The sequence below is a fragment of the Leucopleurus acutus genome (genome assembly GCF_964270905.1).
Source record: "Leucopleurus acutus genome assembly, chromosome: 14".
Classification (NCBI taxonomy): Eukaryota; Metazoa; Chordata; class Mammalia; order Artiodactyla; family Delphinidae; genus Leucopleurus; species Leucopleurus acutus.
Window position 1 is genome coordinate 82,834,060 of NC_139156.1, and position 142,469 is coordinate 82,976,528.

The 142,469-nt window shown below is 48.2% G+C and overlaps 3 protein-coding genes and 1 pseudogene across 6 annotated transcripts; 1 reads left to right on the top strand and 3 right to left on the bottom strand.

Moving 5' to 3' along the window:
* Positions 1–1,728: 1,728 nt before the first annotated feature.
* LOC309971280 (transmembrane emp24 domain-containing protein 2-like) lies at positions 1,729–2,328 on the bottom strand (annotated as a pseudogene). Its single transcript has one exon. The product of its transcript is annotated as a transmembrane emp24 domain-containing protein 2-like (transcript).
* A 4,912-nt stretch (positions 2,329–7,240) lies between these two features.
* GNPAT (glyceronephosphate O-acyltransferase) lies at positions 7,241–38,452 on the bottom strand. The gene is made up of 16 exons (XM_082854526.1): positions 38,219–38,452; positions 30,393–30,575; positions 24,533–24,709; positions 22,492–22,621; positions 19,304–19,431; positions 18,531–18,606; positions 18,128–18,279; positions 17,850–17,980; positions 16,163–16,386; positions 12,678–12,920; positions 11,173–11,252; positions 10,169–10,309; positions 9,793–9,892; positions 9,615–9,708; positions 9,088–9,149; positions 7,241–7,620 (listed from the first exon to the last, which is right to left on the bottom strand). The coding sequence occupies exons 1-16, from the start codon at positions 38,294–38,296 to the stop codon at positions 7,577–7,579; spliced, it is 2,043 nt and encodes a 680-aa protein (XP_082710652.1). The 5' UTR covers positions 38,297–38,452; the 3' UTR covers positions 7,241–7,576.
* An 84-nt stretch (positions 38,453–38,536) lies between these two features.
* On the top strand, positions 38,537–58,879 carry FSAF1 (40S small subunit processome assembly factor 1). 2 transcript variants are annotated; one of them, XM_082854521.1, is made up of 7 exons: positions 38,537–38,671; positions 40,775–41,118; positions 55,298–55,354; positions 56,345–56,440; positions 56,563–56,653; positions 57,221–57,267; positions 58,308–58,879. In XM_082854521.1, exons 1-7 carry the CDS (start codon positions 38,584–38,586, stop codon positions 58,407–58,409), a joined length of 825 nt encoding a protein of 274 aa, XP_082710647.1. In that variant the 5' UTR covers positions 38,537–38,583; the 3' UTR covers positions 58,410–58,879. The 2 variants fall into 2 exon arrangements, with proteins under 2 accessions (XP_082710647.1, XP_082710646.1); XM_082854520.1 differs by having other exon boundaries at positions 56,563–56,649; positions 57,215–57,267; positions 58,308–58,876.
* Positions 58,880–68,392: 9,513 nt separating this feature from the next.
* On the bottom strand, positions 68,393–116,083 carry TRIM67 (tripartite motif containing 67; the record flags this gene model as incomplete). 2 transcript variants are annotated; one of them, XM_082853966.1, is made up of 10 exons in its annotated part: positions 68,393–68,458; positions 69,603–69,765; positions 71,498–71,801; positions 72,906–73,044; positions 75,857–76,002; positions 77,513–77,666; positions 79,082–79,192; positions 80,433–80,555; positions 82,148–82,243; positions 115,040–116,083. In XM_082853966.1, the coding sequence occupies 10 exons, from the start codon at positions 116,081–116,083 to the stop codon at positions 68,393–68,395; spliced, it is 2,346 nt and encodes a 781-aa protein (XP_082710092.1). The 2 variants fall into 2 exon arrangements, with proteins under 2 accessions (XP_082710092.1, XP_082710091.1); XM_082853965.1 differs by having other exon boundaries at positions 77,507–77,666.
* Positions 116,084–142,469: the final 26,386 nt, after the last annotated feature.

Sequence of the window (142,469 nt, forward strand, 5' to 3'; positions counted from 1 at the left end):
CTGCCCGAGCCCCCGGCGCCGCCCTCAGCGTAGGTGCCGCCTCTTTTCCCCAGAAACTGGACTGGACGGCACCTACTGTTGAGCCTCTTGCTCCTACTCGAGTGCCGCCAGTTCAGTGTTTCTCAGAACTGCTCACGTCAGTACCTCACCGGGCTGGATTTTTCTGTGATTGAACAGCACTCAATCACAATGAATGGATCTGTCACGATTGCGCGCTTTCCAATTACTTTGCTGTCTTCAGGTTTTTTTCAGGATTGCCAAAAATCCCGAAAAAAGCTCTCTGTGCATGTATCTTTGCTTACCTGTGCGACTGTGTCTTAGGACACATTTCTAGAAATTGCTCGGCCAAACCGTACATTTTAAATTTAGGTAAATGGGACTTCCCTGGTGGCGCAGTGGTTAAGAATCTGCCTGCCAATGCAGGGGACACGGGTTAGAGCCCTGGTCCAGGAAGATCCCACATGCCTCGGAGCAAATAATTTACATCTTTTAACTCAATTTTGAAGTGTTTTCACACACACACACACACACGCACACAAATTGGCATGCAATAGTTGTCCCAAGGTAAAACACAGTCACCTTAAAACTGTTGCAAGTATTTTCACCCAAGGTTGAAAAATTGTTTATCCTGAACGTGAAAACCTGTAACAAATTTAATTATATAAAACTCGTTACTTGTAGTTTTCCCCTTGCAAAGATCCAAAAAGAAAATGTCCAAATAACTAATATACATCAGTCACAAGATGGTCCTGGATCACCCCACACCAAAACTGGATGATCCTTTAATTTTAAACCCATCATCAGAGACCAAGAGAACATCATTTCGTTTTATACAAAACAAGATTCACATGTGCCGAAAAAGAAAGCCAAAAAAAAAAACAAAAAAAACAAAAAACCCTAGTACTGACAGTAACGTTCAGTACACTAATTAGTGGCCAAAACGCCACCGATCAAAAATAAAATAGTGGCAAAGAAATCCAAGAGGCTTTTAACCCTTTGGCATCAGAAATCCAAATTTTTCCAATTATGTGAATGCATACCTCCTACGTGCCAAGAATAGAGAAAGTGTATGTGCCGGCATAGAAAGAAAAAGAACCACCGTTCACTGCACCACCCAGAGAACTGGCCTTAACAGAGACTTCTCACAAGGTTAGGCAGAAACCAAAAAATGGTTATTAGCTGCTTGTGTCAACAATTTTAAGTGGAGGTGATTGAGTTCTAAGGTTCAAAGTAAAACTTTAAAGGGGAAAAAGGTTAGGCTGGATAGAAAATGTCAAGATTCAGATTGTTGTTTCTGGTAAGGACTCAACAAAAGGAATCTTTAATGACTTGAACTGCAGGATAAGGGATCCCAAGAATGTAGTCATTTTTAGTAAAGTGCTATCAGTAAAGTACTATCCTGAACAAACTGCATTTTATGATGAAAACAAAAGGAAAGAAGATATAGTAAGGACTATACACCTATATTCCACTCACAGTGTTTGAGTTCTGGAAGGACCTGTATAATGAAGGAAGAATTCAAATGTGAAATCATGCCAATCACATGTCAAATTTTCACTATAACTTTCCCAAAAAAGTGTTTTCCCCCAATATCTGTTAATCACAAAGAAACAGAAGCTGTGTATGTACAGTTCAGAAAATAAAAACGGAGAAACTAATGACATTATTATGACCAGGATGTTTGGTAAACAGTGAATTATGAATTTGGGATCTTCAGGAAAAGGCTTTTTAAACAACCCTCTGGACTTCAGAAAATCTCTTCAGGTAGTAGATCTGTCCCAGTGTCATAGCAACTAGAACAAGAACTTCAAAGAGGGACCAAAGGACCACTCTGCTCTCTGTGTTGTCATTGATCGCTCTGTGTATTCTCTCCCAAACTTCCATGTATTCCTGTTCACGCTTTACAGCCATCGTCGCCACTGTGAGCTCATGAATCATTTCGTCTGCCTTGTTCTGTTGAGTTTCTGTTTCCGTGTCCTGTCCTTTTGGAGCCTCCCCACTATCACTGTGAATATCACTTTGTCTTGGGGGTCACAGTGGACATCCTATTGCTAAAACAAAACTTACTATGTTCCATCCGTGTGAGCAGCAAATGTGGATTTCCCCACTGGACTCCCGGTCTCCTTTATAAATTCCTGTATTATCAGGCCCTGTAATCTCCACGTCGATGTCCAGGAAGCTGCCCTTGGCCACCTCCAAGATGAGGCCCACCTCGGTGCCCGAGGTGACCCGCTGGAAGAAGCACTCCTTGGCATGCCCGCCGATGCTGACGACGCAGCCCGAGGCCGTGGCCGGGAGGGCGGCCAGCAGTTCAGCGAGCGTCCTCATGGTGGCGCTGGGCCCGAAGCCAGGACCCAGGACCGGGACTGCGGCCTCCCTAATATTCCGATTGTAATAAGATTTACTCATCTGTGAAAAAAACTTACCAAGTTTTGCTTGTAATTTTTATGAGTGACATTCAGCAACCTTGTATTTCTTTTTTTTATTAAGCTCCCTACGTCTGTCCTTTGCCATTCTTTTCTTAGATGATCTTGGTCTTATGATTTTGTAGTTGATAGTATATTTAGGAAATTAATTTTTCATGTGTACTAAGTGTTACAGATATTTTTCCCCTCGTTTGTCATTTATTCATTTATCTATTTATTTATTTTTGGAGTACAGTATATGTTAATCTGTTATGAAGCCAGACTTATCTGTGTTTTTTCTGTGTGATTCCTATGTTTTCGGTCAGACTTTGAAAGGCCTTACTCGCTTTTGGATTCCAAAAACATTCATGCTTTTCTCCTAGCAATTTAGTATATTGTAGTATTTGAAATTTTGCTCCGTCTGTAATTTGTTTTAAAGAATGATGTAAGAATCCCATTTTCCCCCAACTATCAATAATTAGCAAATTGCTGCAGTAATTTTGAATCATCCTTCTTTTCCCCCCCCTTACTTGAAATGCCTTTTTTTTTTTTTTTTTTTTTTTTTTTTTGGCAGTACGCGGGCCTCTCACTGCCGCGGCCTCTCCCGTTGCGGAGCACAGGCTCCGGACGCGCAGGCCCAGCGGCCACGGCCCACGGGCCCAACCGCTCCGCAGCACGCGGGATCCTCCCGGACCGGGGCACGAACCCGCGTCCCCTGCACTGGCAGGCAGACTCAACCACTGCGCCACCAGGGAAGCCCTGAAATGCCATTTTAATAATTTATTATAGTTGTACTAGATGTGTATCTCGGTACATTTTTGGCTCTATGTTCTGTTTCACTGATATTTTGATTTCTGTGCCATTATAAACCTGTTTTAATTGTAGATTTATAATTTAATAACTGGTAGGACTGGTCTCATTCTTCTGCTGTTTCAGTATTTTCCTAAGTATTCTTACATGTTTATTATTCAAATTGCATTTTGAATAATTTAATGACACTCCTTACCATCCTCTAAAAGAGTTGGCATTTTGATTGAAATCATATCGAATGTAGATTAATTTAAGGAAATTTGAATCCTTTTAATTTTGAATCTTATTTATTTACGCAAGTGTACTTTCATATTTCAGCAGCATTTTCACTTTTCTTCAGGTAGATCTTGCAGGTTTCTTGGTGAGCTTATTCCTTGGTACTTCATCTGTAATGCTTTTGTGAATGAAATCTTGAAGAGTTTTCCAGTATATAATCACATCACCCAAATAAGGATAATTTTGCCTCTTAAATTTTTATACATCTTATGGAGTTCTCTTCATATCCTATATTAAGTTGAACATCCAAAACTATGTTAAATCATAGTTTTTGCTTGATATTAATATCAAGGAATTAGAAATTATACCAGATATGTATCCACTAGAAGTGTTTTTCCTGTTTTTTTTCCCTCAGAGCCTGATGTTGGCTTTTGATCATTATGTTAAGGAAGTGATCATCTAACTAAGAGTTGTGGTTTTAATTTTTTTAGGTCAGGAATGCATGTTGAATTATCAAATGAATCTCAGCATCTATTTTTGCCCTAATTTGTGAGAAATGTCTTCATCTTCCAACCTTCTACTGAGTTTTTCATTTCCCGTTTTCATGTTTATTTTCCCTGAGCTCTCTTTTTGTCTGACTGTCCCCTTTACAGAGTATCTTTTATCGCGTGGAGGCTATTAAGAATATGTGGTTTCCTTGTTGTCACTATGAAGGTGGCCCTCGGGCAAACCCCAGGGGCTGGGTTCTCCATGCTGGCTCTCCCCACCCTACCCCGCCTGCCGCCCTCGCCCCTACCCAGCGTCGATTTCTGGACTCAACAGTAGATGGAGTCCCGCAGGACAAACCGCTCCCAACTCCCCCGGCCCCAAGACCTTCTTGCTTTCTGAAGAACTTCAGGGCCAGGTGCAGGAGGTGAGAGGCAGTGGGCAGGAAGCAGGCATCTCTCCCCCTGCTCCTTTCCTGGGGCCCTGCTTCTTCCTGAAAATCCCATTTTCTGCCTTGGGTTTAAATCAGTGAAAACAAAAGCCAAAAAGCCTAAGAGGGAGACATTTTGTGGGTGATGTTTTTGCCTTCCACCCCGCTGCTAACTTCCCCCAAGACAATGAAAATGAAGCTTGATTATTTGAGCGGTGAAAAAGGAAAAGAAAAACACATAAGGAGAAAAACTAAAACATCGAGAAATATTCATCCACATGTGTATATAGCACATATATATACTGGGTCTCACCAGGATGGTGATTTTAAATAAAGAACGAGAGAGAGAGAGAGAGAGAGAGAGAGAGGAGAGAGAGAGAGGAGGGAGAGAGAGAGAGAGAGAGAGAGAGAGAGGAGAGAGAGAGAGAGAGAGAGGAGAGAGAGAGAGAGAGAGAGGAGAGAGAGAGAGAGGGGAGAGAGGGGGGGAGAGAGAGAGAGAGAGAGAGGAGGGGGGGAGAGGGGGGAGAGAGAGAGAGAGGAGAGAGGGGGGGAGAGAGAGGGGGGAGAGAGAGAGAGAGGAGAGAGAGAGAGGAGAGAGAGAGAGAGGAAGCAATGCACCACCCCATAATGCTGTTGGGCTGAACAGCTGGGCTGAGACCTGCTCTAAGTCAGGGATGCGAGTGCCTATGGCCACAATGACCACTCCAGAAGCACCCAATCTCATTTACTCTGAGAAGCCAAGGAGGGCTTGTCCCAGTCAGGAGTAGCAGTAATAACAGGTTACACTTACTGCCAAGGACTCTTTGAAACATTTCACTGACACACGTTTCTCACAACTCAAGAGGTATTAGCATCATCCCCATTTTATGCATAAGGAAACCGAGGCTCTGAGAGTTTAAGCAAATCCCACATAACACAGGGCTACTGTACGGCAGAGTTGGATTTCATAGCCAGTTGGGCTTTGGACCCTGCATTCTTAGCTGCTACATTATACTGTTTGGATGGGAGACTGTCCTGGAAAACCAGATGCTAAGGGTCTTTTTACTTACTTCGAAGCAGGGGCAGCTACAGAATTTATAGGTCGGGCGGGGGTGTGGAGGGGAAGGCCTTAGGGACAGCAGTGTGGCTTGTAGCTGCGGTGTGTGCAGGAGCTCTTGTGCGGCCGGGCACAGCATACACGCTTTGAAGCTCTGACAGCATATGACGCGTGCTGTTCTTTGACTGAGACTTTAGGTTGACTTGGGTGACTTGGGAGGGTCTGAGGAGACTGAGAGGGGAGAAGTGCCCCCTGCCCCCTCCCACAGCTGTCTCCCTCTGCTGCAAGGCCTCATTTGCTTTGGGCTGCACCCCGTTTTCCTACCTCTCCTGTCTGCTTGCTTGTGTGGTTCTGATGCCAGAGCTGGCCAGGAGACAAGTCTATAGCCACGTGCACCCCAAACTCCAAGGTCTTTGTCCCCAAACCTGAAACGCATTACAAACAGGTCTCAAAGTAGATAAAAGTCACCTTAGTCTTCAACACATATATTCATGGCATGAGAAGAGAACAAGTAACCAAACCGGGTGTGCAGGGATCCTTTGTAAGGCATGCCTACGCAGCTAGGGTTGGCCAGGACCCCGCCTCCCCACTGCTCTGGTCTCCCTGGAGGGCAGCAGCTCAGTGCCGTTCGGCTGGCGTGCCACACAGCCCTCAGCCAGGAACAGCCCAACTGACTCAGCTCTTACGCAGCCTCAACACACGCCAGTCTTCTCTGGCTCCCGAAACAAGCAGAGCCACACGGAGGGCCCCTCTGCCCCCCCACACGGACTACAGCAATGGCTCTCCAATCTGAATGTGCAGCAGAAACAGTTTGGCCTCTGGGGAACAAACGCACATTCCAGGAATTTGCATACAGATAGTCCTACAACCACAGGTCGAGAAACTTTTCAGCATTTCCCATGGCACTTATATTCCTGTTCAAATGTTTTTTACAAGAGTCTCTAAGCCACTACATATGTTGAGCCCTGCTGCTATGGACTCAACGGTGGCCCCCAAATTCAGATATTGAAGCCCTAATCCCTAGTGTGACAGTATCTGGAGATGAGCCTTTGGGAAGAAATTAGGGCTAGAGGGGGTAAATGGGGGTGTGGCCCTCATCTGACAGGGTTAGTGCCCTTCTAAGAATAGAAAGCAGAGAAGACTGTTCTGTCTCCAGATGCACAAAGAGGTAATGTGAACACACAGCAAGGCGGTGGCCTCCTACAAGCCCAGAACAGAGGCTTCATAATGAAACCTACCTTGCTGGCACCTTGGTCTTGGACTTCCAGCCTCCAGAACGGTGAGAAAACAGATTTCTGCTGTTTAAGCCGCCCACTGTGTAGTATTTCATATGGCAGCCCAAGCAGACGAATACACCTGCCTTTCTTTTTAATTTCACTTCCCATGACTCTTGTTTCAGCCACATTTCAGGTCCTTTGGAACCAATCCCAAGACCTTTCGATCACTATTCTTTCTGCACACCCACCCCCGTACCTCCTGTCATCTCAAGCCCACACTTCGAGGACTGGCTCCTCTCACCCTAATTCTCAGCTTAAACGTCACTTCCAGTAGTGGCTGGCTGTCAAGCTAGCTGTTCACCCACCTTATTTCAAACTTTTCTTCCCTTGAATTGTTAAGCCTATTTATGATACTTCTCCTAACTTCTCTTTGTTCCATGTACTTTCTCTAATTCAGTTGTATTGATTAAGGCCCTTGGGTGGCAAAATTTACTGTAAGCTAGCTACCACATTACAGATCTCTGTCAAATGTGCACTTGTTTGAGGCAACTTTAATTAAAGAAAGCCAGGAGAAGTCTCAGATATGCCCTTTCTAGTAGTTTTCTTTTGATAGCCAGAGACTTTAGGCTCGATGCTGCACTTTAATTCAGAAGTCAACGTAACAGTTTAATACATGTAGTAAGTTAAAAAGTATTAGTGAAATAGGAGCTGGGCTTTGTTTTTCCAAACATGTTTCCGAAAGCCTGTTTTATTTTAAAACACACACGGAGTTGGACACAAATGCCTTTTTAACCAACGTGGAGATTTCACGGATTGCTTAAATTGGTCACTCTTCCTCTCTACTAAGCCCGCCGTTCTTGACACCTTATGAAGGACGAGAAGATGGTCTCTTTCTTTGCTTCCTTCTTTGTTGTAATACGAGTCCTTGGATGACAGTAGTTATATGACCAATTTTTCCGTAACCGTTTGGCAATCATTAAAGCTTTGCAGTTGCCGGTTTTCCTACTGGTGTCTTACCACCTAAGGGAGAAAGACACAGACAGCTCATGAAATGATATTGAGTTTGCCCTTCCTTGTACAACTGTTTAGGCACTGGCAAAAGAGAAACACATGACACTTGTGCAGAGTTTTACAGACTGACAAGCACCAATGGAGACAGCAGCGCCCTTCGCTGGAGAAGCAGAGGTGTCGCAGAGGCGATGGGCATGGCCAGCCCCACAGCCATGTTTCCTGAACTTCACGTCTAGCGTGGTCTAGTACGTTCACACTCACGTATCTGCCTTCTGAGAGGAAGAACTCAATCCCGTCGTCCTCACGACGAGGGCTTCGGGGTTTGTTTTAGTTTATGCCCCTCTCACCAAATTCAAAATCGAGTTCCAAGGTCACGTATTCTGAAAGTTCAGACATACTATAAATAGAAGAAGACTGGGGGGAAATTCCCTGGAGGTCCAGTGGTTAGGACTCTGCGCTTTCACTGCCGAGGGCCCAGGTTCATTCCCTGGTCAAGGAGCTAAGATCTTGCAAGTCGCAGCAAGGCCAAAAACAAGAAAAGACTGGGATTTCAACCTACGTATTTTCTTCAACAAGAAATTAGCATTTTCACCTTCCCTCTCTCTGTCAACCATACCTTTGCCCTCTATACTTTTTTCTTCAATGACTCTCCTTTAAGCATACGCCTGCCCTGGTTTTCCTCTAATCCCAGCAGACATCTATCTATAGCTCTTCTATACAGGTTTGACAAGTGTACTGAGTTACGATTAGGTACAAAAATACTACTTGTAAGAATATCCACTCAGTGAGCTAGTGCTTTTTCAATATAATCAGCAATTATTTTTTTCAAAAGCTAACACCCTCCCCTTCTAAAGTCACCCCATCATTCCTATGAGAAGTGTTCTCTACCTCTTCTGACCTTGAAAATCTGTTTATATCAAAAGTCTTGACTCTTACTGTATACCATAAACAAATGGCCTCGCCTTTTGGGACTGGACTATTTCTTTATAAGCTGATAGGATGTGCAGAAGAGTCTGGATTGGATTACTCTCCTAAGGATGTGCTATCAGCCCCCAGTTTCAAGTTCAGAGTCTATATATGATGTGGACATTGATCCCGACCCTCACACGGGAAAGAAGAGATCTGAGGGTGGAGAGGGAGCAAGTGAATCCGAGGACCAAAACGAGAGGCATTTTCTTGATGCTCCCTAGGACTAGATGGAAAGGTCTAGATCGTGGACCCTGATGAGTTATGTCAGGAGCTGATCATTTCTATGTTGTATAAGACCGCCTATTTTATGCCTGCTGGGTCTTCTCTGCTAGTTTTCTCCTTAGTTTCCTTGAGAAAATTCTAGATGACAGAAATAGTTCTCTGCGTATACTAAAACTCTCCTGCTGTTCATTTTGATAAAGCATTTAGTGCCATCCTTTCTTGTTTTACTATATGTTGATAAGTGCAATGTGCAAACCCATCATATTTTTATTAAACAGCACTTACCAAGCGTTTCTTCTAACTTTGTTGTGGCAGGTTCATTCACAGTAAATATATAATCATTATTTCTAGGAGAAAAAGTAACAAGCTTTCTTACTGCATAAACCAGGAGGAAAAGACAACGTTCATCATTTATATAGTAAGACTACTTTTAAACAGTCTTCCTCAGGGCTCGTTTGAAATAGTTGAAAGTTGTGTGTATATATATGTAAGAATACACACACACACACACACACCATGCCCCGCCCCCCAATTTTTCTTATAATTAACCTATAAATTTCCGTATTAGGTCGAAGCTAAAATGCTGGCCTAAAGCACTTTCTTTCTTTGCTTCAATGTGGTTTTTATTCACACCCACAATAAAATTCGCATGGTAACTCAGAGTGACTTAGCTAACCAGGACATGGATAAGTGAAGCATGATGTGATGTCTCCTAGATCCTGCGTTCCCACATCTCTCTCTCGACTTGGTGCCCAACTGCTCTGAGCTGTCGCTGCCCGAGCTCACCCTGGGCACCATGCACAGTTACTTACACCTTCTTCTTCTCCACCACACCGAGCCTCACAAAAGCTGCTAAGGCGTTTCTTTGTACATCGGAGGATAATACATCGTAACACTGTGAGGCACCTAAAAGAGAGGGAAAGGGAGAGTTAGTGGCTTCCTTTCTGTGCTCAACTAACAGAAGTTACCACCCACAGAGGTGTGACTCACCTTGATGGAGAAGCTGACCTGTGAATTTTCTAACGTTCACCAAGTACTGTTTCTCAGTGAAGTGGCCTTCTTCTTCGTTCAAGAGGTATTTGCAAATTATCTGATTTTTAAGAGGGAGGATGAGAGGAACAGAAAGTGAAACAGAGCAGCCAAATACCGGAGAAGAGTAAATAACTTTACACCTGCCGCTCTTGACAGAACGATACCTTATATTAGAGCAGAATTAAGACCTCCCCCTGATCCCCACCAAAAAAAGTTCTACCTTTCACCTGGGGAAGACACTTGCTCTTCAGACCAGAAACAAGTACAGGGTAGGAAAGTCTTAGTTATATTTGCTATGGGAGGATGAAGGAGAACTTGCGAAAGATTTACACACCTGGTAAGATTCCACAAAAGGTTTAAAGAGTCCTATTAAAAACTCTAGCACAGTATTTCCTTTTTCTGTAACTAGGATGTCCCTTGTCGTCACCTGTGTGGCCTCACTTTTACAAAGCAGGTAACAGCCTTCTTCAAAGTCCTGCAAGGGGAGGGGAGAAGACAGAACGCACCCTCTAATTTATAACTGAGGTCAACGATCCACTGCTGGGCTCGGCATGTGCAGCCCTGTGCCCGCAGAACAAGGGAAATACCAGCTAATTCTGCAAGCCTTCCCGGACTGCTGTGGCTGTCAGACAGGAGGAGAGCAGCAGTGTTCCAACACTCACAGTGCTGAACCTCAAATACAGCGAACACCAAAAACCTGATGAGCCTCAGAGATCATCACCTGGGCCACAGATTCTCCTTCGCTTTGCACTGACGAGCCATACTCCCTGCTCTTGAATAGAAGTGCATGTAGCAAGTCCAAAAAGTACTGAGAATCATGGTATGCTGAGAACGGCTGCCCTCATTTCCTACTGAATAAAACCTGTGGCCCTCAGCCTAACGGACAGACGCTTAACCCACCTGTCAATGCTGGCACTGCCCCCAGCCCAGCAAGCCAGAAGTCCAGCTCTGGGAGCCCGATCCTTCACTTGCTGTCTACACCACCAGGCAGGACCACTGTTCTCTAATCGCAAAGCAAAAGGCCCTACTCATCCTAACAAGTGGTGCTGGAAAATGTGTGCTGGTTGCTAAATTTTCTAACAAAATAGAGTTGGTTTATTTACAGTGGCTGCGCTAATGGTTCAAAGATTTGGTTCCTCTCACCAAATAATCCCTAAATTATTGATTAAACCTGACCAAGAATTAAAACAGAGTTTGCTGAACTGTGAGTGTCCATGTTTCTCTTTTGTTCTGCTGCACGTAGCCTTGAAGGCAGGGAAGACACCCCCGTGAATCTAAGCCTAACGTTTCCAGAACTCACTCCGCAAACACACCTGCTCTTTGGCAGGAAGGATTTACCTTTAGCGCATTTCCTGGAAGAAAGATGAACTCATCTGAAAAAACATTGCATAGGAAGCGAAAGCAACTGTAGACATCCTCTGGAAATAAATTCATTACATAAAATTACAACTCTGCTCTTTAAACATTCAGGGAGTACCAAGAAGTCCATGATACTCCAAAATGCAGTATTTTAAAGGCATATTATTCATATACCAGGGACAAGAATTAAGGCCCCCAAAGGAAGCTATAACCAATCCAAATTTTACCTACAGAGAAACTACAGGCTAGCATAGTTTCAATGGTTGAGACTGAATTACAACCAGGTCTCTAACCAGTCAGTCTGGTAACGAGCGAGAGGCCACATTCCGCAGAAGCCAGGGCACTTCATTTCCCCTGTACGTGGTTCCCTAGCAGAGAAGGAAAGGAATGGCTTCCTTCATTCCCTTCCACACTCATATCTGCTGATGTCTCTACTGTACCTTTAGCGCTAGGACACACTGGCACACAATCATAGAGACTACTGTCTTATCCCTCGGGCGTGTAGGTCTGCCCTGACCGTCGGCTATAGACCAGCTTTCTGACGTGAATTTTCTCATTAGAAAAATATACATCCATATGGACACAAATGGTTGCCTCCAATTTCAGGGTGTTCACACTGAAACACTCTAGAAGACCACGTATGTGCCCCACAGTTGTGGACAAATCCCAACGTAAGAAGCCTCAGACAGAACTAAGATCAAGCTTTGAGTTTTCTGTGTCCTGAACTAAGCTGTCTGACGTCTCTGGGACCCAGTTTCCTCATTCACAAAATGAGGGCATGAACGCCAGACCTCTGAGGTTCCTTCCAAGGCTAAAGGTCTGTGGCTGAGCTCAGTGTTTCTCTACTCTGGCTTTTCCTTATAATTATCTACAGAGCTTTGAAAAGCCAAAAACAAAAACATCGATTTCTGGCCCACACCCCCGCCAGTTGCATCAGAAACCTTTGGGGATGGGACTCAGCCTCCAAAAATTCTAAGGTGCAGCCCGGGGAGAAAACCCCTGGCCTTGACTACAGGTTTCTGTGAAAAAAAGTTCTACTCATTATTACACTCCTCGGTGTGACCAGAATGCTACCGTGTGCTGAGCACTCACACACCGCTGGACCGTTTACCCGCCCTGTCTGCTTCTGTCAGATGCGGGAAGTGACGTCAGAAAAAGAGCATCAGACCAGCAAGTGGGGAGCTGTGCTCTAGTCCCAGATCCTTAAGGGATCAGGAATCTCTGGCCTCACTTTCCTTATTTATAAAAGGAGAGGTTGAGATGAGATGATTTCTTAGGTCCCTTGCAATTCCCAAATTCTATGGCCAGGTATGTAGGGGAAAAAAAACCTAATGAGCTCTGAGAAGAGGTCCCATCCCTTGCTGGTGTGTGGGCTGCAGGCATGTGGCAGAGCATCGTAACAGAAGGCTTCAAACGTTGCTCTCTATATGGAACTCAACGGCCAGGTCTCTTCCAAAACTCAAGACCACCTTCCCGAAGGTTACCTTTCCTGAACCCAGGCGTCATCTGCAATGCCACAGCTACTAAGGAAGGACGGACAAAAACGTTGAGCAGCTGGTTCCTGTAAGCCGAGCACACGAGCAGAGTGACGTGCTGGAAGACAAGCCCATCGACCACTTCTGGGCCTCCAGAGTCCACTTTCAGAGTCACCCGGTCTTTGACGAGGCTGACGATGTTGGAATGCAGAAGAAGGCTGGACTGGACCACTTCTTCAGCAAGTTCATTATCTACACGCACACACAGACAATTCATTCAGGCAAATGGCACAGAAATGGGATGGTTACTGCTGGGAGTCTTAGGCTCAGTACGAATCAACGCTAGTGACCCGACACGTTTATTTTCAAGTGCCAGGTACGGGTTTTAGGCTCCACCAATTGGGCTAATGATACCATATGTGAAGGATATTTTAAAAGCACTCTTTCATCAATCAGCTCTCTCTGAGGACATGTAACATGCTTTCTTATCTACCCCCAATCTGTCAGCCATTCTGAAATGCACATCACTTCCCACTCTGAAAACCAACACTTCCTCAGGAACCAAGGTTTTGTAATTGCAAGTTACAGGACAAGAAAATCACATATATGGGAATTTAAAAATACTAAGACAAGAAGACATGCTTCACACACACACCTCGCTTAGACCAATTCCGAGACGGCAAGGATATCGCTTTACAACTTTGCAGGTAAACCCGAGGGCAGCCCAGAGAGGCACTCTTCTAGCTTCAGGTCTCTCTGAGCACAGAGGGACGCTGAGGAGATTTTTCTGGTTTTCCTACATCAAAGATAACTGAAGAGGCAGGCTCATAACAGTTCCCGGTAAGTCATCACCTGACACTACACTGGCCTAGAGATAGCCAAGGAGTTAGAATGACAAGTCTAGTAAAGACACGGCGACATTTAACAGCACTCTTGATACGGGGGATACCTTTATTGCTCACCCGAGCCAAAGAGCTGGCTGACAGGTGTGCCGGGCAGGGGCGCTGCTCGTGTGTCATGGAAGGGACAAGGGGGAGCTGCGGTTCTCCTTTCGGACTCATCACATCCGCTCTGGGCTAACCTGCCTTGTCTCAGCTTGCTCGAGGTAAGGGTGCAGCACATGACATCATACATATAATACAAGATGATTCATCTGACATGTACAATATAATGATATGTATATCATAAAAAGGCCTAGACAGAATGCTTAAGAATATATGGGATAATCTGGGTAAAAAAGCAAAAAGGAACCGAATATACATACCATGTTCTAGATTAGGAATAGTGTTTGATAACTACATGACTTCTGGTACTTGGATACCAAGCAGCTCTCACTTTGTAACAACTGGAGTTGTCGTGGCAGCTGCACAGGTACTTTTCGCTGTGAACTGGCCACATATTTATCCCCTCTTGAAAAACCAACACCTTAGAAAGACAGGTGCCTCTGCTTTCACATGTTTCTGGGCCGAACATTCGTCTTTCACGACTTTCTGCCTTGTATTGCAGTCCACATGTCCTTTGCTTCCCATCAGACCGTTAACAATACTGGGATTTGGACTCATCTTTACTTCCCTCCCGGTGACCAACACTCAACTGGCCGGCACTCCTGTTGGCAATTCCTCCCAGCCTCTCTCAGCCACACCGCCCTCTGCCGCTGCCTGGCTCGGCTTCCTGAGTTCTTATCTACGCACGGCAACCTGCTCAATTGTCTCCCTGCCTCCGGTTTCTCCCCACTGTGGTCCATCTTTAAAACTGACATCAGGGGGCTTCCCTGGGGGTCCAGTGGGTAAAACTCCATGCTCCCAATGCAGGGGCCCTGGGTCCGATTCCCGGTCGGGGAACCAGATCCCGCATGCCACGGGGCAACTAAGCCCGTGCACCACAACTACCGAGCACAGGAGCTGCAACTAAGACCCTGCATGCCGCAACTAAGACTCAGTGCAGCCAAAATAAAAGAACAAAAACATACCACCCTATAAAAAAAACAAAAAACCTGACACCGGGCTGCTTGCTAAAGGCCAATCCCTCACACTTCGCTGCCTAAAACCCACGTCTGCGTCCTGTGACCTACAGACTCCAGTCTAGATCCCCAGGCAGCGGGCCTCTATGATCCAGCCTCTGTCCACATCTCCGCCTCCATCACTCCCTTCCCAGAGCCAATGTTCTAATGCTACCAACCGCCAGCAGCTCAAGGGATGCCCAGGGCTGTCACACCCGCCATCGCGTGTTTCCTGATCCTTACATTAACACCGCTCCTCTCCCTCTGTCCTCCTGAAGAGCTCCTGCCGTCCCACCAAGATGGGCTCAGGTAGCTCCTATGAACTCTTCCCCGCGCGTGGGCCCTTTCCTACGCAGCAGTCTCAGGAAGCCCCAGCAATCTGTCCGTAGCTCTTTGTCTTTATGTCACTGAGCCCTCTCTACTAGTTTACACATTACTACCACCCTGTCTTCTACACACCAGCAGAACCTCCAGAACAAGGGTTGCATCGAGTTCATCTTTGTACCCCTGGGAGTTCCCAGCACCCACTAGGTACTCAGTATGGGTTTAATGAGTGGACAGTAAATACTTGACTATAAATAATTATCCGGTCTTAAAAAGCATTTCCTTGCATTTCCAATTGCAGTCTCTACAATTTTAAAGCAGAGATTGAAAACAACTTAAGCTAACTATTGTCATATACATCCCAAACTCCCGGCACAGTCTTCATAACTCCAATGAGGTTTCTACAAAGTTGTTATTATCAGAGAATTGTATACAGTTCTCCAAGACCAGCCCTTTAATCCTTACAATCCAGTGAGGCAAATGGGTTGCAAATATAATGTGGTAGAAAGAGGTGGGTGTAGGGGCTTCCCTGGTGGCACAGTGGTTGAGAATCCACCTGCCAATGCAGGGGACACAGGTTTGAGCCCTGGTCCGGGAAGATCCCACACGCCGCGGAGTGACTAAGCCCGTGCGCCACAACTACTGAGCCTGCACTCTAAAGCCCACGAGTTTAGAGCCCGTGCTCCACAACAAGAGAAGCCACCAGAACGAGAAGCCCGCGCACAACGAAGGGTAGCCTCTGCTTGCCGCAACTAGAGAAAGCCCACGTGCAGCAACGAAGACCCAACGCAGCCAAAAATAAATAAATAAAAATTAAAAAAAAAATTTAAAAGAAGAAAAAGAAAGAGGTGGGTGTAGAGGGAAGAATATGTGGAGCACAGAGAGTCATTATTTATCCTCCACTCTGCTAGGAAGCAAGGGAGGGTGTTCTGGTCCTCTGTCTACTCAGAGCCTCCTTAGGGAGAAATGACGTGTAAACAATTCTTCTCAAATAATTGACATGCTACGTTCAATGTCCTAGAGTGATAAAAACAGATTAGGCTTGCTTTCTCTGAGCAATGCTTTGCTTAAAGTCCTACATGGATTTTTTTTTCACGTCTAGGCTACAACTTTTCCAAATTAAGAAATAAAAAAAGCAAGCATTATCACCACAGATGTCCCACATACATACCAGGCCAAGTGAGAAACCCCCCGAAGGCCTGGGCTAAGCCTTTCAGCCATAAAGTCTTTTCCAATAGGGCATCAAAGTCCATGGATGGCCGGTTCTGAAGCAGAACAGCAACTATTAGTGGCCACGGGCTCAGAACCAGGTTTTGAATTTGCAGGAGTTGCATTTTGTAGGCAACTTCAGTGACAAAGGCATGCATGTCCTCCGACTGTTTCTGAGGAATATATCTAAAAGGAAGAATACAGAACAACCAATTACAGTTCTGCTACTTAGACAATGTGAGTGGAGAAGGGAATGCGAGAAGACACACCCTTTAGAAGGTTTCTCATACCTTCTGCCAACTGAACTCTCTCAGGTCACGCTGCAAAAATATACTTTCACTTTACTAGAGTGGGATCTGTCCATTCGTCTCTGGGCTATGCTCTTGAGAGGTGATTAAAAATACTCAAGGCAAGAGGGTTGGTTTTATTACCCCTGGTTCCAGGCCAAAGCAAACAGACAAAAAACACTTGCTGCTGCTTTGTCAGTGGGCTACATCACTTCTTCTGTGAAAACTGATGCCTCCTCCCGCAGACTGAACTGCTCTGTCTCCTGAGAATCCACAGGACTTTGAACACGGCTCTTGTAGAACACGCCTAACAGGTGATATGATATGATATGCCTGGCAACTGCTCATGCCTGTACCGACAGGCTGTACCGCTGGCCTGACTGCTACACCGCCCTTCTGAGAAGCTTCAGGGCACCTGCTAGGCACTGTCTCGGTCCTTGCCTGACAGAGTCCTCATGCGTGAATCACCCAGCGTTGAGTCAGATGATATCCAGAACCTACCCAGAGCTGGCTGGAGCAAGGATATATGCACAGGACCTAACAGCAGGCACATAAGGTGGCTTAGCGTGAAAGCTGTAGCCAATGAGGACTCCCTGGTAATGGATACAACTGGCCAACTTGAGATGGACCAAGTGAAAGCTTGTGGCTGCAGAAAGCTAACATCTGCCTCTGACAGCTGATGAAGCTGCGAGCGAGGCTGCCAGCTGCCGTGGGACCACTGGCGCTACAGATAAACTATGAATGATGCTGCGGTCACGGAAGCCCGGCTGGGCAGGCGATTCGTCTCCTTTACTCCTGCGGGTGTGTTTCTCTACATTAAGAAAACCCACATGTGTATCTGTACCTGCACGCTGAAAGACGCTAACACACTTCCTTGCCACAAAACCATAACCTTCTTGAGAACAGGCACTCACTCCCATTCGTTATTATTAAACAGCCCTTTCTAGGATCAAAAACAATACTTGGTAGATACTTTGGCTGGCCTACCAATAGTGCTCAGCAATTCCCACACATGCACTTGTTAACAACGGCTTATTTCTTCACACTTTTAAGTCAGTAGGGTACTAGGGAGGGAGCCTGGGGAGAAGGAATCAAAAGAAGCATGTATCACTTTGAGAGCAGGCAATGGGTTTTGTGTTTTGTTTTGTTTGTTTGGGCACTGTCTGGCTTTGCATGTTTAATGTATATATCCTGCAGTTAAGTGTCCAGCGAACATATTAATTGAAGCTTTCTGCTTCTCCGGGGTGTGATCTCAGATAACCAAGTTTCAGTGCTAGAAGTGGTCAACTCAAGAATCACAGTTTACACTTTCAGATATTCATCCTTGTTTCTATGTCAGTTATGAAAACACAGGCCTTGCACCTTGGAACCAAGTTATATGGGCTCCGACCCATCCTCCCAGCTGCCAGAGATCGAAGTGACACAGGGTCTCCGAAGTACACATGAATGTTTCCAAACTTTTCAGAGAGAATCCTCCTGGCTTTCAACAATCCCTGAGAGTATCACAACAGGGGAAAAGAAAACAGGAATACATTCAGAAATCAGTTGGTGTATAAAGTACATCATAAATAAATACAAATTTAAAGAAATTTAATTTCTTTAAATTCCAGTACGATCAAGCTTGGCTATCCTTTACGTACAGTTGTAGATTCTTTCGGCTTAGGAACCCCTAGGAGCTCATAAGCATACAGAGTTTCTTCCAATATCCTATCGTAACTGATGCTGATTGGAACAAGGTAGGTATCAAAAACTTCTCTTTTAAAAAACGGTTCCATCACAATATTCAGAAGACCTGTAAACGTACGGAGAAATGATTGTTCAAACATACTGAAAAGGAAAGCAAACAAGGCCGCAGGAAGATACTAAAAGTATACATTATATACCAAGCCCATAAATATAAACAGTTGAACTTAAAGAAACAGTTACACTTATGAAGTAAAGAACATCTTGCAAAACAAGTGTCAAGTTCTATTCAGCAGCTGCGATGACACCACGCCTGGAGCCGCTGGGCTTGTGTTTTCCCTCAGTCTGTAAGGAACCTACCAAATTTTGGAGTCAGTGTCTTGGCGGAGCGGCTTCTCGTCCCCTCGAGGAAAAATTCAACAGGAGCATAACCATTCTGTAAAGAGAAAACACAAACCAACAAAACAAACACAAAACCCATTGCCTACTCTCAAAGTGATACATGCTTCTTTTGATTCCTTTTCCTGAGTTCCCTCCCCAGCCCTCCGAGCAAACGCTGCTCACAGTGAAACTTAGCCAAGAGAGTCACACAGAGGAAACAGATTGCGGAGGTTATGCACATTCCTCGAGGGGGAAAAACCAGCTAAGCAGTCCATTCAGAAGTTACGAATTTAGGGCCTCCCTGGTGGCGCAGTGGATAAGAATCCGCCTGCCAATGCAGGGGACACAGGTTCGAGCCCTGGTCCGGGAAGATCCCACATGCCGTGCAGCAACTAAGCCCGTGTGCTGTAACTACTGAGCCTGCGCTCTACAGCCCGTGAGCCACAACTACTGAAGCCCGCACGCCTACAGCCCGTGCTCTGCGATGAGAGAAGCCACTGCAACGAGAAGCCCGCGCACCGCAACGAAGAGCAGCCCCCGCTCGCCGCAACTAACAAGAAGGCCCATGCGCAGCAACGAAAACCCAACGCAGCCAAAAATAACTAACTAAATAAATTTATATTAAAAGTCTCTATTGCAACAAAAGAAAAAACAAAAAAGAAGAAAAAGTCACGAATTTAAGTAAGATCTTAGACCAAACTTCAGTGAAAAGAAAACACAGCTTGCAAGTAGTCGGTTATTATTTGCATTACCCGTAACATAGTTTTCACATATTCAGAGAACACCGCCCAGTAGAGCTGATCGCCACCGAAGGTCCGCCGCATGAAGAACGCCCCCGACATTCGCAGCAGCTCACCAACCATCTTCATTCCTAGGAAGTCTACGAAAGAAACAACGGTTAATGTTGATTTGCAGACCTTGAAGCTTTCTATGAATATCTCAACTCAGATTCTATTAAGATAGATTTCATGTATGTAAGACACCCCTAATCTTAAGAAGAAGCATCTAATGGAATTAAGGAAAGAAGGGACTCTGTCGGCAGGTGCTGGCTGGGAGGTTACCTTGTGCACCCCACTCCCCACGCACCTCTGCATTTACAACCAGACCAGCTAGAGGTGGGGCAGCAGCAGGCAATGGGACAGCCTCAACTATGCCATCATGCCAACTTCCTTAGTCAGCAGTGCTGCTGACCTCAGTGACAGATCAACATATATCCTCCCTGCTCTGCACAGTCAGGCCAAACTAGCTCTCACCTTTCCTTTTTAACCATCAGGTGAAAATACCACTCTTCTTTTAGTGGCACAGATTAGAAAAGAAAAGCAAGTCCAGAATGAGAGAAAGAGTTCTACCATCTGTTTTAAAACAGTTTTCATTTTTCCCTAATTTTCAAATAACTTCCTCACGTGTCTATATAGATGGAAATGCTTTCAAAGTGCTTAAGGTCCTGGCAGTTTCTACTTTACTGTTTACTGTGTCTATTAGCAAAGGTGTAGGCTTGAACCCCAGCTTTCCTGGCTAGCTTATAAAGGAGATGATAAACAATTTATTTGCCTTAGCAATCTTACTTTTTTGGAATCAATCCTACAGAAATAAAAGCACTAATATGAAAATATATTGAAAGCTTGTTTGTAACAGCAAAACTACCACATTATGATACATATACACTCCTGAATATTATATAGCAGTAACAATGTTAGACGTGAAGTTGGAACCTTACCAAAAAAAATCACACCACATACAAAGATTAACTCAAAATGGATCAAGGACCTAAATATAAGACCCAAGACAATAAAACTCTTAGAAGAAAATATAGGGGAAAAACTTCATGACATTGGGTTTGGCAATGATTTCTTGGATATGACACCAAAAGCACAGAAGATAAAAGAAACAACAGATAAACTGGACTACAGCTGTCCCTGGGGTTGGGGGGAGTCTGTGGGGCATTAGTTCCAGGACTCTCCATGGATACCAAAACACCTGGATGTTCAAGTCCTTTATATAAAAGGGCAGAGTATTTGTATATCACCTAGCACATCCTCATACACTTTAAATCATCTCCAGATTACTTATAATTCCTAATACAATTGCTATGTAAACAGTCGTAAATGCAATGTAACTGCTATGTAAATAGTTTCCTGTGAATGGCAAATTCAAGTATTGCTTTTTGGAACTTTCTGGAGTTTTTTTTTTCCCGAATATTTTTGATCAATGGCTGGTTGAATCCATGGATGTGGAACCCGTGGATACAGAGGGCCGACTGTATACCAAAATTAAAAACTTCTGCTCATCAAATGATACAATCAACAGAGTGAAATGGGAGACAATATTTACAAATCACATATCTGATAAGGGGTTAATATCCAGAACATATAAAGAACTCCTTCAATTCAACAACAAAGAAAACAAACAACCAAAAGGACTTGAATACTCCTCTAAAGGAGATATAGAATTGGCCAACAAGCACATGAAAAGATGCTCAACATCACTAATCACCAGGGAAATGCAAATCAAGCGCACGATGAGCTGCCACTTCACACCCATTAGGATGGCTATTATTAAAAACAGAAAAACAAAAAACCTAAAAAAACAGAAAATAACAAGTGTTGGAGAGGATGTGGAGAAACTGAACCCTTGTGCCCTGCTGGTGGGAGTGTAACATGGTGCAGTGACTGCATGTGGAAAACAGTATGGCAGTTCCTCAAAAAATTAAAAATAAAATTACCATCTAACCCAGCAATTCTACTTCTGGGTGTATACCTCGAAGAATTGAAAGCAGAGACTCAAACAGGTATTTGTTCACCTATGCTCACTGCAGCACTAATCACAAGAGCCAAAAAGTGGAAGCAACCCAAGTGTCCAGGGATGGATCAATGCATCAACAAAATATGGTATATACATACAGTGGAATATTATTCAGCCTTGAAAAAGGGAAAATTCCGACAGACACTACAATATGGATGGAGGCTGAGGACATCACGCTGAGTGAAACAAGCCAGCAACAGAAGGACAAATCCTGTTTGACTCCATTTACAGGAGGTATCTGGAGCCGTCAGGTTCACAGAAATAGAAAGGAGAGTGCTGGGTGCCAGGGGCTGGAGGGAGAACAGAATGAGGAGTTAAGCGTTTAATGGGGACAGAATTTCAGTTTTGCAAGGTGAAGACTTCTGTGGATGGATGACAGTACAACAGTGTGAACTTAATGCTACTGAATGTGCACTTGAAACTGCTGAAGATGGTGAATTTTATGTTTTGTGCATTTTACCACAATTGAAAAACATGCTAAAAGAACTTAGATCTATTTACTGACCTACAGAGATAGCCACTGATATATTACCAAATAAAAATAACAACAGCAGGTAATACATCCAGGTCGTATAACCTCATTTTTCAACCTGAACCAAAAACCCTATGTGCATATATGCTTGCTGATGTCTGGGTAGGCACAGTAAAGCACAGTGCAGAGAACAGAATCCAACCTATTAAACACTGGGACTTGTAGAAAGAAGGGAGAGGGACTTCCCTGGTGGCACAGTGGTTGGGAATCCACCTGCCAATGCAGGGGACACGGGTTGGAGCCCTGGTCTGGGAAGATCCCACGTGCCACGGAGCAGCTAAGCCCGTGCGCCACAACTACTGAGCCCGTATGCCACAACTACTGAAGCTCGCGTGCCTAGAGCCTGTTCCCTGCAACAAGAGAAGCCACCGCCATGAGAGGCCTGCGCACCGCAACAGAGAGCAGCCCCCACTCACCCCAACTAGAGAGAGCCCGCGCGCAGCAACCAAGACCCAACACAGCCCAAAATAAATAAATAAATAAATAAATGAAAGAAGGGAGAAGCTATTCTCATCATTTTCTTCAAATAACTTCGGCACTGTTAAAATCATTCCCGTGAATGCCTTAATTTTTATAATTAAAAAAAGGGAAAAAACCAATGCATACCCATTCCTGCTGCTATGACCGGCACAGGCAAGTCGTAGTTGTATAAAAGAAAAGACAGCATCAGAAAGTCAATGTAACTTCGATGACTGGGCAACAGAACAACAGGATGCTCCTGGATGGCTCGCTGTAGCTTTAAAACAAATGTTACACTTTGAATAATTTCAGCTTTCATATTATTAAAATCGCTATCTTAAATCAGAAAACGGAAGAATGTGCGTATGCACAGAGGGAATACGAGTAATGCTTTTCGGTCTCCCGACCACGTGCACAAAACTTATTTCAGGGTTCTAGTTAAATAATCTCCCATAACGCAAGGACAGCAAAAATAAATTTTACGGATCATAATAATGGTGATGATCACTAACAGGTATTAGTTGAGAAGCATATTAAGCATTTTACATGCACTGTTTAATACCACGTATTTGTACATAAGGCCTAAGCCTTAGCTTCCTCATTTGTGACATAGTCATGCCTCTAATACACGGTGGAGCTAGGACTGGATCTGTCAGTCTGAATTAAAAAGTCAACTGTCAGCCACCGCGCTAGACTGACTGGTAGTTTGTAGGAAGAGAAAACAAAACTTCTCTCAGGGAGATTAAAAAAAATTACAAATTGTTAGGACCAAGGAAAGGAATGGTATTTCTCTATTTATGCACTGGGTTCACTGTCAGGGAGAGTGGGCGCCTTGTAGCAGGGAGGGATGCATCCGAGCTTCCCGATCCATTCCTCGGGCTGTCGTCTCAGAAATACCCACTGTGTCAACGTGTGTCTGTTTTCCTGAAATCTAAATACATAACCTGCCGACAAACAAGACATAGCCAGCAACATCCCCCGTTCCCAACACTGTATCAAACGTTCTCCGACAGAGATGCAGATGTAAGTCAGCAATCTAGAAATCAGTCACAGCAGGAAGAAATACTTGGAAGCAAAGTAAATGACTGAATAAAAACAAAGCATTAAAAGGTATGAGGAGGAAGGCCAGTGAAGGTAAGAGCTTCCTAGTAAGAGAAGAAAGGTATTAAAAACAAATGAATAAAAATAATCTTCATAGGGAAAGCCCTTACTTTCAGAAAAAAGTAAACAATTAAATGACAGGAGTGACAGAATTAGAAAAATCACCATTTGGCAATCATAAGAATAATAACTGATTCAAGCAAAACACATCAGTGGCTGTGAAAACGCGTGGAGGAAAGTATGATGAAAAACAGGGTACTGAAGCATCCTTCAAGTCTCTTGTCCCAAGATACTTATTAATTACAGGGGCACAAAGAGTAACTCTACAGGGGCGAAGAGCCTGGCGAAGAGCACGGTAGCCAAGTGACGACCGTGACCATCACCAGGAACAGGCAAACGGAGGCCACGTGCTTCTGGGCTGATACACTGAGAAGGACACGCCCTGAGCCTAATCGAAAAAACATCTCAAACCCAAATCAAGGGACACTAGAATATAACTGGCTTGATTTCTTCAAAAGTAATATCATGAAACACAAACAAAGCCTAAGTAATTGTTCTAGATTAAAAGAGTCTAAAGAGATATGAGAGCTGACTGTAACACACGATGCAGGACTTTCTTTGGCCTATACAGGACACAGCTGGGACGGCTGGTGAAACATGAATAAGATCTGTATCACCAGCACTGTGTCAATGTTAATTTGCTTATTTTGATAATTACACCATAAGAGAATGTCCTTGTTTATAGGGAAAACACACCAGAAAGGTGTGTGAGGAAAGGAAAGAGAACATGTTGTAGGGGAATCTTGGTGAAGAATATGTAGAACTTCTTTGTACGACTTCTGTAACTCTATGAACATCTGACATTAGGTTAGTCTGTAAAGTCTGTAACTAAGTTAGTTTGTCTGAAGCCTGCAGATCTGAAGGCAAAAGGAAAAAACACCCTGCAGAGAGGCGGAGTCTCTTCTGCTCAGGCTGGAGGCCACCTGCTAACCAGGGCCTGCTCATCGAGTGCAAAGCGGGATGCCTTTGAGCTGAATAAATTGTGAGGGATTGAAGAAGCGATTGCTTTTCTACAAGCAATACTCACTTTCTGAATACCTTCTTCATTTACACACACTTTCGAGAAAATTTGTTTAAATATTTTGCTCAGGGCAAAGGCACAGAACCGAATGGCTCCCAGACGCAGTTTGTGGTTCATTTCATCCAGGATGCCACAGGCTTCCTCTCGCAGGACCTCGGCAGATTGAAGGGATTCCCTGGAAAGCTACAAGAAAAGGGAAAGCAGGGATAAATTTCTGGAAAAAAAAAAGTCAAAATTCTTTTTGCTCAAATCAGTAGGACCAGTTCCAAATGGACCAATGTTATTATATAACTCAAAATGGTATGTTCTCTTCTTAATTTAAATTGATATAGTTTAAGCTTACATCCAAATTCTCTAAAATAAGTTGTTGCTCAAGATCTAGTGTCTGAGAGCATACACTTAGTAGTTACTTTCAGTACATTGTTGCAGCTGTTTTTTTTTTAAATTTATTTATTTGACTGATTTTTGGCTGCGTTGGGGCTTCGTTGCTGCGCGCGGGCTTTCTCTAGTTGCGGCGAGCGGGGGCTGCTCTTTCTTGCGGTGCACAGGCTTCTCACTGCGGTGGCCTCTCTTGTTGCGGAGCATGGGCTCTAGGCACGCAGGCTCAGTAGTCGTGGCTCGCGGGGTCCACAGTGCAGGCTCAGTAGCTGTGGCGCACAGGCTTAGCTGCTCTGCGGCGCGTGGGATCTTCTCTGAGCAGGGATCAAACCTGTGTCCCCTGCATTGGCAGGCGGATTCCTAACCACTGCGCCACCAGGGAAGTCGCACAGCCTACACATCTGAGGAATCAGGATCAGAAGGGAAAGAGAGAACTGGAGCATTAAAAAGAAAGAATACATTGCCAGGAGAGGACCTTCCTCGAGCCAGAAAATGCTCATGCCAGTTTGAGCCGGTTGAGAAGGCTGGGGAGTGGGAAAGCCAAGACCCCTGGGGACAGGAAGGACTTGGATAGGTGAAGAACACAGGTGAAAAGGCCGGCTTGTTCAGAAGGCACTGGAGGAAAGCAGAGAAGAGAATGGCCTGGCCTCTTATTCTGTGCACCTGGGCTTCTCATTTGCCCAACTGATGTGCTGTCCCTACAGACCCCTCTCCCTGGAAACCTGAGAGAAGCAGCGGTCTTACAACTCCTTGTCCCCAGTGATGTCCCTCTTCAGTCTCTTGTCCATGTCACAAGCCTGAGCAGTCTCTTAAACGCAGAAGTCATCACATCCTTCCTTGGCTAAAGCCCCTTCAATGGCTGCTACTGCACTCTGCAAGATAAAGGCAGCCTCAGCTGGAGAAGTGGCAGCCGGGATGGACGGAGGTAGACCAGCGCTATTTTTAGGAGGGTACATCATTTTCAGCAGAGCACATCAGCAGCTCTTAGTGCCTGGGAGCGTGTGAGAGGAAAGTAAGAAGCTGAAGACGGCATCCAGATTTTTGGTTTGAGCAACCAGCATATGTGGGGGGGCATTCTTAGAGACAGGACAGTCTGGGTGCGAGGGGGGAACACACACAGTACAGGGGTGCGGTGGACCCAAGACTTTGAGGTAGACATCTTGAATGCTTTCGGAGTGCTTCTGGAATTTCCAAGTGGATACCCAATAAACTGTAAAAATATATGTATGAAACTCAAAAGAGATCTGGGCTGAAGCAATGGATACTAATTATCTATATTACTTATGATAATATATTATTTTTATATAGTAATATTATAATACGGAGATATTAGCATAAGGAAGGTACTTAAAATTCTGGCAATAAATAAAACTCCCAGTGAGTGGGTAGATAAGAAGGGGCTAGAACAAAATCTTGAGGAACTGCAGCATTTAAAGAGACAGGCAGGGGCTTCCCTGGTGGCGCAGTGGTTGAGAGTCCGCCTGCTGATGCAGGGGACATGGGTTCGTGCCCCGGTCTGGAAAGATCCCATATGCCATGGAGCGGCTAGGCCCGTGAGCCGTGGCCGCTGAACCTGCCCGTCTGGAGCCTGTGCTCCGCAACGGGAGAGGCCACGACAGTGAGAGGCCCGCATACCGCAAAAAAAAAAAAAAAGATAAAGAGACAGGCAAAGGAAGAGAAGCCCATAAAGACAACCAGGAAATAATCAAAAAGATGTGGTGGGTAAGTGGGAGAGTGTGGTGTCCTGGAAAGGAGAGAGCGTGTACCAAAAGCTATCCAGGATTTGAATGAGGTTGATTTTTTGCCACGAGGAAGAAGGAGGTCATTCACCATCTTGGGAAGAGCTCCTACAGGGGGTGGAAATCAGATTCCAGTGAGCTGAGCGGTACATGAAGGGTGAGAAAGTAGGGCAACAAGCATAGAAAACACAGCCAACTTCTTCAAAGAGCAGAGCAGAAGTGGGAAAGGAAGAGATGCGTAGTAAGCAGAGAAGGAATGTGGTCAAAGGAAGTCTAATTAAGGTGGAAGAGAAGTGAGCATGTTAAACGCTGAGGGTAAAGAGCTGATAACAGGAAGAAGTTGAGACAACTGAGGGGACAGACGACAAGCAAAGTTCCCGAGGAGGAGGGGGGAGGTGGAATTCGGAGCAAAGGAGTAGGGTAGGGATTAAACTCGAACAGAAGGGGATCCCTGTTCCATTCTAGTAGGAGGGAAGAAGAAAATCACGGGTGTTAGATGCAGGTAAATTAGGGGCCTGATCTCAGAGAGCTGAAACAGCTCTCACTTATATAATGGCTCAAATTTTCTTTGTGAAGTAGGAAGAAAAGTCATCTGTCCAGAGTAAGCGGAGAAGGTAGGGTTGGAGGTTCAAGGAGAATGGGGCAACTGAAACTGCCACTTTGGAGAAAGGGAGAGAGTTTCCTAGGGAAACAATCAATGACTGGGTAACAAAGAGGGCCCAAGTGTGCTGCGTAATCAAGAATTTATAATAATTCCAATCTACCTCGATTATATGATTTTTCTCAGCAGTACGTTCAAGTCTGAAAAACACTGGCTTAAATCAGTCGCACTTAACCTGGCTGTGCATTAGAATTACATGGGGAAACTTAAAAAAAAAGAAGAAGAAGAAGAAGAAAAGAGAAATGCCTGGGTCCTAACCTAGACCAATTACACCAGAATCTCTGCGGATAGGACCAAAGTATTTTTTTTCCATTCATTAATTCAAGAAATATTTATTGAATGTGTACTATGTGCTAGGCACCAGAAATACAGCAATTTAAAAAAGAGAGAGAGAGAACTTGACTTCACTTATGAAATAAGTTCAGTCAGACAAGATTAATAGATTCCCCAAGATAGATCACAACAATACGATTAAGAGCATAGGTCATATGTCCGAATCAGAATAAAAGAGACAGCAAATAATGAAGATAACAAATAATTTTCCTGGGAGCTCCCCGGCGGTCCAGTGGCTAGGGCTCCGCACTGTCAGTGTCTGGGCCCAGGTTCCGTCCCTGGTCCAGTGGCTAGGACACCGCGCTGTCAGTGTCTGGGCCCGGGTTCCATCCCTGTCCAGTGGCTAGGACACTGCGCTGTCAGTGTCTGGGCCCAGGTTCCATCCCTGTCCAGTGGCTAGGACACTGCGCTGTCAGTGTCTGGGCCCGGGTTCCGTCCCTGTCCAGTGGCTAGGACACCGTGCTGTCAGTGTCTGGGCCCGGGTTCCGTCCCTGGTCCAGTGGCTAGGACACCGCGCTGTCAGTGTCTGGGCCCGGGTTCCATCCCTGTCCAGTGGCTAGGACACTACGCTGTCAGTGTCTGGGCCCGGGTTCCACCCCTGGTTCAGTGGCTAGGACACTGTGCTGTCAGTGTCTGGGCCCGGGTTCCATCCCTGTCCAGTGGCTAGGACACTGCGCTGTCAGTGTCTGGGCCGGGGTTCCATCCCTGGTCCAGTGGCTAGGGCTCCCTCCGTGCTGTCAATGTCTGGGCCCGGGTTCCATCCCTGGTCCAGTGGCTAGGACACCGCGCTGTCAGTGTCTGGGCCCGGGTTCCATCCCTGGTCCAGTGGCTAGGACACCGTGCTGTCAGTGTCTGGGCCCGGGTTCCATCCCTGGTCCAGTAGCTAGGACACCGTGCTGTCACTGTCCGGGGCCCGGGTTCCATCCCTGGTCCAGTGGCTAGGACACCGTGCTGTCAGTGTCTGGGCCCGGGTTCCATCCCTGTCCAGGGGCTAGGACACCGCGCTGTCACTGTCTGGGCCTGGGTTCCATCCCTGGTCAGGGAACTAATATCCCGCAAGCCGTGTGACGCAGCCCCCAACCCCAGTGCCGCTGCAAAATGAAGAATCTTCCCAAGGCCACAAACCTGACTAACCTCCAGTGAAAAGTCAAAGAAGCAGGATCTCTCTGTGAACCTCAAGGCACAGGAGCACGATATGATAGAAGAGCCCGCCGTCGGGGAGCTCCGATCATGCCTGCCAAGGACCTCTATCTGGATGTCCTCAAATGACGTGTGCAAAATAGAGCACAGCTTCTCTCCTAAGCCCTCTTCTAAGTCCCTATCTCAGTGAATGGCTCTATCAGCCTTGATTCTTCTTTTCCTTCACTTCATTCACCCAACTGGTCATTTCTTAAATCTGACCATTTCTCTGTTTCTATAACCACTTACCAGTCCAGGCAGCTACGATCCTACAAAGGGACTGCTGCAGGAGCACCACACACAGCCTTCCCGTCTCCTTCAGCACAACGGTGTTTCTAAAACATAAACTGATCACGCCACACTGCAACCTGAACCCCTTCCATGGCTTTGCACTGTGTGTAGGATAAATCCAATTCCTTCAGACGGTTCACAAAGCCCTTCGCGACGTGGCCTGCTCTCCTCTCCAGCCCAGTTCCTGTCATCACCCTCCTCTGCTCTCTTCAGTCTTGGTTCCACTGAACACCTCTCAATACCACGAACACACATGTGCTCTTTGCCTTAAAATAAGCTGGTGGTTCCCATATCTCACCACACTTTGGAATTGACTGGGCTTTTAGAAAACTTTGGACGCCTGGTTTCTCACTCCTGACATTATGATTTAATTGGTATGAGGGTGAGACGTAGGCACAGGGATTTTTAAAAGCTCCCAGAATAATTTTTTTTTTAAACGTTCTTTTTTTAAAAAAAATTATTTATTTTATTTTTTTATTTTTGGCTTTGTTGGGTCTTCATTGCTGTGTGTGGGCTTTCTCTAGTTGTGGCGAGTGGGGGCTACTCTTTGCTGCGGTGCACGGGCGTCTCATTGCGGTGGCTTCTCTTGTTGTGGAGCACGGGCTCTAGGTGCGCGGGCTTCAGTAGTTGTGGCACGCAGGCTCAGTAGTTGTGGCTCGCAGGCTCACTAGCTGTAGTACACGGGCCCAGCTGTTCCGCGGCATGTGGGATCTTCCCAGACCAGGGCTCAAACCCGTGTCCCCTGCATTGGCAGGCGGATTCTTAACCACTGTGCCACCAGGGAAGCCCCTCCCCGAATAATTTTAATGTGCCACGAGGTTTCAAAACCACAGGGAAAAAGTTATTTGCCCTGCTAGGAACACTCTTCTTCACCCACTTCACCTGGAAAACCCCCAAACATCTTTCAGGCCTCATTTATAAAATCACTTCTCTAACTCCCTACACAAAATTAGTTGCTCTTATAACTAATTAATGCCCCTGTACACTGGCCTCCCATTAGCATGTCTTGTATCATATTTCACTGTAATTGCCTGCACAACTGTCATCATTCCCTATTAGACTATACACTTATGAGGTCAAGAACGCTGCTCAACTAGCTATTAGGCAGAATGTCTAGCAAAGGGGCTAAGATGCATTATGGGTACAATAAACATTTGATGAATGTGCTGAATATAGCAAAATCTAAAAAGATACATTAAAAATAGCAAAATAAATTCATAGAATCAAGAAGAGAACTTGCTGACAATGAACAAATCTGGTTATGGCTGAAGAGGGAATCACTTACCTGTTTAATGACATAATGAATCTCTTCAGAATTGAGAACACTACATTTAATGTCACTTGGCTTGCAAGGAGTAATTCCCTTGTAGACAAGAGGTGTGTAGCATTTCATGGCAAATTTCAGGTCACTGACATGCCTCCTCTCCTCCAAAGCATCTTCAAACTGATCCCACTTTTTGAGTTCCTTCTGTGGATGAGGCAAATGAAAGAAAGTAATGCACATGCTGTAAAACTACATTGGTAAGGTTTCATCTTAGCCAAAATTTTTATTCTATGACATAGAACAAGAGCAGAGTGTTCCGATGTTAGGTTTTCACATAGTAAGAAAAAGAAATGTAGCTATTGGATTTCCCCGGTGGTTGAGAATCTGCCTGCCAATGCAGGGGACACGGGTTCGATCCCTGGTCCGGGAAGATCCCACATGCCGCGGAGCAACTAAGCCCGCGCGCCACAACTACTGAGGCTGCGCTCTAGAGCCCATGCTCCGCAACAAGAGAAGCCACCGCAATGAGAAGCCCGCGCACCGCAACGAAGAGGAGCCTGCCACTCGCCACAACTAGAGAAAGCCCGTGCACAGCAACGAAGATCCAACGCAGCCAAAAATAAAAATTAAAAAAAAAGAATAAAATTACCAAAAAGAAAAAGAAATGTAGCTATTATTAGGATCAATGAATTGATGTTGAATTGTAATATTTTATTATCATATTTCTGATTGTTACCTTTATAAAGCCAGTGCCCCTTTATGAAAGTTAACAAACATAGCAAAGGTGCGACATTAGGCTCTAGAGAAATCTGATCAACTTTGCAGATTTCGTCAATCACACCAATAAACTTGTTCTGTCTGCCTCTCTCACTTAGTTTTAAAAATTAAAGCGTACATCAGAGTCAAGATTATGTCAAATCAAATAAAACGACATGGGTGCAAACTCAAGACCAAAGTGCTCCCATATAAGCTACTATGGTGCAGTCTGTATTTTGCTGTGTTACTTTCTTTTCTCCTTTCAACCGACTGAAATTCAGCTTCTATCCAACCAGCCCCCGAAACTGCTCATTATTAGGCTACCAACGACTTCTGAATTCTTAATTCTTAAAAGTTTGTTTTTCTGATGATAAAAGTAATAGTAGTAATAATAAGTACAGCTAACATGCGTCGTTGCTTCCTAAGCGTCAGGCACTGTCCCAAGAACTTTACCTATACGAAGGGTCAATCCTCACAACAAACCTGTGAGGGAGTTATCATCACTACCACGTTTCACAGTGGGGAGACCAGGGCACAGAGAAGTGAAATAACTCAGCCAAGGTCCCACAGCTCTCAGAGGACAGAGACAGGATTCAAGCTGAAGCCTTATCGCTTCACAGACCCTGTTCCTAACCACTACCCTATACTACTCAGCATGCTAATTATGGAAGATTTGGAAACGTGGAGACATACAAGCAAAGATAAACTGCCCACAGTGTTACACCCTGGGAATAACTACTCTTAACACTTACTAGTTCCCTTATTTTTTCCATTCATAGATATAAAAATACATATTTTTAAATTTAAAACATGGACCCTACCAAATATAGTTTATCTTGCCTTATCAGCTGTATTCTGAATACTTCCCTATATTAAATATTGTTTTAAAATAGTTTAGTGGCTGCACCGTCACCTTTGTATTCCCTAATTTCTTAATGTAATGTTTTAATTACCAAAGTGATACATGTTCATTATAAAAATTGAGGAGATACAGAAAAGCACAAAGAAGAAAATTAAAATCAACTGTCTCCCAATGAGCCAGAGACCATTTCAGTGAATGCTTTTTTCTGTGCCTGTGAAAAGTCCCTCCCTCACCACACGTACATTTTGATTTGTCTCCTGATTTTCTTTTTACTTAATGTTATAAACACTCCTCCATGTCATTAAAGTTTCTCCCACGATATTACCTGTAATGTTGGATGTTTGGACTCTTTTTTTCATTCATTGCTACTATAAAAAGCGTAACAGACATTAATATTTCTTTCAAATCTAATCATTAGACCCTGGCCTCTTTCAAGTCTTCGTTCCTCCTAGACCTCCGCACCCTGGGACACCGTTCTCAAGCACTCCCTCCTTTCATTACCTACAACTATTCTGAAATGTTCCTACTGTGGTTTTTAATTCATGACTCTGTCACAGCAAAAACCCCACCTCATTGCTCTAATCCAGAGATTCTCAACCTGGGGGAAATTTTCCTCCCCCAATTACAAATATGTCTTCTTTCCTCCCACTTCCTTTAGTATATGTTAACATCTCCATCCCTCCTTTCTTCACTCCACACAGTGCTGAGTACTCTCACCTACTCAACTGGTTTCAAATATTTATGCTTCTGAATCCCCTGCCCTGTCCTCCTCTCGCATCCAGCTTTCCCAAAACTGAACTCATCTCTCCTCCGCACAATCCTACAAGCTGATCCCTTTCCTGAAATCTCAGTCAATAACCCCACACCATCTACATCCCTGTGTTTACATCATTCTAGACCTTTCCTCCCTCACCCCTTACATGCAATCCGTTCCATCCTGCTAACACGGCCTTTAAGGATCCATCATGTCTACTCCTCGTTCACATGTCCAGCCTGTGCTCTTTATCACGACAGCCTTCTCACTGGTCTCCTTGCCTATGTTTTGTCCCTTTGAATCAGTCTTCCATGCCACCATGTGCCCTTTTTAAAACACAATTCTGGCTTAAAATATTTACATGACACCCCTCACCTCCTTCAGAACAAGACCTAAGCCACTTCTGGCGTCATATGAGAACCTCTATGACCTGGCTTTTCCTTCCCACCACACTCATGGTCCACTCAACAGTGAGTGATTTGATTTCCCCAACACAGTCCCTCGTTGATATGCCTTTGGGCCTTTGCACGTGTCCATCTCTGCCTGGAATGCCCTTCTGTTCCTGTCACCCTTGCCTTGGCATCACTCTGCTGTGACAGCTCTCCTTGAGTTCCCCTGATGGAATTACTCTCCCTTCCTCATCAGGACTTCGTTACCTTCTACATACGTCTATTGTGGTATGTGTCCCATAACATGTAATCGTTTGCATGTCTGTCTCCCTACTAAAATGCAATTACCTTGAGGACAGGACGGTTTGTGTCCTCTTTGTATTTCCATCATCTAGCTGTGTTTGGAATATAGCACAATTGATCAATAACTGACCAACTAAATGTTAAGGTAATAAAAAAACCCAGAAAAACTGAGACCACCGTTAGGGCACAACGAGAATACAGACAGAAGCAAAGAGCATTTATAAGGAGCTTAAGTATAAAAGGGTAGCATGTAAAACATGTAAAATAGCAAATGTGAACATTTTTATGCCCACGTATGTAAGTATAGAGAATATATGAGGGGAAAATATTTGAGCTTGGAATTCTGGTGTAAAACTGCAGTCGCTGTAACATATCGCATACTCCTGCTTCTAAGGCTGAAGAACCTCAAATTTCACAGTGCTCATTAATGAAGTAATAGCGTAAGTTACACAGGCTCAGACTTGGTAGAATGCCACAAATTACCATTATAAATGATATAATTTTAGGGACAAAAAAGATCTCAGAGACTTCCCATTTAGCCGTCCTGGGTGTGGGAACAGAAAAGGATCAGAATCGGCTGGGGAGGTGTCTGTGGTGTGGAGGGGGGGGAGAGAAAGAGAGTACGGAAGGGGAGGAAAGAGGAAAGGGGAGAGGGGAGGGAGGGCGTCCTCAGAACAAGAACCTGCAAGGCAGAGCAGCAAGTATGTATCCTTTGAAAAGCTTGCCAGCTGCGATCATCTGCAATCCTTCCACGGTTCTGTTAACTGCAGGATCAAGCTCACACTTCTTAACACACGAGCCAGCCATTCAAAGACCTAGTTGCCTCAACAAGCTATGACATCTCATGGCTCCCGCAGCTTTGTTCAAGTCACCTCTAAGAATGGCATTCCTATCAAACACCGGAGCATCTGTTATATGCGTGCTATTGTGGTATGTGTTGGGGATATGCCTTGTCTAACCAAGACAGACACAGCCTCTTTTGTCCGTAACCCTGTGCATGGTGGTACCAGTTGTTGAGACGGGGCACTTACAAATGGCCGTTCGCCACCGTTCACCTGGAAAACCCTCGGCCATCAACCACAGCTTCTGTACACCTCCTCTGTGTACCACGTCCAGATTCTCCCTTTAACGCAGGACCAAAACGGTCACCTTCTCCGCTAAGCCGTTAGGGAATCCTCATCACATTTTCATCTAGAATACTTCAATAAACTTGTCTTTGGTGTCTCCCCTACAAGATTGTGAGCTCCCTGTCGTGTGTCTTATACATGTTTGTATTCCCAGTCCTTCAATCATTGTTTGTGGAGTGAAAAAAATAACTTACTAAATGAAGCCGCTTCTTGAGCCCTGTTGATGACAGCTCTCCAATATTCACAGCCTAAAGCTCCAACTTCTCCCAATCTGGTCTAACTCAATGTCTAATCCAGTGGTTTTTAACCCAGGCTTCACATTAAAATAACTCGGGGAACTTAAAATATTGATGCCCAGGCCCCCCTAAAGATTCTTGATTAGTTTGGTCTGGGAGTGGTACCTGGGTTATCAGAAGTATTTTTGAAAGTACTCTAAGCGATTCCTACATGCAGCCAGGGTTGAGCGTTACTGCTCATTAACTGGCATTCCCTACGCCGTGCTGGAGAAGTATTTACCATCATAAAATAAATACTCACCCAGGAGCACGATACAATGAGGAGGCCAAGTGAGAAGAATGACGTGAAGGATCTTCCCCCTATCTTACTTTGCAGAATGGGCCTCTCCTTATTGCTAGTTAAACAGGCCTCTCCTTGTACCTCCCTTTCAACTGCTCTGGTGGATCCATTCATTCAACAGTTACTGACAGCCCCAAACGTACAGGGCACTGTTCTACAGGCTAAGAACACGTCATGAACAAGGTGGACAAGGAACCCTGAGGGAGCTGAAGGAAAGATGGACAACAAATACACAAGGTAAGTTCACTTAGGGACGCCACCAGTAGCATGCTGGTAACGTGCAACTATGGGAGAGCCCTGATTTATAGCATCTGCCAGTTTCTGGGGTATACACGCTCCCACTGTGGCAGATTTCAAGCTACCAATACGACCTCACTGAATGTGGAGCTGGGAGGAGATGCAAGGAGCCACCGTTCTCTAGGATTTCCACCTTATAGCGTGACAGATGGAAATAACTTCAAGAGCATGGATAACAGGAAAATTTAGTAAAATAATTAGGAAGTGCTGAGTTCTGAGTATTCATTTTTTTTTTGCGGTACGCAGGCCTCTCACTGTTGTGGCCTCTCCCGTTGCGGAGCACAGGCTCCGGATGCGCAGGCTCAGCGGCCATGGCTCACAGGCCCAGCCGCTCCGCGGTACGTGGGATCTTCCCAGACCGGGGCACGAACCCGTGTCCCCTGCATTGGCAGGCGGACTCTCAACCACTGCGCCACCAGGGAAGCCCATCCTCTTCCTCTTTATCAGTGAAAGGCATCCGCCCAGTTGCCAGATCGCAGAGACGGGAGTCAACTTCAGACTGTGGCCTCTTCCTTAGCTACCACATTCAACTGTCCTGAATAACACACAAACTCACCCGTCTCCCTCCTCCCCAGACTCACGGCCACTGCCTCACTGCAGGCTTTCGTCACCTCCCTGGATTACTGCAACAGCGTCCTAACTGACCTCCACGCTTCAGATTCCTCCGGTATCAGATTCCTTTCTCCAACGAATTCCCTTTCTACAGCCTCTGCTTAAGTATCAATAATAGAGGTTACCCACATAATCATGCCAGAAACCTAGTAGTCTTCTTAGACTTTCAAAAATACAAATCCAATCATCCTTAAATGGTGTCCCATAGAATGAAGATTTTATCCTGAAGGGCGTTTAAACATATAAAATTCCTTTAGGAAATATCCTCTGCCTACTTCCTTAGTTTCGTTTCTCACGTCCCCTTTATTCTACCCTTACCTATCTTGGTTCCCCCACACATGCCAAGGAGTGGTCTTCTTACACTGATGCCTACGACAGTCTTCCTCTCCCTCACCTCCCATTCATACCTCAAAATCTCAACTCAGGTGTCACATTCTCTGAGAAGCCTTCTCCAAGTCCCCAGACAGGTCAGGCGCTCCTTCCCAGCCCTCCCACAATATACTGTGCACGCTTCAATCACTGGGCTTATCTCACTTAGCTGCGATTACTCCTTTATTCTCATGACATCCTTTGAGGTCCTTAAAGGCAAGGGCTGGATCTTTAACCTCCATATCTTGCACACTGAGAATACTGACTAGGACACTGTAAGTACCTACAGCTGCAATGTCTGCTGCAATCGGCAGTATCTTAAATATCTCCAAGACTAGATTAGAGTATTGCACAATAAGAGTGTGGCCGAGGAATGAAATAAGGACAGTCTGAAACAGTAAGAAAAAGTTCAGGTTAACATGAAAGTTAAAAGACTGCTGTCACAAGAGGAGTGAGGGCGGCTGCCCAGCTTCAGAAGCAGTAACGGCTTACATGCAATTAACTGCTTTAGTTTTTCACGTGAAAAAGGTGACCAAAGTCTTATCATTGGTGAATGGGGCAATAAAAAACCAACTTTTTCTTTTAATACACACGTGGAAAATTGCTGTAATTCACAAACCAGTTGAGGGCTGAAAAAAACTACCCATGGGAAGTCAGAGCTACACAGCAACCCTCTTTCCCTACGTTTTGAGGTTGAACTATTTCACCACTGCACTGTGCGGTGAGGTCAACGAAGAGAGAGGTCCAAGTGATAAACCTTGGGAAAGTGGGCAATTAGCAGCCATCATAAGCCCAGAGCTCTTGACAGCAAGGGAACATAAGTTTCCCCATGCTCCACTGGTCTCCCAATTTGAAGGTAGCCATAGGTATATACATTCTTTTCTGAAACTGAGTTTTTTGTTTATCTTGCTCTTGTGTTTTCCCTGTTATGACCCTCCTACATAAATTAACATTATATTTAAGCCAGAACACTGGTTACATGACTTTAAAATGCATTCTTTTATTTCCTCCTAAGGTAGATAAAACTTAATTTGGTTTAAAAAAAAAAAAAGTCAATTGCCCCAGGGTTGTGAAATACTGAGAGCTACAAAGCTTCCACCTCGTAATTTCTTCATGACAATTCTGAGTGACCAACATTCCGTCGGCAAAAAAGACCGATTAAAATCAGAAGAGGCGGTTGGGGGGTGAACTGGAGAGAGGCCGGGGGGTATTAGCTCTCTTCCAAAATGACTTGTGGAAAAAGTACAATGATGGGCAGAGGACAGAAACACAATACAAATTTCCAGAACTCCAAATCTTCTTAGATGATAAACGTTAAGTCTTAGAAACTCAGTGCCCACAGACAAGCCAAATACTTTTTTTCCCGGGAATATCACAGCTGCAAAAGAGCGGGGTGGGGAGCCACGGGCTACCTCAAGCTGAGTCAGACCCGCAGGTTCCTCGGGTTCGACCGAAAGGTAGCCCGACACGCCTCGCAAGAGATGGAGAGACTCCAATTCTCCCCGCCTTGTTCCCGTGTCAGGGGCCCAACGCCTGGTGGAGGGGAAGGGAAGGAACGAGCGGGAGGGAACCAGCGGAACCATCACCAGGAGAAACTTCTAAAAGCACACGGACATTCCCACACGCAGCGATACCCGTTGCCCTAGAAACCAAATCAAGCACCTAACTCCTCCTGCGGGGGTGGGGAGGAGGCTCGGACCCACTCTTCTGGGCCCTGGGTCGCGGCCCGGAGGAACCGGGGACCAGGAGAAGGGGGTCCTCTCCCGCGGCCCCGCCCCGGCCTCGCTCCCCCGGGCGCATACCGAGTAGAGGAGCACGACAGCGCCGGGACTGGTGGAGCCGACGGAGAAGCAAGAGCTAGACGAACTGGAAGAATCCATGCTGCGGCTGCTGTCCCGGGCGTGGCCTGGGATTCTTAGCTAAGCGGTGGTTGGGGTGCTGCTGGGGGCGGTTCTTCCGCGCGGGGCGGCCCGACCTCGCCTAGGGCGGCAGCACCCTCCGCGGCCCCTCCGCAGGACCCCGGGCGTCGCCATCTTAACCAGGACGGAAACCGCGCGGGGACCTGCAGCGCGCGCGTGCGCAGCATATCGGAACCCGGAAGCGGGCGCCGGGCCCCCGGAGTCCCGCGCGCTCTGCGCTGTCCCGCTACGACCGGCCGGGCCCCACGATGGCGCAGGAGCCCGCGCTAGACACCTCTGCTCCTCCCGGTTCTCAGGCCCTTCTGGACGTTCTGCTCCAGAACCTCTACGACTTTGGTGAGTACGGGCCTTCGGAGCCCACGTGGAGAGCGGACTTGAGCAGCGCGGAACTGGGCCGGCCTCCGCGACTAAAGGTTCTTGAACGTCGAGCACCTCTCAGCTCGTCCGACCCGGTTCTGACAGTGGGTCCCCCACTCGCTTCTGTCGGAGATCACCCTCCCCCGCGACCGGAGTCTGTTGAGCGTTTTTTATGAATTAAACCTCCTAGCTCGTCCTTCGGTGGGGACCGGCTTGCGTGTCGGAAGACCAAGGCTTTCAGACTTACCGGGGAGGTGTTCGCAGGACCTCGGGCTCTCGAAATAGCACCCCTTTTCCCCGAATCGCTTTTCTCCGGGAAGCCCCCTTTCCCCACGCACCCCCCAGACCCGCCTGACCCTCGGGCATTGGTGCCACCTTGTCATGTGGGGATCTCATCCTTCAGTGTGTCCCCTGCCAAGGACTTCGGGGGGCGGTTTCACAGGAAGCTCTTCATGACCTGTCATCCCTAAGTTGGCTGACTTATGTTCTCCTTCCTTTATCTTGACTGGGGAAGAGGAAGATAAAAGAGCTTATCGTTAAAGATTGGCAATTCCTGGCACTTGGGTAGGGAGACCGTTACACACACTCTGAAGAATTTGCCCCAGGGAAGGTGACATCATTTGTTACTGCACCAAAGATAATCGTTAGGCATTACTGCCTTTAAAGGCCAAACGTATTTCTTAAATTTGTAGCGTGATGTTGCTATTTTATTTTGGAGCCATTGCTCGAAATTCTAAGCTCATTACACAGTCAAAATAATAGCTAAAATCGTATTAAGAACTTACCATCCACTCCATGCTTTACAGGTATATACTCATTTAATTTTCACAACAATCCTATGAAATAGATGTTGTCATTAATACCATTATTACAAGACAGATCCCATTATTGTAGAAACAAGCACTAAAGGTTAAAAAACTTGAAGTTCACCCAGTTAGTAATTTTCAGAGCTTGGGTTCCAAGCCCTACACTGTCTGGCTCCAACCCCTGCACTTGTTACCGACTTGAACTGTGGACGGGGCATCTCTGTGCCCTTGGGAATGTCGGAAGACAGAGAGGACTTAGCCTCTGACCTTGAGAAGTCCTAGAGGAAAGGACTATTCTGCAAAATCCTAAATATAGTTCGTGTTAACACAGCCTGGAAATTATGCTTGGAGCTCTGAAGGCATGGGCTGTATCTACTCATTTCTATATGCCTGATGCCAAAGGTTAGTCGACTCTTAATACATATTTACTGAATAAAAGACTGAGAAAATAGACAAACATAAATAGCTAATGTTTGGAGAGCTCTGTAATAGTCATACTGTCGGTGAGTCGTTAGGCCTAGAGTTCTTGTCAGAACCTTCAGGTGACTGGTCAGAGTTTGAGCAGCTGAAACAAAGGGGAGGTGTGGAGATTTAGTTGAAAGTAAAGGCATTCAAATTAAGCCAGTTGTCTTAGGTTCATCTTAATTCATAACCGTGAAAGGAAATAGGAAGACCGCGGTCCCCACCTGTAACCCTAGAAAGTGTTAAAAAGAAACACTGGGGCTTCCCTGGTGGCGCAGTGGTTGAGAGTCCGCCTGCCAACGCAGGGGACACGGGTTTGTGCCCCGGTCTGGGAAGATCCCACATGCCGTGGAGCGGCTGGGCCTGTGAGCCATGGCCGCTGAGCCTGTGCTCCACAACGAGAGAGGCCACGACAGTAAGAGGCCCGCGTACCGCAAAAAAAAAAAAAGAAACACTGGCTGCAGTGGCAGATGTACTAACATTTTAATTGCAAAGTGTGAGCCAACGGGGATTACCAGTTTCTGGGGTATTGTGATGATGACACTTACAGTCAGGACCAAGGTGAGGACTAAAGTAATTGTGCTAGTAAGAGTCAAAGACGTAAATATAGTTACCTGGGAAAAGATGACTGTGCACTTTGGATTCTATAAATTGTGCAAATACGACCCTCTTGGAAGAAAAATAGTTTTTGTCTTTGTGTGTATTTCTGCATGTTTATAGCTGTGGCACATGTACACGTGCATTCGCGTGATTTGGTATTAGTGATAGCTAAAACACAAAATGTTTATTTTTCCTTTTGTGTTTGAACAAACAGGAGAGACGGAAGATGAAGCAGAGCAGAAAAGGATCAGAAAGAAAAGAGAGAAGAAAAGAGATATGGGGACCCCAGGGGCCTTGGTTGCAGAGCCAGATCTCCAACCTGGATCTCTTGTCAGAGGCCAGAGGAAGAGTGCTTCCAGCTTCTTCCAGGAACTCCAGGAAGAGCTGCAGGGTGTTCCCGCCGTGACCCCTGGTGGTTTCACTTCAGGACCTGTAGTCTCTAGTTCTGCAGTAGCCCCCTCTCCCCTGAGGAACGACAGGGAACCAGTAGAAGTGGTGGAATTTCACAGCAGAAGTAGAAAAAGAAAACAGAAGCCCAATCAAGACGAGAACGCAAAGGTAAGGAACTGGCCTTCGTGGTGAAAACCCTGATGCTGTCCTGCCACTGTTCTAGGCCCTGGGAACAAAAGGCAAAAACTGCTTCCTCTCAAGGAACTTGCATTCTGATGGAAAGCAGTGTGACTGCTGGGCAGCAACCTCAGGCTGAGCTTGGAAGTCTGACTCCGAATTCAGCCTCTGAGAGAGGCATGGCTGCTTATCCAGACTTTTTCACAAGTTTTTGTCCAGTTCATTGCAAAAATCCAGACGTCACGTATCTGTTGCTTTCCCCATGTCCTGTACACTTTTGTCTGTCATAAAAAGAAAGAGGATTGTCTTAGTTTCCTGGGGCTGCTGTACAGAAATGTATTCTTTCCAGTTCTGGAGGCCAGAAGTCCAAATCATGTTGTTGGCTGGGCCACGCTCCCTCTGCCGGGGGAGGGTCCTTCCTTGCTTCTTCCAGCTTCTGGCGGCTGCAGAGCTCTGGGCTCTTCCTCTGTCTTCACATGGACTTCTTCCTGGTGTCTGAGTCTCAACTCTCCTGCCTTTCTCTTAGAAGGACACCCGTCATTGGATTTAGGGCCACCCTAAATCTAGGATGGATCTTATCGTGAGATCCTTAACTTAATTACACTCCAAAGATGCTTTTTCCAAATAAGGTCACATTTGCAGATTCCCGGGGATTAGTGCATGGACATTTCTTTTTGGAGACCACGATTCAACCCACTACAAAGACAGTTAGGCTTGCGTATTCTTGATGAACATGTGAACACGTGCTAGTGACTGGTGTTTACCACATCTTTTCTAGAATTTAGTTAGTACTTTATGTCAAGCTCACCAGCATCTCTTCCTCAAAGATTATTAATGCATTCTGTAACCATATCTACCTTTATTTTAGGATTCTAGGTCAGCTTTCCAATTCTTACAGTATCCAAATATTGGGGCAATGGGAACTGTTACAGGCAGACCAAGAAATGGATTCCTTTGGCCCTTGCAGCCAGAGCCCCCAAGCCGGCCAGCCAGGGAGCTTCCAGAAAGACTGGTATTACCACAGAGTACCGCAGTGAGCCAGACATATTAGTATTTTCTCTGTGTGCCATGATGTGAAGAAGGTTGGAAAGCACTGTTGTGCAATACAATTATGTGTTTGGAGAATTTAACTGACATAAAGCATCTAGGCACCCTCCCTTGTTTCCTCAAAGGTCTCGGTCTTCACTTTCTGCTTAGACTCAACTTGTGTTCATCTTTCTGGAATAGAGAGTTTTCTTTCTAATAGAAAGGACAAAAAAGTTGGCATTGAATGAGTCTGCATCTCCCTATCTCTTAATAATGGAACATGTGTAGCAGGCTGTTATTCTTCTTTCTGCTCCAAAGAATCCCTTTTCATTGTAGTTGGCTTTTCTCAGGAACCTCAACTCGTTTTACATTTTGGACTTCCTCAACTTGATGAAATTTTTAGCTTCCTTGGTGGTTCTCCCCTTTTCTTTCTTTCTTTTTTTTTTTTTGTTTTTAATTGGAGTATGATTGCTTTACAATGTTGTGTTAGTTTCTGCTGCACAGCCAAGTGAATCAGCCATACGCATACACACATCCCCTGCCTCTTGGACCTCCTCCCCCCAGCCATCCCACCACACTAGGCCATCACAGAGCACCGGTCTGAGCTCCCAGTGCCTTACAGCAGGTTCCCAGTAGCTAGCTATTTTACACATGGTAGTGTATTTATTGTCAAACCTAATCTCCCGATTCGTCCCACCATCTCTTTCCCCCCATATGTCCACATGTCCATTCTCTACGTCTCCCTTTCTATTCCTGCCCTGCAACTAGGCTCATCTGTACCATTTTTCTAGATTCCACATATATGCATTAATATACGGTATTTGTTTTTCTCTTTCTGACTTAACTTCACTCTGTATGACAGACACTAGGTCCATCCACATCTCTACAAATGACCCAATTTCATTTATTTTATGGCTGAGTAATATTCCATTGTATACATGTACCACATGTTCTTTATCCATTCATCTGTCGATGGACACTTAGGTTGTTTCCATGTCCTGGCTGTTGTAAATAGTGCTGTAGTGAACATGGGGGTACATGTGTCTTTTTTTTTTTTTTTTTTTTTTTTTTTTGCGGTACACGGGCCTCTCACTGTTGTGGCCTCTCCCGTTGCGGAGCACAGGCTCCGGACGTGCAAGCTCATCGGCCATGGCTCACGGGCCCAGCCGTTCCGTGGCATGTGGGATCTTCCCGGACCGGGGCACGAACCTTTGTCCCCCACATCGGCAGACGGACTCCCAACCACCGCACCACCAGGGAAGTCCCTACATGTGTCTTTTTGAATTACAGTTTCTCAGTAATGGGATTGCTAGGTCATATGCTAGTTCTATTTTTAGTTTCTTAAGGAACCTCCATACTGTTCTCCACAGTGGCTGTATCAATTTACATTCCCAACAGTGCAAGAGGGTTCCCTTTTCTCCACACCCTCTCCAGCATTTGTTGCTTGTATATTTTTTGATGATGGTCATTCTGACCGGTGTGAGGTGATACCTCATTGTAGTTTTGATTTGCATTTCTCTAATAATTAGGGATGTTGAGCATCTTTTCATGTGCCTCTTGATGATCTGTATGTCGTTTTTGCTGAAATGTCTATTTAGATCTTCCACCCATTTTTTTTTCCACCCATTTTTTGATTGGGTTCTTTGATATTGAGCTGCATGAGCTGTTTGTATATTTTGGAGATTAATCCTTTGTCTGTTGCTTGATTTGCAAATATTTTCTCCCATTCCGTGGGTTGTCTTTTCATCTTGTTTATGGTTTCCTTTGCTGTGCAAAAGCTTTTAAATTTAATTAGGTCCCATTTGCTTATTTTTGTTTTTATTTTCAGTACTCTAGGAGGTGGGTCATAAAAGATCTTGCTGTGATTTATGTCAAAGAGTGTTTTTCCTATGTTTTCCTCTAAGAGTTTCATAGTGTCCAGTCTTACATTTAGGTCTTTAATCCATTTTGAGTTTATTTTTGTGTATGGTGTTAGGGAGTGTTCTAATTTCATTCTTTTACATGTAGTTGTCCAGTTTTCCCAGCACCATTTATTGAAGAGGCTGTCTTGTCTCCATTGTGTATCCCTTTGTCATAGATTAGGTGACCATAGGTGTGTGGGTTTATCTCTGGGCCTTCTGTCCTGTTCCATTGATCTATATTTCTGTTTTTGTGCCAGTACCATGCTGTCTTGATTACTGTAGCTTTGTAGTATAGTCTGAAGTTGGGGAGCTTGATTTCTCCAGCTCTGTTTTTCTTTCTCAACATTGCTTTGGCTGTGCGGGGTCTTTTGTGTTGCCACACAAATTGTATAATTTTTGTTCTGATTCTGTGAAAAATGCCATTGGTAATTTGATAGGGATTGCATTGAACCTGTAGACTGCTTTGGAAATAGTCATTTTCACAGTCTCAGTTCTTCCAATCCAGGGGCATGGTATATCTCTCCATCTATTTGTGTCATCTTTGATTTCTTTCATCATTGTTTTATAGTTTTCTGAGTACAGGTCTTTTGCCTCCTTAGGTAAGTTTATTCTTAGATATTTCATTCTTTTTGTTGTGATGATAAATGGGATTGTTTCCTTAATTTCTCTTTCTCATATTTCGTTGTTAGTGTTTAGGAATGCAAGAGATTTCTGTACGTTAATTTTGTATCCTGCAACCTTACGAGATTCATTGATTGTTCTAGTAGTTTTTTGGTGGCATCTTTAGGATTCTCTATGTATAGTATCATGTCATCTGCAAACAGTGACAGTTTTACTTCTTCTTTTCCAATTTGTATTCTTTTTATTTCTTTTTCTTCTCTGATTGCCACGGCTAGGATTTCCAATACCATCTTGAATAATAGTGGCGAGAGTGGACATCCTTGTCTTGTTCCTGATCTTAGAGGAAATGCTTTCAGTTTTTCACCATTGAGAATGATGTTTGCTGTGGGTTTGTCGTATATGGCCTTTATTATGTTGAGGTAGGTTCCCTCTGTCCCCATTTTCTGGAGAGTTTTTTATCATAAATGGGTGTTGAATTTTTTCAAAAGCTTTTTTTGCATCTATGGAGATGATCATATGGTTTTTATTCTTCAGTTTGTTATATGCTGTATCACATTGATTGATTTGCGTATATTGAAGAATCCTTCCATCCCTGGGATAAATCCCACTTGATCATGGTGTATGATCCTTTTAATGTGTTGGATTCTGTTTGCTAGTCCTTTGCTGAGGATTCTTGCATCTATGTTCATCAGTGATATTGGTCTGTAATTTTCTTTTTTGTGATATCTTTGCCTGGTTTTGGTATCAGGGTGATGGTGGCCTTGTAGAACGAGTTTGGGAATGTTCCTCCCTCTGCAGTTTTTTGGAAGAGATTGAGAAGCATAGATGTTAACTCTTCTCTAAATGTTTGATAGAATTCACCTGTGAAACCATCTGGTCCTGACTTTTGTTTGTTGGAAGATTTTTAATTACAGTTTCAATTTCATTACCTGTTCATTGGTCTGTTTATATTTTCTAATTCTTCCTGGTTCAGTCTTGGAAAGTTGTACCTTCCAAAAATTTGTCCATTTCTTCCAGGTTGTCCATTTTATTGGCATAGAGTTGCTTGTAGTAGTCTCTTATGATCCTTTGTAGTTCTGCGGTGTCAGTTGTAATCTCTCCTTTCTCATTTCTGATTTTATTGATGTGAGTCCTCTCCCTTTTTTTCTTGATGAGTCTGGCTTAAGGTTTATCAATTTTGTTTATCTTCTCAAAGAACCAACTTTTAGTTTCATTGATCTTTGCTATTGTTTTCTTCGTTTCTATTTCATTTATTTCTGCTCTGATCTTTATGATTTCTTTCCTTCTACTAACTTTGGGTTTTCTTTGTTCTTCTTTTTCTAGTTGCTTTAGATGTAAGGTTAGATTGTTTATTTGAGATTTTTCTTGTTTCCTGAGGTGAGCTTGAATTGCTATAAGCTTCCCTCTTAGAACTGCTTTTGCTGCCTCCCATAGATTTTGGATCGTCGTGTGTTCATTGTCATTTGTTTCTAGGTATTTTTTAAATTTCTCCTTTGATTTCTTCTGTGATCTCTTGGTTATTTAGCAGCGCAATGTTTAGCTTCCATGTGTTTGTGTTTTTTACGGTTTTTTTTCCTGTAACTGATTTCTGATCTCGTAGAGTTCGTCGGAAAAGATGGTTGATACGATTTCAGTTTTCTTAAATTTTCCAAGGCTTGATTTGTGACCCAAGGTGTGATCTATTCTAGAGAACGTTCAGTGTGCACTTGAGAAGAAAGTGTATTCTTCCGCTTTTGGGTGGAATATCCTATTATAAGTATGAATTAAGTCTGTCTGGTCTCTTGTGTCATTTAAAGCTTGTGTTTCCTTATTTATTTTCTGTCTGGATGATCTGTCTATTGGTGTAAGTGGGGTTTTAAAGTCTCCCCACTATTACTTTGTTATGGTTGATTTCCCCTATTATGGCTGTTAGCATTTGCCTTATGTATTGAGGTGCTCCTATGTTCAGTGCATAAATATATATAATTGTTTTCTTCTTGCATTGATCCCTTGATCATTATGTAGTGTCCTTCCTTATCTCTTGTAACAGTCTTTATTTTAAAGTCTATTTTATCTGATATGAGTATTGCTACTCCAGCTTTCTTGTGATTTCCATTTGCATGGAATATCTTTTTCCATCCCCTCACTTTCAGTCTGTATGTGTCCCTAAGTCTGAAGTGGGTTTCTTGTAGACAGCATATATGTGGGTCTTGTTTTTGTATCCGTTCAGCCAGTCTGTGTCTTTTGGTTGGAGCATTTAATCCATTTACATTCAAGGTGATTATCGATATGTATGTTCCTATTACCATTTTCTTAATTGATTTGGGTTTGTTTTTGTGGGTCTTTTTCTTCTCTTGTGTTTCCTGCTTAGAGAAGTCCCTTTAGCATTTGTTGTTAAGCCGGTTTGGTGTTGAATTCTCATAGCTTTTGCTCGTTTGTAAAGCTTTTGAGTTCTCTGTGAAATCTGAATGAGATCCTTGCTGGGTAGAGTTGTCTTGGTTGTAGGTTTTTCCCTTTCATCACTGTAAATATATCCTGCCACTCCCTTTTGGCCTGCAGAGTTTCTGCTGTGAAATCAGCTGATAACCTTACGGGGATTCCCTTGTATGTTATTTGTTGCTTTTTGTTGCTGCTGTAATATTTTTTCTTTGAATTTAATTTTTGTTTGTGTGCTTAATATGTGTGTTTCTCCTAGGGTTTATCCTGTATGCAACCCTCTGTGTTTCCTGGACTTGGGTGACTATTTTGTTTCCCATGTTAGGGAAGTTTTTGACTATAATCTCTTCAGATATTTTCTCAGACCCTTTCTCTTTCTCTTCTTCTTCTGGGACCCCTGTAATTCGATTGTTGGTGCATTTAATGTTGTCCACAGGTCTCTGAGACTGTCCTCAGTTCTTTTCATTCTTTTTTCTTTCTTCTGCTCCCTGGCAGTTATTTCCACCATTTCATCTTCCAGGTCACTTATCTGTTCTTCTGCCTCAGTTATTCTGCTATTGATTCCTTCTAGAGTATTTTAAATTTCAGTTATTTTGCTGTTCATCACTGTTTGTTTGCTCTTTAGTTCTTCTGGGTCCTTGTTAAAAGTTTCTTGTATTTTCTCCATTCTGTTTCCGAGATTTTGGATCATCTTTACTATCATTACTCTGTATTCTTTTTCAGATAGGTAGCCTATTTCCTCTTCATTTATTTGGTCTTCTAGGTTCTTACCTTGCGCCTTCATCTGTAACGTAGTTTTTGTTGTCTCATTTTTATTTATGGGTGGGGCTGGATTCCTGTCTTACTGGTTGTTTCGCCTGAGGCGTCCAGCACTGGAGTTTGCAGGTAGTTGGGTAGAGCTGGGTCTTGGTGCCGAGATGAGGACCTCCCGTCTCCGGGAGGCTTCACTCCAATTAATATTCCCTGGGGTCTGAGGTTCTCTGTTAGTCCAGCGGTTTGGACTCGGCCCTCCCACCACAGGAACTCAGGCCTGACCCCCAGCCTGGGAACCAAGATCCTGCAAGCAGTGTGGCACGGCAAAAGAAAAGAAAAAAAAAAGGAGTGGTACAATAACAAAGCATAAAAGATAAAATAAAATTAGAAAGATAAAAAATACATTAGGAAAAATAAAAATAGAATTGAAACAGCTACAACAAGGTAAAACAGAACCACAAGAGAAAAAAGAAAAAACAGGAAAAACAGAAAGGCCGGGAAGGGCCTTGGCTATGGGGGGGGGCAGAGCTTAGGTGGGGAGGGGTGGTGGGAGGTGGACCTTAGGTGGGGGAGGGGTTTAGGGCGGGCCGGGGCCTCAGGCTTCGCACCTGAACTCTGCTGGGGGAGAGGCAGCGTGGCCCTAGGGGGCCTCCGGAGTGTGCAGTTCCGGGGTTTGGAGGTCGGGCCCTCAGTGAGGGTGTGTGAGTGGCGCTTAGGCTCAGCATAGCTGGAGGGCGTCTTGGAGTGGGTGTAGAGGCGGGGCCTCGGGTGGGGGCAGGGGCGGGGCTTGGGCTCTGTGCTGCCAAGGCGCCCGAGTGGGCAGGGAGAGCGCTGGCCGCGCTCCCTTCCGTTCCTCCGCTCCCCTGAGGGTCTCCCTGTCGGTGCTGAACCCCTAACCGTGGGTGGGCTCCGTGGAGGCGGGGAGGGGAGAAGGTATGAGAACTCCTTCCCTCCTCCAGCTGCCCCTCAGGGGTGCCGGTCCTGGAGGTCCGGCCTTTCTTCTGCTCCCCCTTCCCCCCGCAACTCCCTCAGGACCCGTGCGGCTGGAGGGGGCCTCGGTGGGCAGAGGATCAGGCCCGGGATCTCAGCTGGCTCCCCGGGGCCCAAGTGGGCAGGGGAAACCTGGCCACGCTCCCTTTTGATCCTCTGCCCACCCAACCGTCCCTCCCCTTTCCCCTCCGGGCGTGGGATCCCTTCCCCTCCCCCAGCCGCCCCTCGAGTCTAGTCCCGCCTCCACTTCTCCTCCCCCTTCACTTCCCCGCATGCCCCACGTTCTGCCCGGTCGCTGGGAGTTCCTCCCGTCCCCTTAGGGGTCCTTGGTCCCCCACCGGTGCCTGGTAGGTGCCCTAGTCATGCGGAGACACAAACCCCGCGTCCTCCTAGTACACCATCTTGACCCTTTTCTCCTTTTTAAAGTTTATCTTCTGAAAATGTGAATGTGTCTGGCTAAGGAGACAGTATATGTGGACACAGTAAAAACACATACGCCCATAAAAAGACTTTAGAATGTTGACATTGCAACATATAAATAACTGCAAATTAATATAGAGCTAGTTGTTATGGCATATCCTGGGTATAGGGCATGCCAGGCAAAGGATAGACCATTGGAGTAATTAAGACACATAGTGCTCTGCTAAGAGTTTGTGCAACATGGGAACAGGTACATGTGGCCCCTGCTCTCTGAAGACTTACAAGTCACCGTAGGACAGTGCAGACATGGGGTCCGCAAAAATACGTGATCAAATAATGGTAGCCTCCATTGACCAGTCGTGCAATCAGCTGGCCGTCTTTGAAGTTTTCTTTTTATTTCTGTTTTCCTTTTATTTCTCCATTTATGTGGCTCCCCCCACTAGTCGAGTCTCCATGTGAGTTCCTGTTGCCCTCTGTTGTCTGAAGTATAATCGAGAACACAAGAGGTACTGGCAAGTAAATGACCTTCTTTTCCCAGAATTTAGGCTTGTGCAATAAACAATGATTAAACTACATAGTGTATTGAAACAGATTTTCGTAGGTGTGATATGACGATTTATAATAAGAAATATTAAATATTTGTCCCTGTTTCTGGCACAGAGCTAAAACCCTTGGAATTTCTTAAGAGATGAGAACAGTAAAGGTGTCTTTTGTTGTGTTAGTGAAATGACTTGGAAAGCGTCCTTGAATGGGGACTGGTTGCCAGGAGAACCAACCTTGTGATTAGAGAACCTATGCCCTGACTTCTGGGGAGGGCAAAGGGGCTAGTTGCCAGTGGCCAATGATTTACTCAATTATGCCTGTGTGATGAAACCTCTGAGACTCCAGAAGGACGGTTTGGAGAGCTTCCAGGTTGGGAGAGTGGAACCTGGAGAGCGTGTGGAAGTTCCTCGCCCTTCCCACGAGCCTTGCCCTCTGCATCTCCTCCATCTGGTTGTCCCTGAGTTATGTCCTTTTAGAATAAGCTGGTGATCTAGGAGGTAAACGGGTTTCTTGAGTTCTGTGATCCACTCTAGCAAATTAGTTGAACCCAAGGAGGGGGTCATGAGAACTTCCAGTCTGTAGGCAGTCTGTTAGAAGTACTACAGGTAACAACCTGGGCTTGCATTTGGCCTCTGAAGTGGGGACCGTATCGTAGGACTGAGCCCCTTCACCTGCGGAACCTGTGCCATCTCTGGTAGATAGTGTCAGAGTAGCACTGAACTGTAGGACACCTGACTGTGTGGGACCGTTGCTCCCTTGTGTGGGAAACCCTTCCCCCTGCATCGGAGTTGTTGACCAGAACCCCTTTTAATGGACTTATCTGGGAACTTGGTCACCATTTGTTTAATATTTTACCCATTCCAGATAGCTGACCTACAAGTGAACTTCCTGATCATGTCCCATTTGTAAAGCTCTATAGATGTAGTCTGCCCAGAAATCTTATTCATTCATTTATTCCACAAATAATTGGGTGCTTACTCTTTGCCAGGCCCAGGAGATCCCACAGTAAACAAGGTACAGCCCTCTTCTCTCATGGAGTGTATGGTTTACTGGTGGATTGGGCAAACCCTGGATAAATTAATATCAATAATATACTTAAAAAGAGCTATAAACCCTCTGAAGGAAAGATACAGGGTCCTGAGAGTAACAGGCAGAACTTCCTTTAGAGCCAGTGGTCAGAGGTGTCCGAGGAGGTGACTTGAGGCTGATGCTTTGTTGCAGGGTGCTGGGGAAGGAGAGAGCAGAGTAATGCAGGGGAGGGAAGCTGCCTTGCAAATGCCCTGAGCTGTAGAGAGGCCTGCGGGGTTCCAGGAGCTAGAAGACAAGGGGGAGGGGGACGGAGGGGGGAAGGTGTGGGCTGTTGGAGAGACAGGCTGAGGCCAGCCCGCACCAGGCCTCGGAGACATGGGGCCTTTGGAGTTAGTTTAAAGCACATGGAAAGCCACCAGAGAATTTAAGCAAGGGCGTGAAGTGATCTGATTTATATTTTAAAAAGATGGCTCTGCCCCCTGCGTGGTAAATGGATCATAGGTGAGCAGTAGCCAGAGGCATGAGGGGACCGAGTGAGGATTACTGCAGGGGTCCAGGTTCAAAACGGCGTGGCCTGGACTTGTGATTTGAGGATTGAGTGGATGAACTCACTCTTTAATGAGTGCAAGGCTGCCTATAAGGAAGAAAATTCCTGTGCTCTTAAGAGATGAAAGGGTCATGTGTAGCTTCAAATGATCCAAGTATTGTCCGGCCTTCAGAGGTGTGTCTGATCGATGTGATTCTTCCACCCCTAGCACTGGTGCATCTCATGAACCTTACGGCCTCCACAGAAAAGAGACAAGAAGGATACAGTAGAAATAATAGAACAGTGTACTGTAGGCCAGAAGGGACGCCTGGATCCTGTGGCCTGGGCTGAGGTGCACATACACTGCTCTGAACATGTAAGCAATTGCTGAGTAAAGATTTACCAGTATTTCCTGAGTGCTTACTTGTACTAACCGTGATTATTTACATTCATTAACTAGTTCAGTATCTCATTAGGTCTTCACAGCGTGACCTGTCTTCATTTCGCAGAAGAGGTTGATGCCTAGAGAGGTTGAGCTCTTTGCCTGCATTTAAGCAGGTACCCCACCATCCCATATCCGCAGTTCCAAAACCCCAGAGCTTTGGAAAGCACAGGCTAGGTGGTTTTTTTAAATTTGGCGCAAATTTATTTGGCAGTAAAGCCCGACCTGAACTGAAGTGAGGCTTAAGAGTTATTTCTGTTGGTTCCATTGGGCGTGAATATTCATAGGCATTGCTGCCGAAACGTGAATGTGCTTAATTACGGGTTGCTGTCTTGGACAGTATTCAGTATATTCACAGCATCACCATCTGAATTGTCTCAGGGTTCCAGATGAAGGATTGTGGATGTGAAATAAGTGCTAGAGCTCGGGTTCAGACCCCAGACTTTCTGGCTTAAAAGCTGTGTGCCCAACTACTACACAAGCGAGAGGGAATGTAGGTTAGTTAGGCTGTTTGTCTCTTGAGGAACACAAGTGTACTGCACCAGAAGCGTCACTAGACATAAAGACATTCTGTCAAGTTATTGCCCCAGGTTCTTGTTTTTTTTTAATGTTTATTTTATTATTTATTATTTATGTATTTATTTTTGGCCACGCCCCATGGCACATGGGATCTTAGTTCCCCGACCAGGGATCCAGCCTGCGCCCTCTGCGTTGGAAGCATGGAGTGTTAACCACTGGACTGTCAGGGAAGTCCCTGCCCCGGGTTCTTACTGCCCTCATAATCTCTGCCGTACCCCAGGGCTGCCCTGAAGTCCATCACCCTTTAGCTGTACCATGTCCCCTACTGTTTAGTATATCGAGTGTCAGATAGGTATTAAGAAGAAAGTAATCTAATTGAAATAATTTGCGCTCAAGAAGATATGAAAAAGTTTCTCAGTATTCCCAGAACTGCTGGCATAATTAAAAAGAGAGTGTTTATTTACCCAACTCTTCTCTAATGGGACAAAGTTTGGACAGGGTAACTAATAGAAGAAAAATCTTACCAGTGCAGGAGAAGATACTTTTGGTCAGCAAGTCAGCCCGTGAGAAAGTTCACTGAGTCTGGTACTCAAGTCTGAGTCTGCTTCTTATAGCTTGCTTTCTTCTTCACTACCTAACAGACAAGTTCTCACAATCTCCAAACGTTTCTCTCTCTCGTGTGTGGGACAGGGAGGCTTTATCAGTCAAGATGGGTGAGACAGTGGTTCCGTAACAAGTAGTCCCTACGTCTCAGTGGTTTAAAGGCAAAAGTTCATCTTGTTCTCATGTTACGTGTTCATCAGGATTGTCAGGGCAGACTGCTATGATCCATGCCGTCCTATTCTAGGGGCCCAGGGTGATAGGGGCTCCACCATTTGGTGGAGAAGGGGAGTTGATGAAGCCTTTTTTTTTAAATTTATTTTTTATTTTTTGGCTGTGCTGGGTCTTTGTTGATGCGTGCGGGCTTTCTCTAGTTGTGGCGAGCGGGGGCTACTCTTTGTTGCGGTGCATGGGCTTCTCAGTGCAGTGGTTTCTCTTGTTGTGGAGCACGGGCTCTAGGGCATGTGGGCTTCAGTAGTTGTGGCTCATGGGCTTAGTTGCTCCGCAGCATGTGGGATCTTTCCAGACCAGGGCTCGAACCCGTGTCCCCTGCACTGGCAGGCGGATTCTTAACCACTGCACCACCAGGGAAGTCCCGATGAAGGCTCTTAGAGGTTTCATGTGGAAGGGGCATGCTTCCATCTGCTCACACTTTGGCCAAAACAAGTCATGTAGCCGTGCCTAACTTCAGGTAGGCAGCAAAGCCTAGTTCTCCTGTGAGCCTAGAAGTGGAGGAGGACCCGGTATTACCTGTAGGCACTAGTGCCCCCTGCCACAGTAAGGGTAGGGGAAAGAAGACAGGGGAGACCACTGATTATTTCTAAATGCAGGTGCTGCATTGTGAATACTGTACTAAAGTGGTTTTAAAGCTAAAAGTAGAAATTAAAGTTAAGGTAGTGGTGGGGATCATGCTAATAGACTCAGCATCATGATAATTATCCAAGAATTTTTTCTGTAAAGAAGGATCTGTTACTGAACCAGGTCCATTTGCCCGACGTGCAGCAAGCCAGACGCCTAGATGCCGAGGTTTACAGTTTATTCAAGAGGCAGCCAAGTGAGGAGATGGGAGAACAAGTCTGAGATCCGCCTCCCAACAGCGAGGGGGCTGGGGTCTTTATGGGATAAGCATGGTGGTCTTAGGAGTGGGGAAGGGTGATCGGAGGAAGGGGAAAAGGTGAGGTAATCGGTGTTCTGTGCAGGCGTATCTGGGTCACAGGCGTCTGTGTTCAGAATGGAGGTGCTCAGCGTGATCGGAGCTTTCTGGCCCCTGACCTCAAAAGGCCCTTCCTCAGACACCTGCGCAGGCCCATTTTAGGGCTGATGACCCGGCCAGCCTTAGCCAGCTCACACGGGGCAGGAGCTGACTCCAAATTCCTGCAAAACAACTAGGCTACGAGAAGCTGGTAGGCATGCAGTTAAAGAGAGGGGAAAGGAAAGAACAAAATAACTGAAGCGAGCTTAACCAGTGAAGGCAGGTTACAAGCAGAAGGGTTTTAACAAGCCATTCCCCTGTCCGTTGCTCTCCGCACAGACCCTGCCCCTCCGAGCCAGAGGCCAGGACTGCTTTTCTAGATGCTGCATGGCTGGGATGGCCTGAGGTTGAGTAGAGACCGCTGTCCTTGGCCAGATTTGACAATAGTTTCCTTGAAGTCTCAAACTTCTGGTCAATTCTATGGATTGGTAACCACAGCCAGGGGATATATTGATGCAAAGAGTCACATATTTTGATGGCATTTCCAGTAGCATTATTTTCTGTGGGGAATTATAAACCCAGTCTCCATCATTTCTAGAAATCTGATGTTCCTGAAAGAAAATTTCAACTCAAGAGAGTTTAAGAGAGTTAGCCATTATTCCAGTGGCTGGATAGGAGGGAAGAAAAGAGGGAATTCTTTCTCTCTCCCTCCCTCCCTCCTTTCCCCTCCCAGCTTGTGGGATCTTAGTTCCCCAACCAGGGATTGAACCCCGGGCCATGGCATAGAAAGCGCTAAGTCCTAACCACTGGACCGCGAGGGAATTCCTGAGAATTATTTAAATATGACCTTTTTACCCTCTAAAATTCTGCTCAGTTATCCTTTTCTAAACCCCCCACCATACAGTTTCCCACATTTGGTGTGTGAGATACAGACATTGGTCTCTCTCTTACTCTCTTTTCTTTTTTAGTTTCTCGTCAGTCTTTTCTTAAACTTTGAAACCTTAAATTTATTTTCTCCATTTGTCTTCCATTAGCTGTTAATTAGGCTTCTGTGCAACAAGCATGTATTATTGTTTGTTATTTAGGCATCTGGGCCAGTTTCAAGGCTTTTAAAAACATGAGTATGCTCTTGGTGTGATGGATGCTATAAGGAACAGATGACCTTAATAAGAATGTTTTCTTTTCCTTTTCAGACCAAAACTAGTATCCTCAAGAAAGATGTGGATGTACAAGAATTTAACTTAGAAAAGGTACGTGCTTTGAAATTCTTAATTTTTTCAGCTTTGTAACAAAAATGCATATGTTTACATGTTGTCCAATGGTTGGGGAAATGGCGAAGCACATCACACTACATTTACTTGATTCAACATTGTGCAGTCGTTTAAAACATGTCGGTTTTGTGACTACAGTGTCAATGATACAATGGTAAGTAGGAAAAGCAAGGATGTGTGTGTTCTGTGGTTGTGACTAGGTTTTAAAAATGTGTGGGAGAGACTTCCCTGGTGGTCCAGTGGTTAAGACTCCACCCTCCCAATGCAGAGGGCCCGGGTTCGATCCCTGGTCAGGGAACTAGATCCCACATGCATTTCACAACTAAGAGTCCATGTGCTGCAATGAAGGTCCCACGTGCCGCAATGAAGTTCCCACGTGCCGCAACTAAGACCTAGCGCAGCCAAAATAATACATAAATAAATAAATAATAGTAATAAAAATTTAAAAATAATGTGTGAGAAAAAAGACAGGAAGTAATCCAGCTGCCGAGAGTGGGTATTGGTGACGTTTTCTCTTCTACAATATGTTTTTAAAGAAAGAACATGGACCTGTGTTTGAAGCTGCTGTGATAAAGGGTTTCCACGTGTGAGTAGATGTATTTGGGAAGGTACTTTTAGTTGTTGCCTTTATGGGTAATAGCTTGTTTTAGGGCACATCCTACAGTACAGCAGAGCTCTGCGGGTCACCCTCATTTTGTCACTAATTTGTGTGGAGATAAGTCTTTGCTTCGACTGCCTGCATTCAGTGTGGGAGAATGGCGTGGGGAGGTTATGGACCTTTGTGAGACTCCACAAAGCTGCTTAAACCACGCCGTGACAGCACTCTTGCGAGGTGTAGCCCCTGCAGGTCCTCCATAAAAGTGCTGGGCTTGCAGCCCATCGTGTCTGGCAGGCAGCACTCCTAGGGCTGTGTTTCCTCTGTGGAGTTTCTGGAAGGCACTTGGGCCTGACTGTGCTTTGTGTCTGCAGGCTCGTTTGGAAGTGCACCGGTTTGGGATCACAGGTTATGGAAAAGGAAAGGAGAGAGTCCTGGAGCAGGGACGCGCCATTATGCTGGGCGCTAAGGTGAGGGCTGCTTCTGCCTCCCACCCGCAGACGGGGTGCAGCAAAGGGGGGCGCCCCGGGCAGGACAGGGCGGGGGCAAAGGCCAAGTCAGAAATGATGCTTGGTGTCCTTTCTCATTTCAGCCTCCCAAAAATAGTTATGTGAATTACAAGGTTTTGCAGGAGCAAATCAAAGAAAAAAAGTCTGCAAAGGAAAAAGTAAAGAGAACGGTAGGTGTGATAGCCTTTTCTTAAACTAGAACAGAAAGGTGGTTGCAATTTGCTGGACCCCGCTGCTTGGAAAGCAGTCTAGACAGCAACAAATCTAGAGTTACATGACTGTTCTTACCCTCTCTTCAAGTCAGCTACATTTTGTGATACCAGCCACATAATCTGACTTATTTACCTGAAAGGTTTGCTTTGAAATAGCAGACTCCTGTTCAGGTACTGGGAGCTACTTTGACCTTTTCCCTATATGCAGTCTTTTTTTTTTTTTTTTTTGCCTTTTACATTGTATAGAACACACGGACTTCTGAAAAACCACAAGGGAAATAGATGTTACGCTCCCTCCCTTTTGCCTAAAATGGAAGATTTGACATTTCTCCTGTCTGTTTTCTCTGAATGGCCTTTCACAGTCTTGAAAGGGTTTTAGGATGAAACTTTGTATAATTAACATGCCTACTTGAAAAACATATTAAAAATAAATGATATCTCTGTGGCTTTTGGTCACAAACCTCTTGCCTTTTTTTTGAATCTCCATTACTGATACATATGTTTTCTTTAATTGTGAAATCAGGCCCAGGACACAGATATTTTCAAGAAAAAGAAGAGGAAAGGACAGGAAGACAGGTGAGTGATACCATCAGGTACTCGGGTGGAATGATTTGGATATATCCATTGGTTAGTTCTGAACATAATACCTTGAATTGATGTGGTGTTTCTAGCCTGATACAGTGGTGCACTGTCTCTCCTGATCCTAAGTCAGCCCTTGAGGGGGAAGACAGGATTCAGTAAATTGTCCAAGATCAGACAACTCCCTCAGGATTGAACTAGGAACCTTCTCCAGTCTCCCATTTTCAAAGACCAGACATGTGCAGTGACTAGGGAAAAGCTGAGGCTGACGTTTCCAACAAGACCTCTGTCCCCTCCTAAGAGAGCCTGTGCTGCCTGCACTTGCATGACCACATGAGGCAGAGCACCGTGGTTTGAGTAATGGAGCGTTGATTTTGTGCCTTTCTGCTTGCTTCTTAGCTTTTGTTCAAGTACCTTTTTCTCTCTCCTCAAATTACTGTTTCGAAATCTACTTTTGTCTTGAGCTTTTTCTTGGACCCCTAGCGAGCTTGCACATGCTGGAAGGTGGTCATCTCTTCTGGTTGTGTGGTCTGTCAAGGGCCCACTGTGCGCCGGCACCTAGGTGTCTAGGTGTTGGGCGTACAGCCATGATCACACTGAGAGTCCCCGCCCTGGAGGAGCTTATATTTTAGGGAGGGAAACACAGCAAAACATCTAAACAGATAAGTAAGGGCATGTCAGGTCCTGGCAGGTTTTGTGAGGAGGTTGAAATAGTGCATCGTGAGAGAACGTCACTGAGGGTGGGCTGGTGTGTCGTTCTAAGGAGGCCGCATCTGAGTCGAGAACTGAGTGGGGAAGATCCGGAAAGATCTGGTAGCAGAATATTCAACGTGGAAGAAACCAGTGCAAAGGCCCTAGGGCAGGAGGCAGTTGGCATGTTCAGGGACGCAGGAAGCTAGTGGTGCTGCAGTGGGGCGGGGGCCTTGCATGGGAGGGGCCCGGAGGTTGCAGGGCCAGACCTCGGTGGCCTGGTTGGTGGTGCTGAAATCCTTTTGTATAAGCTTAACTATAGTACCTTCCTCTCACTTTAAATGTAGGAAATCCAAAAAGAAGAAATCAGCTCCCAGTATTTTGTCAAGTGGACGGATTGGACAGGTTGGAAAATTCAAAAATGGGACACTGATTCTGAGCCAAGTTGATATCAAAAAAATAAATTCTTCCAGAGTGGCTAAATGAAGTACTTTATAAAATAAAGAGAGAAATGGGAAAGTGCCGGTGTACTGAAACTGGACCCCTACAAGACTTCCAGATTATTCTTATTTACTTCATATTTCATAGACTGCTCTTTTATTTTAGGGAACAGAATCAAATTGAAATAATAAAATTTCTATCTGCTGAAGTGTCTGATTTTTGTGTGTGTGTGTGTGATAACCATGTTGGGCCACAACTGTAATGTGAATCTGAAGTAAAACTGAAACCGTGTAACTCAGACTGGGACTTGAACCCACAGGCTTCCAGCTGAGGTCACACACCTGGTCTCAGGACTTCATGAAGCTCAGGTTCTTGGTGTCTCATCGCAGAAAGAATTCAGCGAGAGACAAAGTGATAGATGGGTAAGAAGTGGATTTATTCAGAGAGACACACACTCCACCCACAGAGCATTGGCCATCTCAGAAGGCGACAGTGGCACCAGGGTCTGGGGTTGCCCGTTTTTATAGGGTGGGTCATTTCACAGGCTAATGAGTGGTAGGAGTATTCCAGCTGTTTGGGGGAAGGGGTGGGGATTTCCAGGAACTGGGCCACCGCCCTCTTTTTGACCCTTGTGGTCGCTCTTGGAACTGTCATGGCGCCTGTGGGTGTGTCATTTAACTTGCTGATGTGTTACAGTGAGCGTATACTGGGGCTCAAGGTCTAGTGGAAGCCGACTCGTCCGCCATCTTGGACCCATTTGGTTCTAATCAGTTTATATCGTGTCCTCGGGCTATGTCATTCTTTCAAAGGTTGTGCCCTGCCCCCTTCCCTCCTGTTTCAAAACTATTGAGAAGAATGTTTTAATATTCTCCATCAAGGTTCACTCGGGTTTCACTTTCACTGGTGTTTTGTGCATTTGCTTGTAGATATTTCATAATTTTACGGATTTGTAGATGCTAATAATTAGCTTAAAATTGCTTTTTAATTTTCTAAAAATGATTTAATGTTACTATATCATCAAAGAACTAAGAATGTGATCATTTGTCAGTTGTTTTGTGGGAAAAGCATTTTCGATTTTCAGCCAAAGTGTATAAACTCTACTTTGTAAGAACTTGTATAAATAAAATACAACTTTTGTGGTAAAAATGACCATGACTATTAAATAACACAACAGATGAGTTAAGCAAATGTTATCTCCTTCTAAGTCATCACCTGGGGTAATCATACATATATTTTAAAATAATATTGCCCTTGTTGAAAGTGTCTGGAACTTCTCAAAGCTTGTGGAACTTTAAAAAAAAAGGTCTTCAATTTTTTTGTTTTCAGTGCCAAAAATTGAGATCCAAGCCTAACAAATAATAAAGTTTTGGTGAAAACAGAGGGGTACTTTTCACTGCTGGCTGACTTTCTTAAGCGACTCATACATTGACTCTGAAGGCATTGCCATTGTTCAAAATATGCTTTGAATTGAAGCAAGATTGGAAATGTTTTATTAAGTGAAACACTGTAACTTTTATTTTTCAGGTTCACTTTGAAAGGCGGTGTTCGTTAGGGTGTATATTCTGGCAGTTTTTAAGAGGGACGTTTTAAAAAAAAATTTATATTTACTTTTGGCTGTGTTGGGTCTTCGTTTCTGTGCGAGGGCTTTCTCTAGTTGCGGCAAGCAGGGGGCCACTCTTCATCGTGGTACGTGGGCCTCTCACTATCGCGGCCTCTCTTGTTGCGGAGCACAGGCTCCAGACGCACAGGCTCAGTAGTTGTGGCTCACGGGCCTAGTTGCTCTGCGGCATGTGGGATCTTCCCGGACCGGGGCTCGAACCCGTGTCCCCTGCATCGGCAGGCGGATTCTTAACCACTGCACCACCAGGGAAGCCCAAGAGGGACTTTTTAAGAAGGTGTAGAAGATCCTAAATATGGCAGAAGCCCTAGGAAAAAATCTCAGGAGCTGGAAATAACCTAGTGGAGTGGGCACCAGCCCAGTTTACTGCCCTCTCTTTATCTGCAGGGAGCCGGGATACCTCACCTCACCGCCCATGAGCTTCAGTGGCTCAGATAACTGAGCACTTGGCCCGACTCAGGAGCAGAGCCCCAGGCTAGTCAATTCTGGAAAAGCACGCAAATTCCTAGTGTAAATTGCTTTCCTTGTTTTTGTTTCACCTCTTAAATATTTACAGAGCAGTTTTGTGACCACGGGGTGCTCTGGAACCACTCAGAGGTCTAGAGGCTACAAGCAACCTGCACGGTAAGGACTGATGATCACGCATAAGACTGTGCTTTTATCTCCCTGTTGGTGAGGCTCCTTCCAGCAAGGTTAGCAGCAGAGAGAAGTGACAATGGAAAACGGTTCTCCGTGGAAGACAAGGGTCGTCTGGCAGCAGCCACAGAGGGAGGAGCCCTGGCCTGGGTGCGCTGGGTAAGAGCTTCCTCGCGGTCTCTTCCATACTCACCGCCCTCCCCCCGTCGCAGAGCGTCTCCCCGGTCGTGGGCACATCGCGTGGATCGGTCCTGGTGCCACACGATACTCCCGCCTGCCCTTGCTCCCGGTGACCCGCTTAGGGAACTCGAGGTTCCTGTCCCCAAAACTCTTGGCCTTGTGGACCTAGCGCCCCTACTTTGCAAAGAGGGAAGCAGAGAGCACAGCTGTGTCCCACTGAACCAAGGCTGTTGCCTGCACGAGAAGACACCACCCCATAGGGGTGATTGAGCCTGACCAGCAAGAGCTGGTGGGGCTGCCGGCACCCAGGGGCCAGGGAGGGGTCTGTCTGCGCCCAGGTGGTCACCCATGTGTCTCTCATACTCCCTGTCCCCAGTGTGGGTGGCAAACACACAAGTGCCGGAACCCTGGACTGCGAAGGGTCCAGGGGCCCGCAGGAGATGAGGGTCTGAATCAGGTGCTGGGTGACAGCGATGGGAGTCTAGGGTAAGGAGGAAAGGGCGCTAATGGTGAGCGTCTGGGCAGCGCCAGGCCCAGCGAGCCTTCCTCAGCCCAGCTCCCCTCTCTGGGACTCTGGAAGAGCTTCTCCCCAAACCTCAGGGAGGCACAGATGTGTGGCACAGGGGGGGTGGACCGGTGGGCCCTGCGATGTCCCTCGCAGATCCCCCATCGGGAATAAGGACTTGGTCCCTCTGCTGCTGAGAGTGCGGTCAGCGCTTTTCGGGGACTGCCCGCCCCCTTCCCGTGCTGGCCACAGGCAGTGATGATTGACCTGAGGGTATTATTTTTTCTTATTTTTAAATATTTATTTTTTATTTATTTGGCTGCACAGGGTCTTAGTTGTGGCATGCAGACTCCTAGTTACGGCATGCATGTGGGATCTAGTTCCCCGACCAGAGATTGAACCGGGCTCCCCTGCGTTGGGAGCGCAGAGTCCTAGCCACTGGGCCACCAGGGAAGTCCTGATGTGAGGGACTTGTCATCCCAGCTCCGGACGACTCCAGTTGAGGTGTGAGGCCGTCGCTGAGTCTCCCTTGGCCTGATTCTGCTTCCTTCTTTGTGTTGATGCCAAGAGCTCTCTCTAAGGGACGTCCTGCCCTCCGCTCTCAGAGTCTGCGACTGCCCCCGACCCTGCTGAACCACTCGGTGGTCTGGCAGGTGACTGAGGGCTGAGGCCGGGTCCTGGGCTGGGGGGGCACTGAGCTCTCTCTAAGGGACGTCCTGCCCTCCGCTCTCAGAGTCTGCGACTGCCCCCGACCCTGCTGAACCACTCGGTGGTCTGGCAGGTGACTGAGGGCTGAGGCCAGGTCCTGGGCTGGGGGGGGCACTGGAGACGGCTGCTCTTGGGGAGCATAATTCGGGGGATGTGAAGGCGGCACAGAGTTTGCAGTCAGACACCAGGCTCGGTCTGGGTGAAGGGGCCGGTCAGTCTCCTTCATGCTCCCAGGTCACTTAGGACGTTTCCCCCCAAGTCTTACCTTCCACTGTAACCCATGATTGATTTTTCATATGTGAATTTATCTTTAACCATATGTTAACTGTTATCAATTTCCAGCCTTATTACCTCTTGCAAAAATGACTTCCATGGACTGCTTGAGATGGTACCTTATAGAAGAGAGTCAAATGTGATCCCTTCACGATTTCCCGGGCGCACGCCGCAGAAGCACATTGACCTTGGGGTCCCTCCACCCCGCCCCACCGTCTCTGCCCCATCCAGCTGGCACTTAGGCCGCTCTGGAGAGAGGCAGACCTTGCCGCTGAGCAGTAAGCACAGACCATACCTTGTCTTTCAGCTGTTGGCAGTGTCAAAAGAATTTATTTCAAATTGCTTCAGACTGCGGTAAAACTCAGGTTTTCCAAAAGGCAATACACGAAGTTCAGCCAACCCCCAAGGACCAGAAGACAGTGTCTGCAATTCAAAAATGCAAACGCTTGGGACACCAATACAAAAATTAGAAAAACGTTGCCTACCTCCCCCCACTTCCCCCCTCCGTGTTTCCAGTGGAACGTGAACACCGACGGGACCAAGAGCTGCCAGCAAATGCCCACAGCTCCCAACAGAAAGCGGATGCGGTGGGGGAGGGGTGGGGGAGGGAGAGGGCGGGGCAAAGACAGACAGGAAGACGCAGGTTCTGTCGACAGCCGAAACAAGGACACAAAGCTTTCTGTTACTCTTAAAATTCCTTTGCCAACGTTAGACACACATCTCTCATGCTTGATACAACAGTTTAGTGTGAAAGCAGCAATTCTACATCATGCATTTCACGTTTTCTGCTTTGCTCACTCTGCACTTCCAGTTGGTGCTGAGCAACCCCGGGGTCTGGGCCGTCGGGCCACCAGGTGAGGAGTCGGAAAGGCCCTCCCCAGGCTGCAGCCTCCCCCAGGAAGCATCCGCCACGCTCCTGCGTCCACAGCCGCAAGCAGTCACTTTTCCACACCTGAAGCCTGTCTTGGACTCTCCTCAGAGGCTTCCTGAGGGCCTGGCCTGGGGACCAGCGCCCACCTTGCTGGCCCGAGAGTCCCCTGGGTCTCCTGGGACCCGGCCAGGCAGCCCCCGCCCTGTGGGAGCCGTGCCCTTTGAGAGAAGGCGATGCCTCCCGCGGCATAGAGATTTGCCTGGACTCTCAGCTCCCACCTCCTCAAGTCGGCATGGTTCATCGCGAAAGCCAGGAGCCCCCCCCTTACCAGGTAGTGCAAGTGAGTCCCAGCCTGTGATGACAGCAGCCCCTCTGCCTAACCCGCCTTCCACACTTAGACGCTGGTTTTCAAAGCCGCTCCCTCTGCTGAGATCTTTGGAAACAGAGGAGACACATCATCGGCTGGGAGACCCCTTAAATACTAGAACTAAGATAACCAAGGAGGCAGGAAGGCGGTCACTCTCCTTCCATGTTTCAAGGGGGTTTCTGCCTGCAGACGCCTTTGGGAACACTGACGCGTAGCCTGCTGACGGCTCTTCTGCTCTGACAGTGGGAACAGCTGCTGTGTTGCCCTCTGTGCTCACGTGAAGCCGGTTTTGCCCCCTCGCGGCCAGGCAGCTGTGTAATCAACACGTGCTCCTGGTCGCAAGAGGCTTGGATGGAAGACACTGGTCAGAGAAAGCTTGGGAAAGTCACCGCACGTCCTCTGAATGTGAGCTGTTAGCCTGGACCTCCATAGATGAAATGCGCCACTTTCTTCTCTAAGGAGCATTATCCTGTGTTCCTCACAGCACACCAGACGAGGTAGGTTAGTGTGGCCGCTCCCACGTTCAGGCGGGGAGACTGAGGCACGGAAACACTGAAGAGATTTGGCCGCACCGGTACCAGGTTCAAGGAGAGGCGTTCCTGGGGGCTGAGCCTGGTCTCCTGCCCCAAACCTACTCTTCACTGTCTTACAGTCCATTTAAAGTTAAAGCCGTGGACCAAGGAATGACCAATGAATAGCTCCTGGCTCACTTGCAAAAGAAAAGCCGAGATTTCCCGGGATCCGCAGAGGCCTTGAATAGCTTTTTGATGATACCTGATTAGATTTCTTTGACCAGCTGAAGGCCACACCCCTCCGAAGAAGTTCCTGTTGCTTCCAGTCAAAAGTGGAAGGCAAAAAGTGGGCAGGCAACAACACGGGTAAGGAGTTTTGATTTCTAGGAATGGGGGTGGGCTGGGGACATTTGGGGAGTACAGAGTGAGACCTGACGGATTGGCTTCTGTGAGTGGCTCCCCTCATTTTACCGACCTGCCCCATCTGGCAGGACACTGCAGACCTGGGAAAGCCTGCTCGTGGGTGTCAAGATGAAGCCCTCAGCCTCGCGGTACAGGCTTTCCGGGGACCACAGCGTGGACACCTCACGCATCACTGTACATATGGACACGTGACAGACTGCCAGCATAACCCGGTGGTTCTCAGCCAGGGAGTCTGCAGACACTTCTACCTGTCACAACTAATTTGGGGTGCTACTGGCATCTAGTGAGTCAGGGACGCTTCTCAACATCCTGTAATGCACAGGGCAGGGTCCCACAACAGAGAAATATCCCTCCCGCTCTCGCCCACCACGCCGAATGTCAGTAGTGCTGAGGCTGAGAACTCCTGGCATCGCCCAGGGTCTCGTGATAGTGTTTTTCAGCATTCATAGGCTGAGTGCCCTGGGGCTGTATCCACCCTCCCGACCTCACAGCCAGCAGGCGCCCTGGGACCAGCGGCAGCTTCCTGTACAAGCGGCCTGCTCACCTGCTCTGAAACCCGCCTTCTCAGGGGACCAAGCCTTTCAGTTGCAACTAGAATTAAGGCTTAAAAGCAAATATCCCTGGAAGAAGTACACATAGATCCTGCATCCTGGTCCTTTCCTGAGAGTGCTCTGGTAGGCAGAGGGCAGGGGCACCAGAGACGGGGCAGTCCTGGGCGCTAAGAGCAAGGAGGATGGGCCTGTCCCCATGGCTCTCTGAACCCCTGTTCTGCCCAGGCTTGCGCTGTACGCATGACCCTCCCCAGTGTCGGTGGGCCACAGGGCGCCTGAGGTTGCTGTCGAAACTACAGATACGTACGTATAGGGCTGAAGACTCAGCCTATAACTATCTACAGTTTTATCGTTTTTAGGTGAGTCCCTTTGTGGGTCAGGATGACTGATGCCCACTTTAATTGGAATCGTTATTTTCCCAAACAGGACAGAGGGGGAAGCCGGGCTGTGTGTAATGTCTTACCTTGCTTTGAATTAGGAGCTAGGATGCTATGCAGTGAAATGCTATTGGACAATTTTTAAAGAGATTAATTCTAAAAGGAAAGGCATACACTTGGACCAAACTGGCTCACTAGCAAAGAACAAACTGCAGAACTACGTTGCTTGGGGGTGGGGGGTGTGGGGGGGGCATTATTTACAATATAATGGAACTTGACACTTTAAATTACTTTGAATTCCTTTCTCACCGAAACTGCTTGATAGACGAATACCAAGTTATCCGTCAGCCAGCCCAACCAAAGCATCATCTTGATATCGTTTTTTATGTACAAACACGTCACCGCATTGTAAAGGAACAGGGAATTCGATGGCAGATGAGAAGCCCGTGACCTGTCGCTTCTACTCTGAATCCCAGGCTTCTCGAGAGGGTGACCCAAGGCCATGAGTTGTTGACGAGTCCCTTGTTCAGTCTGCTGGTTCCTCAAGAACACGGGTGTGCCGCACGGACCTGCCTTCTCCCCGAGGTCCGTTCTGGTTCCTAGAAGGTGTTTTGTGCTGAGGACAGGAGAGGTGGCTGTAGGACAGCCTGACGCGGTCCCCAGTATCCGCCGTATTGCTTCTGGGCCCCTGGAGGAGTTGGGAAAGGCACGTGCTCACCGGCTCCCCACTCACAGCCCCTCTGGCCGCCGTGGCCGTGGGGAGAGAGTCCCGGTGGCTTCTCTCTGAGCCGCAGGTCATGTTCTCCCTAAAGAGGCCTCCCTTGTCCCTTTCCCATCTCCCTCTGACCGAGGTGCTGGCTCTCCGAAGGCTGGTACCAAGTCCAGGCTGATGCCCAGGAGCTCCTCCCCGAAGACGCAGGGCCAGGGCCGCATGGTCACATGGCTTCCATGATCCTGGGAGCTCCCCAGCCTTTCACCCAGACTCCACCGAAAAGAGCCAATTCCACCGGCCCGGCCCGCCTTGGGACCGACGAGCTCATCTTTCCCAAAAGACACATCCCAAAGCCGACGTCTCTGGCCCTGCCGGCCACGGCTCCCTTGGCCCCGGGAAGGCTGTGCCTCCTCTGGTTCCTCCAACCTTCAGGAACCTTCCTTACCCTCCAAGCCGAGGCTGCCGGGGCCGTGGCCCAGGAGTGAGACGGAAGGGCAGTGGAAGCGGAGACGGGGCAGGCGGCCGGGGCGCCGGGCCGTGTGCATCACCTGCTGGGCTCTCGCGGGGGCTTCGGGGCGGGATGCGGGAGTGCCCTGGGAGCCACCCGCTGGACGACGAGGACGGGGCAAGACCTCGACTCCACCGAGCAGGTGGTTGCCAGGGCCTGGGCGGCGGGGGCTTGAACACAGCACCAGGCGGCTCCTGCAGACGCGGGGCAGCCGGCCTCGCAGGCCACCCCCCATCTGGGAGCGGGAGCTTGAGGTAGGATTGTCGGATCTGCTGAATAGAGGGTAGGATTTGCACAGCACTGGCCGGCCTGACTCAGAAAGCAAGTGCAGCGTCTAAACTAGCAGGTAGAAGTGAGTGAACCGAGTAAACACAGTTGGTGCCGGTTTCCGGGCTAAGTTTTATAAAAATCCAATCCAGCAAATAGACAAGTTACCCCTCGACCTCAAAAAGAATGCTTGATAAAATATATTCTTTTAAAAAGGAGAGAGAACGGCGTACTACCAGTTGGAGATGGAGGCGGTGGAGGTCAAGGAAGAAGAGACCCGGGAGGAGGGGGAGGGGCTCCGGGGCCAGGACGGCGGCCGGCCCCGGGCTCAGACCCTGCAGCGGGCTGCGGACTCAAGGGAGAAGGTTAGTGTTCCCAGCAGGCAGGGGAGGGTTCACCCCAGAGCCCCGCCCTGGCCACGTGGACTCCGCACACCCGGGCTGGCGGGCAAGCAGGGAGACCAGGAACATGACGTCATCTGTTTCCTGCCTCCTGCAGAGTCCTGCCCGCCCCGTCAGGGCAGAGCCTCCCCTGCCATCGGGGCTACTTTTTGCTCTCATGATGCGTTCACGTTGACAGTAGATGGTCTCAAAGTGAAGGTGGACTGAGTATAAGAGACTTCCCCAGGGACTCCCATCTCATACGCTCTTGAGTCTGAGAGCCTCCGAGCTCGGAAGAGTAACAGGTTTGCAGCGAACGTCGTGGGGAGCCAGCTCCCGAAAAAGCCATCACCAGGTGGAGACTCTTCACATAGTGATTCAGATTCCAGTGTTTTCTTTTGTGTTTAAGAACTGAGTGAATTGTAGCAGACTGGTGTGTGTGTGTCTGTGTAAGAGAGAGAGAGAGGTTGGTGGACTAATGAAGGACCTAAGGAAACTGTTTTTAAAAGTTCTCAACAGTTCAACGAGAGCGGCAAAGACCATGATGAATGATTAACATCCCTCTCTATCCATCCTGGATTAGGTCTGCAAGTGGCATAACGTACTGAAGACTCCAGAACCGAAAAGCTAAAGGATAACAACGTTTCCTGGCAGAGATGGGAACCTGTACCCTTGGTTCTCTGAAGGAGCGGAGTCCAGCAAAGACTTGACACTGAGGCCACGAGATTCCCGAGCGCCCCCCGCCGCCTCCTGCTCTCAGGATTCACGTCTCAGAGCCTGCTCTCCTCTTGCCCCCCAAAAAGACAAGCTTCTAAATCGGAGGGCAGGAAACAAAATGAAACCCCGAACACTTCCTTGCTCCCTTGAGAAAGGTCCCTCTTCGTATTTGTAACGGCTGGTGGAACGAGAGGAAACACACTCCCGTGTCCACCACTGACTGGGGCCTCCGTGCACACAGCCTGCAGATCGTTCTCCGTCCCCCAAAGAAAGCGGGTCTCTGAGATGCTCCATGGCTGCTGGGCTGCACCCAGGATGTGGCTGTGCTGCCCTCGGGGTTATGTGAGTGCAGTGAGGGGCAGCCGTGCAGAGCAGGGCCTGGGAGGCTAGTTGCCCGGCACCTTTGGCCGCCCCAGGTTGGTTGGCACTTCCAATCCCGTGTGCAGGGTGACCTGGAAAAGAAGATGCGGTGAGCGAGGGCGGGAGCTGCTGCCCGTGAACCCTGAGCACAGACAGCTCAGCAGCTGTGCCGCCCTCTGCCCCGGGATCCCCACGGGCGGCAGCCCGCCTCCTCTGTGCTGTGGAGTCAGCTGTTTATCAGGCTCGTCCTCACTGACATCGGGCCCGGGAGTCTGCCCCAGGAGCTGGTCGTTGCCTCTTTCACGCCGCCCCCGCTGCCAGGAGCCCCAGCAAGGCTGATGCTCTTACAGTCAGGCACTGGGGCTCCGGGTTTACATGCGTTTCTGCTTTCTTTCCATGGCCCTCTTTCCTCTCCTACATCTGTTCTATGAACCCTGTGGAAGAACAGCCCATATTTCAGGCTGCCTCAAAGCCCTTTTGCAAGGACTGGAGGTACAAATCAATCAGTAGGTGACAATATTCAGGGTCAGCGGGCACCGCGAAGCAGGCCTCTGCCCCCCACCCCATATACCTCCCGGGGGGAGGAGCAGTGTGCCGGGAAGAAAGGCTGGCACCCTGCTCCACGCTGCTCTCCAAGCTTCCCTCACACTCTCACCGGGCTCCCATTTTGCCTCTGGGTGTGTCGGGCCTCCTGGGCCGGCGGCACCCCCGCAGCCCCCAGGACTGGGCCTGGCCCTGAGGGGCTGCCTGCTTCACGCAGGAGCCAGAGGGACAGGGAGGGTGAGGGAACCCCTAGGAGAGGTCCCGCCTCAGTTCCGTCTCTCCTCTCGGGGGAAAGCCCCGTGGAGGCCCGGCACACCCTGGGCCATCGGGGCCCACGCCGGGCAGGGGCACCGACCTTCCTCTCTCCCAGAACATGGAAGCAGGACTTGCCTCCCTCCTCCACCCTCCCTGGCCCTCTCCACCCTGCCTGTCACCCGCCCCCTTCACACCCCGCCCCGAAGCCGCCACCTAGAGCCTCTGCTCCTTTCAAGCGGACAAGCAAGAAAACATCACGCCGGAGAGGAGCGTCTCCAGGGGATGCCCAGGTGGGCCGGTGGGTAAGCTCCCTGCCTGGACGGCACCGCGGGCGGCTTCTTTAGAGCCCCCTTTGCCCGGCGCACTTTGGAGGCCCACGGGCAGCGGGGCCGGGGCCGGGGGCGGCAGACGGGCCCTGGCCTGGAGGGTGCGCGGTACCTGCACGTTGCGGTTGAGGCTGAGGGCCGGCATGAAGACCCCGTCCACGTGGCTGAAGGCCGTAGGGCCCTGCTGCTGCCCGTTGATGAAGAAGGTCAGGGTGTGCTCGTTCAGGTCCAGTAGCACGCCCACGGTGGCCCCCTTGCACACGCCGCCTTCCGTCCTGGGAAGAGGAGCCCGGCACGTAGGTGAGGACAGGAGGATCCCCGAAAGGATGCTGCGGGTACCCTCGCCTAAAATCACAGCCCCCGCGGCGGGGCAGGGCGCTGGCCATCCCACGGTGACCCGCGGCGGGGCACAGGGCGTGCGTCGTGACGCTCCTGACACCTGCTGCGAGGCTCCATTTCGTGGTGGCTGGGATTCGCCTCCACCGGGCGGGGCCGGTCCTTAGGCGGGCAGCACCGGGGCGGGCGGGCCGAGGCCGTCGGACCGTCCCCTCCCTTGGCTGGGGCTGAGGTCGGCCGGCCTTGCCACTGGCTGCTCTGCTCGGATCACCAAACCATCCTTGTCCTTTCCTGACTGGGAATGAGCTGGTTAGCTGGAGGCTGATGGTGGGCTGGGAGCACGGGAAACGGCGAGCAGCGCTCGCCGGGTGTTTTCAGAGGGTAGGTTTCCCGGAGGGTGAGCCGGGCCCCCCAGCCCGCCGGTGGGGAAGGGAACTGGCAGCGGGCCTGTTGGTGCTGTTCAGATGCTGACCACCAGGTGGCGGTAATGACCCGCCCAAGCGGCAGCCTCCCCCGGGGTCCCCCGGCCCAGCCCCGACCGCTCCGCCCCGCCCCTGCCCCCCGGAACTGGAGCCGGCATCCTGAGTTAAACCCTGACACCGCCTCTAATGAGTCCTGTGACTTGAGCATCAACCGTACGCCGCAATCTCATAATCTGCAAAATGGCGATCACAGTCGCACTTTGCCAGGGCCCAGATGGAACCGTAGGAGCCAGGGGCTTCCCACAGCATGGGGCACAAAGAAAGCTCCGCACCTGCTCTCTCTTGTTACGCCCGTCCCAATGTATCTGGGCGCCTGCGTGGCCTAAGCAAGTAGAGACGGAGCTGCTGGGCCCAGACTCGGCCCCTGCGCGGTCTGTGAGCAGGCAGTCCGCAGCGACCGCGCAGAGCTGCCTCTGGAGAGACGGTCACCGCCAGTGAAAAGGCAGGTGGGAGGGTCCGATCAGCCTCCACCCCCCCCAACCCCGCCCCGAGGATCCTCGGGCAAGTCCCTGCCCCAGACCAGGACCCCTGGGGCCATTTGCAGAGCTGCAGGTGGGCCCAGAGCACCGAGGGCCCCCAGAGCTGACCTTGCCCAGCGCTGGCGTGCAGGGAGGTCGGCCTCTCGGGGCCCCTCGCCTCTGCCCGCTGGGGAGAAGGCCCTCAGCAGACTGGGAAGGAAACCCCACAGCAAGCAGGCAGCTCTGAGGGTCACAACCCTCCACTTGTGGGTTCCTTGGCCAGGGCAGCCCCAGAGGGCCCGTCCGCCCAGCATGGGAGTTTCCCGTGTCCAGCCTGGTGACACCACTGCCGGGGCCGGGCTCAGGGTGAGGCAGTGCTGGGGGTGCCCGGGACAGAGCCACCAGCAAGGAGCGCCCCAAGGGTGCCGCACCTCCCGCCGGGCTGATTCACAGCCCTGCTGGGCTGACGGGTGTGGAGGAAAGCAGAGCGGAGGGGCGGCGGAACCCAGGCGCGGGGCTCGCTGAGCGGCCTGCACACCCGCTGGCTCTGCTGTGCTCTAGACTCTGTCCGATCGCGCCTCTGCGCTGCGGGCCAGCGCTCGCTTCTCCCTGGAAGCTGGACGCCAAAGTGGCCGAAAACACCGCCCGCCATTCCCGACCCCGGAACGTGGGAACAGCAGGAGGGCTCTCATCCCTAAGCCCCGCGACAGGGAGGCCGGGCGCTCACGCACCTGTTGGTGTGGGAGCTGCAGTGCATGAACCAGCTGCGGTTGCTGTCCACGTACATGGCCCAGGCCTTGTCGTCCTTGCCCAGCATCATGTCCTTGCCCACGCTGGCCCTGGCCACCCCGAAGGCGGGGTCCGGGTGGTTGTCGTAGCGGTCCACGTGCAGCTCCCAGTAATGCACGCCCTTGGAGAAGGCCGCCGTGCCCAGCACCACCCGGTCATCGTAGCTGCTGCAGGTGGCCGTCTGGTTGTCGTTGGATAAAATGATGTCCCGGTGCCCAGAGTTGGGGTCAAACGTGAACCAGGCCACTGCAAAGGAAGGGGCAAGAGGCGCAGGGTGAGTGGCAGCCTGTGACCTGGGCTCGGAGACACAGACCCGCTGGCATCTCTCAGGAAGCGGGCACCCAGTGTCGAATGTTCTTCCCTGTGCGATTCACACACACACACACACACACACACACACACACACACACACACACACACACACACTCACGTTCCCTCCTCTGTGTTCATCCAAGATCCCAATCCCATGAACCCAACCTTACCAAGGAACACAGACAGTCAGGCCCCCAGTCTAAATGCTTTCGTGGAATCTTGGTTTCTAAGCCCCTTCTGCACGCTTCGGGCACTGTTATGAGTGAGGGGGAGTAGATATCCAGACCCCACCTCGTGGGAGGGGGATTTGAGACGCAGAGAGGTGAAGTGAGGTCACCAAAGCCCCAGAGCTTCAGGCTCTGCTTCACAGCCCGCTGGCAGGCGAGGGCCCCCGTGGGCACACAGCTGGTGAACCCATCTTGGGGGGGAAAGCATCATCTGCTCCTGTCCCTGGGAGACAGTCCAGGCTGTCACGTGTTCCCCAGAGGACATGCTGGGATAAACAATGACACTAAACACAGGGCTGGCACCGTCCTGGGACCCCTACATCATCCCTCGACGCTAAGGACTCAGATGATCAAAATCCCGCAGAAAGCCGACGTGCTCTTGTTGCCTGAAACCTGAAAGGATGAAGCGCGGTGGGCACGCCTCAGATCTGAGCTCTCACGCTGGGTATTCGAGGGGTAGGTTCCTCCCTGGCAGCCGCGTGCCTTCTCTTCTCTGGGACCGTCCTACCCGCTCTCGGCCCCTCGGAAGTGGGAGTTTAGCCTCCCTGTGCCTCTCAACTCCTAGCTTCCCTTCCCAGCTCCAGCAAATGGGGTGAAGGAGTGTCTCTTTCCTTCGTGGCTGGGGGGCAGGGAGGTGAGGCACATGGAGCCAAGTGAGCGGAGCAGGGGCGGGGCCGGAAGAGACAGACTCGCCTGTTTCCGCCACTCCCTCACGCTCCCTCATGAGCAGCTCACAGATTTCCCTTGTCTGTCTGCCCGTCTGTGTGGGTTGGGCCTGAATCTGTTTCCCCCGAGACACCCCAGGGCTCACCGTCGGACGTCTGCAGGACGACGGTCTTACTGTAGGGCCCGACGCCAGAGGAGTTGAAAGCCTTGACCCTGGCATTGTAGGTGCTGTTGAAGTGAAGGCCGTCGATGGTGCACAGGGTCTCCTTGCCGACGTACACCTCCTGGAAGAGACCCAGACAGCTCGTCAGGCGCCTCCGTTATGTGGAAAATTTCTCTTAGCTGCACGGTGACATCAAGAGTGCTAGCATCCCCAAAGAGTTATTAATAAGGAGATTTTGGACACGTGGTGGCCGAGTCTCAGGCCACGTCCAAGTTGGACACAAACTCTTCCTATTGGCTGATGGGCCCTCTCCTGCGAAGGTATGAGGTGCGGTAGCCGGGATGCTGCCCGAGACCGTCCTGCCTCCGCAGAGGAGAGGCCGGACGGACAGGACTCCGGAGCCCGGGAGTGGGGCTGCTGAAAACCCCACTTCCTTCTCGATTGGAGTAAGAGGGGATTATTGGTTTCCAGTGGGAAATTAAGTTAGAAAAAACATGGGCTAAGCATCTAAATAAAACAAAAGATATTTGAAAGGGAAGGGTCATCACACATGATGGGAAAAAGCAGATGGAGGAAGGGCGTGGCCAGGCGCAGGTGGTTCAAGTTGACTTGGCCGTTTCTGGAGTAAGACGGGCACTCCACCTCCTTCCCCGCTTCTCCCACTGCTGAGGCTGCCACCTTCCTCCTCCTTTTGGGACTCCTGGAGCTGCCTTTTTCCTGGCCTCCCCAGAGGGTGGGACATTTCTGCATCGGCCCCCAAAGATCCTTTTCTAGAACATTTACTTTGTTTCCCGTTTACTTCACACTTGCTCTGCCCTATTAACTTCCCCCAACTGCATAGCCTTACACCTCACCTACGGCATTACATCAGCTTGGTCTAAAACGTCTGCTTGATTACTTGGGGTGTTTCTCTTCATTTGTTTTTCCAAGTTATTGATAATAGGAGCTGTGTGCCAGGCATTGTATAAGGCATCTTTTCAAAAAACGTTTATTTATTTATGTTATTATTATTTTGGCTGCAGCAGGGTCTTTAGTTGCGGCACGCAGGATCTTCATTGCGGCCTGCGGACTTCTTAGTTGCGGCATGCATGCAGGATCTAAGGATGGAACCCGGGACCCCTGCACTGGGAGCACGGAGTCTTACCCGCTGGACCGCCAGGAAAGTCCCTGTATGAGACATCTTAATCCTCGTACAACCCTGGGACATTGCTATTATTTTCATTATTTTATTCACAAGGATACCCAGAGAAGGCAGGCAACTTGCCCAAGATCACAGTTAATCCGTTTAGAAGCCAGCGTTCAAATCCAGGTCTGTCTGCATTCAGCGTCCACGCTTTTCCCACTACAACACATGGTTTCTCATAAATTCTAGCCCTCGGGTGGAGCTTTTGTTAGTGGTCATGCTTCAAAGGGGACAAGCCATCTTCAGTTCAGCCCTGTGGCTGCTTCTTTTATTTTTATTTTTTAAAGATTTATTTATTTATTTTATATTTAGTTTTGGCTGCATTGGGTCTTCGTTGCAGCGTGTGGGCTTTCTCTAGTTGTGGCGAGTGGGGGCTACTCTTCGTTGCGGTGCGCGGGCTTCTCATTGCAGTGGCTTCTCTTATTGTGGGGCACGGGCTCTAGGTGTGCGGACTTCAGCTGTTGTGGCACGCGGGCTCAGGAGTGTGGCTCGCGGGCTCTAGAGGGCTTAGTTGCTCCACAGCCTGTGGGATCTTCCCGGATCAGGGCTCGAACCCGTGTCCCCTGCATTGGCAGGCGGATCCTTAACCACTGCGCCACCAGGGAAGTCCTGGCTGCTTCTTTTAATGTCTCAAACAGTCTCCTCTTTCTTCCCGTTTCAAAACCATAAGCTCTCCTCCCGGTTTCTGGTTAGTCAGGGAGCTCTGTCAGTTCCTAGCTCATTTGCACGACCGGAACGGCTGAGGTTCTGGACCCGGTGTATGACCCACTCTTCCTGGCCAAAGCAACCTCAGCTTCTCACTAAGGAGCCCATATCCCCAGGGACTCAATTATTCCCAAGGGAGTACTGCAGTGATTTCCCCAACTCTGAAATTCTTGAAACAAGACAAGACAAGACATAGGCGTCAATCCAGTTGAGGGAAACAAAGAGAATATTGACCGTTGGCAAGAGACGCTGAATGGGTGCCACTTCCCAGGAGAAGAAGTATGAGAATTGTTATGACTGCGCTGGTTTGTTAGAACGAGTCTTTCTTTAGTCCCTCAGGGACAGAAAGGTGGAGCTCTCAGCAGACCCCGAGTTTGTACTCCCTGGTGTTCCTGTCAACACAACGACTGGACGGGAGCCTGAACTTCACTGTGTGCCGTCTCGCGGTAGAGATGCGTTAGGGCGCTGGCTTGGGGTGGGGAGCCGTCCAGGTTTGCTACCACGGGCCGAGACTAGAAGACGCACTTGTGACGCGCTAAGCGTATTTACTGTCCACACAGATTTCATCATTTGGGACATGAAGGTAGACGGTCACCCCAGCCCAACAAACATTTCTCAGGTGTCTTCCCACCTTGCCAGGTGAACTAATCACTGAACTGGGCAAGGCAGGTGTGAAGGAACCTCGAGAGGGTGGGGAGAGGCTTCGGGGTGCTGGGTGGGAGGGTGCTGACCAGATACCACTGCGCTGCTGGGCCGACTGGGAAGTGGGTACCGCGGGGGACACCTTTTCGGAGCTCTACCTTGGCCTCCGACCTGTGTCAGTCTTCACAGAAAAAACATCCAGAACTTTCTGTGGCCGCCGCCTCTGCCTGCCCAGACCCAGCCCTCGGTAGAGAAGCCCCACAACCCATGAGCCCGGGCCCACTTGCTCTGCATCCTGGGGGCCGATGCCCTCGCTGGTGGCATCAGAGCTAAGGGCAGCCCCCTGGGCTGGTGCAGAGGCTGGGACAGCGCAAGTTCCCCCCGGCAAGCAGCGGGGCCTCACCCGGAACTGGCCCCCGTCTCCGTCGTCCAGCTCCAGGATGTAGCCGTCCACGGTGCTGTGGGTGAAGGGCGGCGTCCTCCAGGCCAGCGTGACGCTGTTGTTCCGGGTGCAGCACTTCTCCAGCTGCAGCAGGGGCACGGGCGGCACTGTGACGGGGACAGGTGGGCTTTAGTGCACAAACCCCTACAGGGCACAGGGAGGCCGCGTGGACCCGGCCGCACCCCAGGAGGAAAGGTGGCCACCCTGCGTCCCTCCTGGCTGCTCGTGGGCACAGCTCAGTGTGCTTCTCAACCCTGGACGGGGGTCCTGGGATCTGGGGCAGGGAGAGGCCTGGCAGGTGCCTCCACCCCTCTGGGTCTGGAGCCCTGAGGAAGAGCTGCCCCTTGCCCACCTGCCCACTAAGAACCACTGGTTTTGGCTCGGCCCCTGAGCAGCTGGTGAGGACTTGCAGCCCGGCCTCTGCGGACCCTCTGCACAGGGCAGCAAGCAGCTCACACCTGGGGCCCGGAAGATGCTCTCGGGGGCGGGGAGGGCAAAATGCAAAGACCCACTGAGACCTTTGTCTGGAAGCGTTTGAAAGGCCCAGGGGACTAGATCCCGGAAGGAGAGGCCATCTTACAGTATCAGGCAGTCAACCCGTGGAATCAGGGATTTGAGTCAAGTGTATCCTAAGTTCGATTAAGGTGAGACTGGGAGGTGCAAACTGAGTATGGGAGAAAGCACAGAGATGCACAAGAGCCTGGGTGCCTCTGGTTTAAAAATGGCCACGCATTTTGAAGTAAGGATTTTCCTGAGTTCACAGATTCTGTAGGTGTGGCACTCAGCCCTTGGATATATGGGTCTAAAACAACCAAAGAGCTTCATTCCCCCTCCTGAATGTACCCTTAACGTCTCTGGAGAGGCAGGGGGACGTCACTTGCTAATTTTGTAACCTGGGGAAAGCTATGCAAACTTTACTTAACCCTTAGCTCGTGTCCCCTGTGGGTCTCTGAACTCACCGCTACCATCCACCACCTTCTCCCGTCTGCTCTCACCTCTGACCTTCTCGCTCTTCTTGGAACACAGAACACTTATACCTGCCTCGGGGCCTTTGCACTCACCACGCCTCGGCCTTCTGGAATGTTCCTCCCTTACCTTACATCTCTTTCCTCCTCACCTCAACATATCTCCCTCCCACACCCATGTCTACTAATGCCCCCTTCTCAAAAGGCACCTTGTTTGTCCCACCTGCCGCCATCAGTTTACATCCCTCTACCTGTTGTATTGTGCTATGGGCGTGTTGTCTATTTCTTCCTCTAACTATCAGCTCCGTCTAGTGAGGGAGTCTGCACACTTGCTCACGGCTGCGTCCTGAGCACCTGGGATGCTGCCCGGCACGTGGTAGACACTCAACAGGTGTCTCTGAATGAACAAATGATCCTCTTTCACAAACGGGAAAAGTTTGGCCCAGGCTGGGCGCTACCCACAGAGGTCACCCAGCTCGAGGGTCGCTGAGCTGGGATCTGAACCCGGGTCTGTGACTCAGGCGTCCCTCCCTCCCACTCTGGGTCACACCAGCGTCCCAAGTCTTCTGAGGGCACTAAGCTGCGCTGCAGAGTGGATGCCTCTTCCAGAAGCAGCATCACCTGAACTGGGCCAACCACGGCTCACCCCTACATTTCATCTGAATGAAGTCCAGCTGGTGGATGGCCTGCAGCAGTGGCCCGCTGTCCAAGGTCAGTTCAAACTCTGCAGACACCTTCGGCTCCAGGGCACCTTTGACCCACTGCTCTTGAGACACCTGGACACGCTTGATCAGGGCGTCCGAGATCTTAAAGGAAGCACAGAGTTTAGGGTTTCCACGTGCAAAGGGAAAATAGCGTAGCAGGGGGTAAGGAAGGGACAGGGACTTTGTGGGCTCAGGGGGCCGCGGTGGTTAAGCACGCCCACTCACGCCCTGGCAGAGATCATCTTTTAACAGCTTAGTCATGTTAAACGTAAAGAAGCACTTGCTGTTTCAGGCTAAACCCTTTTGTGAAGCAAATGATACTTTTTAAAAGAATTCTTTTACTTTATTTATTTATTTTGGCCGCACTGCGCGTCATGCGTGGTCATTCCCGACCAGGGATCAAAACCACGTCCCCTGCAGTGGAAGCGCGGAGTTCTAACCAGCGGACGCTAGGGAAGTCCACTACTTTTTTTTTTGCGTTACGCGGGCCCCTCACTGCTGTGGCCTCTCCCGTTGCGGAGCACAGGCTCCGGACGCGCAGGCTCAGCGGCCATGGCTCACGGGCCCAGCCGCTCCGCGGCAATGTGGGATCTTCCCGGACCGGGGCACGAACCCACGTCCCCTGCACCGGCAGGCGGACTCTCAACCACTGCGCCACCAGGGAAGCCCAATACTTTTAAAATATACAAAAACAGTCTTCACTCTACCTCTTTTGCTAGATCCAGCACTTTGCAAAGTGAAACATACTAGTGGTTTGTCCCAGGGTCTGAAAGCAGCTCGTTCATCCCCAGGAGCGTGAAGCTCCCTCCCTCCCTCTGTGTTTCCTCCACGTTGTGCTGCAGCTTCTGCTCCAAACTCTCACTGCATCAAACCCACAGCTCTGTTCTCCTCTGCTGGCAAGTCCTGCTCATTCAGACATTTGCATGTGTCCCTGTAGAGCCATGACTCCATGCACCCTTGCTGGGGACCAGTCCAGGAGATTCATCATGTTCCCTAGAGACAGAGGACAGAGCTTCCGTCTGAATCACACACATGATCCCAAGAGGTGCTCGTGACCCCGAGTCAGACTGGCTGCTGGAAGGATGCCCAGCAAGGCTGCACTGGCTTTGCAGGCAGCGGTCACGTGCCCAGACCTGCAGGACTCCGCACCCTGAGGGAACGGGTCATGTGGATTCTTCTGACTCACTTCGTCCTGTGCAATCTTTCCAGCTTGATTGGCAAAGACTGTCTTTTCTCATCTGTGGGGAAAATGCTGAACTGGGGTTTCAAGTCGAGGCACGAAAGCACGGCATTTCAGCCCTAGGGATTATGATGTTTGATCTCCTCATTTAAGGATGACACAGAGCCAGGGTCACAGCTAGTGAGACGCAGAGCTAAGAAGAGAACCTAGGTCTTCTGGAATCGCTGAGCACAGGAGATTCTGCTCAACTCCAAGCCGCTGGGAGGGACCTTCCTAGAACCTCAGCTAGTCTGGGGCATGGCAGTGGATTTGGAGGAACGATGCCCAGCCCGCTCACCTGCAGAAACCCGGACGGGTCGTTCTCCTTGATCACCTCCAGGCAGTACTCCATCAGCCCCGTGGACTGGCGCAGCTTCAGCGTGCAGTGATTGATCTGGTCCCAAACCATCTGCCACGAGAAGTATCCCTAGTAACTGTCTCATCGAGGAACAGCAGCCCGGCTGCAGCGGCAAGCGGCATGGGTCCCGGCTGCCTTGCACCCTCTCCTGCTGCTGCTGTGTTCCTGAGCTCCACGTGCCCTCGTTACGTGGGCGGTAAATGGACCCACTTCCCAACAAGCAGGGTCGCCACACCCCACAGAGCAAACTTCCTGAACTCTGGATAGAGAAGCAGGGAACGTGCACCCCCTGAAACCCTCCTAGTGACCGATGCCCCAGTCTCACGCGTTGGGTGGGAACTCAAGGGGCTCGGCTGCTTTGCATGTAAACCATGGCTCATCCCCAACACACACTCCTTCTTTCCTTGAAAGTAACATTTCCTGATTCAGTTGGGAAATGTCTGTAGAATAGATCGAGCCCAGACAATGAGATGAGTAGTTTCTGTCAAGGCAGGGTGTTCACGGGGCACCTGCCTGGCCCGGGGACCCAGTGCCGAGTGGGGGGAAGCCTCCCCCTGCCGCGGTGGCCACTGGCTGTGGTGTCCCTGCTGACCACTGCGAGCACCAGACATCAGAAAGCCCGAAGAAGGGGGAGAGCCGGAGCCTTGTCACCCGCCGTGGCCACCTCTGCTCTGCAAGATGAGAACAGGCAGTGTCCCTTCGACAGAAAACAGGGGCCGGGAGAAGATGGGAGAGAGTGGCCTTCTGACTGAAAACAGCAGGATTCAGGCATCTCCCTCCAGCTTTGGAGGGAGAGCAGGGGTGCTGATCGCTTCAGGGAAAGTGACACGAGTGTAAGTAGGTCCCGGGCCAACTTGCTCAGCCCTTCCTCTCCCCATTCATTCATTCATTCGTTCGTTCATTCATTCGTTCGTTCGTTTATTCATTCGCTCGTTCATTCATATGTTCGTTCGTTCGTTCATTAATTCGTTCATTCATTCGTTTGTTCATTCGTTCATTCATTCGTTCGTTCATTCATTCGTTCGTTCATTCATTCGTTCGTTCGTTTATTCATTTATTCATTCGCTCGTTCATTCATTCATTCGTTCGTTCGTTCATTCATTCGTTCGTTCATTCGTTCATTCATTCATTCGTTCGTTTGTTCATTTGTTCATTCATTCGTTTGTTCGTTCGTTCATTCATTCGTTTGTTCACTCAACTAACACTGACCCAGAGCCTACACTACGTGCTCCCCCGAGCTCGGCTCGGAGGCCGTGATGGGACCGAGGGCATCGGCCGCCCGGGGACCCACCTTCAGCTTGTTCTCCCTCTCTTTGGTAATCTTGGTAAGCAGCTTGGCTTTCTGCCGGGTTAGAGCATCAACCAGCGCGTCACACTGAGCCACCAGGCAGGCCTCGTGGTCCAGGCCGTTCTCCTGCGGGATGCACAGAGCTTTAGGGAGAAGACACGCGGAAACGTGGCCAGCACGAGAGACACAGGGGCACACCAGCAAGCTCGTCCCGGGGTGAGCTGTCCCGTTATTGAACTGGAAACAGTGCACGTGTGAGTCTCAGCGCATCTATAGGATGGAGGGAATATTCAGTCATCCAAACCATGAGGGTTTGTGAGGGTTTTCAATGCCACGGGAAAAGTTCGTGAGAGAGACCGAAGAAGAAGAGCAGCTGCAAGCGTGTGCAGCGTAACCGCACACTGCACGTGCACGTGCGTGTGTGTGTAAAGCAGTGGAGCAATGGGTCAAAACGGCGAGGGCGTCACCTCAGGGGCTGAGATATTGGTGAACTTTTCTTACTTCTGTCTGTTATTCTCTACTTTTCAAAATTTCTATAACATACTTTTGCTTTCTCTAATCAGAAAACAGTAAAACAAACAAAACCCACTGTTCTTGCTGTAGGATCTGACTCTCTCAGTTTAAAAAAAAAACAAAAAAAACCTTTCAACATCACTCAGGTCAGCCTGGATTCAGACCTCGTGTCATGGGCTGGTGGTGTTCTCTCCCACCCCTGCCCCAAGTGCCTATTTGAAGTCCTAACCCCCAGGACCTCAGAATGGGGCTGTGTTTGGAGACAGGGCCATGAAAGAAGTAAGTTAAATGAGGTCATCAGGCTGGGCCCTGATCCAGTCTGACTGGCGTCCTTACAAGAGGAGATCAGGACACAGACACACACAGAGGGAGGACGGTGTGAGGACACAGGGAGAAGATGGCCATCTGTACACCAAGGAGAGAGGCCCTGGGAGGAGCCATCCCTGCTGACACCTTGATCTTGGACTTCCAGCCTCCAGAACCATGAGAAAATAAGTTACTGTTGTTGAAGCCACTCAATCGATGGTACCTTGTTACAGCTGCCCCACCCAACGGATACCTCCGGTGTCCCTGAAGCATCAGAACCAGGACAGGAAATGCCTGGCAGCGGAATTCTGTGCTTTCACTTATTAGGAAGAATGGTTTTTATTGGCTGCTTAGGAATTCAGTGCCCTCAGTCCTTTTTCCCATCCAGACACCGGAATGCTCTACGGTTCGTGATCTGTGGGAAAGTTCCCCCACGCGTGCATTTATTTATACGCTGTCTCCCCGACAGACAGAGCTCCTGGGGACAGAGGCTGTGCCTTATTGATCTGTGCCGGGCTTGTGTGTGACACAGCATGGGTGCTCAGTAAATACATTTGTTTAGTAAATGATGCTTTTATATTTTGATGCCTTGGTACAAAAGCACCGTATACAGATACCGCCTAGGGCTACGTGGCCACGCAGAGTGCTGCATTATTTCTGCCCAGTTCTCTTTCTAGGATTCTCTCTGAGTTCATGCAAAATCCCTTTCCTATCAGATGTCATAGGGGTGTCAGTGGATTGAGTGTGTGATGTCCGCAACATCTGAGGCTGTGCAGTGGGACAATTAGGCCTTCTCACGTTCAGCACTGAAAAGCGCCTGCCACGGGGCCTTTCCTCTCCTCTGCTAAGCTTCACGTACCTCCTGCAGGGACTCCCCTCCCAGCCGGAGCTATGCTCACCTGGATCTGCTGCAGAATGTTCTTCAGCTGAACTAGAAACTCCTTGGCTTCCTTTGCCTTATCGGAAACTCCATTTAAGGCCTGAGACAGTTGGGCCTAAAAGAGATCACAGGTTGAAAAGGAAAATTAGGTGTTAAAGGCACTTGGTCTGCACTTCACGAAGGCTTGTGTTTATAAGAGGGTAGAACCCAGGAACCGTCCTCACTTACGAAGGGACCGCTATTGACTCCCGGACTCTATCGCATGTGTTTATTTTTCCAGCAATCGTTGATAAAGTGTTGGTTGACCAACCCTCTTCTGTCTGGACCCCAAAAGCTGGGTAGTAGTAAGGAGCATTCAGCTAATTGGTTCAGGCTGACAGGACCCAGGACAAGAAGGCAAGTAGAGCCTTGGCTGGGTCTGGCCCCCTCCCCGCTGTAGCAGTTGTGCCCCCCCATCAGTAGGAACTCAGACGCCTATGTGAGGGAATCCCAGGTCCCAGGCCACGCTCTGCCCACCCCACCCCTGCACAGGCGCCTTTTGGCCTGAGCGGGATGGGCGGGGAAAGGAACTGGAAGTGAGCCTGAGCCATATGGACTGGGGGTCCCAAGACATCACGTGGAAGGGGATGAGGGTGGCCTCCTCCTTAGCGCTAGGGACTCCTTACCCTGCCCAGTTGTTAGCTTCAGGCTTCTTTTGAATGAAACACATACACACACCATCGAATTTGTCTTCAAAATCTTGCTATTGAATAGACTGGTGCCCTTGGTTTTTAACACGACTCATGTTTCAGAGTAAAAAGCTGAGGGCAGAGCAAAAACGGGGCCAGAAAGGCTGGGTCATACCTGCTCTCCACTTTCTTTTCTTTTTTTTAAAAATTAGAGTATAATAGCTTTACAATGTTGTTTCTGCTGTACAATGAAGTGAATCAGCTGTATGTATACATATATCCCCTCCCTCAGGGACTTCCCTCCCTCCCACCCCGCATCCCACCCATCTGGGTCATCACAGAGCACACAGCTGAGCTCCCTGAGCTATACAGCAGGTTCCCACTAGCTATCCGTTTTACACATGGTGGTGTATTTATGTCAAACCTAATCTCCCAATTCATCCCACCCTCCCCTTCCCCCGGCTGTGTCCACACATCCGTTCACTACGTCTGCATTTCTATTCCTGCCCTGCAAATAGGTTCATCTGTACCGCTTTTTCCAGTTTCCACATATATGTGTTAATATACAATGTTTGTTTTTCTCTTTCTGACTTACCTCACGCTGTATGACAGACTCTAGGTCCATCGACATCTCTACAAATGACCCCATTTTGTTCCTTTTCATGGCTGAGTAATATTCCATTAGGTCTCTGCTCAGATATGATCTGTCAGTGGGGCCTCTTCCTTTGCCCTGCTTTATTCTTCATAATGTTCATCACCACCCAACACAGGTTTGCTTCCTGTCTGTCTCTCCTCCCGAAAATGTAGGCTCCCCAGAACAGGGACCTTGCCTGGTTGCTCACATACAGAAAGAGCACGATGCCCATGGCAGCATGAAACAAGTATTGGTTGAATGACTGAATCAATGAATGTGATTCTGTGGACCATATCCCTGGTTTTCAAAGTGTGGTTCTCAGACTGACAGCATCAGCATCATCCAGGAATTTGTTAGAAACGCAAATTCTCCAGCCTCACCCCTGTCTTACTGATCAGAAACTGGGGGTGAAGCCCAGGAATCTGTCTTTTAACAAGCTCTCCAGGGGTTTCTGATGCAGTTTGCGATCCACTGGATGGTACAAACGTAGCCACGGAGTGGATGAGGAGACACAGGGAGAAGGAAGGGGCCTCAGACCAGGGTCACCAACGTTCAAGGTGAGGTCAAGGTGAGGTCTGGGCTCTGTCCTGCTGGGAGACAGCTGGGAGCCTCAGGTGTGGCTCAGCAGAGAGGCAGCTTCCAGAGAAGCTCTTCCTTCTTCCACTGGCTTCCCCATGCCCCCCACCTCAGCTGGTGTAGGCCCCTCCCTCCACGGGCACCCGGCGTGGACCACTTTCTGCTGCAATTATCCACGCAGGAAGAATATCCAGTCGACCTTACAGGAACAGCAGCGTGTTCTGTGTCTGCTCTAATCCAGCTGCCACCAGCATGGGTGGCTCTGAGCACCTGAAGGTGGCTAATGTAACTGAGGGACTGGATTTAAATTTTATTTGAAGTTTTCAGCCACCACGTTTGGCCAGTGGCTGCTGTTCTGGGCAGCACAGATCTTTTTTTAATTTTAATTTTTTTTTTTTTGCGGTACGCGGGCCTCTCACTGTTGTGGCCTCTCCCGTTGCGGAGCACAGGCTCCGGACGCGCAGGCTCAGCGGCCACGGCTCACTGGCCCAGCCGCTCTGAGGCATGTGGGATCTTCCCGGACCGGGGCACGAACCCGCGTCCCCTGCATCGGCAGGCAGACTCTCAACCACTGTGCCACCAGGGAAGCCCTAATTTTTACTTTTAATATGTATTTGGCTGCGTTGGGTCTTAGTTGCAGCGCGTGGGCTGTTGCCCCGTGGCGTGTGGGATCTTAGTTCCCTCACCAGGGATCGAACCCCCGTCCCCTGCACTGGGAGGCAGTTTCTCAACCACTGGACCACCAGGGAAGTCCCTGGGTAGCACAGATCTTTGCACCCATCCTTAGAGGGGTCCAGGTCCTCGGCCAGCTCAGCCTGTCCCTGATAACCGTGCCCAGCAGGAGCCGGAGAGGCCGGCATCACTCAGGCCCATCATCAGTGCCCAGAAAAGAGGGGCACCTCCCTCCCCACCACAGTCACCCAGAGCAGAGGGCCCACTGAGGCTGCACCCCTTCCCTCCCCAAGGAGGGACCGATTCCCAGGAACCTATACAATCCTTCATGGCGGGGACTTTGTTTTTTGTCTTTGTCTTTCTAGCCAGGCATTGGCACAAAGCAGGGGCTCAAAAACTGCTCACTGGCTGAATACAAAGCAAAGCAATTGCTCCACTAGAAGCGGATGCTAAGCTAAGACAGGTCCCTGCAGATCCATCGCCACGGCGACCACCTTTTCCGGCAAGAGGCTGCATTAGTGAGAGTCCCCTTCCCTTCACCCGGGGAACTGGAGCCAGCGGGGCTCTGTCCCCGCCAGCCCTGGCCTCCCCGCGGCCCGTCCCACCCCAGGGCCTGTGGACCTGCTTCCTGCTTGGCAAGTAGACCCAGGACCCTGGCAAGGAGCCCAGAACAGAGTGATCTTTGAGGGCCTCCAGGGACCTTAGGCAAACGCCCAGCTGAAAGGGGAATGATCTCACAGCTCAGGAGACACGGCTCCAGGCCCACCAGACATGCCCTCTGCTTTCTCTTGACGCCGTCTGGCCCCGGCCCAGCAGGGTGCTCGCCTGCACAGAGACCTGTGCCCGGTCTGCTGGTCTCCGGGAAGAGCCCGGACACCCATGTGAGGTCCGGTCGCCATTGAGGGATGTCCCGACAAGCACACACTTGACCCTTTCTTGACCCCAGTTCCTTCCTGTGTGATGTGGCCACGAGACACCTCTCCTTGCCCAGGTGACAGCACTGTGGAAACTGGACCTGGTTATTCCAGTGGCAAAGGAGTCAGGGTTTGGGCGGCGAAGGTGGAAACCATTTCTCAAGGGACAAGTGGTTCACTTATTGGCAACGTGTTATGGGTTCACAGCATACCGTATTTGGCTTCAGTGTTTTGAAACGTGCTCTTCCTCTTTTCCACAGGGACTACCTTGGGGCCAGCAGGGGACACTGAAAATTGTGTCTTTCTGGTCTGAGAGAAGAGCCTGCCGTCTGAGAAATGAGAATGGATTGCTCTGTCTCTGTGGATGTTGGTTATACTATCCTCTTGGAAAGAAAGGAAGTATCCAGACCGAAGATAAATTTTTTAAAATGACTGAATGGATTTTAACTTGAATCAAACATTGTATTTTATGCCTTTTTATTCCTCTAAGGTTAGAACTACATTGCTGCAGAGTCTCTAAGTTTAGACAGACAGCTTAAAAATGTATTTCCAAGTGGGCCAAACCACCTGCTTCCTGGCCTAGCGTCACATCTTTGCCTGCATCCCGAAAGAGTAGCTTCTAGGTACGTGGGGTAGCTTTCTCCCTTCTCCGTCCCATTCTGGATGGTGTTAGAGGACCTCATACTGCATTAAGCAAGAGAACTCTGGGCCAGTACAGTCAAATCTTGGCGCTGTCATTCATTAGCTGTGCATCTTGGGAAGATGCTTCATCTCTTTGTTCTATAGGGTCCTCCCCTGTAAGGTGGGAATAACAACCCCTACCTCATACGAGTTCTTACTATTATGCTTAGAAATATAGCCCAAGCTTTCCCGAAATCCTCTCAGTTGTTCAACCCATCATATAGGGGTTGTTACGGACTGAATGTGTCCTCCCCAAATCCATATGTTGAAGCCTTAGCCTGCAGTGTGATGGTATTAGGAGATGGGACCTTTGGGAGGCAATTAGGTCACATAGGTGGAGGCCCCATGATGGGATCAGTGCCCTTGGAGAGCGCTTTCCCCCTCCCCTCCCACTGCACTGAGGAAAGGCCACGTGAGGACACAGTGAGAAGGTGGCTGTCCGCAAAGGCCCGAAGAGAGCCTCAGCAGGAGCTAAGCTGGCCGGCAGCCGGATGTTGGATGTCCAGCTTTCAGAACTGTGAGAAATAAATCTCTGTTGTTTTGTGGGATTTGCTTATAGCAGCCCAAACAGACCAAGACATGAATTATCTAAATTACCCAACTAGGACCTTTCAGAGATAATTCTCATGTTTGAAACAGACTCTGTGGAGAAGCCCCTAAGTTGTCTCCTTTTATTTATTTTAGAAAATTAATTAATGAATCTGTGGCTGCGTTGGGTCTTCGTTGCTGCGCGCGGGCTTTCTCTAGTTGCGGCGAGCGGGGCCTGCTCTTCGTTGCAGTAAGTGGGCTTCTCACTGCGGTGGCTTCTCTTGTTGTGGAGCACAGGCTCTAGGCGCGCGGGCTTCAGTAGTTGCAGCATGTGGGCTCAGCAGTTGTGGCTCGCGGGCTCTAGAGCGCGGGCTCGGTAGTTGTGGTGCACGGGCTTAGTTGCTCCGCGGCATGTGGGATCTTCCCGGCCCAGGGCTCGAACCCGTGTCCCCTGCGTTGGCAGGCGGATTCTTAACCACTGCGCCACCAGGCAAGTCCCAAGTTGCCTCCTTTTAAACTTGGTCTTTGTTCTCTGACGTCAGGATTACCCAGCAGAAGTGCAGACGTCAGGCACCAAGCATCTGGAGATGGCCACCAAATGCCACCTCCTCTGATGCTTTGCTTCCCTCCCCAAGTGGAACGTGCCCTTGGCACTCCTTCCCGGGCGTGTCTCACTCTCCTTGAGATGGGCAGCCCAGGGGAGATGCGTCTGCCCCCGTCCTGTCGGCCACCCTGCGAGCTTGCGCTGTGCACCTCTGCGCGGCAGCGCGGGCCTCGCACCTGGAGTGTGCCCCGCAGAGATCCAGTCAGTGGGCGGGTCTGCTCCAGATTTTGTCTGACTAGCTGCCCCGAGCTGGCCACGTCTCAATCCTCTTGCACGCTGGGCTTAATTAAAACGGCCATGCGGCCACTCTGGACCCGCCATTTCTAGGGTATGAAGCCCCATCTGGCCCCGGGCACTGGCAGTCCAACCCTGCCCTGTGGATCAAAGCTCTTTTCACGACTTCTGGGTACTAACTGTTTCTAGTTAACCGCTGGCACGGATCCTGCCCCAGTTGAGTCCTACTTGACAGAACCTCCGACGCCCTCCCTCTCCCCGCCTCTTCTGGAAGACCAGAGGGTTGCACCTAGGCCTGCTTCCCCTTTCCTGATCCACCTGCTACCACAAACGGCTGCAAAAGCCCCGCTGAAGCACTGGAAAAGCCCTTCGCCAAGAGGCCAGCGACCAAGAAAAATACGACTGCCCTGGTGGTCAGCCTAAACCGAGGTGCAGCAACACGGCAGGGGGCCTCGGGTGCCCTTACTACTGAAGCAGATGCAGTGACAAAGCTGGAGACTGCATGAGAGGGTACTGTCCCACCCACAGGGACCACACCTGGGAACAGGAGAAGGTGGGTGAGACAGGCACATGGAGGCTCTGGAGGGGGTGAGGACACGACCCACACAGGGTGCGTGAGACCCCAGCCCTACAGGATCCCCCTTCCCAGCCTGCCCCCATCCAAGGGTCCAGGTTGTAAAGGATGTGTCACACAGGTGTGATGCTAGGGAAGGACTGATGCTAGGGGTCCAGCGGAGCAGGGTGGGCCTCGGGTAGAAGTCTACCTAGAGAGCGATCAGATGAATATTTGCCGGGTGGCAGGCCCCTTCCATGGTAGACTGAGGGTCCCCCAGAAGCAGAAGGGGTTTTTGGCAGGAGAACTAGGCTCCAGGGGTGATGCAGGCAGCCTCTCTCTTCAGTGGATGTGACCCAGATTCGGGGGGAGTCCCCGTAGGCAAAACAGCTCAGAGGATCCGCTCCTGTCCCCACTGGCTCACTGTGTTTCTGGCCACTGAGCCAGTAACGAGAGGTGGCTTTGAATGGGGGTCTCCAGATGCTAATCTAGTGCTCTGTTCTGTGCACTGAAGCCACCTCCAACCCCCAGAACCTCTATATGGAGACATGCTGTCTACGAAGCCTCCATGGTCCCTGACAGTCCCCACCCAGGACCGATACTCCGAGAGGCTCTACCCTCCTTTGACTCTGCAGACTTATTCAGCCCCTCGTGTTGTGGGTTCTCACGGTATATTGGCTTCTTGTTGCTGCTATCAAGAATTACGATAAACTCAGGGACCTAAAGCAACACTGGTTTATTCTTTTATAGTCCTGGAGGCCAGAAGTCCGAAGTGAGTCTTACAGGCCAAAGTCAAGCTGTCAGCTTCCTTCTGGAGGCTCTAGAGAGAGGGACCCCTTTTCTTTCTTTCTTTCTTTTTTTTTTTTTAAAAACATGCCCTTGGCTTTATTTATTCATTTATTTTTAAAATATTTATTTATTTTGGCTCCACCGGGTCTCAGCCGCGGCACGTGGGATCTTTGTTGCCGCAGGTGGGCTTCCTAGTTGTGGCTTGCATGCGGGATCCGAGGTCCCCGACCAGGGATTGAACCCAGGCACCCCTGCATTGGAAGTGTGGAGTCTTACACACTGGACCACCAGGGAAACCCCGAGAGACCTTTTTTCTTGTCTTTTCCGTCTTCTAGAGGTTACCCACGTCCCTTGGCTGGTGGCCCCTTCCTTGCATCACTCAGCCTCTCACTTCTGTCCTCCTATCTCCTCTGACTATGGCCTTCCTGTCTCCCTCTTACAAGGGCTCCTGTGATGACCTTAAACCAGCTGAGCAATTAAGGATAAGCTCCTCCCCTCAAGATCCTTAATCTAATTACACCTGCAAAGTCCATTTTGCCATGTAAGGTGACATGGTCACAAATTCTGGAGGTTGGGACGTGCACATCCTTGGGGGCCTTTATTCAGCCTGCCATACCTGGCAACTGAATTGATCTCTTCTAGTCTCCTTTGACATGTGACGGATGAACTGTTCAACGTCTGCTACTTCAGAGGCCTGTGCGCTGGATGGAGTCGTATTGGGCGTATGCAGTGCCGTACTCCCAGCTTGGGCCAGGTGCCAAGCACACGGAGGGACCAGAAGCCATGCCCCTCTGAAGGTCTGATCCCACCTGGGTCCTCAGCTCCTTACTGAGGATGCAGGACAGGTATCAGGACAGGACCCACCCAGAGAACTAACATCTACCCCACGAAGACCCTCCCCTAAGGCCAGAAGAGGGTGCTTCTCGTGCCACAGGGTAAAACGCAGGCTGCCTGGACCCGGCTGCCCCCTGGCGTTGTGGCCTCCCCTCTCTTGCCCCGGTACAGCTCTCTGACGCTCATGACCCGGGTCAGTAGCTACGGTGATGACGGCAGACAGCGTTCACTGAATGCCGACACCAAATAACGTGTCTAATTTTGTTGGTTTCTCACAACCTCCCAGGGGGGTGCTAGCATGTTCCTCATTTTACAGAAGAGGGGACCGAGGCTCAAGGTCACACAGCTAGAAGCTGGTGGATGGAGCTAAGGCGCCCACCAAGGTTTCTCCGAACCCAAAGCCATTGCTCCTAGCACTGGGCTGCCTTTCAGATACTCAAGCAAGACAGAGGAAGGAGAAACCCTGATTTCCAGCCAAACCGTCCGTAGGCGGGCTGATGGGGAGGGACAGTCCGTCCTCTCCTGGCGGCATCTTGACTCACCTTCTTCCTGTTCAGGTGGGGCTGCCTGTCCGTCGAGTGACTTTCTCCATCTCCCCTCCATTAACGTTTCGAACGTGCAGCTGCCTAGGGAACCAGAGCAACTTCCGAAGTGTCAGAGCAAGGCCCCCTTCAGCCGGGTGACGTGGCGGTACAGCAGTGAGGCGCAGCGCCCCGCCCCTGCCCGCAAGCAGGGGGCGCTGTCGGGACTCCCACTCCAGCCCTGCGCAGAGGCAGCCAGCTGGGGACCGCAGGACCCGGAGGGCGCGTCCTGATGCAGTTGAGGGGTGGGGGGTGGGGTAGAAGGGGTTTATGTGGACAGTCACAGCACGCAGCGCTCAGAAAGACGTTTCTCTTTATGAGTCTGACGCCAGCTGCAACGTGTGGGTTCTTTCCCCACACCAAGCGATTCTCCGGTGCCAGCCGGCTGTCCTACAATTCAACTCAGCTCGGACACTTTCTATCTGCAAAGAGCGTCAGATCCCGCAGGTTAAGGGCTCAGGCCGCAGGTCTGTCTCCCCTTCAGCCAATCGCAACTCCAGGTTATCGCCTGTGCTTCCCGCCGAGTGCCCAGAGATAGGATGTTCCCACACCTCCTCCTTGGGTTTGATTACTTTCCCAGAACTCAGAAACGCTTTACTTACTAGATCACCAGTTTATTATAAAAGGATGTAACTAGGAACGACCAGACGGAGGAGATGCAGGGGGCAAGGTCTGGGGAAGGGCACAGAGCTTCAATGCCCTCGCCCCACATCTCCGCGTGTTCCCAGCCCGGAAGCTCTCAGGACCCCATCCTTTCGGGGTTTTATGGAGGCTTCATTACACAGGCGTGATTGATTAAGTCGTTGGTCATCGGTGATTGATGGAAGTGCCAGCCCATCTCTCCTCCCCAGAGGCTGGGAGGAGGGGTGAGTGGGGGATTGACAGCTACAGCCCCTACTCACACGGTCGTTCCCCTGGCAACCAGTCCATCCTTCGGCTACCTGAGGCTTTCCAACGATCACCTCATCATGAAAGATACTTTATCACTCTCATCACTTAGGAAATTCCTAGAGGTTTAGGAGCTCTGTGCCAGGACCCGAGATGAAGACCAAATATATATCTTATTATAAATCACAGTATGACACTATTACACCGGGAGGCTGTGTAATGCAAGAATGGAGAGGTCGGGGGAACACGTAAGCAGCTGCACTCTGGGGGAGAATAAAAGGAGGATTTGCTTTTATCTGTGGAGGGTACGGCCAGCGATTCACTCCGCTGTCCCTAAAGCTAGATTCCCTGGCCCTCAGCCTAACTGCCTTCCCAGGGCTCTGGGGGGAGCGATTAGGAGCCACTGGGCACAGAGCCTCTGCGCTAGGAGAGCTAGCCGCCCTGCTCCCGCGCTTCTGGGGCACACGGTCAAGGACAGCCGAATTTTCACCGAGTGTCTGGCACGCTCACTCAGCACAGAGGAAGAGGCTGTGAAATGGGGCCAGGGCGCGTTTCCTCCCCCCTTTTCCTCCTCCACTCACTAACAGGTGCTGGCTTTTTAAATTCGCGCCTGACGATAATCCCTAAAATGAGTTTAAAATGTCCTAATCCTTTGACAGAACAGCAGTAATAAGAGCGGTGTGGAGAGCTCGTTTAAGAAAATCAAAAGTCAGGGGCTCCTGGACAAGCAGAGAAACTACCTTCGAAGCACCCTCTGAGAGCCTTGAGCACTTGTGGCCACTGACTTTCCGCCCAGGCAGGTGGCCCTGCACCCTCCCATGGTAAGGCCCCCTCCCCGCCTCCTCTCAAATGCTCCCTCCTGCCAAGGGGTCCCAAGGACCCAGCCCCTGGGACACCAACAGCTAACACAGTGGTGACCTCCTGGCCTTGTCACTTGCCCGGGGAGCTTCTGAACTCTCCTCTCTTAGGTTTATCTTCTGTTTAAGACTCCTATGTCCGTTAAGATGAGCAGCCCAATTGGGCTTGCGGATTCAGCAGACATGGGCCTCACGGGCGTGTGTAGGTACAGGCCTCTGGCAGTAGGACAGAAGCAAAACGGCCAGAGCGCCACCTCTCCATCACGCAGCCCTTCCCAACTCAAGGCTGCACCCTGGGCAGCCTCAAGGGGAGGTGTCATGGGTTGAATTATGGCCGCCTAAAAAGATGTGTCAGAGTTCCAACTCTTAGGACCTCAGAATGTGACCTTATTTGGAGACGGTGTCTTTACAGAGGTACGCAAGTTAAAATTTGGTCATTAGGGTGGGTCCTAATCCAATGTGGCTGGTGTCCTTATAAAAAGGGGAAATGTGGACACAGAGACAGATGTACACAGAGGGAAAACGCCACGTGGAGATCGGAGTTATGCTACCACAAAGCAAGGAACTGCCAGAGGCTGGGAGAGAGGCCTGGAATAGATCCTTCCCTAGAGACTTCAGGGCCGTGTGACACCCTGATCTCAGACTTGGCCTCCAGAACTGTCCCTCATAAAATGGGTAGTAGTATTTGCATGTAACCCACACACGGCCTTTCACATACTTTAAATCATCTCTAGATTACTTAAAACACCTAATACCATGTAAATGTCATGAAAAGAGTTGCCAACATGTGGCTAACTCAAATTTTGCTTTTTGGAACTTTCTGGAATTTTTTTCCTCAACTAATTTTGATCCACAGATGGTTGAATCCTCGGATACAGCGGGGCAACTGTACCTTGATACACTCACATCACACACTAATACAAAAGGGTTTAAAGTGGGAGGTTCACAGCTGTCCTGCTTAAATCATAAACCAGGGTAGACCCCGATCTGTTCTGTCCTGCCTGGAAATGCACTCCTCCTTCAGTAAGAGATGGCGTCTTTGCTGGACTCTCTCTCCTCCTGGCCCTTGGGGCTCAAGGTCTCCTCTCCTGTGGCTCTTGCTGAGCAAGGGGGGGAACCCTGCAGCCTGGCCGTCGAGACCTTCACCCAGTCACTGGCTGATTCGTCAACAGGCACCCGTCGGCCACCTACAGCTGAGGAGGCCCAGTGGTGTGCTGGTGGGGGGTCAGCACCTCCGCCCTCCCTGGGGCTTTTGAACCCAGACCCTGGCTTCCAGCAGATCCGCTCCCCTCGCTTCCCCCCCTGCATTGTGAGCCTTGTCCCAGCCGTCCCTTGCCCTCACAACGCCCACCTGGAGCCCTGGATCAGCCTGCCCAAGGCCAGGTGCACTTCTCCTTATCCATGAAGTCTTCCCGGACTCCATGAGTCTGTGGGGTCCTCCTCCCCTCTGCTCCCCCTTGGCCTCCTGCTTACCCCCAATTTTAGTCCTTGTCACCGTCTGTCTGGTATCTAGTTACTTGTCCCCTGGCCCTCAGTGGAGCGAGGCTCCTCCAGTGAGACGTGAATTCATCCGTGTGCCCAGCGCGGGGCCTGCACACAACAGGCGCTCGCTCGCGTGGCTTGTGGATTGACTGAGTTTAGTGCTGTGTGCTCTGGGGCAGCAGAGAAGCAGGGGTGAGTCTTGGCTCCCCCGGGCGGGGCCCCGGTGTGCAGCGGGAGGTGTCTAGGTTGACTTCCGGGGGCTCCGACGGCTGTGGCGACCCCGCCTCACCGCCTGGCCCGTCCTGCCCATCCTGCTGGGCCCGGGGCCTCTTCCCGGGGCTTCTCCCTGGGGGGCCCGCCCTGGTGGGATCTCCTGAGCACCACTCCTTCCCCACTTGACTTGAGTAAAAATAGAGCTGGATACCTTCTGACTTTCCTCCCTCGGTCCCTCCAAAGTGGCGGGTGGGATGCAGGGTGGCCCAGGGGATGGAGGGCTCTTCCCTCCCAGAGGTTTGAGATCACAGAGTTGTGAACCCTGACAACGGGGGAAAAAGGCCAGGAGTGGATGAGGTGTGACTACAAGGTGGCTGGTTTGACATCCCCCGTTCCCACCGCCGAGCCAGCCACTCAGGCTTTGGCGGACGGGAGGTGGTGACGGGGGCAAAGCTCCCCAGAAGCTCGGCTCAGCCTCGCGCTAACCAGGCCGGAGAGCGGACTAAGCTCCTGGACCTGCCAGCCGCGTGCCCAGGAGCCTCGCCATGCGTGGACTGGACTATGGAGTCAAGGGCTGAACTCTAAGCCTGGTTCTATGTGACCAAGTTTCTGTGTGAGCCTTTGTGTCCTCACTGGAAATGGGGGCAGTGATGTGCACCCCAAGGGCTAGTCCAAGGTTTAAGAGAGAGCCTGCGTGGAGAGCCCTGGGCTCAGGGGCTGACACTCTAGGGACGGGGGTTCTGAGCATAATGAGATCCCAGACAGGGCTTCTCCAGACCATCGCAGGCACCGCTGCTTCCCTGCTGTTGGCCGTCCATTAACCTTCTTAACGATACTTTTGTTTTGCCTTGAGAAATTGCCTCTTTCCCTCCAGGTACCATCTGGTAGGACTGGGATCATGGCCCCAGTCCCACTGTCGTCACCCAACAAGGGGCAGGCACATGCCCTGCTCTAGCTGGGAGTATGTCAGCTCCTTGGAACTCAAAACTGAGACAGGGGCGAAGGAACGCAGAAATACAGGCACTTGTTCTACAGGTCCCTGACCAGACTCCCGGGAGGAGACCATTCTTGTAGCTCCTGCTTCTTAGGGCTCGAGAAGGCCTTTGGAACCTGAATGCCAGCTTTGGATCCCAGCTCACATCCTCTGTGCCCTTGGGTGAATTGTTTAGTCTCTTCCTGCAGGAGGTGCCTTGTGGTGTTATCGTGGGATTGAGTTGCTACCTGTGAGGTGCTGAGAACAGAGGCTAGCAAACACGCAGGGCTGTATGTGGTCCCTGTTGTAATTTTGAACATGGCTCTCAAAGCTCCCTCGGATTCTGGAAATGCTTAGAAACAAGTATGTTATTTTTCCAGTAAATTTTCTTCAATTCAAGTGAACCACAGTTGGTTTCTTTCGCTCTAACTGGCTAGGAGGCTAAACAAACACAAAGATATCTATGTTGTAATTAGTGATTCATGCTGCAGCTGCATGAGCTCAGTCCCTCTGGAGACGGTTGATGGCGAGAGGCCTCTCCTCCGCCCTGACCACAGCTCGGCTTCAGACTCCGATTCCCCAAAATGCTGACAGCTCAGAAGTTCTCGGTGAGCTCCTGCCCCAGGTGTGCAGGGGGAGCAGTTCAGCTCGTCAACAGGGACCTTTAAGCTGCCAGTATTGATCTTTCAGAGCCACCAACCAAACTTCTCTGGTTAGGACTTAACGCTGAGGTCAAGAATGAGGCAGGCCTGAAGGGAACTGGCTACCTCACTGCATGTACCCATGCGCACACGGTTGCATCCCATTCTGATAAGAGAGTCAGTTAGTGCCAAATGACCCTCAAGAGGGACTTCCCTGGTGGCACAGTGGTTAAGAATCCGCCTGCCAATGCAGGGGACACGGGTTCGAGCCCTGGTCCGGGAAGATCCCACATGCCGCAGAGCAACTAAGCCCGTGTGCCACAACTAATGAGCCCGTGAGCCACAACTACTGAGCCTGTGCTCCTAGAGCCCGTCAATGAGAAGCCCGCGCGCAGCAGTGAAGACCCAACACAGCCAAAAATAAATAAATAAATAATAAATAAATAAATAAATAAATTTACAAATGACCCTCAAGAGCTCACACATGCAGGAACCAGATCCAGAATAATTGGAAATTCCATGTCCCCCCCAGAGCGTGGGCTTGTCAGTTCCTGTAGGAGTGAACAGGCAAGGGCAGCAGCCTGTACCACCTTCAAGACACAAGCCACCTCGGCACGACCTGCCAGTCTGCTCCATCCCTCGACACCCTTGCATCTCTGTTCACCTGCCTGATGTGGTCTCCCCCTTGCTTTGCCAGCACCCACAAGTCATCATTCAAAACTCAGCTCAGACGTCCCTCTCTCATGCTGCTTCCCCTCCATGCCACCCCCTGAAGGCCGGTGGAGATGCTCCTTTTCTGGGCCCCCATGCCACCCCACACCTCATTATACTGGACTGCCATCATGCATTTACCCTTTCTTCTGCTCAGCTGTGTGGTCTTACAGGATGGGTACCCTGGTCTGCTTCATCTCTGTATGAGCTATCGGTGTATAGTCAATAAGTATTTGCTGAACAGATGCATTAATTAGTTATTTTTTTATTGGACAATATGGCGGAGAAGTTATAAAATGAACCAAGGATCAGAAGCAAGTACCAGAGCTCCATTTCTGCTTTGCATCCGACATGCAATGTAACGTCCGACTGGTCATGGAACTTCACTTCTTACACTTTGGGGGTAACTCACTATCAAAAAGGATTATACAGCCCTCATTTGTCACTAACCACGTAGAGATATTAGGAGGAAAACACGCTTGCGAGGTACACTACGCGTCTCATACTGTCATTTCAAACTTGCTCAGGAAGTGCTAGATTTATGTTTCTCTCAAAAGAGAACACATGGATTTTAAGCGAAATGAAACTATCCAGAAAAAGGTTCAGGGTAAAGACAAGAAGTTCAGAGAAGATCCAAGTAATCCAAAAGGCATCCTTTAGTCACCTCCAGACAGCATGCCCGATTCCAGGAGCTGTATGTGTGACAGGGAACGCCTGTCTCTCTACGGTTGAGGGATCATGGAAAAAAGCCCACATTAAAAAATAAAAATCAAGTATGAAAGAAGTCTAGGTATGGATTTGGTAGAGAACACTGCTAAATTTAAAAAAGTGTTTTGGGACTTCCCTGGTGGCGCAGTGGTTAAGAATCCGCCTGCCAACGCAGGGGACACAGGTTCGAGCCCTGGTCCGGGAAGATCCCACATGCCGCGGAGCAACTAGAGCCCGCGAGCCACAGCTACTGAGCCCGCGAGCCACAGCTACTGAGCCCATGAGCCACAACTACTGAGCCTGCGCGCAGCAACTACTGAAGCCCGTGAGCTTATGGTGAGGGCTAGTCCTCCTGTCTGTCAGGCAGGGCTGCTCCAGGTGCGTTCTGAGACATTCCTCCCAAAAGTCTGCTCCATGGACCAGGAGACCCAGAGACCGTCAGCATCCTCTAAAGGAAGCTGGTGTCCTTCCCAACCAGTATTCTTTGGCTCCACAACACGGCCCACAAGCACCGCACCCCATGCCCATCCCCTACCCAGTCCCCAGGAAGACACTCCTCTCCCTGCCTCCAGGCGGGCTACTTCCTTCAGCTCACAGCCCTGGCCTCCATCTTCCATCAGGGCTGGGACAATCTGCCTTCATCTCCATGAAGAGGCCAAAAAATGCAAAAGTGATTTATCTGGTTCCTGGAAGTTGTACGAAGCAAGGCCAGCAGTGTCGGTCTGGTTGTAAAAAGACAAGACACACGGGTCTTTTATTTCTTATAAATCGCTGTTCTCTAGGTGTTGCTTTCTCCTGGATATTTGCAAGGAGAAGGCTGCTCCATGGGACCCACAGCTCCCTCTGCTTGTCTCTGTCTGCAGAAATCTCCCTACGTTGGCATCCCCAGAAGCCTTTGCAGCCTCCTCTCCTTCTCTTGTGGCTCCGCAACAAGAGAAGCCACCACAATGAGAAGCCCATGCACCACAACAAAGAGTAGCCCCCGCTCGCTGCAACTAGCAAAAGCCCGTGTGCAGCAACAAAGATCCAAAGCAGCCAAAGATAAATAAATTAAAAAAACAAAAAAACTGTTTCCTCATTCTTCTGCAACCAAAGGAAAAGACAGAAATATTTTGACCAATAACCAGGGCCTGGCTCGGGCAAGAGACACAAGAAAGTGAAATGGAAAGAGTGTGGTTGTATTAGATAGCCTCAGCTTGGTAAGCTGCAGTAACAAACATCCCCCACCAACTCAGAAGCTTCCAACAAGGAAGGTTTACTTCTTGCTCACACTGGACGCCCATTGCACGTCACATGCCCTCTTTGTTTCAGGATCCAAGCTAAAGGAGCATATCCCATATTTGAGACATCTTAGCCTCACAGCAGAGGAAAAGGAGCTATAGCAGGAACACACCTTGGCTGTTAAAGCTTCTCCTGGGAGGTAGCACACATCACTTCCTCTATCATTCATTTGCCCGAGCAAGTTACACGGCCCAGCCTTATATCAATGGAGAAAGAAGTACAGCTTTCCCACAAGGAGAGCAGAAAATATTTTGAACAAATAATTAAATCTAGCAAAACGGTCTCTGGAGTCAGGCAGACTTTGGCTTTCCTTTACTAGCCATGTGCTCTTGGGCAAATTCTTCCTCTCTTATTAGAATCTACATGCTGGGGATTATACTTCCTACTTAGTTGTGACAATTAAAATCAAATAACACATTAAAATATCTGACTTTTTTCTTCCTTCCCCTGGGTCACCCAACCCCTCCTTCTACCATTGCCTTCTCTCTCCGTCCTGCTGCCGACACCAGTGCAATAGGTTTGGCAGGAGAGCATTTGCAAGAGGGGCAGGAGAGGGAGATGGCACCCGGGGAGACACGGAGCAGTTGAGAATTGCTTCTGATTTATTCATTTGGCTGCGCTGGGTCTTTAGCTGCAGCACTTGGGATCTTCAGTTGCGGCATGCGAACTCTTAGTTGCGACTTGCGAACTCTTAGTTGCAGCATGTGGGATCTGGTTCCCTGACCAGGGATCGAACCCAGGCCCCCTGCATTGGGAGCGTGGAGTCCTAGCCACTGGACCACCAGGGAAGTCCCAAGAATTGCTTCTTAAAGACAAGACCCTGGCTTCATATTTCAGCGAGAGATAACAAATAAATCCCTAAAATGTTTTAATGTTTGTATAGGACTTTATCCTAAAGGGAATAGTAGGATAAGCATCTAGAGATGTCATCGCATTACTAAAAACAGTAAACATTTGTACATGATCTTAAATGTTCAGGAATAATGATTAAATCAGTGATGTTTTATCCACATGAATGAATATCCAACATCCATTAAAATGGCAACGTGTTTCTATATCGACGTAGGACAATCTCCATAACAGATTGTTCAACGGAAAGAAAAACATTATACCAAAAGCACATGTAAGAAGAGCTCATTTATTTAAAAATTATATACATATATATGATCGCTATTAAGGTAATTATATAAATGTGTGTGTGTATCACACATGTAAGAATTGTAAGAGTATAGGTGATTTTTCACATGTTTCTTTGCATCTCCTCTGTATTGTCTGAATGTTTAAAAATAATGCATATTATTCTTTTATAATTAGAAAAAGCAATAAAGTTACTTTCATTAAAAAAATTCATATGTTACTAAGATCTCATTTGAAATTTCTACCCTGGGCAGCTAAGCAATTTTACTACTGAAAACAGTCACTTGCTCTTTCCCCAAATGCCCTCTCATTCAGGACATTTGAACTCCAGAACAATGTCTTGATGCAAAAATACCGTTTCTTATTATAACCCTGGATGGCTAATATTTTCAGCATAATTGACTGCGGTGATCTTCATAAGGGCTCAGGGAAAAGTCGCAAGGATGCCAAGGCTCCCTTCGAGAGCCCCCTCTCTCCTCCATCCCCTCTCCTGCTCTCCACCCAGAGTCTCCAGGGCCCTCGCTGCCCACCCAACACCACAGCCCCTCTCTCACCTCAAAACCTTCATTCTCCCCGACCCACGACCGGAATCTGAACTCCCACTCGCCTTAGAGTGCCTAGTCTCTGCTCGAAAACAATTCAAATTCAATCCAGCCAAGCATTTTCACAGGGTACGAGGAGACGACCGGCTTCCTCTGCCTGGTTGGTAACTTGCGACTGTCTTTCACTGTCTTGATCCTTAGTGCCTCCGAATGTGACTTACGGGGTCACTGCAGGTGTAGTTAGCTAAGATGAGGTCACAGTGGGGTAGACTGGCCCCTCATCCAGTATGACTGATGTTTTTAGAAAAAGGGAAATTTGGACACAGACACACACACACACACAGGGGCAAGACTGGAGTTATGTGGCCACAGGCCAAGGCACCCCCTGAAGCCAGGAGAGAGGCCTGGATCAAGGCTTCCCAGAGCCTTCAGAGGGAGCGTGGCCCTGTGACACCTTGATCTCTGACTTGCAGCCTCCAGAGCTGTGAGACAATAAATTTTGGTTGTTTTAAGCCATCCAGGTTGTGATAATTTGTTACAGCAGCCCCAGGAAACCAGTACCCTATGCACAGTTTTTATTCCTATTCTAACACATGTTCTTTCATATATATTCACTAAATGGAATCATATTACACACAGTCTTTCTCTACACCATAAAGTGGGCTTTGGGTTCTTTAGAGAAGAGGGGACGCGGCCAAGCTGCTTATTCCTTCAGGAAAGAGGTCGGGGGTTACAATAAACTGAGTGCCCTGCAGCTACCATGCGAACCTTTACTTCATCTCACTTCGTCCTCATACCTTTCAAGTGTGGAAACTGAGGCTGAGAGACATTAAGAGACCTGTCTCGAGACACAGCTCCAAACTGAACCCAGAGCTTTTGATTTCAATCCAGATCCTTCCCATGATATCAGTCAGTGGCGACCGGAAGGTTGGTCCGGGCAGTCCTAGGATAGACCTCTGTAGCACCTGTTCATGTGGTGTGGTGAAGAGGCCCTACCAAGGGACAGCTGCGTCATTAGGGTGACGGCTGCGTCTCAGCCCTCCCACAAGAGGGCTCTTGGGAACCACCTCAGACTCTGAAACTGTCGCCTCTTCTTTCCCACCGTGCTTGGCCTCGACACTCACAATAATCACGAAGTGGGGCTGATTATGATTCTGGCTTTCTTTCACCGAGCACTTACCCTGTGGTGTGCGCTGCCACGAGTTCCTTTTATTTATTTATTTGGTTGCGCTGGGCCTTAGCTGTGGCAGGTGGGCTCCTTAGCTGCAGCTCGCGGGCTTCTTCGTCACGCAAACTCTCGGTGGCGGCACGCGTGTGGAATCTAGTTCCCTGACCAGGGATCGAACCCGGGCCCCCGCCTTGGGAGCGCGGAGTCTTAACCACTGTGCCACCAGGGAAGTCCCCTGTCATGAGTTCTCAAAATGCATGATCTCACTCCCTGGCAAGTGGTAGAGTTTTGGGAGAGCTGTCTCAAACGAATTTCTTATTCGACGCATCCTGCTACCTCTGGAGCACGAAAGAGTTCGGGAATGGCAGTCTAGTAAACTGAGACTCGATCTGTTCTCCGGACAAGATGTAACAGCTAACATCTGGGAAAAATCCCACCGATATTTCCAGCTGGCTTCTGTCGTCCCACTAGATCAGCTGATTGTTTCCAAAACCGTTAGCTCATCTAATGGGGGAGGGGTGTGCTATGCTAATGAGTGTGAATGGCTCTCTTCAATAAGGGGCCCAGAAAAATGCATAATTCCTCCTGCCCTCGTTTTCCACACTGTTCCCTGGAGTGCCCCCTCCTGCATGAATCACTCTGTTCCATGAAGCTAAGAGGGACCCCACTGGAATAGTCATCTACGGTGCTGATATTAGAATACATTTTCGTGTTGTCACCATTCACTTATTAAATTGATGCTTCTCGTGGCTTACTGGGTGCCAGCTGCTCTGCTGGGTACTGGGAGTACAAAGGCTTCCCTGGTGGCGCAGTGGTTAAGAATCCGCCTGCCAATGCAGGAGACGTGGGTTGGAGCCCTGGTCCGGGAGGATCCCACATGCCGCAGAGCAAATAAGCCCGTGTGCTACAACTACTGAGCCTGCGCTCCAGAGCCCGTGAGCCACAACTACTGAAGCCTGCATGCCACAACTACTGAAGCCCGCACGCCTAGAGCCCGTGCTCCGCAACAAGAGAAGCCACCACAGTGAGAAGCCCGCGCACCGCAATGAAGAGTAGCCCCCGCTCGCCGCAACTAGAGAAAGCCTGCGGGCAGCAACGAAGACCCAACGCAGCCAAAAATAAATAAATAAAATACGTTTATAAAAAATAGAAACTGAAAGCAGGATCTCAAAGAGGTATTTGCAAAAAAAAAAGAGTCATTCAGATCATGTTCCAGTGGTAGCAAACCAGCCTGGGATAGGATGGTGGGCACACAAAGTCCCCGGACCAGAATCCTGACTTTGTACTTGTACAAAGGCCATACACCGGGCAAAGCCAGGTGATGTTTTTTATCACCTGTAACCCAAACTGCCTCTTCATTGGGATCAGGCCAACTCCAGTCACCGGCAACCATAATGGGATGGTTTTTGTGACGATCATGAGGACGTGTCTTAGAACTTTCTATCCATGATCAAATTACAGAAAAGGACACTCTCCTTTCCTGTCTGGATACCTCCTTCCTTTCACCTCTGCAAATCCTCCCAGCACTTTGAAACCCAGCTCAGCTCCAATCCCCTCCGTACAGCCTTCCCTGCAGTCTGCCATCGATCTGACTCTGCTCTGCGCCCACTTACACTTAGGGTTTAGCCCCAGTTATCTGCGCTCTGGTACTGTTCTTTATTTCTTGTGAGGAAATGGAGAGACGGGCCCTCCTGTCCATCTAAAAGGCTCGAGCTAATGACCAGTGCAAGATCGCCGTCTTTATCAACCTTTTCCCAAGTTCCTTCCGCCGTTGCCTTACTCCTTCTTTTCCCATACAGTTTCCTCACTTCTTTTTTGGCCCCCTTCTCCTCCTAACTTAGCAAAGCAAATCGAGATGTTCAAAAGGGTTTTGCTGCCAGGTTTTACTGGCAAACAGGATAAATATAACAACCTGGGAAAAGAAAGCAAATTTACAAGAACCTTCAAAGAGAGTATAGCCAGCCTACCCCAGTTCTTCCCTGAAATTTAAATGAAGCCAACGTTTAAATCTTTCTTAGACTCTCAAGCTAGCTGTCCCTTTACATGTGGCTTCTGGAATCCATTTCTCCCATCGTTCTCTCACCACTCTCTCCAGATCCCGAATGTTTTCTGTGAGTCTCAGATGCTAAAGGATGGGTATTTCAAGTTCCCTCACTTTTATCAGAAGTGGTGTCGTGGTTCTCAAGGTCCCTCTGCTTCGTGTGAATGTACGTTCATCCCTGGTGCTCGACCAGCAGATAATAAGCTATTTGAAAGTAGGAACTCGATTTTCAGTATCTTTTTTAACATCTCACACAGTGCTGTACATTTAAGCCTCTCCTTTCTTTCCCAACTAATAAAACTCCTACCCATCATTCACGACCCCAGCTCAGACACCATCTCCTGCTTAACCTCCCGCTCACTACCCCTTCCCCTTCCCCTTGCAAATCTCCAGGCGGGATTAACTTCCTTCTCCTGTCTTGTCCCTCATCAGTTTATTCACGTGACAACTGTGGCACTTATTCCACTTTTTTATATTGTTTGTGCAAACATTAGGTTGGAGTAACATCATCCTCTCTTCCAGGCGTCTGTGAGTCCCTGCAGCCTGTTTCAAGTGCACCCACAGCCCTCGGCACAGCCTGTGGTTACAGCAGGTGCCCAAGGCATGCTTGTCCAGTGGAATGTTTCAGTGGCATCATACAGAGTCATGAGATGCTGTTTGTCCTTCACGTGCTAGAGGAGATACAAATGGACTCAGGAATGAAAGCCACCTTAGCTGTCCTCAGACTTCCTGCGGCCCACACCACAGACATTCCACCACCTTCCTCACCACCATCACCATCACACCATGCAGGAAAACCCCGAGGTCTGGGTACCCCAACCGAAGCAAGGAGTTCGGAGAACCAGAGGAGCTTGGAGACGTTACCCATAATGTATACAAGCAGAAATCACTTGAGGAACTACCTGCATTTTGACTTAATCTTCCTGTTGGAAGATAACTTTGCTCTCTTGGTTTTTACAAGTGTTGTCAGCGAGGCACTGATTGCTCTTTGTTCTGGCTATCTTTCCAAGGACGTCTGCAGAAACAACTTTGGGAACTGGACTTGCTGTCTCCCTCTGGAGCAAAGAGATCGGCGCTTATTTTACAAAAGATTCAGCCTCCCTGAGCTCAGGTTCCTCTCTTCTGTAATGCAACCTACTGTGTGTGTGGGTGTCATCTGGCTCTCTTCACATCACCCTGGGGGAACTGGGCTCCGGGAAATGGCACAGACATGCTGATTCTCTGACTGCTGCTGCCGCCGTGAGTGATAAGACTGTTCTCCAACTCTGACCCAGGAGTCTCACATCTGCCCACATCCATGAACTGCGGCAAGAGCACGTGTTAGCTTGTACACAGGCAAAAATCTCAAAGCTCTTGTGGTTCCTGACACCCCTCAGCAGGGTCTTCTGGCCTTAATGTGCCCTGACTTCCCCTCTGAACATCTTCATACTCCCAACAAGCTAGAGGGGCGGAACCCTGCCTGGCTGTGTGGAGGACAAATATTCATCAGTGATAAGCTGCAAATCCGTGTACAGGAAGCAGTTTGAGAGGTGATAATCACACCCTCAAAACGAACTGAGGTATGTGGTGATATTCACATGAAAGATGTGAACCCGGACACATGATCCTGCTGTCAACAACAGGCACCGTCATTTTGGAGTTTCTTTATTACAAGGGACTAAAAGGGAGAAGGGAACGGTCACGTGTCCCAGTGACTGGGAAAGTCCCTGTTTCTTGATCTGAACATTTCAAACAGTATTTAGCTTTTGTAACAGTGACTGGGCACTGCTCAGAAGCAGGGAACTATCTTTTTTTTTTCCTCTTTTTAAATATTTATTTATTTATTTTGGCTGCGCCGGGTCTTAGTTGCGGCACTCAGGATTTTCGTTGAAGCATGCGGACTCTTAGTTGCGGCATGCGTGTGGGATCTAGTTCCTCAACCAGGGATCAAACCCAGGCCCCCTGCATTGGGAGGGCAGAGTCTTACCCACTGGACCAACATGGAAGTCCCAGAAGGGGACTACTTTAATGAGGTTTTCCAGAAGTTTCTTGTTCCCTGTGGTTTTATTCAAGCAGGCGACTCATTTATTTATTAACCTAGTTAGTTCAGAAGGGATTCAAGGCAGCTTGCAAGGGTCTACAGAATTCAAGGTTGCATAACTTAAAAGAAAGAAAACCAAGGGTGGGAGCAGAAAATGGAGCCAGAAATGAGGCTCACAATTTATAACATAATTACATCCATTGTGTACACACAAAATATTTGGCTCTAAGCATTTCAGCGACCAAAGAGAAAAGTGGAACCTGACCACTTGCACAATCTAAAGTGCCTACTAGATTAAAAAAGGGAAACACTTGCACCGCAGAGCTGGCTTGAAGGAGAGATGTGACAGTCACCACAGGAAAGTACAAAGCCCTACCAGGACCCTTATCCCCGCCAGAAAAAAACCTTAAGCCACTCCTCCCTCCCCCCCCCGAGCAAAGTGAAGACCCCACGTGGCTGGAGATACGGAAAAGAAAAAACCCAATCTTCCTGGAGAAGATGCAGGAAACAGGCCTGGGTCCAGACCATTCAAGGCTTCCTATTGCTGGGGAAGGGTCAGGACAACTGAGAAGATGGAAAGGGACTAATCTGTTGACTTGACACAGCCTAGGAAAGAATCAGTGAACTTAAAGAGAGGTCCACAGAAATGAATGAAACGGTAACAGAGACAAAAAGAATGACTACAGGAAAAAGAACAGAGCACCCAAGAACAGTGGAACAATATCAAACAACGTAACACACATGTAATTGGAATCCCAGAAGTATGAGAGACAGAGGGCAAAGCAAAAGAATCATCGAAAGAGATATAGACAAAAAATTTCCAAAAATAATAAAAGACATCAGACCACGAGTCCAAGAAGCTCAGAGAACCCCAGGCAGCATGTGAATGCATACACTTCTCTCCATTCCTGCTGCCTCCCTCCTAGTTCAAGCCCCATATTTACAGCCCAAGTGACTCTCACAGCCTAGGAAGTGGTCTTCCTTCCCCTACTCTTGTCCCCCTACCACACATTTCCCAACTGCAGTCAGAAAGATCTTTTAAAAAATAGGGGACTTCCCTGGTTGCACAGTGCTTAAGACTCCACGCTCCCAACGCTGGGGGCCCAGGTTCGATCCCTGGTCAGGGAACCAGATTCCAAGTGCGTGCTGCAATGAAGAGTTTGTGTGCCACAACTAAGGAGCCCACGTGCCACAACTAAGACCCAGTGCAACCAAATAAATACATTTAAAATACGTATATATTTAAAAAAATAAACATCACTCCCCAGGTTAAAGTCCTCTAGTCACCTCTCTTTGCATTTACCATAAAATCCCATCTGTTCCCTGTGGGCTGCCAGGCCCTGCGTCGTCTGGACCCTCCCTGTGTCTCTGCTCCTGTACCTTATCCACCTTTTTCATTGTACTGCAAAGGCACGTTTCTGTCCTTCAGACACAGTGGGGGTCCCCCAACTCCCGTTCTCGGTTCTTCGGCTCCTCCTCTCCCTGCGAAGCGAGCTGCCTTCAGAAGTGTGCTGGGCTGGTTACTTCTCAGCCAATCGTCAAGTCTTGCTTTTCCAACCTTCCCCCTGAAGAAGTCTGCCCAACTGCTTTTTATCACATTATTGTGCTTCCATCCTAGTACTTACTACTATCCGAAATTCTCCAATTTATTTACTTGTTTATGCATGTGTTGAGTTTCTCTCTCCTGTGACTAGATCTCTGTTCTTTGAGGGAAAAGAACATGCCCTTCCACGGCCTTGGTGCTTACAGTGGTGCCTGGTAGGATACCGGCACTGAAGACCTAAGCGTTGACTGAATAAGGAATTAGGTCGATTGAAGAATAAGTGCTCATTAGCGGCATAGCTCAGGGAAACGACTTACAGGCCAAGAGGCATCATCAGTTTTTAAGTTATCCTCAGTGAGTGCCAGAGCTGACTTTTGGTCCTGTGGGTACACAGCTCAGCGGATAGGTAGCCAGACATTTGGTGACGCGTTATTTATGGAGTGATGTAAGCCACACTCTCTGCTTTAAAGAGGACTGTCATTTATGATGACTCATATTTTATTGGTTTCTTGGTTTTATGGATTACCACCCAGAATCAAACGATAAGGAAGAATTGGGAGATTGGATAAGTACAAACATTTGCCAAACTTTCCTAACACAACCCTGACCTGTGTTTTTTAAACTATGCACAGCCTGGATAGACTTTTCAGAGGACCTGTGACCAAGGCCCAGACCCTCCTGTGGAGGGGTCCAGGTTCCCGTCTGTTACATCTGTCATTTAGACCCCTTCCAACTCCCTCACCTGTTTCTGTCCCTTGTGGATCCTTGACTACCCTTCCCTGCAAACCACTTCCTCCCTCTGCAGCCACATGAAAAATGAAGAGACAGAGCTATCTGATCTTTGAGATTCCCTCCAGCACTCAAGTTCTTTTATCCTCTTTGCTCCGAGCAGGATGAACTGTGCCCTCCTCAACCTTTCATCTCCCTTTTCTGCTGCCCGTATCAGTTGAATAAGGGAGGGGCTGTTGCCCCTCTCTCTGTCCCCACTGTCTAGACTAGGTGTCCGCTAACCCTGTATTTTTTTCATACCTCATTACTCTTTAGGGAATGCTCTAGGCACCTGTTTTTGTTCAGATACACAGAGCATCCTGTTATTTTTATAGTTCATCAGAATGTACAAGGGAGGACTCGATCATGTTTTTCCAGAATCATTTCACAAATTGCTGTGCAACTGTGGCAAGCCCCTCGGCCTCACGTTCCTCATCTGCAAAAGGAGGATGCTGGGGTTTACGGTCTCTGTTAGGAACCGGGCTACCCTAGCAAGGGGAAATGCCAGGCGGGGAGGGGTGAACTCATGAGAGCCCCGCAATACCTGCCTGCTTCTCTCCTGCTCCTTCAGGCCTCACGGCTCTGAGAGTTCCAACCTCCTCCACCCTCTGGCCAGGACCTTTAAAACTGCCTAGGGCTTCCCTGGTGGCGCAGTGGTTGAGAGTCTGCCTGCCAATGCAGGGGATACGGGGTCGTGCCCTGGTCAGGGAAGATCCCACATGCCGCGGAGCGGCTGGGCCCGTGAGCCATGGCCGCTGAGCCTGTGCATCCGGAGCCTGTGCTCCACAATGGGAGAGGCCACAACAGTGAGAGGCCCGCATACCGCAAAAAAAAAAAAAAAACAAAAAAAACAAACAAAAAAAACTGCCTGAAGAGTGGACAGAGCACCTGCTTTGCTCCTTTATAGAACGACGAAGACACAACCCAAAGGAAACCCAGAGATACAAACAGCAGTATATACGTTTCTGTTCAAACCCAGGGAAGCAGCAAAGAGCGTCTGCCCAGAATTCCCTTCTCATGAGTCACCTACGCTCTGGCCCAGGAGGGCTCAGACAGCACCACCACCCCTCAGAGGTTCCCGCCCACCTCTGGGTCAGGTGGTCTTTGAGCACCATATTGCCTCCCAGCACCCAGAATCTGGTGAACCTGAAGATTCCCAGAGTAATTAAGACTGGTTCAAACCTCCGGGACCCCCTAGAGTCCACTTCCCACTGCTGTAGATGACTTGCACAGTTACAGTGTTGGGCCCAGCGCCCTGGAGCCCCCAAAGCATTCCCGTCAAGGTTTCTCAAACTTGAACGTCCATCTGAATCAACTAGGGATCTTGCTAAATTCAAACCATGAGTCGGTAGGGCTGTGGCGGGTCTCAAGAGTCCGCATCTGCAGCGAGCTCCCGGCACTGCTTCTGTTACTCTTCAGACCTCGCTTTGAGTCACGAGGTCCTAGTCTAGAAGTCGGCGCTTTTATTTTTATTTTTTTCCCCATAAAGAACCAGAGAGTAAATATTTTCGGCTTTGCAGGCTGCCGATCTCTGGTCACAAGTACTCAACTCTACCAAAAGCAACCGTTCTAGCCCAAAGCAGCCATGGGCCAAATGTAAACAAAGGAGGATGGCTGTGTTCCAGTAAAACTTTATTTACAGAAGCAGGCGGTGCGCCAGCTTGCTGACCCCTCTAGGCAGTCTCAGAGATTGAGAGATCCCTCTCCTCTAGGACATTCCATTTCACTGACATCCACAAGTAAGGTCCCACCCACCAAGAATCTCGACCCAGATAAAGGACCTCCCACTGCAGGCTAAAAATAGAACAGCTTAGCCACGGAGTGGCCACCAGAACGTACACTAGGAAACACATTCTTCAGTAGTCACATGGGGTTGTCCTTTCACAATCTCTAAGGTCCTCCTCAATTCGGAACCCTGATACTCCATAAATAATCTTCAAAGAGAAGAGAAAAGCAATTCAAGTTGCCTTCTGTCAAACACACTTTTTGTTTTCCAGATGTGTGGAATGATGAGGAAAGCATGTACTTCAAAGCTTGTAACACAGGGGTTCTTTCTAATAGTTGTTCCTGAATTACTGAGCTCCTTGGAATTAAATCCAAGCACAAGGCAGGCTACAGCCCCAGTGGCTTTAAAGACAGTGGTGATGTTAACACAGAGGGTGGATTCAGAAGACGCGGCAGCCACTACTTATTGGAGTCAGCTCATGTTTCCAGGGGTCTAAGCAGACTTGCCATTGATTCTGTCAGTCTGCGGCAGATGGAACAGAAGCCAGCCTATGCACTTCATTTCCCAGAGCTTCAGAGTTGGTGAAGGATTCAACATCTCAAAAAATCCAGGCTTGCACTCAGATGGTGCATACTTCCATGCCGCATGCTCTGAGCGCCCTGATGGATTTGTTTAGCAACTCTCGGCTTGCAGCGATTAGCCCCAGAGATAGAGACTTCAGACCTCCCAGAAGATTTCTGCCAAGCATTTCTCTCTACCTAACCCTCTTTTTCCCTGTTCAGACCCCACCCAAAAGTGCCTTAGGGCCTTCCCTGGTGGCGCAGTGATTACGAATCCGCCTGCCAATGCAGGGCACACGGGTTCGAGCCCTGGTCCGGGAAGATCCCACACGCCAAGGAGCAACTAAGCCCACACGCCACAACTACCGAGCCTGCGCTCTAGAGCCCGCGAGCCACCACTACTGAGCCCACATGCCACACCTACTGGAGCCCGTGCTCCGCAACAAGAGAAGCCACCGCAATGAGAAGCCCGCACACCCCTGATCGACACAACTAGAGACAGCCTGTGCACAGCAATGAAGATCCAATGCAGCCAAAAATAAAAATAAAGAAATAAAAAATTTCTTTTTAAAGTGCCTTAGATGGGCCCCGAAGGCTTGGTCTCTTCAGGGGCCTTAAAATCCAAAAGGGGCTATTTAGGCACTAGTTATGCCTATTAAAGCAGTTTTTGAGGGAAGGCAGATCACTAACTGGTAGTTAAAAATATAAAAATCTAGATACTTGTGATCCCCTTTTAAAAAATAGTTCTAACAATAATGTAATGAAAGTAGCCAACAGTTATTACTAGAAACAAGGCAATCCACCTTATTGTTTTCCCCAATGGTCCCTGTTTACATGAATTTTTAATTTTTTATATAATTTTGCTGTTGGGAGAAAAAATAGGTATAAACGTTTTGCAAGGCAATTTGGCAACGTTAATCAGATGTCTGGAAGACAGTTCTCCTTTGATACAGCAACTCCATATTTAGAAACTTAACCTGAGGAGATTATTAAGAAGAAAGGCATAGATTTAACTTGAAAAATGTTCCTAACAGCAGAAGACTGAAAACACCTAGATGAGCCCAGCATCAGGGTGTGGATCAAGCAAAATAATAAATCCTTACAACGGAAGAGTGATGTTCATTAGCTGACAGGAAAGATATTTGTACGGTATGATTAGACGAAAAAAAGAAAGACAGTTACAAAATAAGTATACAATAGAATTCTAGAAGAAAAAACTCCAAAACGTTAGAAATGTTTTTTCTCTGCAAACTGGAATTTGGGGTTGGTATTTAATTTCTACATCTCTACCTCTGTAATTCTAATTCTTAACAAAGCGCATCTATTCCCTGTGTTATGATGTACTACAAATATTCGAATAAGTATACTTATGATCGTATACGGTTATGATTATACGTTCTGCTTTGGGCATTCACGTGTTACCTCTTTTAATGGAGGAAGTCTTTCTTCTGAGGTTTTAAAGGCTAAAAGCCTTTCTTTGTCTCTTTGATAAAATAAGGTAGGCCCAGGCTTCTGAGAAGCCAAGTATCCTTTGGCAGATCCTTGGGGCACGGGACTAACCTGAAGTCCTGGCTTTCCTGTGATTTCTAGACCTCACTATGTCCTTTGCTCTTGTGAAGTGCTGACTCATTGGGAACAGTAATCCTGGGGTACAATGAGATTTTTGTTTTGATTCTATTCTATTGTCCATGGTTCTCAAAAGACTTCTGAGGAAGGGCTTATCCAGCAGTCCCTTCCTCAGTTCAAGAATCAATTTTTAAGCATTTTTAATTCAGAGTCCTGCACCCAGCAGGAATTACAGTGGTTGCCGACATTCTGTGACATGTCACACTAGGAAGAGGTACATCCCACAGTGACCCTCTCCTTCTGGTTTCAGGAAAATTGGAATTCCACAATCAATAGGCAAAAAGACAAAAGCACTCATGGAAAGCTTCCCTTCCCTGTCCTATCTTTCACAACGTATAGTTTCTTCACATCAGAAGTTCTTTGAAATTATTAATCCTCTTCCAGGAGAATCATCTAAAAATGTGTTTGGCCAAGACCTAAAGTGTTTACACTGTTGTTTTTTCTTTTAACTTTTTATTTTATATTGGAGTATAGCTAATTAACAATGTGATAGTTTCAGGTGCACAGCAGAGGGACTCAGCCATACCTATACATGTATCCATTCTCCCCCAGACTCCCCTCCCATCCAGGCTGCCACATAACATTGAGCAGAGTTCCCTCTGCTGTACAGTAGGTCCTTGTTGGTTATCCATTTAAAATATAGCAGTGCCTTTACACTTTTTTTGAAAACTGATAATCAATCTTGTTTCAAAGTAGATTTCAGTGTCACTTACATGTCTCTCTCCCTAAGAATCACTAATTAGATGGCAAGCTCCAGTCGTGCTAGAGGGGAATTAAAGCTTTGCTTAAGGCTTCGCCAATCATAGGGATGTTAGGGAAATATTTCTGTCCTGATTCTCGTTCTGGTAGTGTACCAAGCTTTGTCATGGCTCCTGGGATTTTTAGACGACAAGGATGACAAGAACGACAAAATCCAGAGACTTTTAAGTTTTACTAAAGAACTTAAACTGCCCTGGTGGGAGTGTGAAATTGAGTGCACTAGTTTATCTTTCAAAAGTAATCACCTTCACAGCTCACAGTGCTGGTCTAGACGCCTGCCCACAAAGCAAGACCAAACGGTCCATCAAGGCTCCCTCTGTTATCTTTTGACCTCCAGCCCCTAGTTGAGATGCTCATAAGAAGCACTGAATGATTGCCCTTTCTGTAGAAAAACAGCACCTGCTGAAAGAGAACAGCAGAACTTCTTCTCATTCTTGAAAACAGCTTTTCACAAAAGTATCTCAGAGAATTCCTTCTGGACTTAAGAGGATGTCTTAGTTCCCTGAAGACGTGGCATTAAATTGAGACATTTAGATTCTGCTTAGCTATGTTTCCCACAGATAACTGTCCCACTCTACTGAGCAAATATCACATATTCTTTCCATATTTCTTCAGATAGAAATGTTATAAAACTGCTGTGGACACCAAATCAAGGACGACCAATGTTTTCCCTGCATGATCTTGGTTCTTGAAACCATTTGGTCATTATCCAACTCACTTTTTCCAGGTAAGAGGCTTAATCTCTTTTAAGACTGCAAACTCATCTCAACGCGTTTTGGTTTCCACTCTTCGCTAAGTCTAAAAGTTTGGGTGGCAACACCCAGAATTAGTTCTAGCCTTCTAGGCTGTGAAAATTTACCAGCTCCTAAAATCTGAGTGTGAACCTTGTCTTGGTAATTGATCACAGCCTCTTTGCAAAAGAGTTCTTTATTTGTAAAATGACTCTCTTCACTTGAAAGAGGAAATAAGCAAGGCAGCTACAATTACCCTGAAGCAATATGCAACAAAATGTCATAGAATGATAACTCACTCAGCAGACATTCTCATTTAGCTCCAAGCTATTTTAGGACTCAACATAAACACTACCAGCTCATGTGTTCACCAGGTTACCAAGTCACTGAGGTCAAAGAAGTACTCTTTGCTGCTGCCCTATAGCTTTCTGCAAGTTTGGTGGTAAGTATTAGCACTATAATAATAATAATGATAAATAATATATATCGTTACTGTGAGTTGGGTACTGTGCTAGAGGCTAAACATACAGCATTATACTTACTCCCAACAACAATTATCTGAATTAGATATTATTCAGTGGGCTTCAAACTGTGCCTAAACGCTTATAGCCAGTCAATTACAAATGCTGAGATTTGGATCCAGGTCTGTATAACTTACAACAGGGTTTCTCTCAGAGGCACTGTTGATATTTTTCTGGGTTATTGTTTTGCGGGAGGTTTTCTGTGCCTTGTAGCCTGTTTAGCAGCTCCTTGGCCTCTACCCCTAGATGCCAGTAGCAACTCCTAAGTGGGATAACCAGAGTTGTCTCCAGACACTGGCAATGTCCTGGAGGGGGAGTGAAACTGTTCCCAAATGAGAACCGCTGCTCTAGAATTAGGGATTTGACTCCAGATCGCCCTTTTCTGAACTACTATGCAAATTTCCCTTTCCGATGTGGATTTCTGAAGTGTTCCTCATTTGTTCTTGCCTAATTTTTTTGTTTGAAAATGTTGAGTTACAGTAACAACAGGCATGTTGTAGCAGAAATTATACAGTAACTGTATGTAATAAATCTATAGTATGAATGCTTGGTCCCTTCTTCTCCTCCCATCTATGCTCCCCTTTTTGTCCATTTCCAGTTGGATGATATGAGAGGACCATGGCAAGTTGCCTTACTTTCCCGTGTTTTTCCTCCTCAGTCAGAATACATACTTCCTGTTGGGCTATTTGGAGATCTCCTGCCTCTTTGTGGGGTAAGAGTTTACTGGAAAGAGGATACTGAATGATAAACATCCAAATTTGCAGTTGGAGTCCTTGAACAAAGGACCCGGATCACTGACCTCGGCAGTGAGTCCAGTTGCATTTGAGTAGGAAATTAAGGTTAATGTTAGAAAAGCTGACCCCACTCTTGCCTTGGGGTTTGATCGAGGGCCTGCCCTGAGTTTGAAGGCTTCTCTCCTTCGGTGTCAGCTATGAGGATACACTGGCCACCACAAGTGTGTGCGAGTTGCCTGTAGTGGCTGTTCCTTCCCACTTGGGAGGTGGCACCTGCAGGCAAGTCCCTGAAAAGATGGCCCTCAGCAGCCTGCAGATGAGTGCGCCTGGCTGTCCTACTAAGTGCTTAACTCCACCGCACTCCTGCCACCTGGAGTCCCAGGAAGAGAAGGTCTCTCAGTGGGTTCCCTCCTTAACGGGGCACACGCCCGAAGTCTCAAATAAGGCGCATGAAGAATTACATCTTCCCTTTAAGCTGAGAGGCATTCTGGGGTTAGAAAGTGCTGGAGACTAGCTGAGAGAGTAGGAAACTTTCTGCTCTAGAAGCTGATGGGAATTCTGCTCTAAGGGAGATAGTGTATCCCTTCACTGAGGGTTGGGATAGAATCCTTCCTGCCTTCAGAGAAGATTAACCAAGCACAGGTGCCATCAGACATTTTCCTGCAAGCAGGTGGTAACACTTGTACTTTAAAAAAAAAGAAAGAAAAAAGAAAACAAAAAAAAAGTATATGAACTTTTTAGAGGGAGGAAGGGGGCCCTAGATGTCATAAACCCAGAGGGGCCATCAAGGTAATTTATTAGTCAATTTGGGGAGTGAACGAGTCCTGCTTCTGCATTCTAGACGACTTTTGGGTGGAATCATAAAGCCTCAGGCGCGAGGGGACCTAGGGTGTCGTCCTTCCATGCCCTTCCCATCTCCAACACTCAGCTCAGAGTACTTGGAGCTTATCTAACGAAGGGGAGCGCCCTTTTCTTGGCGTCCGTGCCCCATGCCCTGCCCCGCGGGCGCTCACCTTGTGCTGTTTCCACATGGCCCCCAGCGGCTTCACCTCGTGCTTGCCGTGCCGGCCCTCCTCCAGGCACAGATAGCACACCGGGGCTCGGCAGCTCACGCAGTACATGCTGTAATTCTCCATTTCGTGGTCAGGGCACGTAGGGTACTTGCGGGCCGCGCCGCCCCCCGCCGCTCCGGCGCCGGTGGCACCCGGGCTCTTGCAGCTTCCGCCTGCGCTGGGGGCGCCCTGGGCGGCGCCTGGAGACGCAGAGGCGGCCTCGGCGGGCGCGCGCGGCGGCGGCGGCGGCGGCGGCGACACCAGGCGGTGCTTGGCGAAGGGTCCCCGGGATGGATGGCACTTGAGCTGGCAGGCAGCGCAGTAGAGCACGTCGCACTGCTCGCAGAGCGTGGCGGCCGGCTCGGGCGGGGTGCGGTCGCACAACTGGCACACGGCCACGGCAGCGGCTGCGGACGCCCCGTGCGCGGCCCCGCGGCCCTGCTGATGGCGCTGCACGATGGCCTCTAGCAGTCGGTTGCGCCGGAAGCCGCGCAGGCCGCGGTGGTCCAGGGAGGCGCTGCGGTGGCACTGCGGGCACGTGATGGAGCTCGAGGAGGCCGAGGGCAGCGAGCAGCAGGCGGCGCCCCGGGCGGCGGCGGCCGAGGAGCCGGGCGGCGCAGGCACCGTGGGCAGCACGCGAACCCCGTTGGGGGACTTGAGGCTTGGGGTGTAAGAGCCGTAACCGCTGTCTGTCTCACTGTACAAGCTCAGCTTGTCCGCGTGGTCGCCGCCGGCCGCGCTCCCGCCGCCGCCGCCGCCGCCGCAGGCCGGGCCAAGCGGCGTATCGTGGTCCGGAGGGGGCGCGGCGGCGCCGGCGGCGGCGGCGCCTGCGGGCAGCCCTGAGCCCCGGGAGTGCAGGAGCGGCGGGGGCAGGTGCTGCTCGCCGTCCGGGGTCTGCACCGCGATGGTTCGGGCGCAAGGCAGGCAGACGTTGTGGGAACATGGCAAGATGATGGGCTCCCGAAACAGCGAGCCGCACACGGGGCACTTCAGCTCCTCCTCCATCGCTGCGCCGGCGGAGAGAGCGGCTCGGCGCGGAGGGTGGAACGGCCCAAGCCCCGGAGACGGGCAGAGGCGAGCAAGCGTGGCTAGCACCAGTGAGGGGGAGGCGGGCGCGTCACACGGGCATGACTGCTTTGCAAGCCGGGGGCACGCCCCTCTCTCAGTCCTGGGGCCACCGCCCACGGACGACTGGGGGCAAGAGGAAGGAGAGCGGGTCCTCACCTGCTGCCCGCGAGGCTCCTGCACCAGCGGCTGCAACCTGCGGCCAGAGTCCGGAGCTGGTCGACTGCCCTCGCGGTGGCCTGCGAGATGCTCTAGGGGATGAATCAGCAGTAGCGCCGCCGCTGGCGGCTGCGCGCGTCTCCTCTCCACATGAGGACCGGCTGCCGGGCTGAGGTTCGCTGGCTCTCCTGTTTCAGCCCCTCGGGTGCAGTGGGCAGCTACCCAGGGGCCCCTTTTGCCCTGGCCGGTGGCCACCGCCAGTCCGGGCGATCTGTAGGTGAGAAGGCGGGCGAGCAGGCCTCTTGGCCCGCGGCTGGGTTCAGCACCACGAGGCGGCGGACAGCGCCCGGGAGCCGACGCTGGAGCCCGAGCTCCGCTCTCGCCGACCCGGGGGCCTTCAGCTGCCGGGCCTCCGCGCCCGCGACTACCTCGGGGGGCCCCGCCGGCCCGGAGACCTTCTCTCGCCTCTCTCTGCGGCCGCTGCCGACGCGGGTCGAACGCGCCCCGGGGCCTTCTTTCCGCGGCCAGCACGGCCCCGCTGCTCCGGTTCGCCGCCGCTGCTCCTGCGGCGCCTGTGACCTTGGCCGTGCGACGCGGCGGCCCGCGGGTGGAGGGCGAGCGCCCGGCTGGCTCGGGAATCCCCTCCGGTCTCCGTGCCGCCGCCGCCTCCTGCCGGCGCCGCGCGCCGAGGAGTTGTAATTTCCAGGGCCGAGAGGAGCGGCAGGGAGGGGGCAAAGGAGGGGCGAGGGGGACCCGCTCGGCGAATGAGGGCTCGCCTCTCGCTGCTAGGGGAGTCCTGGGGCAATTTTAAGGGTTCGCAGAGAAAACCGCTGTTAACAGCAAGCTCTTATCTGGATGGAGGTAGCATCTTGAATTAGCGCAGCGACCTGGCCCGCCCCGCCCCTGCTAGCATCCCTCCCGCCCCTCCTCCTGATCCCACCTGCCGCCATAAAAGGGGGACAACAGGGACCTAGAAAGCCGGTTGTTTACAAATGGAGAGGTAGCCCAGTTGACCGTCGCTCCAGAAAATGCAAGCCACAAAATGTCGGACAGCCTGAAGTCAAAGGGTGAGGTTTTACTTGTGAGTTGAACCACAAGCCATCTCGTCTCTTTAGTCGCGAGTGTCCCTCCGCGATCCATGTCAGTCGTCTCTGCAGCGGGAGGACACGACACGGGGTTTATAAAATGGGGCTTCCCGGCGGAACGCGCAAAGGGCCACTTTAGGCCCCTTGGCCCTCGGAGCAGATTCCCCGGGACCCAGGCCTGCCCGGCCGCGGATGGCGCGGCATGAGGCCGGCGGGAAGGCAGCGAGCGGGGATGTTCGTTTTATGAATGAAAAAGATTTCCACGCTCCGCCACGCCAGCCACGAGGAGAGCCTCCCACCCGCGGCCCTGGCTGCTTGGTGTACGGGGAAGGATGGGTGGGAAGGCCGCGCGCGCCCAGGGAAGCGCTCGCAGCGCAGCCGGCTCTGCCTACGCTTCACGCCGGCGTGAGACAGACACAGGTTAGGCAATCGCTTGCTCAAAAACCACAGGAATATTGAAGTCACGCCTCTCTCTGTTTCTGGGCTCTCCGGCACTCAAACAAAGGCTGGGGAGGCGCCGCAGCGCCGGGCGCGGAGCCGAAGCCCTGGGCAGGCCCGGTGCCTGGGGACGGGGCCGCGCGCAGGGGGACCCCTGGGGGGGAGGCGTGCTGACGCGGCCCTGACAGAACTCTGCGAGTCAGGATCCCGGGTGGGAATCTCAGCTCCTTTACGAACCAGTCCCCCCACCCTGAGCGGTCTGACTACGCTTTCCTAGTCTCTGATCCTGCATCTGTCAGCGACGGTTGCAATGATACTTCTGTGTTGAGAACTCAGCGAAGTCGTTGTAGGTAAACACAGATTGCATACCCGACTTCCTGCTCTAAAATCCTGTGACTCTCCAGTTCAGCTTTGCCCACTGTTGGGCAGCCTGTTTCCAGTTTGTCTTGAAGTTGAGGAGCAGGCCAACCGCGTGCCAGATAGAGCAACACAGAGTTAAAACAACAAACTGGACTTCTCGTCATCTGCAGGGAGCTTAGAACAATGATGTAACCAGGCGTCAGTATCCCCAGATGGGGGATGGTGACAACCCCATCCTCATCTGCCTTCTATAGATAGAGCCACACAGTGCTGCGTCCTGCCTGCAGTGCTTTGATAAGAGAGTTGCTATAGCGTTGCTACGCTGCTGAGGGGGGCCGGGGCGGGGGGACATGGGTGTAGGTAGGTATGTGATTGAATCATTCACAAATGCACTTCTTGGGATGCTAGCAGTGTCATCACTCACCCCAGCCCAACTCAGCCTTCCTGGTGACTACAAAGAAAATAATAACCTCTTATGGTTCTAGTGTGAACAGACATGCCTCACTCCCCACCCCAACCAGTGGTCATGTGTCTGAGAGACCTCCTCTGCTTTGTCATTTTCAGACGGCTTGCGGGGGGGGGGGGGGGGGGGAGGGCTCCTGGAGGGGTATGGAAACACCCCCGTACAGAAGGACCGACAATTCCAGCAACTCTGTCCCTCAGACTGAGCATAATTTTGTTTCCCATGGGGAGGAAGCTCATCTCATACTTCAGAATTCTCCAGCTATGCCTTTCCCACCTGCCCCCATCCCATCCCCCCAATCCCATCCCCCTAAATCAGCTTAACCTTGTACCGCACTGTTGCTAAGGCATTGCTTACTGGGGGGATTGGCATCCTTCAGCTGCTGTGTAGGAGCTGAGGTTACACAGCGATTCCAAGAGTTCACCATAGCCATAATCACTAACGGTTGTCAACATCGTCGATAAAAAGTCCTCTTTCTGTCCCAACGGAGTCATGTACCATAGGTATACAGAAAAGCAATCTTACTTCTCTGATCCTCAGTTTTTTACTATTATAAAATTTAAGGATAGAATTCATTGAACTTTAAATTTCCTTTTAGTTCTAAAAGCCTCTGCATGTTAGTTGTTAAGAATGATATAACCTCCTTAATAAAAATGACTCTTACGAAGAAATTTGATCCCAAGATTGAACGGCATATCCATTTTTTCAAGTCATTAGTATTTTATTAAAGTCTGGGTCTCATGCAGATGGTGAGGCAAGTAATAATACTTCCACTGTAGGACTTGACAGTGTGTCCTCATCTGTTCAGGCTGCTATAACAAAAATGCCATAGACCGGGTGGCTTAAACAACTGAATTTACTTCTCACAGTTCTAGAGGCTGAGAAGTCTATGATCAAGGCACTGGCAGGTCTGGTGTCTGGTGAGAACACACTTCCTCGATGCCAGACAGCTACCTTCTTTATGTATCCTCACATGGAGAGAGGGAGGGCAGAGCAAGCTCTCCTGTCTCTCCTTACAAGGGCACTAATCCCACTCACAAGGGAGCCACCCTCATGACCTAAGGACCTCCCAAAGGCCCCCCTTCCTAATATATTACATGGGTGGTTAGGATTTCTACATATGAATTTTGGGGGATGCAGACATTCAGTCCACAGCACAGTGTGAAATTATATTCTTGTATATAATCTCATTTAATCCTCACAACAACTCTGGAAGATCACCACATTTTCTTAATTTTATGATGTACGTATTTTTACATTTTAATGTTGCTGAAATCGGGACGTATACTACAATTGACACATACTTCTCTCTCCATGCTTACCTTGAAAATTTCTTATTAAATTGATAATGCAGCTTCCAGTCACTTCGAATCATGGAAATATTTTATTATTTCCAGACAAGGAAACTGAGATGAGGAAGCTCAGGATCTCACAACTTTTATTGGTGGATCTAGAACTGGTCTGACTTCAAGTTCAAAACATTTTCCTTTAAACCACAGTTGCTAATGAGGACTTCCCTCACAGTTACTGGTGGACAGTCTAGGGGAGCTCAGGAATGCAGAAGTCCATGCTCCCTTTCTGTAACAGGGAAGAACAAAATCTGACTCCATGTTGGATCTGTTTCTTTTACTTTAACCTTTGCTCTTCATTGCTTTTTGTTGCTATAACCACTAAAAGGGTATTGTCTATAGCTATTGGCATACATAATGGCCTGCCTCAGGGAACCCTGCCCCTCCACCTGAATGTTAAACTAAAGTGCCTTTGTTCAGCTCACAGGGAGACAATCAGACCCTGTCCACCTGCGGACCCCTGCAGGAAAGAAGAAATTAACATATCCCCTCCTCGAGGCTGGCCATTCCAGGAGATATTTTGCAAGACAAATGGCCTTTTTACTTTACTTCCTCACTTCCTCCCCCTCTCTGTTCTATAAAAGAAACTGGCATCCAGACGCCAATGAGATGGTTCTTTTGAGACACTAGTCTGCCATATTCTCAGTCTGCCAGCTTTCCGAATAACGTAGTATTCCTTGCCTCAACACCTCATCTCTGATTATTGGCCTGTCATGCGGCGAGCAGAGCGAGCTTGGATTCGGTAACATTTCCTCACCCAGGGCCATTGAACATGCAATTCTCTGCCTTCCCAGGCTCCCCCACCCTCCAGGTTAGGTGCACCTCTAATAAGCTCCTGGACGTACCCTGTGTTATTCTTCTGTAGCCCTATCATTGACTGCTATTTTTGTTTATGTATCTCTCTCCTTTAGACAAGAAGCCGCCCAAGGATTGGGATCATGTCTATTTGTTTCCTGGGTGTATTTCCTCTGCCATTGTCTGGCTCTGACTAAGTTATCCATTTTTGTGGACCAGCTGACTGGTTGTCAGTTCAAGAATATCCATCCGCATACACTTCCTTGAAAAATTCTGGTAGAAGTAATTTTTTTTTTCCTGTAGAAGATGTCAACAGATCCATAGGGAAATTTTCTCTGTTTAATTCTGAGTTTCAAATATGTTATTTAGTTTTTGTTCTTTGGGGTGTGTGTGCGTGTGCACACATGCACACACACCCCTGCACGTCTTCTGTTAACATCCTTTATTTATTCTTTTTTTTTTTTTAGATTTAATTTTATTTATTTTTGGCTGTGTTGAGTCTTTTTTGCTGCACACAGGCTTTCTCTAGTTGCAGTGAGTTGGGGCTACTCTTCATTGCGGTGCGTGGGCTTCTCATTGTGGTGGCTTCTCGTTGCAGAGCATGGGCTCTAGCTGTGCAGGCTTCAGTAGTTGTGGCACATGGGCTCAGTAGTTGTGGCTCGTTGGCTTAGTTGTTCCGCAGCATGTGAGATCTTCCCGGACCAAGGATCAAACCCACGTCCCCTGCATTGGTCGGCGGATTCTTATCCACTGAGCCACCAGGGAAGTCCCTTTTATTTATTCTTGATCTTCTTACTGTTTAACCTGATTATTCCTACTTGGTTCTTTCCTCCTTGATCACCTCCATCTCTATTCTGAACTACTTACAGATCTCAGAAAGGTGGCCCTATATTTAATTTCTAGTGTCATCCCAGTTACTCCATTTTCCATTGCCTTTTTTCTTTTAAAAGGGAAGCATTTGGACACATCTGAACAACACATTAATAATTAAAATTCTGTGGTGCACTGTCATCAAGGCAGAGAAAAACACTGTGTCATGACTTACTTTATGCTCTAGCATGGTTTTTATGCTTAAAGTCCCAGAAACACTCAAGACGTAAGATGTTACCTCTCCTCCTCAAAAAGCACAATGAGGTTAAACAGTTTACTCTGGGCAACACAGCGTTACAAGTAAAACAATCAATCTACTTGGCCCTTTGAATGTTAAGTGTGAAATAGAATGGAATTTAAAGCTTTATCAGCTAAAAAGAGATGCTGTACTCTCAAGCGTAAGAATCCCTGAAACACATTTTTAAATGAAAGCTTATGATATTTTTCTTTTGAGTTACCTTTTGTTTATTTGTTTGCTTTTTACAATGGAAGAGGAGTCAGGAAATCTAATAATAAAAATCTACAGCCCAAGAATCGTATGGTCTAAAATAATTAGCATTTAACTAGAAGAAAGCAACCACATCTACCTCTATGCACAGCACACGGCTTCTTTGTGGCCAAGTTAATGAGGAACAATTATCACTAGCAGCACAAAGCATCCTCTCCAGGGGGTACAACTGGCTTCTTTTCTGGAAGATAGATTCTATAGAGGAAACTTAAAATCCAGCCACTTTCCCCTTCACACATCCTTGACTGGTGCTTAACAGTTTCCTCTGTTAACTTTTTGGATGCCAAATAATGACTGTCTCTGTGTCTCTCCCTGCTCCCTCCAATTCTAGACTTTTCTTCTCTATAAATCAGGAGACCTGTTCTTGGAAAGCCTGCCCTTCTCTCACTGCATCCTTTGCAAGCAAAAGGTTTAGAATTAAATCTCAGAAGAAGCAAATTGATTCCAATTTACAGGACTCTATATATCTAGGGTATCTTTATAATGCATGGAAACTAATAATATTACCACAAAAGCAATTTGGGCTTCAAATATTTCCTTACGGTTACACATTTCAGCCATGAAAATTGTAATAGTACTTTCCACTTTCATGGCAGCTTTTCATATATATTCTCTAATCTGATCCTTACAGCAACACAGACTGGCCTGGGAGATGGTGAAACTGAAGGAGGGGCCCAACCCCCGTAGTAGGTTCTCACCAGCCATGCTACTACCACTTGACCCCAAACCTAGGCACAATTGTTTAGTCCAAGGGTAGTACCTGACCAGACCAGGCCAATCGGAGAATCTTTTCTTCCTGAAATGTAAAACTGAAATCCAGAGAGAGAATCTGGATGGGCCTCTAACACCCGAGTTAAGGAGCGTTGCGGTCCTAGAAAAAGCAATATAAACAGAGAGTGAAGAATAAAGCAGAAATGCAGAGACAGCAAAGAGAGAGCCTCTGAGGGTCCCACATCCTTGCACGCTTCTGAGACCCAGCTATCCTCATGCTCTTGGGTTCCATAAAACACCCCTCTACCCTAATGATATTATGATACCGTGTCTTCCTTTCAGAAAAGATAGGGGTTCCGAAAGAAGTTCAGAAACAAAAGATTGGGTTGACCCATGTGCCTATTCAAAGGACTGAGGTAACGCCCTTGTTTAATTGGATACTTCAGTCACCTCTTTTGGGGTGTTGAAATTGTTCTGCTCTCATTCTATTGGATTCTGGCCTTGACTATTCACTGGTTTTGCTCTTTTCATTCCTGCATGCTGTTTTCTTCCCACGGCTTGACCTTTCCCGTCTGCTCAGCTTCTGCTCCCCCTTTGCCCTCACCCTGACTACCACTGTACTGGGCCATTGCTTTCCCTTTGGGGGGCCCCCAGCTTCCTCTCCCTGACCATGACAGGAGCCATGGCTCCGTGATGTTATTACTCTCTCCACTTGATATTCTGACTGAAAATCAATGGGATGTTAAAATGTACTTGGTGGTACCTGTAAGTCCAATAGCCTCCCATAGTGAGACAGAGGGCAGAGCCTTAGGTCGGTAACTGGTAAAGTGCTGTGCGTGGAATAATAAGTTGGTTACTTGGTGGGAATAAGATAGATCAGAAGAAGTTGTGGAATATTGTGGGGAAGTGATTTCAAACTCTGATAACTTTATTCACCCAACGTCTCTGCAAGGACACACCACCAAGGAGAAGGAACTCATAAGCCTCCAGGAAGGGCTGCTTCCCTATGGCAGAGTGCTGGAGACCAACCAAAACAATATTGCTGTCCAACTCACTCGCCCAGGGAAGTCACTACACACTTAAGTAGACAGTAGCTTCCTAACGTCAGTCATATTTGACGTAGTTCTACCTAAGAATCCCTCGAGTTTCGGTAGAAATTTGACAGACCTCCTGGGGTGTGAGGCAGTGTGGAGATTAGGAGTGTGGGTTTTGGAGCCGGACTGGATGGGCTGGAATCATGGCTCTAGCCCCGGTAACTTTAGCAAGATGCCTAACCTCTCAGAGACTCGTACTCCTCAGCTGTAAAATGGAAATAATAACAGTATATGCCTTAAACAGTTGGGACAACTTAGTGAAATACATATAAAACACTAAGAAAAGTGGGCAATGCCTAGTGCTCGACAAACATGACATATTACTACGCTACTACTTTTCTGCCTGCCAACAAATGTCATATGGTTGATTCCCCATAGTTATTCATGAATAAATGAACTGCAAGTAGACGATTTTGGCTGCAGTCTAGGATTGTATTCGGGGATAGTGGGAAAAGGGAGCCGCATATCTTGCAGGAGTTAGAGGAGGAGACGGGAGAGCTGCCAGAACCAATCTATCAGGAAATGAGTGTAGTTCCTGGGAAAAATACAGCCTCTGCTCCAGAGGAGCCTAATACCTAAGGCAGATGTCACAGTCACGGCAAAGAAAACATAGAAGTAGTAAGCTTGCTAAAAATAGACAACAAGGGTTTTTTAAGATACAAAAGAAACAAGGAGAGACTTTTAAGTATTTACACTATTCATAGGTTAAGGGTTGAACGTTGATTTTAAATCTTTTAGTGAAACAATGCTAAATAAAGAAATTGTGACCAACTTTTATAGTTGTCCATCTTTTATATACATGTAACTGGATAGTATTTCAAGACACTCATCAAGATAGTCTCAATAATTTTTTCTTCAGTCATTTCTCTTTATCTCCAGGTCCTCTTTTTGAAACTCTGTACCCACTGCCAAGGGATGATTCTCGTAGTAGAACCAGAGAGTAAGAAAAGTCAGATCTCGGCCTGTGACTCCCAAGTAAGGTTTTTGAACTCAGGGCAAAGATGATATTTTAAGAGAAAAATATTAAATTTCAGATTTTGAATATAAAAAAAAAATCTGAGTTCTAAATAATGCGGGACACACACTTTATGTCATAAATAATAGTTTTAGAAGACTATAAGATCGGTTAGTTTTTCCCGTCTCAGGATAAAACAAAAACCAATCAAAGAAAGCACCCCTTAGGGGAGGAGGGGACAGTGTTAGAAAGAGAGCTGAGATACTGGCTTGTCACCCGCAGGGCACCACAGATCCCTGCCCTCATACTGGCCCTGCGGGAAGGGATGAGGGATCACAGGTACTTCATACATGTCAGGGGACCTGAGAGCAGGGCGAGCCAGCGTGTTGATTCCCGGGAGAAGACAGAACGCCGCAAGCTGTGCGGAGGGCCTGGTGGGTGAAAAGGCAGTGGAGCTGAAATGTGTCTAGACACACAGGCCAAGGCAGCCCAGCTGGGTCCTGCACTCCCCGCAAGTACTCCAGAGGCACTAGAATGTTTTTTTCGTGTGTGGCTTATTGCGGCTCACGTCCACCCCAGAACACTGGCAAAACTAAAGCGACCTAGTAGGCAGAATCAACAGAACCGTATGACCAGAAGCCAAGCTGGAAACCCGCTGTCTCAGCAGATGTCAGTGTGTGTGAGGATGACAGTTACGTGAGACTAGTTGCTTAGTGCCCTGGTGCAGACACACACTCTCATGATGGAAAGCCCTCCAGGACTCAAGTTCACCCCAGGGAGGAGAGGAGGCGGGGGAAGGTGTTTGCCTGGAAACGACTGCGAGAACACCCAATAGGCAGACAGCGAATTTCTATCGCCAGCAGAACCGTGGCTGAAATAAAAACTGAATTCACTCAGAGAGACTCTAAAACTTCTTGAGTTTTCTAAACGCTCACCCTCCTCTCTCTCCACCTCGAGCGAAGAGTTTGATCAAAGACTTGAGTCCTTTGCAGCCTGGCTGAACATCTACTCTGAACTTCTGACCTGCCCAAAGGGGTCAAATCCTGGTGCTACTATGGCTGGACTACTCTTTTCATCCTCGTCCACTCCATCTTCATGTGAACGAGCTTGCCAAACAGTCTAGAAGCAGGTGATGTGGCCCTAAGAGCTGTGGGATAAATTCCAATGATCTAACATACAGGTAGTTGAGTTATGGGAGGAAGAGAGAGAGAGAACAGGACAGAGTGTGATAACTTAAAGGTACATATTGTAAAACCTAGGGCAATCATTAAAAATAAAATAAAGTGGAATAACTAAGTCAATAGTGGAGGTCAATGGAATTATTTTAAAAATTCTCAATTCAGAAGAAGACAGTGAAAGAGGAAAAAGGATTAAAGAGCAGATGTGATAAATAAAAAACAAGTAGAAAGATAGTAGATTTAACCCCAGTCATATTAACAATTATATTAAATGTCAATGTTCTAATCACTTCAGTTAAAAAGCAAAGATTGTCAGATTGGATTTTATTTTTTATTTATTTATTTTTGGCTGCATTGGGTCTTCATTGCTGTGCCTGGGCTTTCCTTAGTTGCAGCGAGCTCTAGGCACGTGGGCTTCAGTTGTTGTGGCTCACGGGCTTAGTTGCTCCACGGCACGTGGGATCTTCCCGGACCAGGGCTCGAACCCGTATCCCCTGCATTGGCAGGTGGATTCTTAACCAGTGCACCACCAGGGAAGTCCTAGACTGGATTTTAAAAAGCAAGAAACTTACTTTAAATTTAAAGACACACAAATAGGTGAAAATGTAAAATTATGTAAAAAGATATTCTGTGTTAATACTTATCAAAAGAAAGCTAGAGGGACTATACATTCAAAGTACATTCAAAATGAGAAATGTTGGCAGAAATAAAGAGGAATTGGAAAAGGGTACTTTTTTTTTTTGTGGCCACACCTTGTGGCATGGGGGATCTTAGTTCCTCGACCAGGGATCAAACCTGTGCCCCCTGCATTGGGAGCATGGAGTCTTAACCACTGGACCACCAGGGAAGTCCCAGAAAGGGGTAAATTTAAGAAAACATAACAATCCTAAATGTGCATGCAGAGTGTATTAACAGAGCTTTGAAATATATAAAGAAAAAAATGGAAAGCATTGAAAAAGAAAAAGTCAAGTCTATAACTATCGTTGGAGGCTTCAACACTTCCCTCCAATGGATAAGGCAAATAGACAAGAAAATCAGAGATGCTATATAAGATCTGAACAACATCACTAACCAACTTGATCTAATTGACAGTTATAGAACATTCCATCCAACATCAGTAGAATACACAGTCTTTTCAATTGCACATAAAACATTTACTAAAGTAGTCCATACTGTGGGCTACAAACAAACAAACAAAAACAAAAAAACCCTCAATGAATTTAAAAGGATTCTCATCATTAACACTATGTCTTCTGACCACAATGAAAGCGCGAAGCATAAGCAAAGTAAGCATAAGAAAGGAAACAATGAAGATCAGGACAGAAATCAGTGAAACAGGAAACAGAAAAGTGACAGAGGAAATTAATAAATCCAAAAGTTGGTTCTTTAAAGATCAATAACGTTGATAAACTCCTAGCAAAACTAATCAGCAAAAAAAAGAGAAGAAACAAATTACTGATATCCGGAATTAGAGAGGGGACATCACTCTAGAGCCCGAGTCACTAAAAAATAATAAGAGATTATTATAAGCGATTTTATAACTTAGATGAAATGGATTAGTTCTTTAAAAGACACAAGTTACTCAAAAGAAATAGGTAAGCTGATTAGTCCTTTATCTGTTAAATAAAATGAATTCATAGATAAAAACGTTCTCACAAAGACTACTGCAGGCCCAGGTGGCTTCACTGGTAAATTCCACCAAAAATTTAAGAAATTTTACCAAAAATTTAAAAAATAATAGCAATTTTGGGGAATTCCCTGGCGGTCCAGTGGTGAGGACTCCACGCTTTCACTGCTGCGGGCCTGAGTTCGATCCCTGGTCAGGGAACTAAGATTCTGGAAGCCGCGTGGTGCAGCCAAAAATAAAATAAAATAAAATAAAAAGAGTTCAAATAGGGATATGGACCTTTAAAAAAAAATAGCTATTTTACATAAGCTTTTCCAGAAAATATGAGAAGGCAACACTTTTCAACTTGTATTACCAGCATTACCCTGATGCCAAAACAAGGCAAAGATCTTACAAGAAAAGAAAGCTACAGACCAATGTCCCTTATGAACACAGCAGCCAAAATCCTTAACAAAACTGTAACAACTCAAATCCTTCAATACATAAAAAGGATAGTACTTCATGACCAAGTGGGGTTTTTCCCCAAAATGCAAGTCTGTTTCAGCATTAGAAAATTAATTAATATAATTCAGTCTATTGATACACTAAAAAAGAAAAAATAATACCTATGATATGATCATGTCAGTAGATGAAGAAATAGCATGAGACAAAATTTAAGATTGATTCTTTATTAAAAATTCTGCACAGACTAAGAATAGCAGGAACTTCCTTAACCTGATAAAGAGCATTTACTGAAAACCTATAGCTAACAGCATACTTAATGGTGAAACACTGAATGCCTTCCCCTTAAGCTTAAGAACACACGCAAGGAATGCCTTCTACTACTTCTATTCAATGTTTGGCTTGTAGTTCCAGTCAGTGCAATAAGTCAGGAAAAAGAAATTAAAGTCCTACAGATTAGAAAGGAAAAAGTAAAACCGTATTTGCATATGACATAATTTTCGGCATAGAAAATCCCAGAGAATTTACCAAAAAGGTACTAGAACTAATAAGTGGGTTTAGCAATGTTGAAAAGGTCAAGATTACAAAAATTAATTGTATTTATATATGCTAACAATGAATAATTGGACATAAAAATTTAAATACCATTGTATAAGCATCAACAAATTAAATATTGAGGGAAAATATTAGCAAAATATGTGTAAGGCCTATGCACTGAAACATATAAAACGTTGTTATCGGGAATTAAGGAAGACCTAAATAAATGGAGAGGTATGCTGTGTTCATGGGTTGGAAAACTCAATATTGTTAAGGTTTCATTTCTTCCCAAATTAGTCCATAGGTTCAGTGCAATTCCAATCAAAATCCGTGAAGGTTTTTTTCATGGAAATTGACAAGCTGACTCTAAAATTTACATAGAAATGCAAAGAATCTAGAATAACCAAAAGGATTTTAGAAAACAAATGAAAAAAACAGTTGAAAGACTCACACTACCTGATTTCAAGACTTAATATAATACTACAGTAACCAAGACAATAAGTATGGCTTAAAAAATTATATATATATATATATATATGTATATATATAGGCAAATAGAACAGACTAGATTCACACATACATGGTCAATTGATTTTTTTACAAAGATGCAAAGGCAGTGCAATGGAGGAAGGACACTCTTACTAAGTGATTCTGGAGCAACTGGATATTAAGCAAAAACCAAGCCCTAGCCATTACCATGCATCACATACAACACATTAATTTCAAATTGATCATAAACTTAAATAAAAGAGCTACGGTGATAAAACTATTAGAAGAAAAGCTTTGTGACCTTTATTTAGGCAAAGCTTTTTAGATATGACAGAAGAGGCACAAACCATTTAAAAAGTTGATAAATTGGGCTTCTTTGAAATTAAAATTTTCTGCCCTTCAAATGACACTGTTAAGGAAATGAAAAGACAAGCCACAGACTGGAAGAAAATAGTTGCAAAATGCATAGCTGATAGAGGACTTGTATCCAGAACATTAACAAAAATATATATGGGTGAATGATTTGCACAGACTCTTTACCCAGGAACATACACAGATGGCAAATAAGCCCATGAAAAGAAGCTTCACAACATTAGTGATTAGGGAAATACAAATTAAAATCTCATGGGGCTTCCCTGATGGCGCAGTGGTTCAGAATCCGCCTGCCAATGCAGGGGACACGGGTTCCAGCCCTGGTCTGGGAAGATCCCACATGCCGCGGAACAACTAAGCCCGTGTGCCACAACTACTGAGCCTGTGCTCTAGAGCCCGCAAGCCACGGCTACTGAGCCCGTGTGCCACAACTGCTGAAGTCCGTGTGCCTAGAGCCCCGTGCTTCGCAACAAGAGAAGCCACCGTGATGAGAAGCCCTCACACCGCAATGAGGAGTAGCCCCCGCTCGCCACAACTAGAGAAAGCCCATGCACAGCAACGAAGACCCAACGCAGCCAATAAATAAATAAATTAAAAAAATCTCATGAAATACTACTGCATACTCACATGAATGGTTAACATTTAAAAGTCTGACAATAGGAAGCATTGATGAAGATGTGGAATAACTGAAACCCGCATCCATCTCTGGTAACAATGTGAAATGGAACAGCCACTTCGGAAAACACAAATGTATCATACAGTCCACACAGATGTTTACCAAGAGAAATAAAAATACGTTGTCTACACAAAGACATAGTTCATGAAAATGTTCAGAGAAGCTTTATTCATAATGGCCAACAACTGAAAATAATCCAAACCTACATCACAGGTGAAGAGATAAATTATGATACATACAAGGGCATATTACTCAGCAATAAACGACTGACCTGATGCATGCAACAACACAGAGGAATCTTAAAAGCATTGCATTAGGTGAAATAAGTCAAACACAAAAGGCTCTCTACTTTATGTTCCACTTATATGACATTCCAGAAAAGGAAACAACAAAAAAAGATAGGAACAGAAACACAGTTCAGGACCTGGGGACTGAGGAAGAGAACTGCACGCAGAGGGAGCTTTTGGAGTGACGGAAATGTTCTGTATGTTGATTATCATGGTAGGTGCATCAAAACATTTATCAAAACTCACTGAGCTGACCACTTAAAAGTGAATTTATTTTATGCAAGTTAGACCTGTTAGTTTTCTGTTGCTAACAAATCGCCATAAACTCACACACTGAGCTCATAGTTCCGTGTGTCCAAGTCGGGCATGCTGTGGCTGGGTCCCCTGTTCAGGGAAACACAAGGCTGAAACCAAGGAGTCAGCCAGCCGAGTTCTCGTCTGGAGGCTCTGGAGAGAAATCTGTTTCCAAGCTCATTCTTGGTCATTGACAGAATTTAATTCCTTGCAGCTGTAGGAATAAGGTCCCTATTTCCTTGCTGGCTGTCTGGCAGGTCACCTCTCGGGTCCTAGAGGCCACCTGTTCTCCTTGCCAGTGGCCTCTCCATCTTAAAGCCAGCAGAGGCAGGTCAGACCTCTAACTTCCTCCTCTGCCGCCAGCCAGAGAAAACTCTCCACTTTAAAAGGCTTATGTGAGGGGACTTCCCTGCTGGTCCAGGAGTTAAGAATCTGCCTTCCAATGCGGGGGACGCGGGTTCCACCCCTGGTCAGGGAACTAAGATCCCATGTGCCGTGGAGCGACGAAGCCCGCGCGCTGCAACTAGTGAGCCCGCGTGCTAACACAGCCAAGGATAAATAGATAAATCAATAAATATTAAAAAAAAAAAAAGGCTTTGTGAAAAGGCCTACCTGGATAAGACACCTAGTTTAAGGAATTCCTGGGGGCCATCACAGAATTCTGCCTGCCTCAATACTTGAATAAATCTTTCTTTAAAAATTAAATTTCATGGAATTATACATTTAAAATGTTACCTTTTTGAAAATGATAAAACGATTTACATTTGGGACTGTCCCAGAAAATCTGGTATATGTTGCTGCCATGTGATCTAGTTACTTTCCTGCTGCCTACGTTAAGATAGGACACAGGGGGACTAAGCTAACGTATTTTGAATGCCTACCATGTGCCAGACACATGCTAGACATTTTATGCTTCCCAGTGGAGGATCTTGAATGGGTTACAGGTGTTAGGGGCTGGGGAAGCCAGAGCAGCATCCTCTGTTTACCCTGCAAGCTGTACCAATGTCATCATTTTAAAAACGTGCTACCAGGTGAAAATGCTTGAGAAGAGCTGGTCTGGGGTAGAAGACAAGCTTCCTGCAGAAGTAAGAAAGAACACAGAGGCCCTAGGCAGAACAGAATCATGCTGCATAAGGAGGGGTTCTGGGGTGGGGATCGTCCTTCAATCCCACGGAAGTGCTGGCATTTCTTTTCTAAGCTATAAGGCAGCAGAAAGATCTGGGATTTAGGCGTTGGAGGACCAAGGGTTATTGATACGCCCCCCTCACTGCAGACCACAGATGAAGGAACAGGACAGGCCCTGAGAGCAGACTGGGGAGCAGGTTGAATGGTGAGCTGCCTGCTGCCTGGCCACTGTCCCCAAGGACCCCCCAGCACTAAGGCCTTGGCACATACCGTGAGCCCAGCCCAGTCCTGAGCTCAGCCGGCCCAGGTGAGGCACTGCGGTGGAAGGGCCAAGGATTCTGGAGGGAGACTCACCTGAGGTCCCTTCCTGACTCTACGGCTTCCCAGCTTTGAGTTCCCAGCAGAGACCACCACTGCTCTGAGGCTGTGTCCACATCTACGGAATGGGGCTCAGGGGGTGGTGAGCATGGCACGAAGTTGCTGTCTGCCTCAACACCTGGCAAGTGGTGGGGATTCAGTGAACGGGAGCTTGGGTCCACTGATGGAGAGGCCTGGTGTTATGGTGGCCTGGGGGTGCGGTGCCTTTGGAGATGGGAGACACCACATACCTGTCCTCTGCTGGGTTGACCCAGTCTGCGTATCGGGACTTTCTTCGCCGTCCAAATCTTGCTTTTCTCCTTTCCTCTCCCGTTGGGGGTTGGACCCCGTCCCTTGTCCTTGTGTCCTTCTTCCAGTAAGACCATTGCTCAGAACCACAAGGAAGCTGCACCTTGACCTTGCCCCATTGCTGGTTTATATCCCTCAGTTCCAAGGCTGGGCTTTTCCATACATCTTGAGGCCTGCTGGAGTCTGCTGGAGGCTGTACATTTGGAGGACTTTCCTCTACAGGATTAGCTCCCCTGGCCCTGTTTGTTTCCCTCCTTTCCCATCCCGCCATGCCAGATCTCTGAACGGTTTAGTCTGTCTGTGTGCTGACAGCTGAGGGTCAAGAAGCAAGTTAAGGTGACATGAACATGCACGGGTCCCCTCCTCACCCTGCAGACAGGGCTTGCTGGAAAGGAGCATTGGGTGGTGATGAGGGAGGGAAGAGGTTTCCCAGGGGTGGAGCTGCTCAGGCCAGGTGCCCGGGAGGACGGGAAGCTTTGGGGTGGGGTGGGTAGAGACACCCACCCCAGAGAGCCACCGCTGACTTGTATCTCATCTTTCCTCCCCCAAACTCTCCTGTCCCCCGTTACTGCTTTGCTAAGATATATTCCTACCCCCAAGCTTTTCCGTATCAGAAAGTTGCACTGCGACTTCCCTGGTGGTCCAGTGGGTAAGACTCTGCGCTCCCAGTACAGGCGGCCCGCGTTCCATCCCTGGCCGGAGAACTAGATCCCGCATGCCTACCGCAACTAAGAAGTCCACATGCCACAACTAAGAGTTCTCACGCCGCAACTAAAGATCCCGTGTGCCGCAGCTAAGACCCGGGGCAGCCAAAATAAATAAATAAATATTAAAAAAACACAAAAACGGAAAAGAAAGTTGCACCGTCAGCCACCCAGTTGCCTAAGGAAAAACCCAGCGCCTGCCTTGGATTCCCCACATTTATCTCATGTCACAGATGTCACAGTTCACCACCAAGTCCTGTTGGTTCTACTTGTAAAACTGATCTGCAGTCGGCCCTCCCTCACCCAGCTCCATCCTCCCTTCTCTAGTCCAGGCCACCATCGTCTTTCCCCTGGATTCTTCCAGTACCTTCCTAGCTGATCTCATTTAGTTTACTCATGCCTCCTTCCTCCCATCACTATTCAGTAGCCTTAGTGACTTAAAGCACACACACTCTCACGCTGTAAGCACCCTTACCACGGCTGGAAATCCTTCTGGTGCCTCCCTTGCTCTTGTGATAAATTTCAGCTTCCCAGTAGGGCCTCACCCCTGTGAAGACAGAGACCCCACTGACTCCCATTTCATCTCCTGTCCTTCACCCCTTCGCTCCCCGGCTCCTGCCCCACTGGCCTCCTTGCAGCTCCCAGGCCCCTGCAAGCCCTTCCTACCTCCTGCCCTGCAAGGAGGAGCCCCTGCTGGGAAGTTCGTCCACTGCCACCTGCTCCTGGAGAGCCTTCTCTGACCAGCCCCTACTTTATTTATCCTGGCTTTGTTGTTTTGGTTTTTGGTTTGCTTTGTTTTGTTTTTAGTTAAAGAACTTTTCACAATCTGCGTTTCTCTTGCTTTCTGTTTATTGACTTTTCTGTGGTTTGCTTCCTGGGTGAAAGTATGGTCTGGAGAGCAGAGACCACGCCTGCCTTGTTTACTGTTCTCTCTGCAGAGTCTAGTGCAGTGTGTGGTACATAGTAGGTCCTAAATGACCTTTGTTATTTTATTTATTTATTTATAGTAATTTTTATCGGGGTAGAGTTGCTTTACAACGTTGTGTTAGTTTCTGCTGTGCAGCAAAGTGAATCGGCTATACGTATACATATATCTTCTCTGTTTTGGATTTTCTTCCCAGTTAGGTCACCACAGAGCTGAGCAGAGTTGAGTGGAGTTTCCTGTGCTACACAGTGGGTTCTCACTTGTTATCTATTTTATACATAGTATCAGTAGTGTGTATATGTCAATCCCCATCTCCCAGTTCATCCCAGCCCCCCTTCCCCTTTGCCATTTGTTATTGACGGAGGCCGGAGGCCGGCATCACCACAGATAAGTAGGTGGGATGAAGTGCTGGCCCTGGGGTCTTTCTCAGGGCGTGTGTCATCTGCATTCTTGAACACAAGGGGGAGGCTGGGGCACGGTCTGGGAGGAAGTAAGTCTTATACAGGCGAGCACCAGGGCTGCGCACGTGCCCAGCTTTCAGTGGGGGCACGGTGCCCTCCCGAGCCCGCAGATGGGTCCCCTGCCCCACGCTGTGCTTCCCGGCTGTGGAGATGGTGCAGAGGCTGAGTTACCCAGGCAGCCTGCAGACTCACACATGGAGGAGATTAGAGCAGAGCCCCGCGGGGCCCACTAAGCAGCTTAAACCCCAAATCTGCCTCTGCTGTTTGCCAGACATTCCAGTACATTCCGCTCACCCTTCTCTCCGGCCTCCAGCAGAGGCAAACTCACAAAGACCTCTTTCACCATACACACATGCAGTGTGTGTACCAGCTTCGGGCTATTTCAGCAAGACCTAGAACTGGCTGTATTTCAAAGATGAAGGGATTCTGGTATTTATAGCTTTAGTGAAGGGTTGGGGCCTTTTGGTTGGAAAGCACAAGTAAACTTCAGCTCCCGGAGTTCAGTTCTCTATGAGGTAACTGCATAAAAAGTGCACTTTAACAGCAGTGCTGACTGCAACCCTTGCAGAAAAGGTTATAGCTTGCTGCCTGTGGTCAGCGCTCCTTCCCGAGACACACTGTGAGGGCATCCTCAGGATTCATGCTTTGTGCTTCTTATTTCCAAGGAAAGGGACACAGTCCTGTTAAGTGGAAGAGCGTGTTGCCCAAAACCAAGAGTGGAATTTGTGGATTTACCACTGTCTTCCTCCTTTTTCCCTTAAGAAAAATTTTAGCACTGTTGCTGGTGATTTTAAGGTTCCTTCTTCGTCATGAAAGAATTCAGACATGAAGTGGTAGGTGAGAATCAGGTTTACTTAGAGAGGAAGCACACTCCACAGACAGAGTGTGGGCCATCTCAGAAGGCAAGAAGCAAGAGGCCTCAAAATGTGGTGTGCTTAGTTTTTATGGGCTGGGTAATTTCATAGGCTAATGAGTGGGAGGAGTATTCCAACTATATTGGGGAAGGGGTGGGGATTTCCAGGAATTGGGCACCGCCCACTTTTTGACCTTTTATGGTTGGCCTCAGAACTGTCATGGCCCTGGTGGGTATGTCACTTAGTGTGTTAGTATATTACAATGAGAGTACAATAAGGCTCAGGGTCTTCTGGAAGTCGAATATTCTACCATCTTGGACCTAGTTGGTTCTCACTGGTTTTCATCATGTACTATGGCTATGTCATTCTTTTTTTTTTTTTTTTTTTTTTTTGCGGTAAGCGGGCCTCTCACTGTTGTGTCCTCTCCCGTTGCGGAGCACAGGCTCCGGACGCGCAGGCTCAGCGGCCATGGCTCACGGGCCCAGCCGCTCCGTAGCATGTGGGATCTTCCCAGACCGGGTCACGAACCCGTGTCCTCTGCATCGGCAGGCGGACTCTCAACCACTGCGCCACCAGGGAAGCCCGTATGTCATTCTTTTAAAGGTTGTGTCCTGCCCCCTTCCCTCCGTTTCATCACCACTATGAATCCCAGTTACTCTGTCTGCATGCTGGGTCCAGAAATGATCTGCCTGGAGTTACTGTGAAAAATGGGGGAAAACACTCCTAAAAATGCTAGGTATCTCCACGAGCAATGCTCTGGTCGCTGAACTTGCCAAAAAAGCAGAAAAGGTAGAGAAAGAATTCAGGACACGGGCTGAGGCCACTGAGGGGAGCCAAAAGACAAGGATATTTGAAATGTCAATGGCCGGAGATATTTAGACGGGAGCTGCAAAAAGGAATCAATAAGTCATAGGGGAATGAAAATTCCTTGTGGGCCAGAACATAAAGTCACAGGATGACTTGCTGATGGTCTTAATGCTTCTAGAATATTTATAGCAAGGAAAAGAAATCAGTAATTTGGCCAAAAGGCTGCACATGAAGCCTCTGTCTAAGGTTGGGGAGCAGGCTGTGTTTGAGATGGGAGGCCCAACTGGGGGGCAGAGGGCCACACATGCTGCCATTAATGAAAAGCTCAGGATGTCTGGGAGTGTTACATCTCTCGTCTTATCTAAACATTACAAACACCTCTAGAAAGTGGGCACCATCGTCCCTATTCTACAGATGCAAAAACTGAGGTTCAGAAATGGTTAAATTTTTGTTTGTGTGTGTGAAGTTACAGAGCTCATGTTTGGTAGCCCACGGTTTCCTTTCTTGACCCTGCTGTGGAGTAAGAAGAAGCAGCCTGGTGTAGTGAACATGACATGGATTCTGGAACCAAACAGGCTCAGGTTTGAACCCCAGCTCCAAACACCTACTAGAGGAGTAGCTGTAGAGAAATTGTCTCACCTCTTCAGAGTTTAATTTCCTCATCTGTAAAAATTGGGGCAGTTTTTAAATAAAACACTAGCAAACAGAATTCAACAACACATTAAAGGATTATACCCCATGACCAAATGGAATTTATTCCTGGAATGCAAGAACTGTACAACATACAAAAGTCAATCAATATGCCACATTAACAGAATGAAGGGGGGAAAACACACTATCAACTCAATTGATGTAGAAAGAAGCATTTGACAAAATTCAACACCTTCCTGTGTTAAAAACACTCAACAAACTAGGAATATAAGGAAACTACCTCAACATAATAAAGGTCATATATGAAAAGGCCACAACTAACTTCATACTCAACAGTGAAGGACTGAAAGCTTTTCCTTTAAGATGAAGACAGTGATGCCCACTTTCCCCACTTCCATTTAACACAGTCCTGGAAGTCCTAGACAGAGGAACTAGGCAAGAAAAATAAAAATAAAGGCATCCAAATTGGAAAGGAAGAAGTAAAATTACTTCTGTTCACAGATGATGTGATCTTATATGTAGAAAACCTTAAAGATTACTTATAACACACACAAACACACACAAAACTGTTAAATTAATAAATTAATTGAGAAAAGTTTCAGTATACAAAATCAGCACACACAAGTCAATTGCATTTCTATACACTAACAATAAGCAACCCAAAAATAGAAATTAAGGAGACAATTCCATTTACAAGAGCATCAAAAAGAATGAAATGCTTAAGAATAAACTTAACTGAGGAGGTGAAAGACTTGTACACTGAAAACTAGAAAATGTTGAAAGAAATTTCAAAAGATGCAAATAAAAGGAGAGATATCCCATATTCATGGATTGGAAGACTTAATATTTTTAAGATGTCAGCACTACCCAAAGTTATCAAAAATTGAATGCCAACCCTATCAAAATCCCAATAGTAGATTTTGAATAAATGGAAAGATTCATCCTAAAATTGATATGGAATCTCAAGGGACCATGAATAGCCAAAATAATCTTGAAAAAGAAATACAAAGCTGGAGGACTCACATTTCCTGATTTCAAAGCGTACTACAAAGCTATAGTAATCAAAACAGTGTGGTGTTGGCATTTGACAGACATGCAGACAAAGAAATAAACTAGAGAGCTCAGAGATAAACTCTCACATATGTGGTCAAAGGATTTTCAAAAAGGGTGCCAAAACAATTCAATGGGGAAAGGACAGTCTTCTCAACAATTGGTGCTGGGATAACTGGATATCCACATGCAAAAGAATAAAGTTGGACCCTTACCTTATACCACATACATGAATTAACTCAAAATGGATTGAAGACCTAAACTTAATAGCTAAAACAATAAAGCTCTCAGAAGAAAACAGAGAGGAAAAGCTTCATGACATTAGATTTGGCAATGATTTTTTTGGGTATGACATCAAAAGCACAGGCAACAAAAGCAAAACTAGACAAATTGGACTGTATCAAAATTTAAAATAGTTGTGTATCAAAGGACGCAATAACAGAATGAAAAGGCAACCAATGGGATGGGAGACAATATTTGCAAATCATATATCTGTTAAGAAGTTAAAATCTAGAATGTATAAAGAACTCTTACAACTCAAGAAAAACAAAAACCAAACAACTCCATTAAAAATGGGCAAAGGCCTTGGATAGACATTTCTCCAAAGAAGATATACAAGTGGTCAATAAGCACATGAAAAGATGCTCAATGTTAATAGACATCAGGGAAATGCAAATTAAAACCACAATGAGATACCACCTCACACTTATTAGGATGGCTATTATCAAAAACCAAAGCAAAACAGAACAGAAACCCAGAAAATAATAAGTGCTAATGAGGAAGTGGAAAAACTGGAACCCTTGTGTTCTGTTGGTGGGAATGCAAAATGTTGCAGCCACTATGGATGTAGTATGATGGTACCTCAAAAAAATAAACATAGAATTGCCATATGATTTAGCAATTACATTCCTATGTGTACACGCCACAGAACCGAAAGCAGGAACTCAGATATTTGTATAGCCGTCGTCATAGCAGCACCAAAGCCAAAAGGTGGAAAAACCCCAAGTATCCATCAATAGAGGAATGGATAAAGGAAACGTGACATATCCATACAATGGAATATTATTCCACCTTAAAATAGGAGGGATTTCTGGCACATGCTACAGCATGGATGAACCTGGAGGTCATTATGCTAAGTAAAATAAGCTGGTCACAAAAAGACAGATACCAGATGATTCTACTTATATGAAATACCTGGAGTAGTCAGATTCATGGAGACGTAAAGCAGAATGGTGGTTTTCATGGCCTGGGAGGAGAAGGGGACAGGGAGATTCAGTCTGGGATGATGAAAAAAGTGAATGTACGTAATGCCACAGAGCTATACACTTAAAAATGGTTAAGATGGCAAATTTTGTCATGTGTATTCTACCACAATTAAAAATACTGTTTAAAACATTGGGATAGAGACCTGTACCTTGCAGGACTGTTGTGAGAATTAAATAACCTGTGGGGAAAGGCTTAACTCACTCGCTGGTACACAATAGGCTTTTGGCACATGCTAAGTTACAGTCCTTTCTTCCCGCAGTGAACAGAGAACTCACCTGGAGCCCACGCTTCTCAACAACATGATGTTCAAGAGAAATCACTTGTTTTCTTCACTGTTTGTTTTGGTAGCTTTCCCATGTGGCCCACGTCTGTGTCTCAAGGGAGTACTCCATGTTGAGGAGCACCAGAATGTGCAGATGACAGCCGAGGCTCCTCAGACTCCGCTCGCACTGCGTGGGTGTTGAGTGGTACCCACTGGACTGGAGCAGCTGCCGTTGAAACAAGAACCACGCTGGCAGCAGCTGAGCCCGGTGTTTCTTGGGCAAGACCAAAACCCCTCAGACGGAGCTGAGGTGAGCGAGCTGGGGGAGGCTGAATTGCCCGGATCAAAGTCCAGGGATTTGGTTGTTTGTCTTATTTTTTATTTTTTTGGGGTATTTTATTTTATTTTTATTGGGGTGTAATTGCTTTACAACGTTGTGTTAGTTTCTACTGTACAGTGAAGTGGATCAGCTGTATGTATACATATATCCCCTCCCTCTTGCGTCTCCCTCCCACCCTCCCTATTCCACCCCTCTAGGTGATCACAGAGCCCTGAGCTGAGCTCCCTGTGCTGTACAGCCGGTTCCCACTAGCTATCTATTTTACACGTGGTGGTGTATTTATGCCAAACCTAATCTCCCAATTCAATCCACCCTCCCCTTCTCCCCCTATGTCCACACGTCTGTTCTCTATGTCTGCGTTTCTATTCCTGCCCTGCAAATAGGTTCATCTGTACCATTTTTCTAGATTCACATATGGTTGTTTGTCTTTCTGCTGGAGGAGGGCTTTGGAGTTGTGACACCTGAGGCTGAAGTCTCAGCCAGCATATAGAGACTATTTCTCTACAAGAAAGATGGAGGCCACCAAGAGGGAGACCAACAGAAACATTTTCCCATGAGATTTTCTCAGGTGTGTTTTCCAGGGGTACTGGACAAAGGAGTGTGCTTTTTTGTCATATTGCTTTTATTGACAGCTGGAGCTGCCGTGACAAAGTACTGTAGACTGGGGGCTTAATTAACAGACATTTATTTCTCACAGTTCTGGAGCTGGGGAGTCCAAGATCAAAATAGGTTCATTCTGAGGCTTCTTCTCTTGGTTTGGAGGTGGCTGCCATCTCACTGTGAGCTCACACGACCTGTTCTTTGTGTACGTGTTGAGAGGGTGAAGGAGCAAGGCACCGGTGTCTCTTCTTACAAGGGAGCTAATCCTTTGGGACTAGGGCCCCACCCTTATGGCCTCATGTAACCTTAATTTCTTTCTTAGAGGCCCCATCTCCAAATATAGCCACACTGGGGGTTAGGGCATCAACACATGAATTTTGTTGGGGGCAGGGGCACAAACATTCAGTCCATAACAGTTGGCAACCTCAGGAACACCTAGAAAAGCCCTGGCTCCCTGGGGGGAATGTACTTTCCTCACTGATAACAGGAGGGCCATGTAGACCCACAAGAGCCCTTCTGCAAATGACATGTGTGAGGCTCTGGCTTATGGAGGCCCTTTACCAAAAGGTAATTGATACTGAGAGAAGTAGCAGAAAAAGCCTGGAATTCAGAGTCCAAAGACCTGCTTTACAATATACTAACTTTGGACACAACCTAAATCTTCAGAACCTTAGTATCCTCATCTCTAGAAGAGGTGAAATTACATCTGCCCTGTTCTTGGGGTTGAGATGAGATGTCGGACATGAAAGGCTCTATAAGCTTAAAAACCTGTACAAAATTTCAGGCAATTTTTATTGTGGTAGAATATATATAACATAAAATTTACCATTTTAACCATTTGTAAGTATATAATTTAGAGGCATTAAGTACATCCATATTGTTCTGAAACCATCACCTCTACCTGTTCCCAGAACGTTTTCATCATCCCAAACTGAAACTTTATCCATCGAACGCTAACTCCCCATTCCCCCTTCCTAACAGTTTCTGGCAGCAACAATTCTACATTTTGTCTCTATGCATATGACTGTTCTAGATACTTCATGTATTTGTCTTTTTTTTGTTTTTGGTACGCGGGCCTCTCACTGTTGTGGCCTCTCCCGTTGCGGAGCACAGGCTCCGGACGCGCGGGCTCAGCGGCCATGGCTCACGGGCCCAGCCACTCCGCGGCATGTGGGATCTTCCCGGACCGGGGCACGAACCCGTGTCCCCCGCATCGGCAGGCAGACTCTTAACCACTGCGCCACCAGGGAAGCCCCATGTATTTGTCTTTTTATGATTGGCTTACATCGTGTAGTATAATGTCCTCAAGGTAAATCCATGCTGTAGCATGTGTCAGAATTTCTTTCCTTTTTATGGCTGAATAATATTCCATTGTAACGATGAACCACATTTTGTTTATCCATTCACCTGTCAATGGACACATGAGTTGTTTTTACCTTTTGGCTATTGTAAATAATGCTGCCATGAACAGGGGTATACAAATATCTGTTTGAGTTCTTGCTGTCAATTCTTTGGGGTATATACCTAGAAGTGGAATTCTTAGATCATAGGGTAGTTCTATGCTTAATATTTTGAAGAACCTCCATACAGTTTTCCATAGGGACTGCAATATTTTACATTCCCACCAACATACAAGGGTTCCAGTTTCTTCACATCCTCCCTAACACATCTTTTTTTTTCAGGTTTTTTGTTTGTTTGTTTTGTTTGATAAAAGACATCCTAACGGGTGTGAGGTGATATCTCATTGTGGTTTTGATTTGCATTTCCCTGATGTATAATAATGTTGAGCATCTTTTCATGTGTTTACTGAAAGACACGTGCTTTTTCTTTGGAGAAATATCTATTCAAGTCCTTTGCCCATTTTTGAATGGGGTTGTTTTGTTGTTGATTTCAGGCATTTTAAAATTCAACAAATGCTTAGTATTTA

What these genes read in the sequence shown, in the direction of transcription:
- GNPAT (XM_082854526.1), bottom strand. Translation starts at nt 38,296, where the DNA reads ATGGATTCTTCCAGTTCGTCTAGCTCTTGCTTCTCCGTCGGCTCCACC. An exon ending in AGCCGAAAGAATCTACAACT is followed by an intron (nt 17,981 to 18,127) that starts GTACGTAAAGGA and finishes TGATACTCTCAG; the next exon opens with GGATTGTTGAAAGCCAGGAG. An exon ending in GGGGTTTCTCACTTGGCCTG is followed by an intron (nt 12,921 to 16,162) that starts GTATGTATGTGG and finishes GTGTGCGTGTAG; the next exon opens with ATAATGAACTTGCTGAAGAA.
- FSAF1 (XM_082854520.1), top strand. Translation starts at nt 38,584, where the DNA reads ATGGCGCAGGAGCCCGCGCTAGACACCTCTGCTCCTCCCGGTTCTCAG. An exon ending in AGGAAAAAGTAAAGAGAACG is followed by an intron (nt 56,650 to 57,214) that starts GTAGGTGTGATA and finishes TTGTGAAATCAG; the next exon opens with GCCCAGGACACAGATATTTT. An exon ending in AGGAAAGGACAGGAAGACAG is followed by an intron (nt 57,268 to 58,307) that starts GTGAGTGATACC and finishes CTTTAAATGTAG; the next exon opens with GAAATCCAAAAAGAAGAAAT.